This window comes from Phocoena sinus, chromosome 14 (genome assembly GCF_008692025.1).
Source record: "Phocoena sinus isolate mPhoSin1 chromosome 14, mPhoSin1.pri, whole genome shotgun sequence".
Lineage (NCBI taxonomy): Eukaryota > Metazoa > Chordata > Mammalia > Artiodactyla > Phocoenidae > Phocoena > Phocoena sinus.
In genome coordinates, this window is record NC_045776.1 from 27,322,322 (window position 1) to 27,443,081 (window position 120,760).

Genomic DNA, 120,760 nt, shown 5'->3' on the forward strand with positions numbered 1-120,760 from the left:
TTGGCCTTGTCAGGCCATAGTTGTTGCAAGGGCCTGTTCTTCTGATGTCACCAGGCATGGAAGCCCTGAGTTCTAGACATATTCCTGAGTGAATCTCCTGAGTTCCAGACATCCTCTCACCTGGTACAAGTGGACCACTGAGAGTGATGGGGAGAGGGACCAATTCTACATCCACCTTTGATTCCTGGACCTGTGTATTCTGGCAACTGGGGACACAGTGCCATAGATCAGCTCTATTCTGGATGACAGCACCTAACCCTAGTGTCATCCTTGAGCTGGGACAATAGCTGAGGTTTTTTGTTGTTGTTGTTTTCATGGAAAACATTAAAAAAATTATTGAAAATTAGCAATAAAGATTTCTTAATGTTAAAAAACACAATTTTCCCCAATAAACTGCTACTTTAATGTGTAACTTTATACCAAAATTAAAATTTTATGCATAAACTAAATGAGGTTTTTAATTGATGTGAATGTGTTTCAGTGCAGGGTCAATAGATGTCTTCATCTTACAGATGGTTCCTTTCTCCACTGTTGTAAGTAGTGAGGGTTGGTCACCTTCCAAGCTGAATCTTATCTGACATGAAATCTGCACAAACTACTTTCCAAGTTTAACCACAAGGTAGCAAGTTAGCTCTTTCTAGATGTATTTATCTTACTGCACAATGACTTGCATTTTATGGCTTCTAAATGAGGCATCTGTGACCAGGAAATCCAGCTCAGCGACAAGGGAGACAAACTCTTATACCTATCCCTGCTGGTGTTAGGGAGAGTCAAGGTTTATTACACGGGGCTGACATGTCAGAGACTCAGGGCAAACGCAGAGAATCTTCTCAAGCCCTAAGTCTGGATCCACTAATGAATGGGCTGCAGCCTGGTGAGTTGTCGTAACTCCTCACATCTCTTCTTCATGACCTTGTCGCCATCTGTAAAATACAGCCTTTCCCACTGATAGAGAAGTTCCAAAGACACCATAAGATCCTTGGCATCTGGGTGCTCAGGATGTACACAGCATCATGATTTCCTTCCTCAACTGGTTATGAAAAAAGACAGCCTCCAAAACATTAGCTGAGTTTCTTACAAACCATTCCATCATCCTGTTAGGTCCACGGCTTCCAGCGATTTGGTATATACCAGACCTGTGGATTCTGTGATCACATACCCGTTGTCACACTTCCTTTGCTGTCAGATGGGCCTCTTAGTCAGATGTGATGTTATGAGGCAGCATATGTAAATAAATCAGGTACTTTGTGAACCCTCAGATGAACGCTAGAATAGGTATCAATCCCAGGAAGGTGGATTCGCTGCTCTTTCCAAGGTGGAAGGGGCCAAATGTAATGAACTGTCATCAGGTAGCTGGCTGGTCATGGACTCAGGGCCTGTCTCTGTACTGACAGACCAGTCAGCAATGGCAGTGACCAGAGCCACCTTGAGAGGGAGCTCACACTGTTGGGCCCATGCCTAGCCTCCATGCTACCCTATTCGTGGGCTCATCGTGCAAGCCCCGGATGGCTGAGGTCAAGGCTGACCTCCACAGGGCATCACGCTGTTCAGCACCTCCTCTGTGCTGGGTGCTCTCTGACAAACATTAGCAGAAACGTAATAAAGACCCACACGCTTTGTGCCCACTCCCATAGGATCACTCACATGCCGCTTCCCCAGACCTCCTTGTCTCTCTTCTCTTTTTCCTTTCAGGTCTGACCGACCAACCAAGCCCTTTGTCACTGCTCAAAATACATATCCTTATGGAATACAGACTTCTCCCTCTAGACCACACTGATGGACAGGTATACTTCTAGAAGTTCTGCCCACTGGGAGAGGTTCCATTAACCACTGTCCTTCAGGGCTACCCTGACTGGGGCTTTCGTGAAACCAGCAGCCTGTTTTTGGCTAACACCAACACATTGAACCAGGCCTGGGATCTTTCTTCCTCTAGCAGCTGGTCACAAGAAAATGATTGGTGTGAACTGTGCGAGAGTCATCTATACAACAGGGGGGTTGCCGTGGAGGTCTGAGGGAGAAGCCTGTGCAGCTAGCCTATTTGTGCGGCTTCCTTGTGCCCCCTGGCCTTTTGCCCAGTCCTAGATGTACGACTTTCATCTTAGACTGGACCGTCATTGGGCCTGCCTGGATTCATAATGTGAATGGTACAAAACCCAGCTCATGATGAGCAGCTGATGTTTTGGTCACTTGGTGTTGCATGGTCAGGGCCCAAGAGCAAGCTAGGAGCTGCTTTACAAATGGTGAATAGCTCGCTGCTGCAGAAGGCATAGCCTTGCTCCAAAGCCTGTAGGATCCATAACACACCCCTCCTATTGGGGCTTGCCAGAGACTCCACACTGTACTGTAATCCACCAGGAATGCTTCTAGCACCACTGGATTTGCCGTATCATAATGGTCCAAGCAGCAACGCAGCTTGCATTGTAGCCTGGGTTTGCTGCAGAGCCCTTCCTTGCTCTAAGTCGCTCAATGAATGGGCGGGAACGGTACTTCCAAATATGGTATGTATTGTGTCCCAAAGCCAAAGAGGTCCACCAAGTGCTACGTCTCCTTCTTAAGGGAGAGAGTACAAAGTGCAATAACCTGTCCTTGTCTTAGAGGTCTATGACATGGGACACCCAAAAACCTCTGCTACATTCTCCACACCTGATCCCTTTTCTGCATTTCCTACTCAGTGGATGTAATAACCTGGGAGCCTCTCTTCCTGACTCCTCCTCCCTCACTCACATGCTGAGTACCCCCAACACTCCATAACCAAGTCCTCCAGAGTCAATCTCTTAAAATTTTTTCATTCTGACCTCTCCTCCCTTTTCTCCTTCCCACCACCTGATACAGCCTTGTTCTCTTATCTGTTCAATTCCTGCAGAAGCTTCCTAATCATATTCCCCACTTCCAATTCCATTCTCCTCTAATTCACTCCCCATTTTACTGCCAGGAGGAGCTGCTCTTATTCCTCCCCTCCGTACAATACTTTAGTGTTCCCGTCATTTCAGAGGTACAGCTCCACTGCATGTATGTGTTTAGAAGTTCATTTTCTGCCTCAAAGTGCAGGCTTTTAGAGAGTAATATACATGTTCTATTAGTGGAGACCAACAGCTAGAGCATCTGTGAGATGTTAGTGAGGCATTCAAGGCCCTTTGCCTCATGGCTCCCAACTATATCTCCAGCTTACTCCCCACCATTCACCCCCTTTCCCCCAAAATGCAGTTCCTCTATGAGCCATGCTTTCTTTCTCACTTCCATGCTTTGCCTGAGCTTCGGAACAGCACCACCCACACCCTCCACCTTCTACCTCCTCTGCCCTCATAGTTCCTACCCATCCTGCAAACTTAGCTCACCATCACCTTCTGCAGGAGCTCTTCCTCCATTTGCTCACTCCACCCCAAAGCTGGCTCAGGGAGCCTTCTTTTTGTTCCCACTGCATTGAGCTCTGTCTCAGCACTTGTCAGGCTTTGTGACAATGGTTTGTTACACCAAAGTTACTTGAGGGGGAAGACTGACTTCCAGTCACCTTTATGTCCCTGGAGTCTGGCCCAGTGCCTAGCACATAGCAAGTATTTAGTATTTGCTGAACCAGTGAAATCTGCATCCTACACAGGCAGCAAACTGGCAGCCTGCAGGCTAAATCAGGCCTGCAGACAAGTTTTATTTGGCCCACACAGTCCCTGGCTGAGCTAGATCAAATAGGATTGATTTAGGTTACAGGGCTGGTGAGACTGATGACACGAAATTGGCCTCTATTCTCTTCAGTTGACTGTCTAGCCAACCAGCGAGATGTACTCAGGCAATACACGAGACCAAGGATGGGAACTGATCACAGCTCCCTGAGGCATCCTCTGTCCCTTACAACAGAGATGCACCTGGAGCTTGGTAGTCTCAGCAGCCTCTACAAAATAAGGGTCAGTTCACTGGGCCACCCCGGGCTCGTCGCTTTTTATCCCATTCCTGAAGGACTGAAGGGAGTACTCCTGTACCAATAGTTCTATTCAAGCTGTATACTCAGGAGGTCCGACCATGGCCACACAAGAGTGTCTACAAATCAGAAATTTCACATATACGTTTTTAAAATCCAGATGTCTTTTCTAGAAAAATCCACAGATCTGGCAACATCAAGCCTGTATTCTCTCATGACAAGTCACAGTTCTCCCCTTTGGACAAAGCATATATATGCTCTCTCCAGTGTGCCACAGTCCCCCACTTGTCTGGCCCAATGTGTTAACTTCCATTACAGCCTTGCTTCCACAGTCAGTTGGGTCTCAAACTTCTAAAGTGCTTTGAATCATCCTATACTATTCTATTACCTTATTTGATTGCCCCACGCCACCACAGTGGTAGGCCTGCAAGTGGCAGGCCCTTCAGAAATGAAGAAGTTGAGATCCAGAGAGGAGGATGACCTTGGTAGGTCACACAGCTTGTTAGCAGTTAAGGCAGACCTTGGGACATTTTATTTTTCACCACCCCATGCCAGTTATCACATAAACAAACTGTTGATTGTTTTCTCTGAAGTATTTCACTTCTGAAAAAAATGCTGTGAGGGTTTAACTTTGCTGCTGTAAGACTGTTAGTAGCCTACAGACAAGTTTTATTTGGTCTACACGCTTTCCGGCTGAGCTAGCCAAACAATGTTGACTGGTGCAAAGCTGGTGAGACTGATGGCGTCGACTGATGGCCCCCATTCATTTACTCCTTATGACAATCCCATAAAGCGGGTACTCTCATCCCCATTTTATGAGTTAGGAACTAGAGGCACAGACAGGTTAGGTGAATGCAAGACTGACTCTCTGACAGTATACACTACTTTGGTTCTATCAGTTGTTAAAATAATGCCACATTTCAATCGCAGTTGGCAAAGAGCCCCTTCCCGGAGCTGCCTGGAGTGCCCTTCCCACCGCCCTGGTCGCTCCCCAGGATCTGCAGTCTAGCGATGAGAGGGTAAATCCCATACCTGCCACAGGAGGTTGTGCCAGCCCTACTTCCAGTGCTAATTCTGATTGGTTGGTGCCTGTGCTGAAGGTTTTGCATATTTCATCGCTGAGTGAAAGGTTCACATTTTTGATGGTATACAGTTTTAACGTCACAACAAACGAATGTACTCTGCCAAGAGCCCAAAGAGCTAATCAGTAGAATCCAGCCGTCTACTTTGGGAAGTGGAAAATTACCAACTGGATGAAAGAGGAGAGGTACTACCCAGCACTGCATAAAACTAAGGTCCTAACGTGTTTTCTGCCTCAGCACCCCTGAAGGACACCACAAACTCTCAGCAGTGACACCGACTCTCAGGGGCTGGCAACCGAGAGAGCGTGTGAGTAGTTAAAGCAGAATCTCCCAGGCGGCAGGGGCGCACCTAGCGAGACGCTGCCCCCACTCTAACCCCACGTGACTCACTGCCCAAACGGTGCAGTCAGGGCCACTCTAGCAGGATGTCAGCTATCAGGAATGGTCTCTCAGGGTGGCTGTAAATTTTCTGGGCAAAAACCAGGGGCAGGTCCCAGGAGCTCACAGGAAATGGTCCTGACCTTGCCTTGAGGGCAATCACTTACATTTCAGTGGGGAAGGGTTGGTTTCTTTCTGAAAAATCTTCACCCTCAGCAAGCCACACCTCTCTCCACAGAGGGTAGATCCCCTCCTAAAATTGCATCTCAGGGTCAGGGCAGGCCACACCCAGTGAGAAAGTTGGTCATGCCTGGCTTCAATTACTGTCATGTTGGTCTCCTGAGTCCCTTTTCAAAGCTGGGTTGAAACTTCCTCATTATGCCCCAACTATCTAAATCCATTTTCTGCAGTGTGCCTGCACCCATTCATGCCAAGGTCTTAGCAGCTTAAAGCATGGTAACCTCAGGTAATTGGGAATTTTTTTTAGTAACAGCTTTAGTTAGATGTAATTCACATACCATAAAATTCACCCTTTTAAAATGTGTAATTCAGAGTGCTGCGCCATCACCACTATGGAATTTCAGAATATTTTCTTCACCCCCGCAAGAAGAAACCTCTTACCCATTAGCAATCACTCCCTCCTTTCATCTCCCCCCAGCCCCTGGCAATCATTATTATTTGTTCCTATAGATTTGTTTATTCTGGACATTTTCTATAAACGAAAGAATATGTGGTGGGGTCTTTTGTAACTGGCTTTTTCCATATGTTTTCAAGGTTCATCCATGCTGTAGCATAAAGCATCATCAGCTGATAGACATCTGGGTTGTTGCCTCCTTTTGGTATTATGAATAATGCTGCTATAAACATTTGTGTACAAGTTTTTGTGTGGACATATGTTTTCATTTCTTTTGGGTGTATACCTAGGGATAGAATGGCTGAGTCACATGGAAACTCTATGTTTAACCATTTGAGAAACAAATTGTTTTCTGAAGCGGCTGGACCATTCCCATCAGCAATGTCTGAAGCTTCTGATTTCTCTACTTTCTTACCAACAGTTGCTGTTATTTGACTTTTTGATTCTAGTTATCCCGGTAGGTGTGAAGTGATATCTCATTGTGGTTTGGATTTGCATTTCCCTGATGACTAACGATGTTGAGCATCTTCTCATGTGTTATTGACCAGCTGTATATCTTCCTTGGAGACACGTCTATTCAGATTTTTTTAATTGGGCTTTTTATCTTTTATTATTGAATTGAAAGAGCTTTTATATATTCTAGATGCAAGTCTCTTATCAGATATAGGATTTACAAATATTTTGTCCCAATTCCACAGGCTGTCATTTTACTTTCTTGATGGTATCATTTGAAGCACAAAATTAATTTTGTTGAAGCCCAATTTATCAAATTTATTTTTTGTTGTTGCTTATGGTGACATATCCAAAAAGTACTGAGGGCATCTAAAAGGAATCAGCTTCAGATCTTACTCATTTCCACTAATACCATCTGGAACGTCATAAAGAGCTTTTATTCCTTCTGCTTGAGACAGAGAACAATTTTTATTATGAAATATTTAAGATATACATAAAGGTACAAATAATAACATACATCTGTGTCCCCACTACCCAGCTTAAGAAATTTTGCCAGTGAAGTTGAAGTCCCCGTGACCCCTCCTTACCTCCCTCTCCAGAGGCAACCATTAGTCTGAATTTGGTGTTTATTGTTCTCATGCATTTCTTTATACTCTTATTAATGTGTGTATCAATTTTTTACCAATATGTAGTATTGTTTTGTCTTTTTGAACTCCATATAAATGGCATCATGTAGTACAGATTCTGCAACTTGCTTTTTTTCCACTCCAGTGTTGAGGTTTATCCATGTTGATATAACTAATATAAGTGTATAAATATTGCTCTAGTTCATTAATTTTCACAGTGGCTACACCTTCTATAAACACAATGTTTATCCATCCTATAGATGAACATCCATGTTGAAATAGCCAAAAACTGGGGGAAAATGACACTAAACATTTCTGAGCATGTAAACCAGTTTCTCTAGAACCAGGGCTTTCCATTTCTTTTTACTGCAACCCACAGTAAAAATAAATAAAATACATTTTATATCTTGACCCTACGTACACATACATGTCTGTGTGTAGATGTTTATCAGTATATAACAAAAGTATCATGTAACAATATTGTCTCCTGTTATTTCTATGTTGTTAATATTTCCTTAAATAAACAAAAGATGGTTTACAGACACTGAACTGATTTCATGACTTCCCTACCTAGGCTACCACAACAATTTAAAAGTTGCTCACGGGTATCATCCCAGATAGTGTAACTACTGGGTCATGGGTGTCTTAGTCAGCTCCGGCTGCCACAACAAAATACTACAGAGTAGGTGGCTTAAACAACAGGCTTTTTTTTTTTTTTTCTCACAGTTCTGGAGGCTGCAAGTCCAAGATCAGGGCGCCAGCATGGTCTGATTTGGATGAGAGCCCTCTTTCTGGCTAGCAGACAGCTGCCTTCTTACTGTGTCTTACAAGTCTCCTCCTCTTCTAATAAGAGCGCTAATCCCATCATGGGGGCTCTGCCCTTAGGATCTCATATAAACTTAATTACCTCCCAAGGGCCTTACCTCCACATAACATCACACTGGGGAGCAGAGTTTCAATATATGAATGGGAGGGAGGGGAAACCCAAACCTTCAGTCCGTAGCTTGAGGTATGCACATATTCAGCTTTTTACTAGACAATTCCACTGTTTTCCAAAATAATTGTAGCAAATTATGCTCATACAAGAAGACAAGTGAATTGCCAATGTCCTGCCTCCTTACTGGATTTAAATGTATTCTTATCTGATTCTGCCTATGTGAAATGGTGTCCTGTAATGTAAGTTTGTATTTCCATAATTAGTAGTGAGCCTGAGCATCTTTTTTATGTTTACTGACCATCCACATTTTCCTGTTCCATAAACTATGAGACAGGGAATCTATCTACGGGAAAAGTTTCCAAGGCCATTCCTGAGCTTGAGTTGAGAGGCATATGCAGGTGTGTGGTTCTGATGTTTAAATCTGTGACCACTTGCCCAAGAAAAAAGGGAACCAATCAAACATTACCTTCTCAGGAAGACTTCTTCCAATTCTTCTCAGGCCAGAACAAAGCAGAATCAGCAGCAATAACAATGAAGGAAAAACCAGGTGGAAAAAAGAGGCTTTGTTTTTCTTAAAGCTAAAAAGTCCTAATTTGGACCACAGAAAAAATCTACTCTTGCTAAGTCGAGCTATGTAAATCTGGATATGTTATTCTTCTGTTCTCAGTCTTCCAATCTGCAAAATCAGGATAACAATCTGTACCACTTCTTACCCCCATGTGAAAATTTTGAAATACATATTCTTTTAAAACTTTGAAAATAAAGAATTTGTAGAAATTCAAGGTTTTGTGGGCGTTAGTCATCCAACGCCTTCCAAAACTTAAGTGAGATGATAGAACTGTAGTCCTTTAAACAGCTTTCTGGAGTAAGCCACTCTCCTCAATTCCTGCCTGAAAAGCGACGGCTCTGCAGAACAATGCATTATTCCCTTAAATAACACAGTCCTGTCTTTCAGTCTCAGAAAATAAATCTTAGAAATTCTCCATTTTAAGGCGTAGAAATCAAATCCCTTAGCTGTCAGACAGTCTTTCTCTGGAGTCTCCTGCTCTCTGGTTCAGGCTTTTTAAACATCAGTCCCTCTACCCTCTGGTCTGATTTCCCTCCTGTTGCAGGTGCCAAGATCCATCCTATAGTCACACTTGCTTGCTTTAGACTCAAGCACAAGAGTGAGGGCTCAATGGTGCACAACACTTCACCCTCCCACTCTTAGGACAGAGCAGCCACGGGAAGGAAACAGAAATGACTCCTTCGAGGTGTCAATTATCAAAGCACAAAGGAAAAAACTGGTACCAAATAGTTTCCTTTACCAAAGAATAAGAAGTTAGATCAACAGAATTTACAACCAAGAGGTGTTCCCACCCTGAAGGTCAGGATCTATGAGCAGATCACACAAGCTGCTGCCACCACCTTCTTTCTGAGGGTTGACTTCACTGCCAGCACTCGCTCTCATCCTTTACTAACATCCACCTACCAAATGGGATCTCAAGGCTTGGCAGAAAGGAAAGAAAGAAATGGTGAATCCTCATCACACAAAGGGATCCTTGCCTAAAGCCATCTCCATCTAGAAGGCATGCTACCCGCAAAGTAGCACAACGGCAGTTGAATTGAGCCAGCAGTGTTACAACCTCTGTTGGGCTAATGGATGCTCTTGCCACATCACTATCATGTTCATGACCATCACCTGCATCTTTTTCTGAGCGCATTGCTCCTTCCAATATTTGACACTGCCTTCTTTTGCTCCAGGCATATTCTCCCAGACAAAGCTCCACTGTATAGCCCAGGAACTTCTCTAATTCTGTAAATCACTGCTCTCAAACACGGAGTCAAGAAAGTAAAGAAAATCATACCTACCAGTGACCTAGCAGGATCACTCCGTAGATCAGCAAAATTAAAACAAAACCTAAACCTAGAAGAAATTCACCTTACTTCAATTGCAAAATTGGAGCTGAAGAGATGTTTATGTATTTTGTAAAGATTTATGTAATTTTTCTGTTTGGACTAAAGTTATAAATAGCTGTCATCTACTGTGAAAAACATACAAACAAGGGAAGGCAAGGCCAAAAGCCAGCAAAGAATAGAAAGAGGAAGCCAGAATGAGATTAAGTACTAGCCACAGATTATTTTACTTACTCATGCTTTGTCTATTCTTCAAAAGCAGCGTCCAAGGGCAAAAGCGCTCAAAAACAAGACACTAAGCAAAAAATTTTCTTCTAGAGCCCAAGAAAAGAAGTTTCTCATAGGCATTAACATGTCTAGGTCTCAGATACAAAGTAGTATAAAAGAACCATTTCCCAAAACTAAAAACACTTCCTAACTGTTAACAGTGTACTTCCTAATTGTTAACAGATCTTTTTCCAGTGCAGGTAGGACTAAAAATTTGATGAACATAAAGAGATCCAGGAGTGAATATTTTAATAAACACAGGCTTTACTCTGTCTGGTTCCTCATTCTCCTTTACATGAATTAAGTTACAAAAGTCATGAGATGTTAATGCAGTAAGTAGTTCCTTTCATTTTGATAACCAAATAAAAACCCTGAAAATAGAACCAAATTAGGAGGAAAGTTCTTCGGGCTATTTTTGAAACACCCTGTATTTGCTTCAACCACGAGCAAAGTGCACACAGTCACAGCATCTTACCCTGGCACGTTGGTCTCTGGGAAGTAACTGTCAGCTGAGTTTTGTTCCCAGGAGCAAAGGGGCCTAGCACTAGGGAGCCTTTCACCAGCTTTGAAATCTCACTGGTTCTAACTGGAAAGGGAAGTGGGGGCTACAGGAAAGCTAATGCAAAACTATTTTTATCTAAATCTAACACACCAAAGGCCACCTGCAAAACATTCTAGGAGTAGGATACAGCTGTTGCTTGGAAAAAATCAGGCAACTTTAACAATAAGATCTGATAACAAAATATAATTCACTTTCACATCCAAAAGCTAACTTGGGAGCTGCTCCAGGCACCATCTAATTAACTGAAGCAGATGGAAAAAAAAATCCTCAGAAATTATCTTTGTTTAAATACACTCTATTTTATTTTGTCTTAAAATAGTTTAACCTTTATGCTACAGACTTATTTCAAAAAACAGAAAATCTTATCTTGCACCAAAAAATATATATATAACACTCTGTTTTATTATTTTTTTTCTCCAAAGACCATTAAATACTAAATGGAAACAAAAACTAAATAATGAAAAGAAGAACCAAATTTTGTTTTAAAAACTAGAGTCACACATTTTAAAACATTAATTCTAAGCAATGATTTGTCGTCACTGCATCAAGTCCACGCTCACACTCCAGCAACAGCAGATCTGTTAACCACCAAGTGCATTGGTTCCTAGCCATACAATGGCTAACATTTCATTTTCACGGTAAGAGGAGCAAAAGGCTTCAATGACTTTTGTACTCTTTAAACAACAAAAATATTTCCTAGTTATCCAGTGATTTTTTTTTAAGATCACTACCCTTTAAAACTTGTTAAAAGAATAAGAAGTACGTAGTGTTTTAAATAAAATGAAAAAATACAACAGCATTGGACTAAAATACGTGATTATTTTAAACAAACAGTGCACAATCTGAGGAAGTTTGGTTAGGGCGCAATCATTTTTATATATACATGGAAGTCGCATCATACACATACTGAAAAACAGGGAGGGAGGGAGCTCTTTGCCTTTAAAAAAAAAAAAAACCTTTAAACTGAAAGACAATACTGTGTCCCCAGCTTTTTCAAAAACCTTGTGACACAGTATAAAAAGCAGGCAACAAATTCATTTTTAAATTGCCTATGGTGCTAATCTGCTAAAAGTAACAATGAACAATTGACTAAATTAGCAAATCAGATGGTTCATATTCACAATTGATAATAATAAAAGCAGAATTTATGGGATGCTCAATTGTTACGAATAATGGAGTCCATTCAGTCCGGTCCCTTCCATCAAAATGAAGAGACAACTACTGGCGAGCAATAGCTACGTATCAATATTGCTGTACTGATGCAATAGCTAAGTTACCGCTCTGTGGTTTCCAATTGGGGGAAGGGGGGCACTTAACCAAGTTAGTGCCAAAAACCAATCTGCGACCCAAGTATACCATTTTAGTGGAGATATTACTTTGAAGAGACGGTGAAGCATAAAGTGTCTATGGTACCAAATGCAAAACTTTGGTTAAAAAAGACCCCCTTAAAAGAAATTTTAAATGTCAGAATTTTAAATTTACCACAGAATTTTTTTTTTTTGCGGTACGTGGGCCTCTCACTGTTACCACAGAATTTTATCATTAATACCTTGCCAGAAACCACATCCCTACTCTCCTGAATCTGGCAATGAAAGAAGAGTTGAAACATAGTCTCTCTATAGTTAGTTAGTAGGTGGAAAAGTCCCAACCTAGTAGGGAGAAAAGCTATCTCTACCATCCCTTCCCCTCCCCGCTTTTTGCATATTAATTTTTGTTCTGGTGCATCAAGCCAGATAGGGTGCTGGAAAAGGGACAGGTGAGGGCAAAGTGTAACCCAATATAAAAGCAAAAGGCCAGAAAAGAGCTTGGTTACAACTCCGCTCTCCACTCCCAACCCACAGTGCACACAGCACACCCAAAGAATTCTCGTTAGAGGATGACTGTTAGGGACTAAAGAAAATATGCCCTGGGAAATCCCCTGCTATACTGAATTGGACAAAACATACTGCTAACGTAAGAACAGGTAATGCAAAAATGTTCTTTAAAATGGGGCTCTGCCCTGATAGTGGGGGGAAAATAAGCTGCAAAAACTTCAAGTCATAGAATCCACTCTATTCTTTCCCCAATGATTTTCCTGGAAAATATAGACCAGAAATTGTACATTTCTGCTCTGTCTAGCATTTTAATTCAAGTCAAAAACAACGTGTAACAGTAAAATTCAATAAATTAATTCTAAAGTAAAATGTGAAGGTCCAAGGATACACCAGTAGTGAATCTGCAGAAGGTCCTATTTCGCTCTGGCCTCTGGGTCTTTGGTTTTTGTCTAGAATTGTGGCCACATGAGACTTGAGACATGAGGTGCTAAAACTGGAGATTCAAGAACTCTTTAAAAGCCTGATCTATTAAAAGTAGAATGATAGGAAAATAAAAAGTTGATGAAGAACAGAGGCCAGATCAAGTGCGATGTTATCAGAGAAGGTGAAAGAACACATGCTTAAATACACTCCCATGGAAGAGGTATATGGACGAACTAAAGCAGCAGGAAGAAGGGTAAAGAAATAAGCGAGTCTTTACACACACAGGAGACACGGCCAGGCAGCTGGAGCCAGGCAGCCGGACGCACGCACATGCGGTGGGTGTCCTGTTCTCCGCAGCAGCCCCACAGCACCACCACAGCGCCTTAGGCAGAACAGGCACTTGGTATAAATGTGTGTCCGCTGAGTGGAAACTGAAAATGGTAGTTCTCATGCTCGTATGATAAGGAAGAGCCGCCAAGGCATTTGGGAAGGGAGGCAAAGGGCTAGAGCCCCATTATATGGTAAAAATGGAAACAAAAGCAAACAAAAAAGCAGACAAAAACTGTGGAAAAACAAAAGGTGAGGTCTTCTAAGCCAGCATTACTTCACTCCTCCCTGTGCACAGTACATAGTGTTCTAATTCTAGGTATTGCTTGTAAAATAATTCACTAGTAACTACAATGTTATAGTAAAAAAGGTAGTAACTAATGCCACAAAACTCCAACACCGGCATTTCCTGAATTCCCTGACGCTCCTACTACCCTTTGTTATTCCTGTTAGATACTATAAAACCTACAGGGCCATTAATGTGTTTTGCATCTGGCTTCTTATGATGTATTTTGAATTTTCCACTTTTAGAAGGTAGAGGAGAAAAATACTCAAATATAGCAACAGGTCAACTTCAGCTCAAGTATCAAACAGTTGTCATTACATCCTTTACAGAGAGACCAGCTACAGAAGAAGGCACTGCCCTCTCAGATTTTTCAAGTGCCCAAAGCCTTAGAAGTCACACAACTTTTCATATTCTACCTAAGTAACAGGTTCTATGTTTCTCCCATTATTTGAACAAACCAGGGGGATAAAAGGGATCTCTCAATACTCTCCTCAGATGCCCAAACCTCATGGTGGGGTATCTATCTGAAATGCCTCTGCCTCACAAGGAGATATTTTCCAGAGTTATGAATTATTGCAACAAGGAGATCAACTAAGTCACCTTAGCAGTATTTATAAACACAAAGGGTCATGTCAATTATTTGTGTTGTGGGAATTCAGCCAGGAGCAAAGTCAGGAAAGAAGGCAGAAGATTTAAGCTAAAAGAAAAGTAACACTTCTGTCTTCTATTTTTAAGGACAGGTTTTCAATGCACATGCCCTACTAGGTGCCAAAAAGGAACTGACTAATATGTGTGCAAATGCCCTAAGGTAGGAGTGCCAATGGGTGGGCTGACAGTGGTCAAGTCTACATATTAATTTTATTACACAGAAAAATAAATACAAGATTCAAAAACTGAAATCCATTTCACCTGGTAATTAAAATATCATTCTAAAAGGAAGGCAGTTTCCTAAGATTGAAAGTCACCAAGTAAAATGAAGTTGTCTAATAAAATTCATCATTCTCAGATTCCTACTGAGGGAAAGAAGAAATTCTTTTCTCTGTGATAAGTTACTTTCCTAAGTGACTTCTTTTAATTTAAAAAAAAAAAAAAAGGGAAGGGCGCAATTTTCCATGAGTTTCAATTATACAAATGCCACAAACAGCTTCTGAAGCTGAAGCTATGACAATGAACTTCCATGTCACAAGGAGGAGGAGGAGTAAGTGGAAGGGAACAGTGCAGAGGAAACACAGTGACATTGCATTACAGTAGGTATTTACGTCTGCTATCCTCATCCAATGTAAGGTCAACAACTTCTGCAGGTGACGCCCAAGTCTGCTGGGGAGTCACAGCAGTCCATGACTGTGTTTGCCGGGTGCTAACATACTGCGTGCCAGAGCCGTGCTTCCATGAAGAAACACTCTGAATCACACCTCCTCGAGGATGAACACACCTGAAATTGAAATGAAGAGCAAAAGCATGGTTAATCCTACAGAAGGCAAAATGGCTTCAGTTGTACTGACCAATACTTTTACTAAGATAAACCTACTATGCAAGTTCATCAAACCCATAACCAATATCCCTCCCCCTTTTCCTCCTTCCCTCCATGTCTGTCTGTCTCCCCACCTCTCTCAGTTTAGCCTTAAAAATGCCAAGATTTTTGTCTCAGCCACAAAGTCCTGAGTTACGTCTAGATCTGTACTGAAAATGGATAAGATGATGCTTCTCTGAATTCATTTAAGCCCCTGGGGTCTTCAGGATAGGGCAGCATATAAATCCTGAGCAAAATTAAGATGCCCAGACAATCTTAGTCTGAGCTAATGAAACAGTAAGAAATACAAGTGAAACTTGTTCTTAAAATAAGTTCTGTGCCATATTTGTTAATAGTACTTACAAAAACAGAAGTAGTAATACCCCTTTTACAGATTAGATGTCTAAACATCTTTAAGTACTAGGTCATGAGTTAAAGATCAATTTCCCTCAACCTGAAGGTGACAAGAGAAACACCTGGCTAGTTCATCACAACCACTTACGCTTCAGTGAAAATAACAAGTGTGAAGTACTCAGTTTAGATTCTCTAGAAGTATCCTATAAGAGGGACAGAACTGCCTTGCTGACAAATCTCATGAGTTCACTGTTCGGGAGAGAACTGTTTCAGAAATACCTACATATTGAATTCCACATTCCAGTCAAATGATAGAACTGTGAACCTCCAGGATGAACCACTGAGTAAGTTTTGATTCATATGAGAGGAAGGCAGGCAGCTCAAGCTATCACTGCTCCTGAGGTCCACACATGTAAATTATAGACCTGTCTCCCTGCAGCATATGTGAGAGGTGACAAGTGGCATGATTCTAATCACACAAACTACTACAATGGATCGTGAGCAGCTGTTCTGACAACATGTATACGATGAGTGATGCTGAATCACTTAAGAACTCCAGCTTCGACCCCACGCTACCTGAACCTATAGGTTCAAAAGAAAACATTAGAGTAACAACAGACAAGGTTTAGCTGCAGAACTGCCCTTAAGGACCCTTAGGCTTATGGAAAGAGACCCTGCTCCTACAAAGGCTAACCTGAAAATGACTCCCTTACCAAGAGAGGTGCCGAAAAACAGATCCCTTGAGGCCAGAGTAGGGGTAGACTGCAGATTTGTTACAGTACCAGAGGGCCATCATCTTTTCAGAAATGGGCTAAGAGTAGCTACTAACCCAGAGGCGACCATATTTTCAAAGATTAGCTAGTAAAAAGCATTAAAATAAGATACACAGGGACTTCCCCGGTGGTGCAGTGGATAAGAATCCGCCTGCCAATGCAAGGGACACAGGTTCGATCCCTGGTCTAGGAAGATCCCACATGCCACGGAGCAACTAAGCCAGTGTACCACAACTACTGAGCCTGCACTCTAGAGCCTGTGTGCCACGATTACTGAGCCCGTGTGCTGCAACTACTGAAGCCCATGTGCCTAGAGCCCGTGCTCTGCAACAAGAAAAGCCACTGCAATGAGAAGCCTGTGCACCACAACGAAGAGTAGCCCCCGCTCGCCTCAACTAAAGAAAGCCCGAGCGCAGCAACAAAGACCCAACGCAGCCAAAAATAAATAAAATTAAACCTTTAAAAAAAAAAAAGAAAAACAAGTCCAAAGTCTAATCCAAATCTGTCCACCCCTTAAATACACTCAGATTAAATGACCGAGTAGTCACGGCAAAACGTCAGCCAAAGGAGTCCATCCAACATTTTATTTTTTTTATTTTTATTTTTTTTGTGGTACGCGGGCCTCTCACTGTTGTGGCCTCTCCCGTTGCGGAACACAGGCTCCGGACGCGCAGGCTCAGCGGCCATGGCTCACGGGCCTAGCCGCTCTGCGGCAAGTGGGATCTTCCCAGACCGGGGCACGAACCCGTGTCCCCTGCATCGGCAGGCGGACTCTCAACCACTGCGCCACCAGGGAAGCCCCATCCAACATTTTAAAGGAACGGTTTTGATGACTGATGACAACAGAATACTAAGATTATTAAGCAGTTTCTCCTCATCTGACACGCCCGACAGACCTATGAGGTAGATGTGGAAGTTCTTATCCATACTCTGACAGGGAAACTGAGGGTTAAAGAGGTTACATGACTTGCCCAGGGTCATACTCTTTGAAAGTATAGGCAAAGGAACTTCAGGCCAAGTCTGATTTCTGGTCCAATGCTTTCCACATCATGTTGTTGCTTTACAAATGTGTGTATTAAATTCAGTAAGGCAAAACAAGGCAAGAGTCAGCAGAGTGCAAAGACAGGCCCAGACCACCAATTTAAAAATATAAAGCTCTTCAACAGTTCAAAAGCTCATCTGTCAAGTAGTAACTGAAGTAAAGTTGGTTAGAAACTTAGAAAAACCAGGGAATGAATGACTACCAAAAAAAGTCAATGTAATCATTGACAGAATTCCTAGAAATAACTCTGAAATAAAAGCAGTATTTAGTCCCAATTGTTACTCTGCACTGCTCCTTAAGTAATCATACAATGTAACATCAGGGCATCAGGTAGTGGCTTTAAAAGGGATCTAATCCAATCTTCCCATTTTACAGAAGAGAAAACCAAAACCAAAAGACAACTGCCCAGGGTCTTAAGAAAGTAAAGCATGGAACCAGAACAAAATCAGGTCTCCACTGGGGAGTTTATTTCCAACTATGTCTTTCTCAGACTGCTCCCGAAGTACTTACTATACACTATGTTTGATTGTAAGGGGAACTGCCTAGCCCCTGGGGGTAATACAATAAAGAGCAAAGCAGATTCTAGAAAGTGTCCAGAGTAGGAGAGTAAGAGGTTTAGAGATGGTATTTACTAATGAGGAATGGTTGAAAGAGGTTACAAATAGTTCCAGTTACTGGAAACCAAATTGGGCTACTTTAAGCAAAAAAGAAAATTTACTGGAAAAGCACCTTTACTTGAGTACCTCAAAGAACCTAACGATGCTGGAACAACTTGGCCTCACTCATTTGACTCAAGCCCCAATCCTTAGTCTGTTTCTCTTCAAAATTTTAGATTCTCTGGAGAATGTGATGATCCTATCTTTGGTCAAAAGCTTTCCTGTCTCCTATTAACTGCAACTGGAAGGGCAATTGCCAAAGAAGTGAGAATCATCATGGAAGGCAGCTCCTTCACCAGTACAGAGATCTTGAGAGTAGAATAACAACCATGAATCAGTTTCTAGAAGGCAACTTTTGGATGATCATTACTACACAACAATTACAGCCACTACAAAATAGAAAATCTGCCTTTTAAACATTCAAGCAGTTGCTGGGGCATCTATCTGTCAGGAATGTTAATAAGATTCTGAATACAGGCAAAGCTATCCTGTTAGAAGTCAGGATAATGGTTACAGAGGGCAAGGTGGAGCCAAGAGGGACTTCTGTTTCTTAATCTGAGAGCTGGTTACTTGGGTATGGGTACAAAAGCTAAAGCATACACTTATTACTTTTCTGTGTGTGTTATAAGCCAATAAAACATTCAAAAATTTTTTTATGATTTAATGACTTCAGCCACCTTGAATAAAATGGTAGCTAGGAGATGGATGAGGACAGAACAAGGCTTTTAACACATTTTTTTTAAGTACAGGGGAAAAAAGGTTGAGCCCTATTCTATAAGATGGTACATTACAGAATAACTTATACCAGATGCAGAGGGGGAAAAAATTTCAGGAGGAAATGCGACTACAACAATTGTTATAAGCCCTACAGAGATGCCCTCTAAAGAAGGATGTGAGAGGCTCAAAATTTTGTTAAGGCAACTAACAAAGCACAGTTTCATGTATTATCACATATCCTTTTTCTATTATGAAAGATATGGGGTGGGAACATACTCAGCTGTTTTATAATTGGTCCAATCAGATTCTAGTGCAGACACAAGCTTTTTTCTCACAAAGCATTTAATCTGCATATGACTGGCAATAAATAGGTGTGCACAACTAGAGTCCCATTCTGAGTATTATAACCAAGAAAAACTGCTTAGGCCTCACTTCCACAGACCGCCCCCCGCAATCCACTATTTATAAACAATAAGTTTTGATAGAATAATTTCCTGCTCTTCATATATTAAAACCAAAAAAAGGAGACTTCAGAGTAGAAAGGAAGAAAAACACAAAAAGAGGGCAGGCTCTGATGATCAGCTGTTGATACAGTTAACCTACTATTCTAAGAAAACAACATTAAAAATTAATCAGTTTTGCTCTCATTTACAGATTCTGAAGGTGACCTCTTAGATAACATTCCTACTTATTTTTCCTAACTGAAGGTAGAGTGAATCCTTGTAGCTTCAGGGAAATGCTAATCTGCCTCCCTTGCTTTTTTTAGGGTTAATGTTAGCAATTGGTTCTAAGCAGCAATCAGTCTTAAATGCTAAAGACTCCCCACAGCAATTCTTCTGCAGAGGGGTGAACCAACATTAACCAATGGACCATAGGACCACGTGAAAGGAGGTAAGGGTCTGATTATTCATAAAAGCTTCAGAGAACAGGTACTGAAAGAACTGTTTCAGCACAGTTCCATAACATAAAGATACATGCATTCATCTTCCTAGGGCAATTACCAATGAAGCTTGCAGAAGAAAAGAAGGAAAAGGAAACAAGGATAAAGAAAAATATTAGCAACAGGGTCATAAGTTAAAACTTATGGCAAAATTAAGCGGGCACAGAAGAACTAGAGATGATGGAAAAGTCTCCATCTCACTGGCAAAGAGCATCTTGTGAAACTGGACTGTCCAAAAATTAACACCTAGAAATGACATCTAGGTAATGACAGGAGTTCATCACAGCAATCCAAGGCAGCCATAAAAGATGCATTCAACCATTAGTTAGGCAGGCATGCCTTCTAGTCTATGACTAGAAGAAACACAGAAGCTAAGTGAACATATCAAAATCTAAAAGAAAAGAGCAGGGGAAGATGTTAGCATGCAAGAAAAGAAGAACAACTGTTTAACAAAAAAAAAAAAAGAAAAGAAAAAAGAGGCACATCACAACTAGAATTACTGATATAAAGGTCAACAAACCGGAATGCTCCCAATATGGAAAAATGGCACCCAAACTCAAGTCAGAGCAACCACAGTCCCAAAGAGAACAACTCAAGAACCAAGTCTGAGTTTTTTAAAGCTCTCAGAAAGCCCACAAGGTAGAATACCAAAAGGAAAAATAAGAACAGGACAACTAAATCCAAACAAAACATCTATGCATGCAAATCGAATTAGAACAAAAAGATGTGGATCAAAACCTAAAACCTTCTTCCAAGCGATAACCCTGCCAGAAGCCCATCAATACTTCATAACTGCAACCCTAGACCTGTAAAAGAAATAAATTCCAGATGAGATACAGGCAGCTAAAGGGGCAATTCTGAAGCAACCAACAAGAAAGGCTCTCCCCCCCACCTGCTTCTCAGCTTTTTTTAAATTTTTTTTTTATTTTTTATTCTTTGGGTCTTTGTTGCTGCGCGAGGGCCCTCTAGCTGCAGTGAGCAGGGGCTACTCTTTGTTGCGGTGCACTTCTCATTGCAGTGGCCTCTCTTGTTGCGGAGCACGGGCTCTAGGCATGCAGGCCTCAGTAGCTATGGCACACAGACTCAGTAGTTGTGGCACACGGGCTTAGCTGCCCCGCAGCACGCGGGATCTTCCCAGACCAGGGCTCGAACCCGTGTCCCCTGCACTGGCAGGCGGATTCCCAACCACTGTGCCACCAGGGAAGTCCCACTTCTCAGCTTTTTAATCTCAATGTTTGAAAGATTATCATGCTTCTTCTAAAGAAACTGCTGAAAAATCTTTCAGAAAGACACAGCAGAGTCAGTGAGATCCTACTCAGTCCTAGACCCAAGGGCCAAAATAAAAGATCCCCTCAAAATGATACAAGAGTCCATTCAAAGTACTCCAACAGAATTTGTCAACTCTACATTCCATTTTATGGACAGTTATTAACCACCACTGAGATTTCAAGATAGATCTGTCACCTCCAAGATATGATTTCTCCAGGATTCAAGTTAAAGGATCAGAATTTAAAAAACCAAAAAAACACATCTTTATGCTTCAGAACCTGTATGAAAAAGTCCTTGAAAATAATGTTATAACATGTTATTTAAAATGTACCCAAAGTCACTTGACTTAGTTAAGAGTGAAACAAAGATGTTTATAGGGTAAAATGACAATCTGGATAAAAGACTTTAACAAGTTCAGAGAAGGGTGTACTAGAGATAATCTGTGTGCATGTGTGTGTGCTGGAGGTGAGAGAAACTTGGAATTTAAATTTCCAAGTTTTAATAGAAATATAGTAATTTCAACTCCAGATAACAAAAATATTTGTAGAAAAAGAAGCTCAAGATATCATTATGGAAGGAAAGTTTAACGAAGAATCTGAAAAGAAGGGTAGCTCACTCTGTAACATTTCTAGGCACAAGGAGACAATAAAGAAGGGAGAGTCGGTAGGAGTTAATAGAGAACTGGACCATATCACTGATATGTCTCAGAACAGAGTAAGAGATTAGACAAGACAGCACAGGTTATAACCTATTTTTCCTACTTGAGTAGGAACACATGAGTAACACTGAATTAAAATTTGAAAAGTAAGTCAAGAGGAAGTTGGTAACTGGATAATGTGCTCCTGGCACAACTGACAATAATTTACCTACATCAATCTATCAGTCAATATGCAGAATAAGTTTTATAGTACAAAGTCTGAAATGAAAAATACTGTAATATTCTACAAAGATCTTGGCATGGGGCTTAAAAATATAATAATGTCTTCTATACTTATATAATGCTGAAATAAAATAATGACAAACATATACTGAAGTAAAGGAAGAAAACAAGAGTTCTATCTTCTTCATCTCATGGATAAGTCAGCTTGAAGGAAACAGATGGGGAAATGAAAGAGAACTTCATAGGAAAAAGTTTTTGACTAAGGCAGAAAAAAGGAGAAAAAAGAATGAGGTAAAGGAAAGATTAAAGAATGAAAATTCTTTCCCACCAGAATAGGGGAAATAACCATTTAGAAAGAAAAAAGGAAGCAGCTATACAGGCATACTTAGAGCATAAATATAGGACACAGGATGAAGTGCTGGGACAATACTAGTTCTGACAGAGAATTAGCCACTTCTGGGGAGATGACATGTTAAATTATGACTTAAATCTACATACTTAAAGTCCCAATTGTTTAACTAAAAAATGCTTTCAGAAAGTATAATCAGTTCTCATTAGAAGAAGGATCCTCAATTTATGTGCATGTCTATTTTGCCCCCACCCTCCACTCCTAAAGTCACCTTTTAAATAAGTAACAGAAGAATGCTGGTGAATGTTTTATTACCTTCCTAACCAAAGATTAAAATCAGATCTAAAAATAAGGTAAGATACTATGTTATATACCTACTTGAGGAAATCACAACTTAACTCTTGTGGCATAGGAGAAAAATTCTACATAGAATACAGATTTTTCCAAAGACTAGATTTTGTTGTGTATGTATGTGTGTGTGTTAAATGTTCCTCAGGTATACCTCTGAGAGGGCTGCAACTAATTCTTAGGACTGTATCTTAAAGCAAGAGTCAGTAAAGTTTTTCTGCAAAGAGCTAAACAGTAAATATCTTTGGCTCGGCAGGCCCTAGGGTGTCTGATGAAACGTCTCAATTCTGCCACTGGAGTGCAAAACAGCCATAGACAATATGTAAGTGAACAAACATGGCTCTATTCCAACAAAACTTTATTTATGGATAAATAAATTCTATTTGAATTTCATACAATTTTCATGTCACAAAACATGTCTTCTTTCGATTTTTTTTCCAACCATTTAAAAATGTAAAAACCATTCTTAGCTTGAGGTCCATATAAAAACAGGCAGCAGGCCAGATCTGGCCCATGGGCTGTAATCTGCTCACCACTACCTTAAAGAATGACAAACCTTATAAAATTATTTCCATAATACTGTACACTAATTTGATGTCTTGTGGCTTTTTTTTTTTTAATTCCTAAGAAACAAGATTCCCTAAATCACACAAACATCACTAGAAATACACTATCAGGAACTGACCAAAGTAACTTGCAACCTTTCATGAAAGATAAGGAGAGGTGCTCTACCAGGACATGGAAGCAACCTAAGTGTCCATCGACAGATGAATGGATGAAGAGGATGTGACACATATATACAATGGAATATTACTCAGCCATAAAAAGAAATGAAATTGAGTTATTTGTAGTGAGGTGGATGGACCTAGAGTCTGTCACACAGAGTGAAGTAAGTCAGAAAGAGAAAAACAAATACCGTATGCTAACACATATATATGGAATCTAAAACAGAAAATAGTTCTGTAGAACCTAGGGGCAGAACAGGAATAAAGACGCAGACGTAGAGAATGGACCTGAGGACACAGGGAGGGGGAAGGGTAAGCTGGGAAGAAGTGAGAGTGGCATGGACACATATACACTACCAAATGTAAAATAGATAGCTAGTGGGAAGCAGCCGCATAGCACAGGGAGATCAGCTCATGCTTTGTGACCACCTAGATGGGTGGGATAGGGAGGGTGGGAGGGAGACGCAAGAGGGAGGGGATATGGGGATATATGTATACATATAGCCGATTCACTTTGTTATACAGCAGAAACTAACACAATAACGTAAAGCAATTATACTCCAATAAAGATGTTAAAAAAAAAGAAGAGGTGCTCTAGGAAGAGGTATAGTATAATGTCAAATACAGATTTCTCAATTATTTGCTTCCAAAATATTTCAAGATAAAGTGAAAGGCAAGAAAATATGGATTGGGGGTGGGGGGGAGTACGGTGATACTTATGCCATACCAGAAAACTCAGTCAAGTCACCTAGACATTTGTTAAAAATATGAGACAAACATTAGTTCTGTTTCACATACATGTGTGACCGATATGTTCTTGATATAAGACAATATGCAACACATTCTGAAGCTCATACGTGTCTATAATCAAAATGTATTTCTTAAACCACAGGAATTTGAGAAATAGCCCCACCATTCATGCCAGCCATGCCATGGCATGCCATACCATTTTCTTCTCTCCAATTAATATCCTACCTTGCATGTTCCTGAACTCCCACAATCTCCACTTCACTATCTGAAGAAGCAATATTAATTTCTTCGTTGAGTGGTGCATTGCCAGCAGGTGTTTTGTCACTTGCTAGGAATCCTGGATCCAAATGACCTGAGAGAGAAAGGGAAAAAAATAAGCACTACATTTTGACTCCTTATAAGCGGCAGAAACAACTCACTGACAGATTTCTCCTCCCAGTTTAATCACTGAAACAGAATCCCCTCATGAAAGCTTGCCTCAGCGAAATTGTTACCCATGTCAAGGAAACTGGGCAGTGTTCTGTTAAAAAAAAAAAAATTATTAAACAGAATACATGCACATTGTTAAATGAATGCTGAAAACAACATGGACGTATATAAAAGTAAGAACTTCAAGTCTCTCACTTTCTACTCGCATCCCTTAGGAGAAAAAACTTTGGAGTACTCTGACAAATATGTATATCTAACTATAGGTATATATAAACTGTAATTATACTCTACTTCATTCTATAATGCTTTTTGCATTCAAATCTAGTCTGCTTTTAAATGACCTGCATATGACAGGTTTGTCACCACTTAGAGGTCAATGGGGTTCTCTACTGCTTATCATTTTAATAGAACAAAATTCTAAACCAGAAAAGCTCAAAAGGGGACTTCCCTGGTGGCGCAGTGGTTAGGAATCCGCCTGCCAATGCAGGGGATATGGGTTCGAGCCCTGGTCCAGGAAGATCCCACATGCTGTGGAGCAACTAAGCCCATGCGCCACAACTGCTGAGCCTGTGCTCTGGAGCCCGCAAGCCACAACTACTGAGCCCGTGTGCCACAACTACTGAAGCCTGCGTACCTAGAGCCCATGCTCCGCAACAAGAGAAGCTACTGCAATGAGAAGCGCGTGCACTGCAACGAAGAGTAGCCCCCACTCGCCACAACTAGAGAAAAGCCCACACGCAGCAACGAAGACCCAATGCAGCAAGCAAGCAAGCAAGCAAGCAAGTTCAACGGCACAAATGGAGTAAATAATAGAATCATTAATATCATATTTATACTGGGATGCCTTATGAAAGATTTAACAATCTTATCTCAATTTTAAACAATTTTAACAATTTTCTCCTAAGGAATGTAGATTTGACAAAATCGGACCCAAGGGAGTTCCCTGGCAGTCCAATGGTTAGGACTCCAAGCTTTCACTGCTGAGGGTGTGGGTTCAATCCCCAGTTGGGGCCAAAAAAAAAAAAGGGTTAAAATTCAACCTATGTACTCAGCTCTTGAATGTTCTGACTTAAAAGGATGAATTTTAGAATATCTAGGAGTTAACATGGAATAAACAGAGTCGCAACAGGTACAAATTTTCATTTACTCTTTAAAGGGTATTTTTAATTGAATATATTGTCATCTGATACAAAATTATTTCTCCCTACTTAAAAAAAATCCTTTGTGACACATCATAAAAGCTAAACCAATATAAATAAGATTTTATGTACACAGCTTTCTCTTCCCCCCTCACCTCACTCACTTCAATGCTTCAAGGTCATTAAGACACCTTGTACTTTCATACTCCTGCCAACTTCTAGTATAACCCTTTTGGAAAATCATGGACAATCCCAAAGCAAAAGCCTTACAATTTTTACACTCTCTGACCCTATAATCCCATCTCTGAGAATTTAGCCTAACAGCAAAAACTTTAAATAAGCAAAGTGTCATGATGTCAAACAACAGTCACTGGAGTGCTATGTAGAAATTTGGGAAAAGTGTATGTATAGCATACAAAGAGTTACATATAACAAGATAAAAATATGTATGGGCTAGTTAAAAGCTATGAAAAGTAATCAAATTTGAATATGATTGTGGGTCTCTTTTTACAATTCTCTAGTATTATTTTTACTCTTTTTCTTCCATTGAAAATGATGCACATATGAGAAAACAGAAGATTAAAAAGGCTTCTAGATACAACTGGTGATTGAGATTGTATTACAGTCTGCATAGGCTTGTTAACCTTCTGTATTAAAAAATAATTTAGATAGGATTCTACGTGGTGTGGGCAGTGGTACTGAACCCTACAAGCATACAAAAGGTGGTATCCACCAGACAAAACCCAGTTTTGTTAACGCTAGGGTGGTTACTTAAGTGCAATTGGTTAACTCTGGATTTGGTATACCTAGATTCTTGCTCTGACCCCAATACTTTGCTTGCGGCCAAGTCTTTTATCCAATTTCTACTTAAATGTTGTAGTTAAGACTGTCGTCATGAACACGGTTCCTACAGCACTGCTACGGAGGAATACAAATTGAGTCTCCCTTTTTCCCAAACCTTCAACTTGCCCATATTCAGTATTTTGAGCAGCCTCGCTTTGCGCAGCTATAACAGTCTACTTTATCTATTTGTTTCTAAAATAAATATTTGTTTATGATATGCTGTGCACTGTGCTCAGTGCCAGGAATACTACAGGGTATAAACAAGGGAGGCAGTTTCCACCCTCAACGAGCTTACAATATAGTCAGGGATAATAAAAAGCAGTCCATTGCATTATGGCTTGAAAACTAGTCTGATAAGAAGGTAAATAATAATGCCTGGATGCACAGAGAAAGGAATGTTTCCTGGACTTGAGGATAATCAAGGACACTGAGCTCTCGGGGAAGAGTAGGCACAGGTGAAGGGAAGTACCATAAGGAACACTGTGTGCCCTTGAGGGTATAAAAGTTTGGTGAGATTTGGGATAATGGTAGTAAAGAAACAAAGTAATGAGAAATGAGCTGGCAAAGTCAGCAGAGGTCAGATCACAGGTAAGGAGTCTGGACTTGACCTTAAGAAGTAGGAAGCCAATGAAGGATTTCAGCAGAGGAATGACATGATCTGATTTTGTATTTTGAAATTTTTCCTTTTGGACTATGGAAATGGAACCAGTAGCAGGGCAAGAAATACTAGAGGCAAGGAAACCAGCTAGACTGCTATAGTTTCCTGGGTGAGAAACAACTATGGCTGAACTAGGAAAGAAACAAAAGGAGAAATATTGTGTTTCTCTAAGTACAAAGGGTGAGTAATGTCGGGAATCAGGCAAAGTAAAAACGATGCCTAGGTTTCTGATTTAGGTAACTGGATACAGTGCCATTCAGTGCACCAATGAACATGTGAGGGTGGTTGCTTAGGATGATAATGTGCTTTTGAGATGTCCAATAGGCAGTTGAAGGTACTACTGTTCTAAAGCTCAGGTCAGAGGTCTAGAGAGGAAATAACAGATTTGATAAGTCCTCCCAACAGGTGGGGAGATAAAGGTCATCCAGAGGAGTGAAGGGGGCTTAGAAGAGAACCTTGATAAACACCAATAATTAAGGGACGGGCAGAGGAAGAGGAGCTCACCAAGGTTCAGCAAGAGACAGAGAAAGAAAACCTGAAGATATGAAGCCAGGGCACCATAAAAAGAGCATTTCTAGGAAGAAGTGCTTAACAATGCCCAATACAGACGCCCAGTAAGAGGAGGAACTAAGTAGAGGCCACTAGAATTGGTGATAGGGATGACCATACATGACCTTGGCCAGGGGAACCTCAGAGGAATGATGGGGCTGAAGCTAATGTAGCAAAGCAAGCCGAAGAAGAATGGAAGGGAAGGAAGAGCAGACACATTTTAAGAAGTCTGGCTATGGAGGAAAAGGCAATAGACGGTACTGAGAGGAATATGGGTTTGAGGGAGGGGGATGCGTATGTGCATGTAGTATTTTTACTGGCCATATTTAGAAAAAAAGGCAGAGAATAGCTTTGATGGCAGAAAGCTGAGGTAATCTTGATCTGTAAAGAATGCAGAAAGGGGCTTCCCTAGTGGTGCAGTGGTTGGGAGTCCACCTGTCGATGCAGGGGACACAGGTTCGTGCCCCGGTCTGGGAAGATCCCACATGCCACGGAGCGGCTGGGCCCGTGAGCCATGGCCGCTGAGCCTGTGCGTCCGGAGACTGTGCTCCGCAACGGGAGAGGCCACAACAGTGAGAGGCCCACGTACCGCAAAAAGAAAGAAAAAAAAAGGAATGCAGAAAGACCATCTGCAGAGCACAGGTGTGGGTAGGGCAGCAGAGTCGGCTTAGAAAAGTGAAGTAGCCACTGTGAAGAATGCTGCCTAAGGAAAGGGGGAAGATGCTGGGCAGCACTGAGAGCCAGGATGAGATTGCAGATTAGGAAGTTAATATGACCCACAACTGTGCAACTACATGAAAAATCATCTCCAGTGTGGATAAAGGCTGTGAGTGTGCATCCAGAGATCAGACTTGGCCAGCTGGGTACAACAGGAAAGCCAACTATACGAGGAGCTGAGGATATCGGTAAAGGAGAGTTGGGCTTAATATATGCTAGATAGGGAAAGAAATGCAGCTAGGGGGAGGTAAAAAAGGACTGGGTGATAGGTTCAATGAGGTAGAGGAATAGTGCAGTGGAAGTAACAGTATGAGTCCAAAAATGCTGCCAGTGCGAAATGAGAAAGCATCAGGAAGAGGTAGGAGGAAACCAATGGTTATGAGAAGTAAAATGTACTTCCACCCTCCTCGCCACTCACAAAATATACAACCCTCTGGGACCATCCATTTGTCTGTCTTGTCCCCTACTCAGCTGTTATTCTCCTTTGCCCCAGCCACCTATTACTCCCCTTCCTACAACTCTTCCACTCCACTGCCCTCTGGAGTGCTAGCTCTATGGAAACGGCACTGAACCTTCTCTTCACCCCTTGTGGAAACCTGACTTTCCTGAAAATGCTGCCTCCCCTGCAGGCCTCTGACTCCTACAACCTCAGGCTGGGGATCAGGATCCCTTACAAACTACTGTCCTCCATCCTCAAGTACCAACACCAGCAGTCCTTATCTTTCCAAGTTTCCTTTCACTCTAGAAGTTTCACTCAATGTGAAACATTATTGGCACTTAGTTTCTTTCTTTCTTCCCCCTCTCTCCTTCCCCTCTCCACTTTAAGTCCTGCTATAACTATTACTCATTACTATATGAATGCTCATTATTTGTATGGACAGCCACCCCCAAGCTCTCCATGCCTACTCACTAAGAAGCAAAGAGTAGAGAGCCCCAAGAGATACTTAAAACCCCCTGTGGCAGACTCACAGCAAGGGGCTCAGCCCTAACCATACTAAAAATAAAGAAGCTAATTGAATTAAACCAAACTGAAAAGGCAAATTGTAAGAAGTCATGGTTGCTATAACCTAACTCTTCTTCCTTGATTACTCAATGCTTTTAAACAACAGAAATTAAGAAAACACAACAAGAACATGACAGAATTAGTTAATTCTTAGTAGCTCTGTGTCCAGCTCTATTTCCACAGTTCTAATTTATAATTCAAATTTGTGGAATGTTCTGTGAAATGTCACAGTCATCAATATTTCCAAATAACGAGTCTTCATTGATTAGGCACCTCATCCTGACCCTATCACCTACATAGCCTCAATTCAGATCAGGAAATATCATCACTCTGCCTTTTTCTTTTTTAAAGAGGGACGAAATGAAAAATTACTATGCTAACTTTTGCTCATAATTTTATATCTTAAGAAAAGCAGGGGCTTCCATGGTGGTGCAGTGGTTAAGAATTTGCCTGCCAATGCAGGGGACACGGGTTCGAGCCCTGGTCCAGGAAAATCCCACATGCCTCGGAGCAACTAAGCCTGTGCACCACAACTACTGAGCCTGTGCTCTAGAGCCCGCGAGCCACAACTACTGAGCCCGCGTGCCACAACTAGTGAAGCCCACGTGCCTAGAGCCTGTGGTCTGCAATAAGAGAAGCCACTACAATGAGAAGCCTGTGCACCACAATGTAGAGTAGCCCCTGCCCGCACGCAGCAACGAAGACCCAACACAGCCAAAAAATAATAATAATAAATAAATATATTTTTTAAAATCTTAAAAAAAAAGCAAGTTAACTATCACCAAAATTTAAGATTCTTCTAACTTTATTCATCCATTATGTATTCAGAAACTAATAATTTACATATTGCTTTTACATTATCAGATCAATCCAAACCATTCTGGCGGTGCACTTTTGGCCATAAAATTTATAATCCAAACTTGCTGGCATTTAGTATTGTTAAAGAACCTGTATGATGCTCTAAAACTGATCACTTAAAATCAGGGTCTGCTCTTGTAGCCATTATCTTTATTGCTTGGTCTAAAAGTCAGTGCAAGATAAAACAGGGGAGGCAGGCAGGGCGGGGGGTGAGGTGGAGTGGGAGGGTACAAACAAATTTCCTGGTGAGTGTTAACAACTCTAGACTAATGGTGTGAGTGTTCTACCACATTTCCTCTCGGAGCCATTAAATAAAATGTGCCACTCAGGTAACAAGTCAGCTGGGATCCACACCAAAATCTGTGGGATCCCATGCTCTGTAAGAGACACCATGGCGTTCTCCAACAGCCAGGAATGCATCCCCTCCTCTATTTCAGAGCCAGGACAATTAGTCCTTTTCTCTCAATGCAACCCTCTTCAGCAAGTCACACATTCTTTTGGAAGCTCTAGTGCAGAGCCCAACACTCTTCTGGCCTTTGGGCCATACGCACACTGCACCAGCCCCCCTTGACCTCAAAGGAATCCAATGGCAAAGCAGTGCCTAAAGCATACACGAAAGTGAGTCAAAGATGTTATAAGGTTCTTCAAATACTGTCAGTGGTAGTAATCTACTCCTATTCTAGAACAAGAATAAGCTCTGTAGAAAAAGTGTAAATACCACAATTACCATATATTAAACTGAAAATAAAGCAGAGGATTTATATTTAGTTATTGTGGCAGCTGGCTGTCTCTGTGTAGGTCTTTTCCTGTGTAGCTCTTTGGAAAGATAACTGCTTTCACTCTATAAGAAAATTCTAAATTTTTGTCCTCCCACTACAGATCTTGTCAACACATAAATAAATCAGAAAGTAGAAAAGGTAGTAATTAAATTATCACAGCAAACATTTTCTTTTTAAATCATATATCTACTAAGAACTAGTCCTAAGACTATTTGAAGTATATAAAATTATTACATACTGGATGACAGTGGCATGCTAGGCATAAAAAAGATTACTATCTTAAATCACTACTCATTTAGCTTTAAAGCAAACAAATTATTACCGTGTGTTAAATTTTTTCAACAAAAATATTAAAAACTTTAAAAAGTGGGAGAAAAGGAGATCAGAAATCTAAAATCTTACAGTCCACATGTACCAGCTGAACAAGAGGAAACTTGATCTCCTTCACAAGACTTGATACAATGATTTTAAAGTGCTAACAACAGAGGGCTTCCCTGGTGGCGCAGTGGTTAAGAATCCGCCTGCCAATGCAGGGGACACAGGTTTGAGCCCTGATCCAGGAAGATCTCACATGCCGCGGAGCAACTAAGCCCGTGCACCACAACTACGAAGCCTGCGCTCTAGAGCCTCCAAGCCACCACTACTGAGCCCCCACGCCACAACTACTGAAACCTGCGCACCTAGAGCCCGTGCTCCGCAGCAAGAGAAGCCACCACAATGAGAAGCCCACGCACAGCAACGAAGAGTAGCCCCCACTCACTGCAACTAGAGAAAGCCCGCGCGCAGCAACGTAGACCTAACACAGCCATAAGTAAATAAACAAACATATTAAAAAATAATAGTGCTAACAATAGAAACATGGTCATTCTGGTCTGATCATAAAAAGCCCTACTCTAAGAACAGGAAACCCAAGATTTTTTCTCTTCACTACAACTAAGCTTGTATTATGGACAAATCAAGATTACCAGACCTATTTTAAGGATGGGGAAAATGCTCATAGTCTACCTTCTTAATAAGAAGGCTGATGGAAAAAATGAGATCATTTGTTTAGAATTTTTAATTTCCGGGGGCATAAATACATAAATAAATTTAGTGTAATAATTATAAGCCTTCCACACCAAGAGTACTTCAGACTTCTGCTTCTTTTAGCCTCATCTACATTTATGTTTACAGTGAGCTGTTATTAGCAATAAGCAAAAATCAAAAAAAAAAAATCAAGCTATTTTCAGATATACTGGTACAGTTTCCTAAACATGTCCGATGCAAAAGTTATTAAAAACAGATTCCCAGACACCATTTCAGATCTATTTACAAGATTTTCAGGGAGAAATCTAGGAGTTTGAATATTTATAAGCACTCCAGGTAATTTCTATGCTCAGGTAAAGTTTAGGAAATACTGCAGCAAGAGCAACTCATTCCAGGGCAGGAGAATAAATTAGAAATCCACTGACTGGGTCCATAAATCACTTCCTTAGTCTACTTCATAAATATATTAACATAAATCACTTCCTTAGTCTACTTCAGCATAAATATATTAACATAATGCCAGTTAGCATTCCTGAGGCCCTGCTGTGTACTTCATCCTATATGAATCACATTATATGTTATTCCACATAACAGTATAATAACCTCTTGGTTATTATAGGGGTGGATACTAGTTTTATCCAAGTTTTGTAGACAGGGAAAACTGAGGCTTTAAATAATTTACCTGAAGTCACACAGTATGCAAGTGGCTCTGCTGGTTCAAAATCAGGCTGTTTGCTGGCAGCAGGCTGCCACCCACTATACTGTCCACTTCTAGCATCAAGTGAGAAGGAATAAACATATGGCAAGAGCTGAAATGGAAAGTTCAGAAAGTTTTCTTGACCAATGGCTTTCCTAATTTCAACTCTTTTTCCTTGGTTGAAACTAAAACTAAACAGTAAAAACTATTTTGCATACAAGAACAACATCTAATTGCTTAGAAACAGAGATAAGCTACTATATCCCTAATGATTGCTTATGTGATTCTAAATGGAGTGGGACTGCAGACCTGGTCTGAGATGCTGCTATCAGTTAGCCACTGCTGCTATTAATTAATTAGTTCAGTGACTGGGTTTTTATTTTACTGGGAGGGAGAGAAGGAAGACTCAGATTAACCATTACAACATTTATCTTAAACTCCAAACTCAAGAATGACCATCTAATTGATACTAATACTCCCAAGTATCAAAACTATAAACTGGCAATTGAGAATAAATTCTATGAACATTTTGTTATGATATGGTAAGTATATTCAAATTCACAAGATGGGTTCCCACTATGATAATTACATCAAGACTACAGTGTATTATTAAGTTTTATTTATTACTCACAGACCTGCATGTTAGATATTAAAAAAAACCCAAAACTTTGAATGAGACAATAAATGGCTTCATAAAAAATCATGGGGATCTCTTGAACAGTGATGTCCATGTCCTACAATATACAAAGATCTACACATGATTTGTAATATATAGAGAAAGCACACACATGTGCTTTCTCTACACATGTACCAAGAGACCATGTACAGGAAATGTCAATGGCAGCATCATTTGGAATAGTACCCTAAATGTCCAAGAAGACAATGGGTAAGTCTATTATGATATAGTCATACACTGGAATACTAAATAGCAGTGAAAAGTAAATGAACCATAGCAACACATCAACAAGAACAAACTTCACAACACGTTGAACTAAAAAAGCAAGTTGCAAATGATTGCCTTCTATGTAATACTAATTAGTATTAAAACATTCTTGTTTACAGATACAAAACAAATGCAGCAGAAGTATGGAGGAATACACAGGAATACCAGACATTAAATACCAAATTCAGGGGAGCTTTGGAGTAGAGAGGGGCTGTTTCCCTCCTCAAATATTTTTGCCATGTTTTATTTCTTAGAGCTAAGCACCAAAGGCTAGTGGTATTTTTAAATAATCAAGCTAACAATTACTTGAACCTGAAAATGTGATGCTCCCCCCCCCACCCAATGCTAGTGACTTTAATGATACCGTAAGACCCCAAGCCTTGCACTTGTAGGTTAACTCATATTAAACTGCTAAATTTGTTGTAGATGAGAAAGTCAAATATTAACAATTCCATATAGTTCAAACTAATATTAAAATTCTCTGTATGAAAAGCAAAATAACAAAAAGTAATTGTTCATATTTTTCCTAAGAATTTACTATAAAGTGGTCTACATTTCATGGCAAGACTAAGGAAACAGGGTAGTAAAACTGAAGTAGAAAGGATCACTTAACTGTCAATGGATGAAAATTAAGATAAACTACTCCCCTTTGATATAAAGTATTACTACTTAATTCTTTTCAAAGTACTTATACACATTAATAAATACTTAAAAGATCCTTGTTGGGCAAAGCATTTATACATATAAAAACTGAAGTCCAGAGGAGAATCACCTTGTCCAAGGTTAAATAGGCAGTTAGCAGTCACAACACAGTTAAAACTAAATCCAGGTCCTGTTCCAAAATTAGTCACAATAAATTAATCAGAAGCTCAACAAATAAGAGAAACTTTTTTATTCAGTTTCAATCAAAGATTATGAAATGAACAATTAATGACAATGATCTGTGGAGTTCTGTCTCCCCTTTTACTTCCTAACAATTTAAATATAAAAAATTCTAAATTATAACCCACTGTTATTTTTGTAATAAAAACTCTTTTCCAATAAAAATAATATTTTAGGTAGTTATTAAGCCAACGCAATTTATAATTTAACTAGAAAACTATAATCCTTCTATGGCACTAAAGAAAATACACACTACATAAGCAGTCTGTCTGTCAATCCCCTCTACCTCTTTTCTTAAACTTTTCTAAAAGCACTAGTACTTTTAGAAAAAGGTTTAAATTAGAAAGAATGTTGGAAGAAAGAGTTTTGAGGAACATAATGAAGGAGACTTGGAGGCACTGTACAAGGTTTTCAAAGGTAACAGCAATAGGTTTCTCAGAGAATAAAATATCACTCTTAAGAATCATCACAGAACCAAGATAAACAATGCAAGACAGGTAGAGAGATTTTCCTGAGATAACAGAGACAGCAATGGAAAGGAGTTGGAAAAGACAAAATGAGAACAACTGTAAAGGAATTAACAGGGACACTGCACACTGAGAGGCAGAAGAAACAGTGCAGCACTGCACTGCAACAGCCCCACAGGGCAAATTGTAACAGCTCCCTCCCCAAACTATAAGGTCCATAAGTGAGTGAAACCACTAAGAAGTGGGGATGGGATTGCGGGTGGGGGTGGGAGGTAGTATCAGGTCATCTGGGTAATTTTTACATGTTAGGCATTTTTAACTCAAGAAGTACATATACTGAAATCTACCGATGCCTACAATTACTGTCTTAGATATTCTCATTTTTGCTTTCTTGTGATTGGGAAAGACGAATGACATGCTACCCAAATCTTTTCTGTTATAAAGGGCACCCTGGAAGCCACAATCATCTAATGCCAGATGTCTCTTAGTTGGCCTGCTCTCCTCAGCAAGAAAAATAGCTGCCAGGACACATGCATACTATACCATCAGAGAAAGGGGGGAGCGGGGGAGGGAGACCAACCTGCCTCTGCATTCAGCTCCTCTAGAAGCCCGCTGGTCCTCCAGGTAGCTCCTGTGTCCTGGCCTCCTACAGAATTACTGTGCTCTTGAACTACTGCAGCCGCCAATAAATTGTCCACATTTACCACTTCTGGCTCAGAGCTGGTGTCAGACATATCATAATGAGCTACAACTGGAGGTCCATCTAGGGAGGAAAGAAAATGTATACTTGTATCTAACTTGTGGGGTGAAAAATACTTCTGCAACTAAGAGCCCCCTAAATGCCAGTTGTCTTTATCTTATGATTCTACATGGTCAGAAAAGCTGCACTTTATACAATCTAATATTTTGTACATAATATGAAAGTGAAAGAGATAACCCGAGCTTACAAAGATGAGGGACACATTTGGGAAGGAGGAAAAAGGGTGTTATTATGAAGAACAAAGACAAGAATATACTGAACAAAAGTTACACTGAATTCCTGTCATTCTCCTAAAGAGCAAAAGATTAAGAAAAAGGGGAAGACTCTACAGTGAAAGTGAAACTGATTTTTTAAAGAAAAACACTGATGCAAACTATTAATCTCTATTTATATTTTAAGAGAATGAATCTAGTTTCTTCCTCTTAGTAGCTAATACTAGAAGTCCCTAATAGATTCAGAGAAGAAAATCAAATATATATTTTTCTACTTTAAGAGCTCTACTTGACTGACATCTATTTTCAGTAAAGCTCTTTTATAATATTAGGGATGTTATGCATCTTACAATATTCTACAAAAAGACAACGCTCATGAAATCCATCTTCAGGATTTTGCTTTGGATGTCTTATGAGGGATATTTCTATTTTATTTTCCCTGAGAAAAACAACCAGCTCACACTCCAAGGAAATGATACACAACCTTATGGGTTATTTGAGAGGAAGATGTTAAAATTCTTAGAAAAAAGAGATCCCTTCTACCTCCAAATCACCCTAACTAGCTGAAAATGGCACCTGAGCTCTGAAGTAATTATACTGCAGTGATTCATGCTAAAATAATTCAATATTCATGCTTGTAGAATAGATACATGCTTTAAAATGCTACCCTTTTCTAATATAAAAGCAGAAAGCAAAAATAAAGTTTTCAGTCAACTATGAAACACATCCCTTACTACTGCCATTTTAAAATAAAATGCTTTTCCTCCCCCAAGAGCTATTTATGAAGTGCAAGCAAATCACTTATTTCCATAAAGATTTCTTAATATAATCCAACAAATTAACATTAAACAGACCTATTTTATGAAACTCTTCGACTATGAAGGAATACATATGCCAACGAATCATTAAAATAGAACACAATGAAGGATTACTGTTTTAATACAAACATCCATTGTGTAAACTGTCACTAAACAAAATATGGAACACACTTGGGGTACTTATCCTTTAAGACTAAGTTCCCAAGCCATAGGTTTATGTAGCAACATTTTTAAAATAAAAAATGACCAAACATAAATGCAAATGAGTTGTTAAGTGCCACCGTATAAGGAACAGACATGTCACAATATGAAATTCTGACGATCATGACAATTTTCAGTTGACTACTTAATAATTTCCAATTCCCAAAAGGGTAAATCATGTTCATAAAATTCAAGAGTGTGGCCTCAGTATCAGTTAGTAATGGATTTTAGATCAAATAGCAAAAAACTGGTTCATGTCTGAGGTTTTTCTTTTCTAAAAAAGAAAAGAAAGCTGTAACATTTATGGAGTTCTCGTCAGAGTTCAAAATGATTATTATGGAATCAAGATACTGTGTGATGTCCAAATAGTTGGTTGCAGAAAATATGAGGGTCAAGTACAATATTGACTATTTGACCAAATGTTCTATTTTTAAAAGGGCTTTATTAAGTGTTTTGTGTTTGAAAAAAAAAAGTGATTTATTTTAAAATTTATATCACATATACCATTCACAACCTCTTGCCCTCACATTCCCCCCACCACAACCAAATTGAGGCAACAGGTCAACAGTCAAGTCAAAATTGTACCACTCCTACATGTGAAATCATGCAAAAAGTATAAGTGTATATGTACATGCAGAGTAACATCACCTACCCATGGAAATAACTTGTCTGAAAGTCTTCATCAGTAGGATATACAAGCATAAACTTGTTATCTGGCTTCATTCTTGTATCTTCCATATTTCCAAACAGCACACCTTATAGCTTAGCTTAAATTTAGTATTCATCATAAACAAAGACAGTAATATTTTCACATTTTAATTATACTTAAAAATTAAAATAAATTATCACTGTCAATTTTTATATCTAGTATATTCAAACAATGACAAGTCAGTACTATATCAACTTTAATAAAGTAAAGAAAAGGTTGCCTTTCCAACTCTGCCTTCCAACAAGAAACCACAATTAAGGATCTTGTGTTCCAAAGTCATCTTATACTTATTAGCAAACCAAAATTAAATAAGATATGTTCAAAGCACTTAGCCTCAGGGCTTGGACTTTGAACCGCTAAGTGTGAAATATTAGCTAACTGATGGGGACAATCTGTGATATTCTTTAAAAACACGATTCTTGGGCTTCCCTGGTGGCGCAGTGGTTGGGAGTCCGCCTGCCGATGCAGGGGACACGGGTTCGTGCCCCGGTCTGGGAGGATCCCACATGCCGCGGAGCGGCTGGGCCCGTGAGCCATGGCCGCTCAGCCTGCGCGTCCGGAGCCTGTGCTCCGCAGCGGGGGAGGTCACAACAGTGAGAGGCCCGCATACCGCAAAAAAAAAAAAAAAAAAAAAAAAAAAAACACGATTCTTGCTACACAGCAGAATTAAGAGACAGGTAAGATCCTTTTAAAATAAGTATCTATTGAAGGAAAAAATAAAATCAAACCACTGAGGAGGAGCTAGAAAAACTCAGCATACTAATAACAGAAGCAGCTAGCTACACTTCCAGTTTGACTCCACCAATTCATTACAGGATGGAATAAACATGAAGCTACTGTCCTTCCTCTCACTGATTGTTAAAACAATTGCACGGCTACTAAGATTATTTTGACTTTCAAAAACATCAAAATAGTCACTTCAAGTAAAATTACACATGGAAACATTTCCAATTTAAAATGTAGTCACTAAGCAGTCCATGTTTACAACATAAAAGGTTATCCAAACCGTACATTCTCCCATTTGGTATCTGTCAATCTTACAACATCAATTTATAATGATGAACTTAACTAGTTTTTCTATAGTCATTAAGAGCATCTCTCTATAAAGGTAAATTTAACACAATTATTTAATAACTACTTGGTCTGTAGTTAATCCAAGTGCTGTTTCTTCTCCTGATTGAAATATCTTGAACTTTTTGCTGCTCATTACAAGGGAAGAAAAATAAAAGGTCAAGCAATCCACCGACTATGTTTTATTTCAGAACATCAACTTGTCTATATTATGCTAGATAGGTTTGTGTCCTCTCTCTGACTTCCTAGTCTATAAACAGGTTCTAACTTTTCAAATACCAAAATACAGATGTATCTGTTCATCACACATTCCTGATACAGTGAAGTTTACCCCGTGTGACTTTAAACCTTCTGTATTATTATCGACAAATGTTTAATTTTATGAATTAGTTTCCTTTTATTCAAAGATGTTCTCTTCTAAATCTCATGGAAAAAATCTGAATCACAGAAACAAAAAACCAAAGCAAAACAAAGCCTAACATCCTCTACTACGTTTATCTCTGACAAATCCCTCTTTTCAAAGTTAACAACAAAAAGCACAGAATTTTAGAACTACAGAATACATAATTTACCAGGCTCATTTTACAGATGAGAAATTTGAGTCCTCGGTAGGTGAAACCAGAATAGTTTACAGTTGTTATCAGTGATGAGGGAATGGGAAATATACAGAATGAGACTGGGAGCAGCATAGGAAGTACACAGATTTTTGGCAGCAAATACGTAGGTTAAAGTCCTGCCTACTTCTTAACTGTATGACTGTTTGTTCACAGGGTTATGGTTAAGGTTAAAGACATAACACAGAACACAATAGTTCAAACACTGGTCCAATGCCCCACCTTTCCATTATAATTAGCACCTACCCTACTTCATTATTTGCTTGCTTATCTTTGTATGTAAACTCTGCTGTACACAGCCTGCAAGCAAGAAGCTTTGAGAAATCATCACTGACTGGGATGGTGCCTTCTATTGGTCATAGATTAACCCACTTGTTAAGTAAATGCTTTGCTGGGATTAATGAGGTCATCACACATGTGGCTTTCGTATTTTTATTTTTGTTTGAAGTGAAATGCCAGCTTGGATGTATTCGTATGAAAGTGTTTCAAAGCCAAACAGAGATCATTTGGGATTATTTCATATTTGGCATCATTCTTGCCTACAGAGAGAGCCCTTGCACTAACACAAGTTTTGTCAGTCTCCCAATATGAAATCTAATCAAATCTAGGAAACAGGAATTCCTCTTGTATCCCAGAGACATCTGGAAACACCACTCCTCCTTCTCTCTCTATTGCTAAGTCTTAGGCCCAAGAAAATGTGGGGCAAATGGACAAATACAGTGTTTGCTCATTCAATTCCCATTTCAATGGCTATAGTAATATACAATAAACCCCAGAATAAATCCCTTCTCTCCTCTTTACTACAGCCAATCTCCCCAAACCCCTCACTAGGAGAGAAAAAAAATCCACCTTGCTGCAAAGGACCCCACAGAGGTTCTGTTGCCCCAGTCATTAAAGGGCCTAATAAACCCAGTGCCATTATCTACAACATCTAGAGAGAGTGGGAGGGGGTGGAAATCACACTCAGTCTCAATCCAGATAGTGAGATTCAAAAAGTTACATCTAAAAGAAGAGTTCTTAGAAATTACTACCTAGGCAAGTCTAAGGAGGAGAGAGTGGTGACAGTGTGTGTGGGTGAGGGACTAAGTAAGGAAAAACCTCAAGAGTTGCAGAAGGGAATTTGCATTTTGGTAGAACCTACCCAATAAGAAAACAGCTTTTTCATTAGACATCTAAATATTTACCAAGATGAAAATTGATTATTTTGCAAATGAGAAAAATTACTTGAGAATACATATGCTGTATTTTATTACTATCAATCAATATATATACACACATGGAGAGAGAACAATTTGAATAAAAAGAAAACAGTCATTTTCAAAGCATCTCTTGGAAAAGATGAACTACATCAACCAGAAAAGACAAAAAATCTATATAGAAAAGGGCCATCTCTAGAAAAACAACTTTAAATACCAAAAACTGTGTATCTTTTCTTTATAATAGTAGCATAAAGCTCTTTTAGAAAAAAGAAAAATAAGACAGTGCTAAATGAAAATGAAATGCAGCAATATGCACTGAAATTTTATGTTTAAGAGTTAAAAAAACATTTTTAAAATAAAATTGAGTCAATAACTATTTTGTACTTTTCGCATTATACTCATCTCAATTATTAAAAATTTAGATGTTATAGTTTCCAAGGGAGGAATAAAGTTTTAAGGATTACATCTGTTCTTACATCATACTGACAAAAAACAGGTCATTTTGCCCACCCAGAAAAGTTACCTACGATACTGATGAAGAGTTAACTTTGAAAGTATCAAAGAGGAAGTAAAAGGAAATATTCAAGATTAAATACAGAAAACAGGGCACTTGAAGAGGTCACCACCATCTTTCAATTTATCTTTGTATCTCAGGGACAAATCCACAACCTACTGCTTTGAGGATTCAGATCTATAAAGAACAAAACTAAAATATCTGCACTACATACACGAAGGAAGAAGATGAAAATTAGATATGACTTTAGCTACATCCTCATGTCTATGTACCCTGCAAAAGACACATCCATTCTGGCTTTTTGATTATTCCTCAATGTAGTCTAAATTTTGATATTTTCTAAATATTCCTAAATTTTTAATAGGAGAACTTAGAAGGACATACAAAAGAGAAGAATCTCCACCTTTTATGTTAACACTGGTATTTTGTTATTTTCTTTTTTGATATACCAACTACAAAAAAACCTGAAAATTATCCGAAAAACATCATGTAAAATCTATTATTAGTGATACCTACAAACTAATGCCATTCATTCCATTATGGAAAAGCAGATTTCCTGACTCAGGAACACCTAATGTGAATTAACTGGCAGGGAATCACTATAACTAATGCAATATGATCCTAAATAGAGTAACAAGAAACATTTCTTTTTTAAAATTTTTATTTATCTAGGTTAGTTGATACACTTCAAATGCAGAGTTAGGTAAAAGATATAAAGAAAATGCAATAAAAATTAAAATCACAGTAATTTGATAACATTCTTCCCAAATCTTAAAGTTATAATATGAATACCTTCATTACCAAAGAATACATTTCCTCGTGGATTATTATTCCTTCATTTCTTAGGATGTCTTCTACTTTAAGATGTAGTAATTTAAGATACTATGAAAAGATCTACTCATTACTAGTAAACTAACAGTTTGGTTTCAATCCCCACTAACTTTCCTAAACTTCAGAGAAATTAAAAACAGAAATCAAGAAAAAAATGAAAAGTATAGAACTCGGAAGTCATTCACGTTGATTACAATTAATGTACTCATACAACTGTTCTAGACAAATTAAAAAGACAAGTTTCTTATCTGTACAATGATTAAGGGCACATACACCATTTTTAGAGAAGATTTTGAGAATTATTCTTTGAGAACAATTTTTATTAGAACAAATTTAATAATAAATTAATAAATTTTCAGTTTAATAAATTTGCTGAAATTGTTTTGATACTGTATTTTCTGACATGTGGAACGCCACAAAATCTTTTTCATTGTGCCCTCACTGTACCATTTAAATAATACCAACAGAAGAGAGGAAATCAATACAAGTTAAACAAAATATAACAGGTAATTATTTTTAAAAGTCACCTTCTGTAAAATAACTTGCCTATAATATGTTACTCTAAACAAATGATGATACATAGCATGAAGTCTATTCACCATCTTTCCTATAATTTTCATATAACTGTACCATCAGGCAAATTTAGCTGTATATTAAAAATGAAAATTATCAGTAATATCAATCTGGGTGCTTTGTTTCGCTCAACAAAAGAAATCACTATAGCATTTCTTTCATTAACAGCCGATTTAATACATTTAAAATGACTTCATTTCTAATATTCTGACTTGCATACAAATTTTAAGTAATAAATCTAATTAAATTGAGCTATACCTTGACCCAGAGACTAGAGTCTCTGCTGTTAAATATACCTAACACTAAGGAATGACAAAAGCAATGATGCAAAATAAACTAGTTCATGTATATTCTTTTACTCAGTCGGCTAATGAAACAAACAAGTGGTCCAAATCTTTACTTGATAACCTAAGAAATAAATTTTTCCCTTTAACTAATCACCCTAACTAGTATGTGGGCAACTTTTTTTCAACACACATTTAGGAAGCAATAAATGGATATATTAATGACCTGAATCCATTAAAATCCCTGTAGACTATTGCATAGTTATGTCTCCAGCAACCTGCCAACTATAACATTAATAAAAATACAGAATTAATTATTTCAAAATTCTGAATGTGGGTACACATACACGAGCACGTGCACCAACATACCCCCTTGAGACTAGGCTTATTCCTTTGACTTGCTAACAAAAAACAGGCTTTCTCTTGGAGCCCCAAAATGACAGAAACTTTATTCTAAATTAAAAAAAAAAACACTTCATGCAAAATATTAAGTTTTAAGATTTTAATTTTACTGAACTGTGTTCTAAGTTAAAATTTTATTTGAGCTCTTATTACACTCAAGTTTTAATAAGCACACAAAGTACACATCAATATAATTAAAAGTTATCATCTAATGAGTGGCTCGAAAACCTGATAATTCTAACCTGCTGATTAAATTCTCTTAAAATGATTAGAAATCTAATGTCCTAGAACACTGAACTAGTATAAACTAGGCAGAAAACAGTCTATAGACAGATTATTAGAAAACATTTATCTTCACTGCCCCCCCTTTTAAATACCAGCAACTAAATTCCATATGTACCCATTAGAGATGACATAATCCAGATACGGGATTATATTCTTAAATAAAAAGCATTTGGACCATGTCTAGATTAATGCTATAACTTGAAAGAAGTTTCTGTCCAGCATTAGCCCTTTATACACTACAAAAAGTCCAAACAGGATATATTTCTTAACCTTCTTAAAATTCTAGGAAAATTAAGGGAATTAAAGGGAAGTTAAGGGAAGACCACTAGGCACTTCTAAAACAATACCTACATAAAAATGCCACCACATAATCCAAAAATAATTCCCACTTCTTTGTATTAGTACATATAAGTACTATAATCTTAGGAATACAGACTTTGCCTCAGTGAAAGAGAATTCAACAATCCACAACAGCAGTCGAGTTTTTTTAAAACTACTTCAAATACTTAATACTTCTTTGTCCATAATACAAAAACAAATTTTTCTGAAAGAAGAGTTTTTAAATTGTGCAATCTGGAGAAGGTATAATCACTTTAAAGCACAACTCATATTAAAAAAAAACTACTGTTTTTCAAAACAATACTCTTTAAGACAGCAACACATTTTCAAGGCACTGTGAGAAACTGAAAATCAGGGGGAAATCTGTATATATGTTTCTGCTATAAAATTATTCTTAAGGTTAAACTCTCAAAACCACAAAATGTCAATTTTTACTTCAGAATAAATTTTAATATTTTGGCATATATTCTATGAATTAAATCAATATATTCTGGTGCTCCTTTTCTTTCTATCAAAACCTCTCTGTCCACATCTTTATCCAAAATTATGTAGAAAAGGCTTCCCAAAATTATTAACACCTCAAATATTCAAAATATTTTTACCTTGAGTATCAATTATTAAAACCTATGCCTGATAATTCCATTAAATTGACATTTTTCTCTAAAAGGCAAAAAGAAATCTGTAGATCTCCTACTCTGTTATCTAGTAACAACAAGAATTAGAATATATCCCAGTCAATACTAGGAATATGTCTATATGTTATTCTTAAAGGATTCATTAATTATTTTAAAATTAAAAGGCATTCCACTATATGCTTAATATATGAAATATTAAATCATGAAACAAAAAGAAATCTGTTAAGTGCCTGAAGCAGTTTATACATGCATAGAAAAGCAGTCATGTTAACATGCTGAAATTAAATTAACATTTTCTTATATCTAAGAATCCATGCCTAGTAAAATCTGTGATGCCAGGGAGAATTTGAAGACAGAACAAACTTCCCTGAAAACATCGCAACTACAAGTAAAGATTACAGATTAGTTAAAAACCTGTCAGTCACCCAAAACCAATCTGCTCTTCCTGTTGACATAAAACTTAATTTTAAAAAATTGGCTGAAGTAGTTTACAAGTGTTGCACTATCATTTCAGAGAAACTCCCAATTCTCATATATCAAGTTTTAAAAAGAAAAAACCACAATAGTCATTTTTCACTTCAAAACTGGAAGAGCAAAATAAAATTGACTCAGTCTATTACAGTTAATTTACAAGGTATAAATGTCTGAATATAGAACTAAATAGAAAAAGTGGTGACAATTTTTCTGAGTGGTTACCGGTAAATTACTAAAATAAAACAGAGGTCTTTATTGTTTATACAGTCGACCCTTGAACAACACAAGGGTTGGGGCTCCCACCCACTGCACAGTTGAAGAAAATCCACATAAAATGTTACAGTCTCTGGTTCTGCATCCACGAATTCAATCAAGCTCAGATCGTATAGAACTACAGCACATATTTAGTGAAAAAAATCTGCATATAAGTGGACCTATGCAGTTCAAACTCCTGTTGTTCTTGTGTTAGCTATACATGAAACTCCAAATATGCCACCTATCTTTCCTCTTGCAAAACACAGAATTAGATCTTTCCAAAGTTGCAACTACATTAAATATTAAAATAATTAACCTTATTCATATTGAGAAGTTATTAGGTTATAAATTTGAAGGGAAAGACTCCTAAATTTTTATTGTAAGTAAACCCAGTAGAAAGTACAATTTTAAAAAAAACAGGTAATGTTAGCAAAGTTATATATTCCTACTGAAAATTTCTTCCTAATTTAGCTTTTTCTCACAATATTCCTACCAACCCAGAAAAGAAAATACCAGTATCTCCCAGCCCTAGGCCACACATTAAAAATCTATCATGTTGCAAAACCTTTCAATGCTGTGCTATTTTCTCCCCTTTGACACACTCCATGGGCTCTTTAACATGCCATTTATTTTCAGTCCAGGGATTGAAAACAAAATTAAATTGGTAGTACATTAGCCAATACACTTAGTCACTAGTAATGTAAACACCGATTCAAAACACACCCTTAATAGAGTGACCATTTCATCTGTATCCTCTAGAGGTACCCTTTACATCAGAGTACCAAACAATTCCTCTGGATGATGTCTGCCAGGTTATTGGCTCAGGCACTGAGCTTTAAGTTAAAGCTCAAATAAAAATTTATCTATGTAACAATGAAAACTATTTTTCTCATGCATGAAATCAAACTCCTTTCTAATCCGCTTTCCCTACAGTATCTTGCATAGTAGGTACAGAGCATTAATTTGCTCAAAAATAATTCATTCTTCCTGCATACAAAGGCTATTTAATATAATTCATTAAAGACTAGCAACAAATTAGTTCATTAAATGACATACGAAAGAATGACAGAAAAGTGTTCATGCAATATATTCACTCATGACCTCCAGAGCGGGATTAATTACATCATTCCTCCTATTGGAATCGAAGGGAGTCAACAGTATTTGTAGAGAATAATGCTAAGAGACTCTCAGGGAATTAACTACTTACCCACCTTGGATTCACTAAGATTCCCTATTTTATATTTATTTATATTTTGCATGAAAAAAGCATAAATATGAGGATCACCCCTACCATCGTATAAATGGTTCTAGGTTCCAACCACATGTAACAAAACTCAAGCTAGAATTTATCAAACTCTGTTCTGAATATCTAATTTTTTAAAAAGAAACTGTTTACTATTATCATTTTTTAAACATCATCAAAAGAAACTTACAATGGGCAAAAGCATATTCTTTCTTACACAATTCAAAAAGCAGATAAAGGTTGTTCTGTAATATTCCCATTTTCAGCAAAGTTAATTGGAAAACTGTAATGTCTTTGAGAACGCTAATGTACTGTCAACATTGTGACAAGTCACAAAGGGCTGCTGTGGCAGTTCTTGGGAATCAGGCATCTGCATGTAAGCACCTGATTGGGCGACAGGGGAAATTCTTTGGCCAACTAGTTGCATTTTAAGTTCCCTGGGTTCCAGTAGCTGCTTGTTCTCTTCACCAGTGTCAAGTAGAGTTAGCTTTTCCATCCACACCAGGAACTTCTCCTCTTTCTGCATCTGCATCTTGGAAAAACAGCTCATGGCCTCTTCTAGGACACTGCCTATGTAGCACCTATCACACACAGCACCCCTGTCAAGTAATCCTGGAATTTCCCTGGGCGCTCCTTCAGATCCCCCAGCACAACTGAAGTCAGCTTTAAAGACATTGAGGCCATTTGATAAAACATGGTTAAATGAGAAAACTGTATTTTTATTAAGACAAGCTTATTCAGGAAAATGGCATAAGCATTACTAAGAACAGCCATATAGGTATAGCACTCATAAGGGGCACTTTAATTAATTAACCAAACAAAAGTTGGTAATTCTGAGAAACACAACATGATACTACCATTTTTCATAGCTTCACTGAATCTGTGGAGGATTGTGTATTCTGTTACTATACAACTATTAATCTGTAACAGTGTTTTTCAACCTTTGCTGAACATAAAGACCTGGAATGGTTTAACAAATACCAAAACCTAGGTGGCTCCCAGACATTACAGGTCCTTTTTGTTTTAAGCTCCCCAGGTGATTCTAATGTACAGCCTTGATTGAAAACCACTGCATCCCTGAATATTTTCACACTATGACTTTAAAATTCTAAAAGTTGTTTTGACAGCTGACCCATAATAAATCAGTATACAATAACTGTCAGCTAATTGATTTTTATCAAATGCTCTTGTTTTAAGTTAAAATTTTTTTTTTCCTTATGGAAAAACCACATAGAGGGGACTTCCCTGGTGGTCCAGTGGTTAAGAATCTGCCTTCCAATGCAGGGACATGGGTTCGATCCCTGGTTGGGGAACTAAGATCCCACATGCCGCAGGGCAACTAAGCCTACGCGCTCTAGAGCCCACATGCCACAAGTAGAGAGCCCACATGCTGCAACTACTGAGGTTGCGCACTCTAGAGCCTGAGTGCCAAAAGGAAAACTCCCACATGCCACAATAAAGATCCCATGTGCCGCAACTAAGACCTGACTTAGCCAAATTTAAAAAAAAAACAAAAAACCCCACAGAGGATATGCATAATCCATGTATACCTCTGGGTCAGTTTTTTATAAACCCTGGTCTGTGCAAGGTGCTAAAAGGTATGCCTCAAAAAACAAAAAGTTTTGTGGTTAAGTTTGGGATATGCTACAAATCATATCCTCCCCACATTGGAGAGCACATTAACGTCTCCGAGTTGTCCTGCAGTAAAGAAATCTGCTTCCACATGATCCAGCACTTCCCAAACGTGTGAACAGTGTACAGCTATTAATAGCAAGTAGAACAGTGGTTTCACAGGATTCTAGTTTTAGGATATGCTCCTCTACATACAGTGTTTTATCCTCGAACTAGGCCAGATCAGCTTTGGTTTGGGTCCCATATACTTTGGGTTTCTAATAAAACTAATTATACTGAACTCTTCATTTCTTCAGGGAGCTATTAAAATGTTACCTCCTCAGACCACTCTTGACTACAATATCTAAAATAGCTTTTCTGGGTTCTCTGGTGGCGCAGTGGTTGAGAGTCCGCCTGCCAATGCAGGGGACACGGGTTTGTGCCCCGGTCCAGGCTGATCCCACATGCCGCAGAGCAGCTGGGCCTGTGAGCCACGGCCGCTGAGCCTGCGCGTCCGGAGCCTGTGCTCCGCAATGGGAGAGGCCACAGCAGTGAGAGGCCTATGTACAGGAAAAAAAAAAAAAAAAAAAAGCTTTTCTACCCCATCCTTAGTCCATCTTTATCTCATCTCTTATATCCTGCTTTATTATCATAGTGTATATCCCTACCTGATAGCATATGATGAATTCATTTATTATCTTCTCCTCAGAAAAGATTTAAGTTTCATGAGGGCAGGACTTTCATTCACTACTGCATTCCCAATGCCGCATAGTAGGTGCCCACATATTTGCTGAATGAATGACTGATGGAATCAATCAATCTTGGCCTTATACCATCTACCTATACCAAGAAGTCTTATAAAGAACTACCCTATGAAATGCTCTGTTGCATTTATCTCAGGGTATTTCTGAAAATATGGTTACTTTATCTCATAGTGATTTTTTATGAATAGACAAAAGAAAAATTTCCCAGGTCTCAGTTTCCAGTATCAAGAAAAGAAGTGTTTCTCCTAGAAAATGAGAACTGCTTATGTCATGCCACCTCTTTTCAATGCCTAAAAGCCTATGGGACAAATTTTTAGCCCAATTCTACCTAGCAAACAAAAACCTCATAAAGTTTATTGTTATCAACTTTCCCTCTAACTTCATTTCATTCCTCCTCCCCTGATTACTGCATTCCATCCCCTTTCTTCACATTAAAAAAAAAAAAAAGGGCTTCCTTGGTGGCACAGTGGTTACGAATCCACCTGCCAATGCAGGGGACATGGTTCAAGCCCTGGTCCGGGAAGATCCCACATGCCACGGAGCAACTAAGCCCATGCGCCACAACTACTGAGCCCGCACTCTAGAGCCCATGAGCCACAACTACTGAAGCCCACGTGCCTAGAGCCCGTGCTCCGCAACAAGAGAAGCCACCGCAGTGAGAAACTCACGCACCGCAACAAAGAGTAGCCTCCCCGCTAGCCGCAGCTAGAGAGCCTGCCCGCGGCAACGAAGACCCAACGCAGCCAAAAATAAATAAAATTAATTTATTTTTTTTAAAAACACCTTATTTATAAGTAAACTTCCTCAAGAAGGGCATACCTTTCCCTGAAGTGTAACATATTTAGCTTATGGAAAGTCTAAATGGAATTTAAAGAATACTAAACTTTCTTTAAACAGTTTATCCCCATTATAAGTGCTGGGTAAACTGAAGTGTACAGGACAGGAAATGATATGGCTACTTTGATGTTTCAGATTCTGGCACTGCTTATTTTTCAACAAACACTGGAAAATGAGTATTTAAAAGCTGAATTCAAAAAACTGGTGTGAGAATACTTATGCTAAGGACAGTGAGATAAGTTGCAGCCTCATAAAGATGACTACCAGCAATAAATACTGAAAACAAGACATTTTGAAGTCTTAAAAAGAGGACCCAATGATACGTGTCAAACAAAACCCACAGAATGCACAACACCAAGTGTGAACTCTAATGTAAACTGTGGACTCTGAGTGATAATATGTCAATCTACGTTCATCAATTATAAGAAATGTACCATTCTGTGGGGGTGTTGATAGTGCAAGAGGCTGTACGCATGTGAGGACAGGAATAAGTGGGAAATCTCTGTATCTTCTGCTTAATTTTGCTGTGAACCTACAACTGCTCTAAAAAATACATTAAAAAAACAAACAACAACCAGGACCATATTCTCACCTTAACACCACATATGTCCTTTTATTAACACTAAAATATATCCTACTTTGAGAAAGACATCAAAAGCAAAGCTTATGCTTTTGCATACACAAAGTTTTTAAAGGCACTCACTTTAGGAAATAAGCTAGGAAAAGCAGGCTGAAAATAATACCTTGGTGCTTTAACATTAGAGATTGCCAAAGGATACCCACCAGTAAGATTTCAAAGCTTCTAAATTTAAGGTAACATTATCTAGACACTGTAGCATAGAGAAAACCACATTTAAACAATGCATGCTTTTAAAATAATCACTTAAATGGAGTAAAATTTAAAGGTGCTTATGTTTATTAATCACTAATAACATATTTAAAAACTAGATGACACTGTTCAGAACTTAACAGAAGCAGACTACCAGTTTTACAATGATTTTTAGCTATGGGAGACTTAACATATCACTTTGCTTAACTGAGTAGTTCTCAGCCTGGCTGCCCACTGTCATCACCTGGGAGCTTAAAAATGCTGCTGCCTTTATGCTAAGTGAAATAAGTCCGGAAAGACAAACACTGTATGATCTCACTTGCATGTGGAATCTTAAAAAAAAACAAATTCAAAAAAACAGAGTAGTTTGGTGGAGAGTACGGGGTGCAGCAAGGATGAGTGAAGGTGATCAAATAGGACAAACTTCCAGTTATAAGATGAGTAAGTTCTGGGGATGTAATACAGCATGGTGGCTATAGTTAACAATACTGTATTGTATATTTGAGAGTTGCTAAGAGAGCAGATCTTAAAACTTCCCAACACAAAATTATAACTACGTGAAGTGAGAGGCGTGTTAACTAACCCTACTGTGCTAATCATTTCGCAGTATATACATTTATCAAATCAACACGTTGTATACCTTACTTAAACTTACACAATGTTATATGTCAACTGTATCTCAAAAAAGCTGGGAGAAAAATGCTGATGCCTGGGTCAGATCCAGAGATTCTGATTTAATTGGTCTGCGGTGGGGTCTGGACATCATAAGTTTTAAATGCTCCCAACCCCCAACAAGTGATTCTAACATATAGCCAGACTGAAAACTGCACAGATATTACCTGCTTTGTTTGCATTTACTAATCACTTTTCAGGCAGTCTTCAACTGATTACTCAGTCTCAGTGTCTTGTTATCAATGTATTTAGTGAGTCTCCTAAATAGCTACCAAAATACAATCAGATTACAGAGGCTTAAATTGGGGACATGGGGCTTTTAGTCACTTCATATTCAATATAGGAAAAAGGTCATGGAATTCCTAACATGGGTTTGGGGGTCTTATCTTCTACCATGAGTTGCTACCGCTTAAATTAATAATAATATTTTTCAAGTAATTCAATCCCCAGTAGGTTAAGAATCCTCACAAATCAATTAAAAAAAAAAACAAGTGTAGCAAGAGGAAAATGTGCAAAGAACATGAATAGACTGTTTACCAAAAGAATACAAATGGCCAATATGATTTTTCAACTTCATTAGTAATCAAAGAAATGCAAATTAAAGATACAGTTCATCCATCAAACCAGCAACATTTTTATAAACACTCAATAGAAAGAATATAATGCAACAAATACTCAAGCTCCTGGATGGAATAAACTTAATAAAGTATTAAAAAGTAGTTTGGCAGTATGTGTCAAGAGCCTTCAAGTGTTCATACCCTTCCTCATAATAGGAAAAACTAAAAACAGCCCAAAGGGCCAGGAGTAGGGAAGTTATTTTATAGTTAGCTAAATTATTCAAAATCCATACATGGTTTTAGGGAGACTATTGTGTTTTGGTTAAAGGCTCAAAATGCAATGTTAGAGGGAAAGAAAGAAGTATACATAGTATGATAAATTTTGTTACATATTATGGAAGGCAATATACTTAAATGTTAACAAAAGCAGGATTTTAATCTTATACATCACATTTTCCTATTTTCAAAATTTCCTACAAAGGATTTACTAAAGAAATTTTTTTCAAGTAAGAGTTAATTGATCAAGCATAATAAGTCTCTACCTCAGAAAAACTGTAAGGTAAAATGATAGCTTATCATGAGGAATTTCACTGTATAATTGTGTGTGGTGAGTAGTGAGTGCTGAGATCCTAGCTTCAGTAGGACTGAGCTGCGCCTGGCCACATGGATTGAGGATTCAGATGATCTTAAACAGGTGTCCTCAACAGCCTCCCTGACATTCTCCAACAAAGACCGATTAGATTTTCTAAAATGCAAAACAGCCAAGACAACTGACCCTTACCTACCAAGGTGGATACTATTTTTGGAACCTCAGTCTGAGTGGGCACTTGCATGGTGGACTATTAAACCACACAAAAGCAGGTCATTATAGCCAAGACAAGATGAAGCTACCCTGAGGTTTATTCTATACTAAATATTATGAAAAACAACGGTCACTGGAAAGACTCTTCCCTGCTGCCCACCTACAATGATGCATGTAAGCTGGTCTGTTCAGAGAATTTTTGAATTGAAGTCTGATGTCACAGACTTATTCACATTCACTAAAATCAAAATTCCCTGCAGGGAATTCCCTGGCAGTCCAATTGTTAAGGCTCTGAGTTTTCAATGCTGAGGGCTCAGGTTCAATCCCTGGTCGGGGAACCAAGATCCCACAAGCCGTGTGTCATGGCCCAAAAAAAAAAAAAATCCCTGCAAAGAGCAGACTTTACAGCTCTAGTCTCAAAGTGATTTTACAGAAAAACTGACCCCCCCAACCCCCGAAGAAATAATGCTCTAATAATAAAGTACAAAGATTAATAATACAAAAATATCACCTATAAATGAGACACTCAACAAAAGCCTTGAATACTCAAGACTACCACATAGTATTTTCACATTAATATGCACTACAAAATACTCTATTTTTGCTCATCTCTAAGTCCCCCAAATGAAAGAAGTGCCAGAATTATCTTGATATGATACCTCCAGATTCATAAAAGAGCAATATAGTTTCAAAAACTTCAAGGAAAGAATGATCTAGTGTGGATACTAAGCTGCCTGTCAGTTAACTGTTAACTAAAGCAACAACAACAAAACCACTTCATAAACATCTACTGTCCAAATATCAAACTCAATTATTAATCATCACCATGCACTATATAAGTCTGCAGCATTAATTATTTCCACTCTTTAAAAGAAAATGCATTAATTGTTCAACTGTTTGGCATAAGTGAATATTTAGCATAATTCCTTCAATGTTTAAGCTGCTGCCAAAAATAGTTTATAAATACAGCAATTCTGAATTACTAAATTAGTTGTACCTTGATGAAAGCATATAGCAAGAATCTCAGTTTTTACTTTTCCTCTTGGTTTCCATTCTGTATAAACAGCTGGATTCAAATTTCAAATTCCAAGAGATTTGCTGTTAGGTACATCCAGTTTAAGTTCACCTGAATGTCCATGGTGTTGCACTCATCTTATAAGTCAGTTCACAATTTATCCTATCTTTACAATCTATACAACTTTTCAACAACTGCCCTGCTATAAGGTAGAGTGTATCCCCCCTGCCCCAAAGTTATAATCTGATTCAAGAAACTGAGGTATACATAATTATGACATCAGCAATGAAAAATGTCAAAATTTTTCGGGTGTAACAATGTGGATAATTGAAATGAACTTCCTAATATTTAAACTTAGGATGTTCTACCTTTGCTTTGCATAATTCCAGGAAAGACCACTCACAGCTGCTTATGTGTACAGCACCTTCTGTAACTCTGTGGTGCACAGCCTAGGCAGTCATATACAGTGGCCCTACAGCTTACCTCCCATTTGATTCTCCATGATTACCTTAGAAAACTCTTCATATTTTCAAAATCCACCAACTTATTAAGTGGTGTGCCCAATAGAAACTAAATTACAGATTCAGATAATTTGGTGTTTTGGTTAGTATACAATTCAGAATAGACAAGAAACAGAAGACTGATGTTTTAGGAGTTTTAGACACTGGTCAAGGTAGTCAATTAGCAAAGAGGTTTGGAAAATATGAACAAAGCACACCTAACCTATTTAAGCCAAATAGGGAGAATGCCCACGAAGATATTTTTCATGCCACCTCTACAATGGGGTCTATCTTCAAAGAGCACTTTGTTCACCCACCTTCTCCCTTTCCATAAAAAGACAAAGTATTGAGCAGTTACATAAAAATCTATTTAGTGAGTGGAATTAAGTAAGCACTATATCAAGAGATCCATCATGATCCTGATTAATAGCTTAGAACAGGACGTAAGAATGCATAAACAATTGTATAGGTGTTAATATAGCTTTCTTTAAAATATTAAATGTAAATCTGAAATACACCTAGAACCTGCCTAGAACAACCCCAAAGTTTGCTTCTCTCATGCAGTCATCTGATGAGCTTCAATTAAATCCCCTCCCCCAGTAATTTTAACATAAAGAACTACCAAAGGAATTCAATAGATATTAAAACAGTAAGCATTTCCAACGATGGTTAAAAACTCATATTTAATACACTATATGGATGATGCTTTTATTTTAAGTTGAACACCTAAAAAATCATTATTACTGAGTTTCTGTAAGTTTGGTTAGCTATAGGTTTAATTAACCCAATATGATTTATCTTGAAATATTCTTTGTATAGCAGCAATATGCTGACATATAGAAACAGAAACATTTCAGAAAACTAGGAGGAAAAAACAGTCACCCATAAAACTTTGAAAACCAAAACTTCCCCCTTTAACGTAGCAACAAATAATGCTGTCATGATCTATTAAATGCCATGTACTTTACAGAATGTTCCTAATCGAGTCTCTTCAATAATGAGAATTCACCCAAGAACCATTCAGACCTCACCTTTCTTCCACTATGAAATCTCAAGACTGCCTTTGTAGTACATACACAGTACCAGACGTAGTAATATGGAGAAAGCAGATGTGTCAAACATGTAATAAATTACAGACTCTTATACCAATAAGAGCTGGAACAGCAGATTTTTCTGTACTTTTTAAACTTGGGGGCGTTAAGGGGGAAATTTTGCAAAAAACATTCCTTTCAATGCAAGTGACAACTAGCTAAACATGCACTGAATGGCGGGGGACACATAAAACTACTGTTTTAGGAGGAATAGTTATTAGAAACCTTTAACGAAAGGTAGAACATGTTATTTCAGACACCATAAGCTCGAGTGCAGTGGCTATATAATAAAGCAAGGTGCCTATTCCTGAGGAAAACGTACTTAGTAATAATGCTGAACAGTGAGTATTAAATCTAAGTAGTGCTAGAAAGGCAATGATGGGAATTCAGGTAATGTGTTACAGAGAAAGAGACTTGTGAGAAATTCCATTACTTAAAAATAATCCTGTCCCTATCATTAAGTATTTTTTTTGGCTGTTGTGCTAAAGTGCACTGGAAACCTCAGAACAGGTTTTTAAATTGGCCATGTCTTGTTAATACACTGCAGTCTTCAAATTTACACAGAGCTGCAGGTCTCCTGGATTTTTTCAAGTGTCACTCATCTAACTGAGCCTGAGAGCTGAGAAATGCCATCAGGTGCTCTACAGTCAGTTTAAAAAACATCCTCTACCTGGTATCTCTGCAGTGATTGTCTTGCTGCTCCCTGAAACTTCTTCATCATCATCTGATGAGCTCGTGCTTGAGTCACAAGTCAGGTCACTATCACTGGTACTACTGTCCTGCAACAAGTTATATTTCTTTCGTGCAGCAGCCTCCCGTTTCTGCCTCAGTAGCCTGATTCTCTCCTTGTGCTTTTGGCTCCGATGACCTTTAACCTTGGCGACTCGGCCATTCTGTTTATCACTGGATTGCCGGTTTTTCTTGGCAGCCATGGTGGATGTTTCACTTTCAGATCGGGACCGGCGAGACTTGCGCCCAACTGTGGCACCAGACACTCCGGAAGGGTCTCCTTCTACCGCTGTTTCTGCCTGGGAGGGTTCATTCTCCTCTGCAGAAGACAGTGTATCTGAATCGGCCAGGTGACCACTAGAGGAAGGGGAAAGCATGCAGTGGTTAGAGGAGTCACTCTCATAAACTCGACCAGTTGTCGGCTTGTCACTCTCCGTGGATGCCAACTGAGACTCAGAAGAGTCCCTTCTCAGTTCCATCAACAAGCAGGGCATTGAAGAAAGAACTGTAGAATCCACCACACCATCTTTCGGAACTTGAGATTCCAGTTCCACAGATCCATCTTCCTCCTTAGCTGTCTCTTGTTCAGATGTTTTTGGTGGGACTTCAGACTCAATGAGTTCTTCAACTTTTCCCACTGCCTCCTCCATCTTCATTTCAGACTTTCAAGTTAAATCATGGAGCAGAGTCTAGGAAACTATGTCAAAGATGCAACGGGAAAGCAACCTGTACAAAAACACACAAAAATCAATAAACGGAAATGGCAGATAATTTAATCAACACAACATTCCTACCTTTCTAAGTGGGCAGCAAAAGTTACCATCATATAGGCCTTTAAAATACATGTATCTATTATTTGCTTGAACAACAGATTCAAAGGACTTAATACGACCAAAATACTGGCATACACAGCTACTAAAAATGGCACAATATTAATCTTCTATTACTGAACTTGCAAGACCAGCAAGCAACCAAACAAGGATTTTCAACTTTAAAACTTTATTTAAACTGTTCAAGAAAAGGATCCTCAAAGCTTTGATATAGTTAGCAAGTATGTAAACTTTAAATGAAAAGGAATGCTCCAAAAAAACTGGTCTACAACAAGTGAACTGGAATGATTACTTTTACATTCAAATCCTCAAAGAAAGGAAGCAAGGGAGTGAGTTACAGTGGAGTGACATCAAATGTACACTTATGTTAAAGGGAAAAAAAAACATCAATTAAGTGCATTTGGCAAGTGGGCAACAAAAGTAATTACATGCATCAAAGTTGTCATTCCTCTCAACAAGAGTTGCTCTAGAGGGGCATTAAGATGAAAAACCTGAATCTGCTGTTTCCTCAGTTCTTCCCAGTTCCCACAAACCTCTCCTCATGCTGAATATGATGAGTCTAATGTTTAAACATATGTTTTGTTTCATAAACAATAGCCACTAAATACAGATTAACTACTTTGTGAACCCAAAAAACCTAAACTCTCTATTCTATGAATGACTTAAGGGGGTTAAAAGAAAACCCCCTACACACATTCTCCATCTCCTATGCTAACTTTAGAACCTAATATCTTTCCACCACTGTGTGTCCTACAACTCCACTTAATCACAGAGAAACAGGACATAATCTTTAGCCACAAGAGTTGTGACCTATACAGTGCAAACTTCATTAACTAGTGGTTTTTTAAGAGGATGCTAACAATGTGCAAAGCAAGTAAATACCTCACCCTGAACAACTGATGTTAAAGAAGGCAATGATCATGTGCCATAAGTCACAGACAGACACAAACATTAAGCTAGATGGTATGTCAGTGAGGCACAATAAGACATCTCCGTCACTTCATTCCATCAAGTTACTTGATAGTTCACTATATGGTAGACAGCAACTAGAAGATATCTGAAAAATGGAGTTATTTATTGATCTAACATGACAAGCCTACTCTTTTGCTTACTATAAACATAAATGTTCTATATATCTGGGGTTTTTTTCAGGTCCTGTTCTCAGCTGCTGATAAAACAGGCATTCTGATGAATTTTCCTTAACACATTCATGAAAACCAGAACATTCATGGCCACTGGAAACATTTATAAGTTAAAAACAATCTCATGGAGCTTCCCTGGTGGATCAGTGGTTAAGAATCCGCATGCCAATGCAGGGGACACGGGTTCGAGCCCTGCTCCGGGAAGATCCCACATGCCGCGGAGCAACTAAGCCCATGTGCCACAACTACTGAGCCTGCGCTCTAGAGCCCGCGAGCCACAACTACTGAAGCCTGTGCACCTAGAGCCCGTGCTCCGCAACAAGAGAAGCCATCGCAGTGAGAAGCCTGCGCACCACAACGAAGAGTAGCCCCCAATCGCCGCAACTAGAGAAAGCCGGCGAGCAGCAACGAAGACCCAAGCAGCAATAAATAAATAAACAAATAAATAAAATTAAGGGAGAAAAAAAAACCTAATCCCATGTGTAGTCTATTTCATAACCATATTTGTACCATTACTAATTTTTGAACTGAAAGAAAATAAGCATAAACGTCATTCCAAACACCATTCCAAAAGGAATGCAACACCACTGAAAGCCAACAGACGGAGTAAAAGTTAAACCAACAAACTGCCAGTGTCTTAAATAAAGCATGTTGACAAAAAAAAAAAAAACAGGAAATAAAATATTAATAGATATGCAATATCCCCAGGTATGAGGAATAAAACAGATTTTCTAACTGAATAAACGTAAGAGTTGATTCTTTTGTAGAGAATGAAGTTATATTCTGGAATAAAATTTTTCTTAAAGCTGAAATATCTGAGAAATGTACTCGAATGAAAAATTTGTTAAAATGATCCTTAAAACTCATTTCTTCAACTAAATAATGTGGGTAGCACAAACGCATCTAGTCTGTTTTTCCTTTAAGAAAACATGACAATTATCAATGTCTTTCAATATGACACATCAATCAATTATCTTTCAACTTCCTTAAATTTAAGTGTTGAGATTTACAGTGACTTCTGCTGCCTAAAAAAGAAACCAGTATTGCAGTCAAAACCAATTAAATATGCCCATATCAATCACAAACACTGGCATCAACCATAAATAGGACATCAGTTAGCTCATCATGGTATGCCCATACTATGTGGCAAAAAAGAATGAAAAGGTTCTCCATATACTAATATGGAGCAATTTCCAACACATAATGTTAAATGAACAAGAAAGATACATTATACCATTTGTGTAAATAAAGAACAAAATTATATATCAGTTTGTCTATAGATGCACAGAAATCTCTAGGAGGATACTTAAGAAAATGGTAACACCAGCTGCCTTGGCAAGGAAAGAGAGTGAATGAAGGAACAGGAGTCAAAGACTTTTTACTGTATATAGTTTTGTACCTCTTGAATTCTGTATCCCGTGTAAGTTATTACCTATTCAAAACTCCCTTCTAACATAAAATCTACTGAAAAGTCTTCTGAAGAAAGAAGGAGTTGTACTTTTTTCTGCTCAGGACACCAACTACTATTGGGGTCAAATTTAGTCAGTGAATTCTATTAGAATTTCCCCCCATAGTGGAATTTTGTTGTAATTCATAAAACACAAGAAAAAAAAAATCACAGGAAATAGAAATACAAGCTCTGACAAAACTCCCTGCAACGGAATAAAAATGAAGTACAGATTAATCTTCCCAAACAATCAGATTATTTACTGCATATATTGTTTTTGATCGGGGGAAAAGTGGGATGTTCCTGGTAGAGGTAGTCAAATGTAGTTGGCAGTAGAAAAGATAAAACTATCAAATGGGAGTTGCATCCTTGAGATAAAGTCTCTCAACCCTCTGATTTAATGTTCACAGTGAATTTACATTCGAGTATGAAATATACAAGATAGCATTTATCCTATTAGAACAGCATTTCCTCCCATGCTGTTCTTCCCTCCAATCTAAAGGCAATCCCCTTCTGTGTATATATGTGTACATGTAATGTTAGTACAACTCATCCCCTCATCTCCCTAGAACCTTACATTACTGATTATTCCTTGGCACTCATCAACCTCTCACATTCATCTAGACCATCCATTCATTCATTCACTCATTCATTAAAAAATTTTTTAAATCCTCCTTCTATCTACTACTTCAACCTCACATCTCCTCCTCCGGGTACTATTCTCTTCTTTCACAGCCAACCTTACTAAGAGAGTTGTCTAACCTCCCTTCCTCTATTTTCTTACCTCTCACACTCCCTCTCCAACCAAATCCCACCTGATATCTGCTTCTATCAAACCAGTAACACAGTTCTTACCAGGGTCATTGATGACTCCCATATCTCTAAATCCAACAGACAAAAGTCTGGCCTTCATCTTACTGAATGTATAAGCAGCATTCTATGCCTAACCACACTTTCTCCTCCTTAAACGGTCTTTCTTCGGCTTCCAGGTTACCCTATTCTTCTGGCTGCTCTTTCTCAGCCTACTTTGTAGGCTTAACGCTCTACCAAACCCCTCAGTAGTTTAGTCCTTGGGCAAAGTCTTCTTCCCACCCACCAAAGTGATCTATTCTCCACTCACAGTTTCCACTACCATCCCTATACTAGTGATTTTGTTTCTCCAACTTAGACTTTCTCTGAGTTCTATACCAGTCCACTCAAATATCCACTTGACGTCATTTAGATTCACAAAGACAATCAATTCACTACACCAATCTTTGAACTACCCCACTCTGCTCCTTCTCTAGCTTTCCCTAGCTCAGTTAATAGCACTATTATCTCAGTTGTTCATGCCAAAAACCTGAGGGTTATCCTTGACAATGCTTTCTCCTTTACTCATTGCATCCAACCAATCACTAATTCCTATCAATCCTACATCCTTAGATTTCTAGCTTGTCCACTATTCTCTATCTCCACTGTCAACCACTCTAAACACAACCTCCATCACTTATTTTTCAATGGAATGACTGAGAGTCAACTCCTGTCTCTCTATATTCAGTCTTGCTCCTACCCACCAACCTATTCTCCATAGAACAGGCAGAACAATACCTTTACAAGGCAAATATGACATGTTTATATGAGAAAGTATTTCTTTTAAGATTTCACATACTTTCTGTAAGTATTTTTTAAATGTCCTATAAGGTTGGGGGTGGGGGTTGACCAAGAGGAGAGAGTAGTTAAAGGCAACTTGAGGGCTTCCCTGGTGGCGCAGTGGTTGAGAATCTGCCTGCCAATGCAGGGTACATGGGTTCGAGCCCTGGTCCGGGAAGATCCCACATGCCGCGGAGCAACCGGGCCCGTGCGCCACAGCTACCGAGTCTGCGCTCTGGAGCCCGCGAGCCACAACTACTGAGCCCACATGCCGCAACTACTGAAGCCCATGCACCTAGAGCCTGTGCTCCGCAGCAAGAGAAGCCACCTCAGTGAGAAGCCTGCGTGCCACAACAAAGAGTAGTACCCTGCTCGCCATAATTAGAGAAAAGCCTGCGTGCGGTAACTAAGACCCAATGCAGCCAAAAATAAATAAATTTTTTTAAAAAAGGCAACTTGAGCTTTATCTGATGTTTTTCTCTCTCCCTTTAAAAGAATTATATGCAGACTTCCCTGGTGGCGCAGTGGTTATGAATCCGCCTGCCAATGCAGGGGACACGGGTTCGATCCCTGGTCCGGGAAGATCCCACAGGCCGCGGAGCAACTAAGCCCATGCACCACAACTACTGAGCCTGCTCTCTAGAGCCCGTGAGCCACAACTACTGAGTCTGAGCTCTAGAGCCCACAAGGCACAACTACTGAAGCCTGCGCCCCCCCAAAGTCCATGCACCACAACTACTGAGCCCACGCACCACAACTGCTGAAGCCCACACACTCCAGGGCCCGCTTGCCTCAACTACTGAAGCCTGCATGACTAGAACCCATGCTCCGCAATGAAGAGTAGCCCCCACTAGCCGCAACTAGAGAAAGCCCGCCACAGCAACGAAGACCCAACACAGGGAAAAAGAGAAAAAAAGAATCATATGCAATAATTTTCAAAACCTGGCTGTCAATTCTGGACAATGAAAATGCACTGTTTTATTAGTCCTGTAATAATTAAGAAAGTAACACAAAAGAATTTGGGGACAGGAAGAAAAGTTAAACCATGGTAAGGAAGCAGTACACTGCCTGCTCTGAGGAGATAAGGAAGTGGTAAGTATAAGAGTAAATTAGGCTACTGGGAAAATCTGGAGGGAGTTTGTATCATATCAGACCTCCTTCTTGGTCAGCAAAGCATAACACAAGGTGAAAAATAAGGCAGGTTTGGGGGTTTGTGAAAAATGGAAAAGGGTTTAACATACGTTACAGAAAATCTGACAAAGAATAAAACTGCTAAATACAATGACTTAAACAGGGTGAAAAAGAATTCGCAATACTCAATTTCTAAACTATGTAGAAACCATTAACAGAAACTTGAGGTAAAATGTGATTGTTCTTCCCTGCTCAAAACCTCTGTCCACATCTCTAGTTTCATCTTGGGCCACTCACACCCCAGCTCTCTTTAGCTACAAAAACTGTCACAAAAACAATTTTTTCAGATCTCTGGCCTTTCACACTCATTTTGTGCCAGACCTCTTGCTGGCTACTCTTTGCAGGTTATCAGAATAAACACTGCTTCCTTGGGGGTAGCGTGGGTACCTTACAGACTAATAAGATCCTTGTTATCTACATATTACACACCTATTTTCCTTCAGGACACTTTGCATAACTGTAGTTAAGTAATTGTGTCATTGTTTACTGTCCATCCCCCATACATAAGGACATACAAAGGTTTAAAGGAAAATAACTGAAAATTATATATAACCACTCCCCCCAGCTGATTTATCTGTATGATTAACAGGCAAAAGAGACCTTAACGCAAAAATTATCATGAAAACAAAAGGTGTCATTCTAATCTTGCATGGCCCAAAGATAAACATGATGGGAATCTGTGGAAGTTTTCTTCTGGCTACAAGTTTCTCAAGAAAGTAGAAAGCAAGGTCATCAGTTAAGAGTGAGGATGAGTAAGATGGTGGTGAGGCTGATCAGAGGACCAGGTGTGAAACAATAGTGAGAAAGTGAAGAAACTAGGCAAGTACAGTATATGATTTCCAGACAATAATAAGGGCCCACTCTAAGGGCTATAGCCATGAATGTAAAGTGAAACTGGTATACATGGATGTGTCTCCTCCTTTCAAGTTCAGCTGTATAAGTCCAAGTGCAGAGGAGGTAGACACTGGATTTAACCTGAACTGTAGTTTCACCAAGCAACTAGAACAAAGCAAGAAAAAGCAAGTGTGTACAAGAATATGATTTAAATGATCACATTAAGAAGGTATGGGGTAGTGAAAATGTGCTAGGACCAACAGAATGGACATCCCAGCACAGTAAGGGTATACACTGAACTGGAAAGATAGAAGGTGGTAGTCTAAGAGCACTGTGAATGAAACTGAGATTACAGAAGGGTTGCAGTTACTGGTAACTAACAAGATCTAAAATAGCACTCAAAGTGCTGTCCTTGAATGACTGTCTGCAATGAGGGAAGTGTAGAAATTAAGAGTAACTGATTAGAAATTTACAGCAATTTGATATTGTCATGACAACCAAAGAGCATTTAGATTTCCTAGTATCTGATTTTGACTGTATTTTACCCAAAAAATCCACCAACGATGGATTGTAAATAAAAATATAATGGCCCTTTACAACAGACAGTTCAAGAAACATAGGTTAGAGTATGACTATGGAAATACGTGGCTGAGGTAGGGAAGAGAACAAAACCATTACGGGAACTGAGTGGGCAGTGCCAGAGGAAGCATCGATGCGTATATTGAAATGACCAAGAATTAAGACAAAAGTAATAATGGACAAAATGACACTAAGCAAGGAACAAAAATCATCACAATATAAAGGGGTCAATGGCAGGACTTCCCTGGTGGCACAGTGGTTAAGACTCCACTCTCCAAATGCAGGGGCCCCAGGTTCAATCCCTGGTCAGGGAACTAGACCCCACATGCATGCTGCAACTAAGAAGTCCATGTGCCCAGCTCACATGCCGCCAACTAATGATCCGGCATGCCACAACAAAGACCTGACACAGCCAAAATAAATAAATAAAATATATTTTTTAAAAAACAAAAACAAAGCACAGCCACCCCTTGCAAGGTGAAGCAGTGCCCTCAGGGGAAAGCCAAACTGTTATTAGTATCAGAAGATAAAGGGAAAATTCAGAGAGGAGATTGAGAATATTGGTGACTTTGCTGATGATAAAACCAAAGTGGAAGGAAGCTGAAGACGGAGGGGAAGAAACAGAACAGGGAATGTGCAGTGCTTTCTGGAGATTAGAGTGCAGGAAACGGGGTGACTAAGGAGTCTGGAGCTTCTTGTGATACTCATGAAACAAAAAACTTATGTAAAGCACTCAGATATTTTCTTTTCCATTCTACATAGTTAAAAAATTTGGTGCTGTTCATGACTCAGTAAAATGATTTCACAACTAATAGTTGGCAACCTGAAGCTTGAAAAACACTGTCTAGAGAAACATATGTATCATGAAAGCACTGTTTTGTGATAGACAAAACAAAACCCAAACATCTATTAACAACAGAACGGTAAAATTAATTGTGGTAAATTCCTACAATGAAGGAGCATATATAGCAGTGAAACAAATAAAAGACCACTACAGGGCTTCCCTGGTGGCGCAGTGGTTGAGAGTCCGCCTGCCGATGCAGGGGACACAGGTTCATGCCCTGGTCTGGGAAGATCCCACATGCCGCGGAGCAGCTAGGCCCGTGAGCCATGGCCGCGGAGCCTGTGCGTCTGGAGCCTGTGCTCCGCAATGGGAGAGGCCACAACAGTGAGAGGCCTGGGTACCGCAAAAAAAAAAAAAAAAAAAAAAAAAAAGAAAATGGCCTGAACTTTAAAATGCACTCCCCCAACCACATATAGATCCATCAGCAGAGAATAAAAATCCTTCCTGGAATTAGGTGTTTGAGCACAACTCTGCCCAAGCATTAGCTGGCCAATAAGCTATGCTAGAAAGGACAAGAGCAACCACTAGAAGGCCAGGCTTAAAATTTTAAACAGGAAAAAACAAAAAAGCAGAGACATAAGCAACAACACACTGCAGGAGAGACAGATTTCCCAAATTTACCCCAGTTATCTAAACGAAGAAATAGCAACATTTTCAAAGGGAAAAACAATCAGAATCCAAAGTTGCTACAATATTATCTAAAATGTCCAGTTTTCAACAAAAAATTAAGAGGCTTTCAAAGAAACAGGAAATGTGCCCCATACACTGGAGATAAAAAGTCAACAGAGGGAATTCCCTGGCGGTCCAGTGGTTAGGACTCAGTGCTTTCACTGCCGGCCGGATTTGATCCCTGGTTGGGGCACTGAGATCCTGCAAGCCGCGTGGTGCAGCCTTAAAAAACAAACAAACAAAAAAGTCACTAGCAAAATGAGTATCCCCAGATGTTGGACTTAGCAGACAAAGGCTTCAAAAGTTATTTCAAATATGTTCAAAGAACTAAAGAAAAATATGATTTAAAAATTACAGGGAAGGGGCTTCCCTGGTGGCACATTGGTTAAGAATCTACCTGCCAATGCAGGGGACATGGGTTCGAGCCCTGGTCCAGGAAGATCCCACATGCCGCAGAGCAACTGAGCCCGCGTGCCGCAACTACTGAAGCCCATGCTCCTAGAGCCCATGCTCCACAACAAGAGAAACCACCGCAATGAGAAGCCCACGCACAACAAAAAGTAGCCCCCGTTCGCTGCAACCAGAGAAAGCCCATGCGCAGCAATGAAGACCCAATGCAGCCAAAAATAAATAAATAAAATAAATAAATTTATTAAAAATATTACAGGAAGGTATGATGACAATGATTCCACAAACAGAGAACCTCAATAAGACAAATCATTGAAAGAGAACCAAATGGACATTTTCTCCATTTGAAAGGAAAAATTCACTAGAAAGGCTCAATAGCAGATTCAAGATGGAAGAATAAAGAATCAGTGAGGGGCTTCCCTGGTGGTGCAGTGGTTAAGAATCCACCTTCCAATGCAGGGGACACGGGTTCGAGCGCTGGTCCAGGAAGATCCCACATGCCACAGAGCAACTAAGCCCATGCGCCACAACTACTGAGCCTGCGCTCTAGAGCCTGCTCGCCACAACTACAAAGCCCACACACAGCAACAAAGACCTAATACAACCAAAAATAAAAATAAAGTAAATAAATTTTTTAAAAATTCAGTGAATATGATGAGAGCTCAATAGGAATTACACAATCTGAAGAATAAAAAAGATTAAAGAAAAATGAACAGACCTCAGAAACTTATGGGACATCAAGAATACCAACATGTGTGCAACAGGAATCCCATAAAGAGATTAAGAAAAAGATAGAAAAGATGTATTAAAACATAATAGCTCAAAACCTCTAAATTTGATGAAAAACATTATTCCACACATCAAAGAAGCTCAACGAATCTCAAGTAAAATAAACAGAGGTCCACACAGACACATCATAATCAAACAAGTGAAAGAGAAAAATACTGAAAGGAGTACAAGAAAAATAACTCATTACATACAAGGAAACCACAATTAGATTAACAGTTGATTTTTCATCCAAAGCTCTGGAGGCCAGAAGGTAGTAGAATAATATTCAAAGGGCTGGGGGAAGTGGGGAAGAATTCTATATCCAGCAGAAACTGTTCTTTCAGAATGAAGGTGGGAGCGGGGGAGGGAGGGAGGGGAACAAAGAAAATTCACAGATAAACAGTGACTAAGAGACTTCATTGGTAGCAGACCTGCTTTACAAGAAATAATAAAGGAAAGTCTTTAGGCTGAAAAGAAATGACACCATACTGTGACTTAAATCCACAAAAATAAATTCGGACAATGAAAAGCGATAACTATGTAAGTTAACATAAAAGATTCTATTGATATAAATAATTTTTACTTCTCTCTTACCTTCTTTTAAAAAATACAAGATTGTACAAAGCAATGATTATAACACTGTACTGCTACATTTATAATATACACAGATGTTACATGTATAAAAATAATAGCATAAAAAGGAAGGAGGAGATGGAGCTCTCCTATACAGAGGTACTGTTTCTGTATATTGTTGGAATTAAGTATTAATCTGAAGAAGAATACAGTAAATGAAGATACAGATGTAATTCTCAAAGCAACCACTAAGAAAATAACTCCAAAAATACAGTTAAAAAACACCTCCCCCCCCAAAAAAAAAGCCCTGAAAGTGGTACAGAGGAACAACACCACAAAAAGGAGACATTAGAAAATAATAAAATGGCAAAAGTAAATCCAACCATATTAATAGTTACGTTAAATATAAATGTCCTAAACACTCCAATCAAAAGGCAGAGATTGGGGCTTCCCTGGTGGCGCAGTGGTTGAGAGTCCGCCTGCCGATGCAGGGGACGTGGGTTCATGCCCCGGTCCGGGAAGATCCCACATGCCGCGGAGCGGCTAGGCCCGTGAGCCATGGCCGCTGAGCCTGCGCGTCCGGAGCCTGTGCTCCGCCAACGGGAGAGGCCACAACAGTGAGAGGCCCACGTACCAAAAAAAAAAAAAAAAAAATGCAGAGATTGTCAAACTGGATAAAAAATATCTAATTTTATGCAGTTTGCAAAAGACATATCTTAGATTCAAAGATATAATAGGTTGAAAGAAAAGAATGGAAAAAGCTACACTATGCAAAGAGTAAACATAGGAAAGCTAAAACACAACATCATCAGACAAAACTGACTTTAAGAAATGTTGCTAGAGACAAAGAGGGACATTTCATAACGATACAAAGGAAATGACACCAGGAAAATATAAAAATTATAAATGTATACATTACTTATAAATATATATGCACTTAACAAAGGTCCAAAATACATGAAGCAAAAACTGACAGAATAGAAAGAAGATAATTCAACACTAACAGCTGCAGATTTCAATTCCTCATTCTAAATGTATAAAACTAGACGGAAAATCAGCAAAAATATAGAAGTTTTGAACATTATTCACAAACTCAACCCATAAGACACATATAATACTCCACTCCTTGGGTGGTTACTGGCATATACAGCTGGGTACAGGGTAACCCCCCAACTAAGATGTGGTCTATAGGAATAGTAAAAAGAGAAGTAATCAACTTTGATTTGAATTAGATAATGCTCATAGGAATACCGGTCTCAAAGAAAAAAAAAAAACAGAAATACAAACTTGGACATTATCAATATAAGCAGAGGTGATAGCTGAATATATCAGCTCATCCAAGGAGAAAACAGAGTGAACAGAGAAGAGACTGTTGACAGTCTTTTTTAAAAACTGTGAACCAGGGGCTTCCCTGGTGGCGCAGTGGTTAAGAATCCTCCTGCCAAGGCAGGGCACACGGGTTCAAGCCCTGGTCCAGAAAGATCCCACACGCCGCGAAGCGGCTAAGCCCATGCGCCACAGCTACTGAGCCTGCGCTCTAGAGCCTGTGAGCCACAGCTACTGAGCCCGCGTGCCACAACTACCGAAGCCATTGCGCCTAGAGCCAGTGCTCCTCAACAAGAGAAGCCACTGCAATGAAGAGTAGCTCCCGCTCGCCACAATTAAAGAAAGCCCGTGTGCAGCAAAGACCCAACATAGCCAAAACTAAAATAAATAAATAAATTTATAATTTAAAAAAAAACAACTGTGAACCAGCTGCTTTAGTCTATAAACTGGTAGGTAAGAAATTATCTTTGGAAGAAGAAAAACCACAAAGACATCCATAAAACACACCCAGAGAAGAAAGTCTTCCTTCTTGTAGTATATTCTTGGATGTTTAACAACTTCCAGTACGCTTAGAGTTGTGAGAAAGGGCCATGGTAAGTGAGGTCTTATCTAAGATGAGACCACTATAGGGAACATTCCTGAGGATTTTGACATAGCTATGTATAAAATCATTAAGCACCTAACATAAGAAAGTCTTGCCGTTCACACTTCTCATTTTAAGCCCTTGAACAACCATCGTTAACCATTCTTTAACACCACTGCATGAAATGACACAAAAATGAACGAATAAACTGACACTGTATTGTCCTTCCTGATGCGGCAAATGCAAACAAGTCATTTGCTGTTACAAGTTTACTGTTACTACAGGCACTTTTTCCGTTGAAACCACAAATTGACACAAGCACAGCCCACTAAGTGAAACTGCTTCTTGGCAAGATTTTGCTCCACAGTCTACAAAATGGGGAACTCCTGCATCTTTATTTCATATCACCACCCTAGAAACTGTAAGGAAACACAAGCAGGTAATGCCTCAAACATGAGCTAGATGAACCAGTTAACTTACACTGCTTCCTGACATGTACAAGCCATAGCATTAGATAATTCATGAATTCCCACTTTGCTCTCTTGCACAAACAAACAGCTTTCTATTTAGACAAAAAAGCAACTTTAAGAGGGTTGTTTAAAGTTGTCAATGTTTTACTGACAAAATAAGAATTCTTTTCTGCCTGTTTGAGTAGAGGCTATAACATTTTCCCTGTCACAGAAATTTAAGTTTAAAACAAAAAGTCTTACAACTGATCCTGTCTATTCCCTTGCAATGCAGGATTGGTCCAAACAGGTGACCTTCTACTGTTTTATCTAATCTAGCTTCAAGTACCAAGTGATAGGGCTTATACCAACCTCCCTTGAGAGATCACTATGCTCCAAATAGAATTTATAACATGTTTTTTTCCAAGATTTAGTCTACTGCAGCCATTCATTTTATTTAAAATTGATACTAAAAAGCTATCTATATCTGTGACCCAAAACCACCCAACATAAAAACAGTCTACAAGAAACACAATAAAGATCAATCTTCATGTGAGTCTGCTCTTAATTTCAATGTTTAAATTTTTTAGTCACTTCTCTTCCCCCTAAAAAATCTATACCCACAAATTTTCAAAACTAGTACATAGGCATCAGACCACTAAAAAACAAATTTGGTACTGGGTTTCTCCGCTCTTAATTCAAAGCAGTCACACTCTAAGTTTGGGGGTTTTTGTTTTGTTTCGTTTTGTTTTTGCAGTACGCGGGCCTCTCACTGTTGTGGCCTCTCCCGTTGCGGAGCACAGGCTCCGAACGCGCAGGCTCAGCGGCCATGGCTCACGGGCCCAGCCGCTCTGCGGCATGTGGGATCTTCCCGGACCGCGGCACGAACCCGTGTCCCCTGCACCGGCAGGCGGACTCCCAACCACTGCGCCACCAGGGAAGCCCTAAAACCATTTTTTTTTTTTTTTTTTGCGGTGGGCGGGTCTCTCGCTGTTGTGGCCTCTCCCGTTGCGGAGCACAGGCTCCGGACGCACAGGCTCAGCGGCCATGGCTCACGGGCCCAGCCGCTCCGCGGCATGTGGGATCTTCCCGGACCGGGGCACGAACCTGTGTCCCCTGCATCGGCAGGCGGACTCTCAACCACTGCGCCACCAGGGAAGCCCCTAAAACCATTTTAAAAGACTAGGACAGACGTTATTTAATTCAGCTAATATGTATTAAGTACTTATTGTGTCAGGCAACATGCTAGCTTTGGGACTACAAAATGAAAAAGTCACGGTACTCACACTCAAGTGTAATCAAAAATAAAGATCTGTTGAAAACCTACTATTCAAATGTTTCAGGGCAATTAAAGACAGTAAGTAGTTCACACAAATGAACTGGTTGAGTACAAGTAGGACAGAATTAGGTAAGTACTACAGGAAAGTATAAAGAACTCTGGACATTCATAAGATCAGAACTAGAAAAAGTGTCTACAAAGAGGATAATAATTTAACTGGGTTGGAAAGATAAGAATGATTTCAATAAATAAAAACAAGAGGGTTTCCCTGGTGGTGCAGTGGTTAAGAATCCGCCTGTCAATGCAGGGGACACGGGTTCGAGCCCTGGTCTGGGAAGATCCCGCATGCCACGGAGCAACTAAACCTGTACGCAACAACTACTGAGCCTGTGCTCTAGGGCCCGCGAGCCACAACTACTGAAGCCCGCGTGCCTAGAGCCCATGCTCTGCAATGAGAGAAGCCACCGCAATGAGAAGCCTGCGCACTGCAACAGAGTAGCCCCCACTCACCGCAACTAGATAAAGCCCACGCACAGCAACGAAGACCCAACACAGCCAAAAATAAATAAATAAATTTATTAAAAATATAAAAAATAAAAACAAGAGTAACAGGGCTACTACAAAATCTTAACCTATATTCCATAATGAGAGACATGAGGGAAAAAAATCAAAGGAAACAAGAAAGGTCAAAGGTACTTGACTTAAAACCCAAGAAGGAACTTCAAAGTTTCATTTGAGTTACTTTAAAAGCTGATTACATTTAGATGACAGGTCTATTCTGGCAAAGACAATAATCCTACAGAAACAAAACTGCTGCCAGTTTTTATCAATGTCACTCTAAGCACTAACACAATATGGTAATAGCCATGAGATATGGTAATCCAACGTCTTTCAAATATGAAAATAAAAGTTCATAAAAACACCAGTCTTAAGGTGAGAAAAGGGAAATGCTGTGTCCACTGGCAAACTGATATTCTCTAACATTGGTTTTCCTTGTTTGTAAAACTTCAGTTCTTGGTAGGATGAAATAAATGACACTTAAAGCACCTAGTACATAACAAGCACAAATTTCAAGAAATAGTGTTTTTTATTATTTTTATTCTCTCTTCTTCCTCTTCACTTCAAGTCCATCACAGAACAAACAAGTCACTTCTCTACAACCAAAGTCATGAGGATTCATTCAGGCTTTCAACACATATTTATTGAGTACCTAGTGTTAGCTACTACGCCAGGCACTGGGAAATATATGGTACATTCCTAATGGAACTTAGAGTCTAAGGGAGAGACAATCAAATAATCACACAAGTGAATAATCACGCAAATATTAAATTTACTTCTGCGGTAAGTCCAGCAGAGAAAAGGTATGTTGGCACCATGAAAGGAGAAAAAGAAGAGGAATGTAACATAGTCTGGGAGATCTAGGACGGCTTCCTGAGGAATAAATAGGAACCCACTGTTTCAAATAGGGAAGGCAGACATAGATTTAAGCTGATTTGTACTTTAAAAAGACCATTCTGGGTTAAGAATCCGCCTGCCAGTGCAGGGGACACGGGTTCAAATCCCTGGTCCAGGAAGATCCCACATGCCACGGAGCAACTAAGCCTGTGCACCACAACTACGGAAGCCCACGTGCTGCAACTACTGAAGCCCGCGCACCTAGAGTCGGTGCTCCGCAACAAGACAAGTCACCACAATGAGAAGCCCACACACCACAAAGAAGAGTAGCTCCCGCTCGCCACAATTAGAGAAAGCCCACAAGCAGCAACAAAGACCCAACGCAGCCAAATAAATAAACAAATAAATAAATATAAAAAGACCACTCTGGCTGCACAGTGGAGAATGGATGGAAAAGGAAGGTAAGAGTAAATGTCAGCTGAACAATTCAAAGGCAAGGCTAAAAATTTCAGTAACTCTAGACTGACTGTAGTGGCAACAGAGAGATATGGGTGAATATGAGAGATCATAGAGCAAATACGGGAGGTGAAAAAGGCAGGTATCGGGACTTGCCTGGTGGCACAGTGGTTAAGAATCCGCCTGCTAATTCAGGGGACACGGGTTTGAGCCCTGGTCTGGGAAGATTCCACATGCCGTGGAGCGACTAAGCCCGTGCGCCACAACTACTGCCTGTGCTCTAGAGCCTGCAAGCCACAGCTACTGAAGCCCACACGCCTAGAGCCTGTGCTCCGCAGCAAGAGAAGCCACTGCAATGAAAAGCCCGCGCACCGCAACAAAGAGTAGCCTTCACTTGCCGCAACTAGAGAAAGCCTCCTCACAGCAATGAAGACCCAATACAATCAATCAATCAATAAATCAAGACAGGTATCAACGACAAGTTCTTGGTTTCTAGATTCTGCAACTAGACTGATGGAAGAACCAATCACTAAGGGAACATGAAAGACCTGTGTAGTGAATGGAGAGGGGAAAGGGACATCAAGACTTTAGTATCAGGCATAGGGAGTTTAAAGTTCCTTTGATATGGAGGTTCTTTAAAAAACTAAAAAGAGAGTTACCATATGATCCAGTAATCCCACTCCTGGGCATATATCTGGAGAAAACTAATTCGAAAAGATACATGCACCCCAATGTTCACTGCAGCACTATTTACAATAGCCAAGACATGAAAGAAACCTAAATGTCCATCGACAGATGAATGGATAAAGAAAACATGGTACACATGCACACACACGCACACACGCGCGCGCACACACGCACACACGCGCGCGCGCACACACACACACACACACAATGGAATATTACTCAGCCATAAAAAAGAATGAAATAATGCCATTTGCAGCAACATGGATGGACCTAGAGATTATCATACTAAGTGAAGTAAACCAGACAAAGATAAATATCATACGGTATCACTTATATGTGAAATCTGAAAAAAAAAGACAAATAAACTTATTTACTAAACAGAAATAGAGCCACAGACACAGAAAACAAACTTATGGTCCAACAGGGAAGGTGAGGGAAGGGATAAATTAGGAGGATGGGATTAACATATACACACTACTATATATAAAGTAGATAACCAACAAGAACCTGCTGTAGAGCACAGGGAACTATACTCAATATTTTGTAATAACATATAAGGGAAAAGAATCTGAAAAAGAATAGATATGTGTGTGTGTGTGTGTGTGTGTGTATATATACACACACACATATATATATAACTGAATCACTGTGCTGTACACCTGAAACTAACAAGACATTGTAAATCAACTATACTTCAATTTTTTAAAAAAGTACCTTTGAGACATGTAAAGAAATGTTGAGGAAGCACTAAGATATTTAATATTTAGATCTAATGCTTGGGAGAGGTGAGGATGGATTCTCCTGCCAATAATACTAAAATATCCTTGGCATTCCTAAGAAAACATGAAATAAAATCATGAACTGGAAAAATTCAAATCTTTGAGAATCAGTACCATTTTCTTCTATTTCTCTGCAGCTGACTCTCATCATACTTAAAAGTAATGACAGATGAAAAATAAAGGCAGCAAAGTAGAGAAAAAAAATAATTTAAGAAATTTGAATTCTAATCTTAGGTCTACCATTAACTATATAAATAAGGATGAGTACCTTTTTTCTTTAGTTCCTAATATACAAGCCTTAAAAGAAAAAAAAAGATAAGAAGAAGTAGGGAGTAAGGATACAGGCTCTAATGGTTATTAAGGGCAACAAACATGTACACATGACAATGTTTACAGAATGCTTTAAAATGTCTAAAGCACTACACAGCTCAGACACCTCTCAATATATATACCCTGTATGGATGTAGGAAAGCAGAACAGTTGTTTAAGTAGTATTTTAGTACTAATCTTACATTCTTGTAAAAATAACTGCAAATAATTCAGCCTTTGGCATGACTGGATCGATTGTTTGATGGCCAAGGATACAATCTATCTGTGGGGGGTGGGGGGTGGATGTGTGCATATATGCTCAGTAACTATTAAAATCAAGCACTCTCTACTCTCTAGAAAATCAGCTAAGCATTTAAATGCATAACCCACCCCCAACCCCAACCCTACTCACAGTCAAAAATCCAGTATAATATAGTCAGCCTTCCCTATACTCCTTTCTTCCATATCCTCGGGATCTCCGTATCCTTGGCTCATGTAGTACTGTAATATTTACTACTGGAACAAAAAATACCCATAAGTGGACCCACACAGTCCAAACTCATGTTGTTCAAGGATCAACTGTACTATTAACCCATTTTAAAGATAGGTACAAAGTTAGGCAATTTGCACAAACTCACAGAGCCAATACTGGAGTCAGAATTTTAACTAAAGCAACTCCAGAGTCCAAGTTCTTCCCTACTCATCACTCCAAAGTATAACCCACCTAGCACCATACCTTAAAATAATGTGTTCAATAAATATTTACTATTGGTGATAGTAATAATCAAAAAGAAAGTGTGCTTCTGCTATAATTCTACTTTTAACACTGATTTTCAGCCAAAAATGCTTAAGAATATACTGCCAAAAACTGGAAGCAACCAAGAAGACATCCTTTAGTACAGGGGTCCCCAACCCCCAGTACTGGTCCATGGCCTGTTAGGAACTGGGCCACACAGCAAGCGGTGAGTGGCAGGTAAGCGAGCAAAGCTTCATCTGCCGCTCCCCATCGCTCACATTACTGAACCATCTCCCCCCAACCCCATCAGTGGAAAAACTGTCTTCCACCAACCAGTCCCTGGTGCCAAAAAGGTTGGAGACGGCTGCTTTAGTAGGTGAATGAATAAACTGTTACATCGGGGCAATGGAATATTATTCAGCACTAAAAATAAATGACCTCTCAAGCCATGAAAAGACACTGGAGAAACTTAAATGCATATTACTAAGTGAAAGAAGCCCACCTGAAAAGGCTACATAGTGTATAATTCCAACTGTATGACATTCTGGAAAGGGCAAAACTATGGAGAGATAGTAAAACCACCAGTGGTTGCCAGGGATTTGGGGTAGGGAGAGATGGATAGGCAGAGCACAGAAGATTTTCAGGGCAGTGAAACTGTAATTGTGGAAACATGTCATTATAAATTTATCCAAATCCATAAACACCACCAAGAGTGATCCCTAAAGTCAACTATGGACTCTGGGTGATAACGTGTTAATGTAGGTTCCTCAGTTGTAACAAATGTACCACTGGGGGGGCGTGGGGGGGGGAGACCGTTGATAATAGAGGAGACTATGCATGTATGGGGCAAGGAGTACATGGGAGATCTCTGAATTTACATTCAATTTTGCTGTGAACCTAAAACTGCTCTTAAAAAATTAAGTCAATTAAAATAAATAACTAAATAGTCTGTTAAAAAAAAATCAGAAGTTGCCAGAGGGTGGTGGAGAAGAGGGAGGAATTAATAAGATGAGATCTTCAGGGAAGTGAAACTATTGTTAGATACTATAATGATGGATAGGCATTGGTCAAAACCCACAGAACTGTTATTTCACGCTATTCAACAGAGTATCTCTTTTTCAACACAAAGAGTGACCCCTAATATAAACTTGAACTTTAATAATGTATCAATATTAGCTCATCAATTGTAACAAATGTACCAAACTAATGCAAGATGTTAATAACAGGAGAAACTGGGGAGGGGGGTTAAAGTAACTCTCTGTACTTTGTTAAATTTTTCTGCAAACCTAAAACTGATCTAAAAAATAAAGTCTATTAGGTTTTTTTTAATGCTGAGGAAACTTGTTGGCTTGGAGCTGCTGGGGGGGCCAACTCTGTCCTCATGAGGAAAGCCTGGCTAGAAATTAAGCCCACAAGTAAAAGCAATAAAGAGCCAGTATACAAGAGAGAAAAATAGTGCTCAGATTATATCAAATGAACTCCTAGATTCAGCTAGGCCAGATGCACACTGGAGTTACCACAGTTAAATTAACCTATTAAATCTCATTTTTGCTTTTTAAAAAATGTGTATGATCACACACACGTTTTAGTCATCTCCTGAATAAACAGCTTCATAGGAACTAGGGTCACAGCATATAGAAAACCCTGTAGTTAGCGGCTCTCCTTGTAGACTTCATGGAAAAGGTAACATGAGCGCAATCTGCATTACCCTGGCCTTTACTTCTCAGCATCAGAAAACTAGTGCCTCCAAGTGGCACTACGGGTGCTGCTGGTCAATTTTAGCCACAGCATAAAATACTCAACCATGAATTAGCCAAGACCTCAATGTTTTCAAAAAGTTTCAAGGATTATTTTAAAAAGATAGAGTCAATTACATTTTTAAAACCCACTAAAAGAATGTTTCTTTCAGTCACTAACAATTTTTAAAAAGAAATTAATAAATGTTTTATTGCTTATTTGTAGGCCTTTATAAAAGCTGTAATTTAAAAAGATACACAGAATAAAGTGGTCTACCCACACTGACAACATATCTAAACAATTCTATTTAGGTTTTCAGAGCATTTTAATTATTTTTATTAATTATTGCTCATAGTTAACCTGAAATGTATAATCCTCATTTCTAAGAAAAGAATATGTAGGTCAATGGCCAAGTTATATTTAGATATATTTAGACAGATATATTTAGAACTGTTTCCAAATTTCCAACCTGCTTCTTAACCTAAGACTAGATCATGCTACACAAGTAGCCTCCTGTAACCAAAATAAAAGTTCTGAACACATAGATCTTTACAAAAGATAAAGTAGGTTATATATTTAAAAGATAAGGTTTTAATACAGATTCCTTTAAAACAAGTGTCTGTAATATATTTGAAGTCTGATATTTAAAATTCATTTTTTGTTGCTAAACCATTTACAGATAACCTGTCCCTGGGCAGCCAGAAAGGCCACCCATCACACACACACATTCGTGGGGAACCTGGTGCTAAAATTTGGTTTTGCCTACAAATATACAAGAATATATCTCCTGTGTAAATCAAGGCACATCCACATTTTACCCTGGAGAGGGTAAATAAGACTGCTCCTTGCTTAGACCCACAGCTTCTTTATATATATTTCCTGACGATTAGAATAAAATTTGAATTTTTTTTTGAGGCTTACAAGGTATGTCTTGCTCAATCCTCATTTCAGCATCATTTTGTCTCTTTAGGCTCCAAAATCTTCAATTTTTCTGATTCAGGGCATTTTGCACTTGCTGTTCACACTGCCAGGAAAGCACTCCCCTAGCTCTTTTTCAGGCTGGCTCTCATATTTCAGGCATCAATTCAAATTTACATTACAAAGGCCTTCCCTGAATGCATTAAATGCATCCTCTCACCCATACCCCATTATTCTCTTTTTTTAAAGTGTCTAAAATTATCTTGCTTATTTATGTGTCTAGGTTATTGCCTATCTGCTTCATAGAACGTAAGACACAAGAGGGCAAGGATTTTGTCTCCTTGATTACTATACCAGCACCACTAGAAAAATACTCAACACACAGGAGACACTTAATATTTCTTGAACATATACTTTTTTTTTTTTGGGCTGCGCCACACAGCATGCAGGATCTTAGTTCCCTAACCAGGGATCAAACCTGTGCCCCGTGGGGTGGATGCGCAGAGTCTTAAGCACTGGACCACCAGTGCAGTCCCGTTCTTGAACATATACTTACAGTCAGAATTTATTAAGCAAAAGACATTTTGCTAGGCCCTGTGGATAAGGCCCATATCACTTAAAAATTAAATGTTTTACTAAAATAGAATCTTAAGGACATCTTGATTTTTTTTTTAAGTGGACATTTTAAAATCTCACATATTTGTTAATAACGTCCAAACCATTTAAAAATTTTAAGTACAAACTCTGCTACAGTGCAGTTACTTCAGCACTGATTTTAACTACAAATGCATCATTAGCATAGCATGAGTCCTTTCAGATATGCATAATAATGATACAAGGCTTTAGAAATGATTTATTTATTTTTTCAAAACAGCAGCTACCAGATATGCAAATGCATGCCATATCTTTGCTTAGATCTATGGCTCAATTAGTACAAGCTAGTAATATTTAAATAACAAATACCAGGAATTCCCTGGCAGTCCAGTGGTTAGGACTCTGAGGAACTTCCACTGCAGGGAACACAAGTTCCATCCCTGGTCAGGGAACTAGGATCCCACATGCCCTGCGGCGTAGCCAAAAAATAAAAAACCCAAGCCACTTCATAATTTGGCTTCGCCCACAAATACACATCTTTTGTGTAAATCAAGGTATATCTACATTTTACACTCAAGAAGGTACACAAGACTGCTCCTTTGATAGTTCTCCCTAAAAACAAAACATCCTTTGTTTTAATTCATCTTATAGAAACCACAAAACCACCATTTCTTCAGTATCTTTATATTTGAAGAAAATGGTATAGTTTTCCATACGCATTGACTTAACGTTATGCCCAATGATGTGAAATGGTTAATCAATGAAAGTAAAAACTATGCCATGTAAGGAGGAAAAAGAGGAATTATTAAGCAAAGGAGCTGCAGTTTAAATAGCCTCACAGCAATCTAGTCTAAACGAATTTTTTATTTATTTATTTTTAAAATTTACTTATTTTCTATTTATTTATTTTTGGCTGCGTTGCATCTTCATTGCTGAGCGCTGGCTTTCTCTCGTTGTGGAGAGGGGGGGCTACTCTTCATTGCGGTGCACAGGCTACTCATTGCGGTGGCTTCCCTTCTTGCGGAGCACCGGCTTTAGGCACGCGGGCTTCAGTAGTTGTGGGGCACGGGCTTAGCTGCTCCACAGTATGTGGGATCTTCCTGGACCAGGGATCGAACCCGTGTCCCCTGCATTGGCAGGCGGATTCTTAACCACTGCGTCACCAGGGAAGTCCCTACTTTTATTTTTTACTTTTTATTTGGCCACACCACACAGCTTGCGGGACCTTAGGTCCCCTACCAGGGACTGAACCCAGGGTCACAGCAGTGAAATCACCAAGTCCTAACCACTGAATCGCCAGGGAAGTCCCTAAACAAGTTTTCTATTTTTTTTTTTTTTTAAATAGGCTTAGCTTCAAAATCTAAAAATTGTTAGCTGCCTTACAGTTCAAATATTCAACTATGCGTGTTTATCACTGAACTTATGATTCAAAAATGATGCACTCTCCCAGCAGTAAAAATCAAATCAATTGGACTGTTTCTATACTTTTGTTAAAATATTTACTTCTTACATGGATGAGACTTAAAAAAAAAAAGTCATGAGACCACCAATAAGAATGTAGCTAACTCTAAGATAACAGAAGTTTCTGCTTTCGTGACAGTTATGATATGAAATAGATTATAGCTTGCGTCTACTGCTAACTCATTTTTTTAAGCAGTAGTAACTTCCCTAATATGTAATTGGGACCAAGGTTTAAAAAAAAAAAATCCATGACAATCAGTCATGGGTTTTTAAAACCACTCTCTTAGGTTTTTGTCAAAATTTGCCTACTCTACACCCAGAAAATTTTAAAAAAGGCCTAAAGAGTTCTGAAGTTTTGCTTGGTTTTGTTTTTCAAATATAAACAAGAACAGGAGACCAGCACCAGAGACAAACTGCAACCCGTGAAGATAAAACTAGAATGAAGCAGGGCTTTCAAAAAGTATTGTGTGCCTACTCCCTGCTGGTGTGGGCAACTGTCACAGAAAGATTATAATATGATTCTACAGTGTTAGACAAGTTCAATATCAAAATAGATATTGTGACAATCTAATTCTAATGGTGGGAGAGAATCACAATACCAGTAATCATCAAAAAAATTAGCACCTAACAATTATTACCTGAATTTTCTACTTGTGGCACACAAATACACTGCTGTAAGAGGGTGATTTTTAAAGCAAACCACACACACACACAAAGCACTGAGAACATTTAACCCCAAGAAATTAAGAGCTAACCTTATACATGAGGGAGAAGGGAAATAACACACCATGAGGAAAGCAATTAAAAAGATACAACTGGGGCTTCTCTGGTGGCGCAGTGGTTGAGAGTTCGCCTGCCGATGCAGGGGACACAGGTTCGTGCCCCGGTCTGGGAGGATCCCACATGCCGCGGAGTGGCTGGGCCCGTGAGCCATGGCCGCTGAGCCTGCGCATCCCGGAGCCTGTGCACTGCAACGGGAGACGCCTCAACAGTGAGAGGCCCCCGTACCGAGAAAGAAAAAAAAAAACAAAGGGCTTCCCTGGTGGAAAAAAAAAAACAAAGGGCTTCCCTGGTGGCGCAACGGTTGAGAGTCCGCCTGCCGAGGCAGGGGACACGGGTTCGTGCCCCGGTCCGGGAAGATCCCACATGCCATGGAGCGGCTGGGCTCGTGAGCCATGGCCGCTGAGCCTGCGCGTTCCGAGCCTGTGCTCCGCAACGGGAGAGGCCACAACAGTGAGAGACCCACGTAACGCAAAAAAAAAACAAAAACAAAAACAAAAAACAACAACAACAAAAAAAGATACAACTTATTGGTATAAATGTTTTACTCACCCTCCTCAGCCCCATTATATCACAATCTTCTTTGAAAACAGAGATTATGTTAATCATCTTCCGTTCGCTCTCAGTTCCTAACACATAATATTTAACAAATATTGGTTGATGAACCGAATCATTTCTAAATATCACCAAGACCACTAATGAAATACATACCTTGTTTGCTTAATAGTACTAGTGACTTGTATATAAAAATAGATATTACAGAGACTTCTCTGGTGGTCCAATGGTTAAGACTCCGTGCTTCCACTGCAGGGGGCATGGGTTCGATCCCTGGTCAGGGAACTAAAGATCCTGCATGCTACATGGCAGCCAATAAATAAATACATTAATTAATTAAAATAGGGAAGTTTAAAATATATATATATTCCATTACATAGAATCAGCATGATTTCTGATATAGTAACTCCCCTTTTATTTTATCTTTCCAGATAAAAACATAAGACAAGGGCTTCCCTGGTGGCACAGTGGGTGAGAATTCACCTGTCAATGCAGGGGACATGGGTTCGAGCCCTGGTCTGGGAAGATCCCACATGCCACGAAGCAACTAAGCCCATGTGTCACAACTACTGAGCCTGTACTCTAGAGCCCGCAAGCCACAACTACTGAGCCCACGTGCTGCAACTACTGAAGCCTGCGTGCCTAGAGCCCGTGCTCCACAGCAAGAGAAGCCACCACAATGAGAAGCCTGCACACTGCAACAAAGAGTAGCCCTCGCTTGCCACAATTAGAGAAAGCCCGTACGCAGCAACGAAGACTCAACACAGCCAAAAATAAATAAATTAAATAAATAAATTTATTTTAAAAAAAAACATAAGACAAAACAGACAACTGCTAACAGCCTAGTAAAGCTGCCTCCTTACATTGAGAACATTATATAAAGTGATTGCATATTTATAAAGATGCAAAACCAGAAACTATCTTAAGCCACATAACACAAATAATGTAAAAAGCAGTATTGTATCAAAACTCAAAATGAAGCCCCCTCTCCCCAGATATTCAGTTTTAGGAAGAGATTCTATGCATCTTTAACAGTGATGCTCTCAAACTGTTTGAAATAGAAAAATTAACCTCTTTTCTAATTTGTATACATAAATACTAAGATACTTTAATGACAACAGTATTCTTATCTTAAATAAGCACCATCTCAAAACAAATTCTGCTTTCGAAGGTCTTCTTTCAATTATTTGTCAGGATTCAGGGTAAGTTTTCCCACTGAGAAGTTGTAGCATGGATAATGTGGACAGTACAGGAATCAAAAATTGAAACTGAAATAAAAACATCTACAGGGCTTCTCTGGTGGCGCAATGGTTAAGAATCAGCCTGCCAATGCAGGGGACACGGGTTCAAGCCCTGGTCCGGGAAGATCCCACATGCCACAGAGTAACTAAGCCCGTGCGGAGCAACTAAGCCCGTGGGCCACAATTACTGAGCCCGCGGGCCTAGAGCCTGTGTCCCCAGCAAGAGAAGCCACAGCAATGAGAAGCCCACGCACCCCAATTAAGAGTAGCTCCCGCTCGCCGCAACTAGAGAAAGACTGCGCGCATCAACGAAGACCCAACGCAGCCAAAAATTAAATAAATAAATAAATAATTTTTTTAAAAAAAGAAAGAAATTGGAGTGCAAAAGGTTTGGAGTACAGAAAGGGAACACTAAAACTTAATGCAGATGAATAGATGTGGCCTACCTGGAACTGAAATATAAATTGCAAGACTGCAACCACGGGAAGGGAGCAGCTTTGCTTGCTTGCCAGCCAACCTTTTCTCCACTGATATAAGCTCTATAAATAGGCCACAAGTGATAATGGCTGCTCAAATCACTTCATGTTGCGGATTCTACGACTGACGAGTTACGACTGACGAGTATCTGGCCTAGCACCAGGGCTGTGAATAAACTAGCATCAAGTAAGAAGCCAAGGAAGTTACCAAATGCAAAGAATGCACCGTTGCTAATGAGAGACTCAAAAGCACCATCAGCGAAAATCAAGAATAATTTAAAACACAGGTTTCTAGATTTCCCTCTGGCCATTTTCTATCTCCCTCAGAAGACAGTACAAATAAAGAGGGGTCACCATATGCTGGGATCTGAGGTCCCCAAAATAAATACTGCCAAAATCCTATCTACTATACATGCCCTCAGGCTCAGAGCAAATTGTTTAGTGGATCGCAGTGGACATAAATAATGGGAAACCCTTGATGATATAATGCTGATTTAAGACTAAACTATGCTTCTATGTTAGGTCAAAACTAAGGCAGACAAGGTACTGCTTAAAATTCTAACCACATGAGGTTTTTGTTCTTAGTACAGAAAGGAAAACAGTCCTGTTTTCCTAGAGTTTTAGTCCATACCCAACTTCCCTATCCCCAAAAATACCTTTCTCTAATTATAAGGCACCTAACAAAATGCTGACTCTGAACATCACAGAAGTTAATTTTTTTAAGCCAGACAACTCAGTAAAAAATAACTTCTACTGATCCCTTTCGTCAGTATCTGGTTTCCCTAATGTTAACCATGCTGATGAAAACTTGAATTTCTAGATTATCTAAACACAATCCTAGTTTATCCACATTCTTGGGAATGTCTGCTATAATAAGTTCTAACATTTAATTTTGTTGCTCTTTGGACAACAATCAGAACTAATTTACTAATACATGGACTTGTATTCCAGGCATAGGAAAAAGTTATTTTGTACATGAACTGGCAGTACAAAAATGAACATTCAAGTCTCCAATCATTTTCTTTTAATCTTAGAGACCCATTTAAGAAAAAAATGCTATTTTCCAATACCTAATTTTAAATTATTTTATAAAGAAAAAAACTAACTCCATACTCTAGTTATTTTGTACAGTACTTTTTGTCCTACAGCCTACTTTTCTTCTCCACATTTCAGAGCCAGAAAGAAACTTAGAAATCATCTGGTTCCCTAGATTTGAGCTCCTTGAGCAGAAATTTCTTTTATCTTTGTACCCGTCTCCACCTGGGCACCTGAGTGCTCAGTAAATGGGTTTTTAATTTAACCAGGTATAACTGCCCCCGCATACAAATTAAGTTCTTCGAATATACTTCTACTTTTTTTTTTTTTTTTTTGCAGTACGCGGGCCTCTCACTGTTGTGGCCTCTCCTGCTGCAGAGCACAGGCTCCGGATGCGCAGGCCCAGTGGCCATGGCTCACGGGCCCAGCCACTCCACGGCATGTGGGATCTTCCCGGACCGGCCTGTATCGGTAGGCAGACTCCCCACCACTGTGCCACCAGGGAAGCCCCAATTTCTACTTTTGATTAATCTTAACTAGAAAATACTCATTCAGGTAGTTTTTAAATTAAAGTCAAATTAGTAACTTAAGACTTACACCATCTATTGGCCATTTTAAGTGACAGAATCTGAGCAAAGAGGTATGAGGTATCTATCTGGAATAAAGACATAAAAGAGAATAGAAACAAAACTTAAAACAAACACTGTAACATAGAAAACAGACTTGTGGTTGCCAGGGCAAGGTGGGAGATGGGGATGGAGTGAGATTGGGGTTATCAGATGCCCGCTAGTATTATGTGGAATGGACGGACAATGGGGTCCTGCTGTATAGCACAGGGAACTACATTCAATAACCTGTGATAAGCCACAGTGGAAAAGAACGTAAAAAAGAATGTATATACATGTACAGCTGAATCACTTTGCTGTACAGCAGACATTAACACAACATTGTAAATCAACTATACTTCAATAAAAAACACTCACTGTAAATTAACGCCACAAATTTTAAATAAGACAACCACCAAACCTGAGTCATACTGGTCACTTCACAGTATTTTTAAATCACAGTTACTATTATTGGCTTCTACTAATATGTTATGATAAATATGTACAATATATATAATACACATTTTCTCTCCTAGCAGTTTAGGAATATAAGAGAGTAAAACAAGCAAGATAATTTTAGTTTCACCCTGCTCCTTCCTTTCATCACAAGGGCCGGTAGGCTATGTGTGAAAACTGACTGAACATCAGTCCCACTTCTGCTAAGAGAAGGTGTCCACACAGAAGCAGAAAACATATACTTCCCTAAGTTCAATCATTAGTTCTGTAAGAGTAAGGTAAGTTAGTTTCAATTAAAGATAAAGGCTCGGACTTCCCTGATGGTTCAATGGGTAAGACTCCGAGCTTCCAATGCAGGGGACCCAGGTTCGATCCCTGGTCAAGGAACTAGATCCCACATGCATGCCGCAACTAAGAGTTCACATGCTGCAACTAAGAAGTCTGCACGCCGCAACTAAGACCCAGAGCAGCCTAAATAAATAAATATTTAAAGAAAAATAAATAAAGATAAAGGTTAAAACAGGATTGAGAAAAGTTTCATGACACCAATCAAATTTAAACTTAAGACTGGAATTTGACAACTAAAGAAAAATAACTATCAAATTACTTTAGTCTGGCTGTCAAGAATCAACCCATAATAAAGAAATAATACCAACAAAACTTCTACTCAGTGAACTTAAGGATACAGAAAAATCTTTCAATGAATGTCTACCTCATCCTTCATATTTCCCTTAAAGAAAAAAATTAATAACCCACTAGCAGACTAAGGTACTTTTATAATCCTGGCCCTACCTTCCTCTACCCCACAGAGTTTACATCTATCCCTCTGTAAACTCAAGGCACTGGCCACACCATCCAAGATCACTGATACTCACAACTTTGCTTAGGCTGTTCCCTAGCCTGGAATGCCCACGTGTAAATCCATCTCAAACTCCAGGTTTAAATGTGTAAGTTCCTTCAACCAAGATATGCTTCAGGAGGTGAATAAATAAACAGTGGTAGATCCGGACAATGGAATATTATTCGACACTATAAAGAAATGATCTACCAGGCCATGAAAAAACACAGAAGCAGCTTAGATATGCATTACTAAGTGAAAGAAGCCAATCTGAAAAGGCTACATACTGTATGATTCCAACTATATGACGTCACAGAAAAGGCAAAACAGTGGCAACAATGAAAAGATCAGTGGTTGCCAGGGGCTGTTGGGGGTAGGGTGGGGTGGAGGAGCGAAGGACAGGCAGAGCATTTTTAGGGCAGTGAAGATACTCTGTATGATGCCATAATGATGGATACATGTCATTACACATTTATCCAAACCTACAGAATGTCCAACACAAAGCATAAACAGTAATGTAAACCTAAAATTTAAAAAAAAGTGTAAGTTTCTTTAGCATCAAGACCTGACAGTCATATTCACCACTAGAGTACCAGTAACTAGAGCACTACTGGCACACAGTAAGCAATCAATAAATTAGTGTTGTGAGAATAAAGAAGTTCCACCTGAATATTTTGTTGTTTCCTCAATAGCTCTTCCCCTCTTCTATAGTCTCATAGCTTTTTACCCAGTTATCAATACATCTATTTCATTTTTACTTCTCAATTACACAAGAAACTTTATTTGGCCCTAAATTCTTTTCTAAAATAATACAGAATACCGAAATCAGTGTGGTTCAAAAGAAAACACATTAATAGTACAACATTTTCCACCTTTTACAGATTTTCTTAAGTATTGTCAATTCAGTAGACAAGAATATACACTGTTTTCATGTTGCTAGTTACCTGGAGGAAAATTAAGATGATTTACCGAAGTTATAAACATACGGTCTCGGTTTCTACTGTGTGTGTGTGACACATACACACACACACCAGTTCCAAGCTTTAAAAAGAAAAAACAAAAACATTCTAATCGCCCATATATCAGCTTTATTCATGCACACATTAAAATAAAACCATAAAAAAAACCCATAAGACTGAAGATCCCGGCAAAACAATCCCTCGAATGAGTAACTACACCACCTCCCAGAAATTACTAGTCATACACTAAGGACACTTAAGGTACCAATGTCATATATGAAACAGAAATCTTTGAAGGACAAACATTGAGCACTCAGTTCTCTCAGAACTGCATTAAATTAGAATCTAAAGCTAAACCTATCTTTAATCATGAAGACTATAAAACAAAAAGCATTTATGACACTTTCATAAATGCAATTAAGAGTAATATAAACTGAATTAGTGAGCAATGTAACAACTACACTGTGAACTTAATATGAAGCTAACAGTAGGGAAAGTTTCCAGTTTAGTCCATCTCATTTTTCACAAAATGATTCACAAAAAAAAATTTTCCATTAGAAAATCATATTTAGCTGATACCTCAAGTATAATTACCTTGAAGTTTCTCCCTTCCTTTCATATTTTATCACCTATTTGGAAACTTTGTTAACATTATGAAAAAGATATGGTTTGAAGTTTTAAGATTACTGAAAAGCACTCTGAAAGAATCTGATTTAGAAATATCTAAAAATATTTTTATTTCTCATTTTATGGAACTGCATGAAATTTCATTAAGGTTCTTCATAAAGTAGCATACAGGTCATCACAGTAAATACCATCTTAGTTTCCTGATTTCAAATTTAATTCATAATTTTATTTATTCAGCACCTACTATGCATAAAGCACTCAATTAGGCATTTTATTAGCCAGATTATTTGGCCAAAATATTACACTTCCTACTAAAAAAGATCAGCATTGTGACTCCTCAGGACATCAGGTAATAATTGTAGGCCTCTAAAAATGCTTGTTAAATCAAAAGGCAATGCTCTTACTGAAGGAATCTTGATTGCTAGAATCAGCAGCACCACATTATAAAGTTAATAGCCTCCATCCTTAAACTATCCCAGGAGAAGAAAAGGAGTAATTCAAACTGTTAACTTGTGCCCAACGACACTACACAATAACAGCCTAAGCAAAACTGCCAGATGTATTTGTAATTAAAAGGTCCAACCTTGACAAAGCATCATCATCACTGGGTTTTTCATCCTACTGGGTGGAAGGATTCAGAAAGCAGAAGCTCAGGCGAGAAACGAAAAGCACATCCAGCACAAACTGTTCAAGCGGTTCAATCTGGAACAAGTACAGACGTTCATTCCTTCAACCTGTGAGCATCTATTCTGTGACAGCGGAGAGGACGATTTAAAAGCGAGAATGAATGACGTGAAGTTCTGTTGGGGGTTGCTGCCCCAACAATCCACTGAGATCGGTGCTACAATTATTAAAGTACAAAGTACGAAGTACTATTGCGGAAAAGAGGATAATTCTCTCTGAAAAGAGTCAGAGAAGACGATGATCTTTAAGCTGAGGCTCGTCAGTTTACATCCTCGCCAGGTTTCTAAATAAAGTTGACAAACTGGCCAGAAGAGATCAATTTTGGAGACTGACACATCCCTCCCATTGACCGGAGGCCGAAGGTAGTGGAAGCACTGCCGAAACGCAGGCGGCGCCACGCCGGAGAAAGCCTTCCTCCCTCCTCCTAGGCCTCGGCAGCCGCGGTGCTGGGGCGGCCGCCCGGGCTCTCGAGAGTCGGGGCAGGTGTCGGCGCCAGATCCCGGCTCGCGGGGCCAGCACAGCTGGCAAAGCCGCCGCCGCCGCTCCCCCAGCGACCTGGGGCCCCAGAAAGTTGCGTGAAGACAACTCCAGTGCGGCGAAGCCGCTCCCCCGCGCGGCCCACGGGCTGCGGCACCTCCAGCCTCCTCTCCGCCGCCTGGTAAAGGAACCCGCCGGGCCAGGGAAGAGGAGGGGGGCTCGGCCCGCCAACTCGGCCGCGACCGGAGGGCGCGAGGATTACCAGCGAGCGAGCAAGCCAAGGGTCGGGCTGTTCCGCCCCTCTCGCTGGCCCCCACCCGGGCCGCGCCTCCCGCCACGCCCGGGCTCAAATACCCGGCGTCCGACAGCCCTGCCCGTCACGACCCGGACGCCCAGACGCCGCAGAGCCTCGCCCGCGGCCCGCGGCCCGCACCCCTCCGACTCAACCCGACCCTTCCCGGGAAGTAGCCCGGGTCCCGCGGCTCGACCGGTAGCCGGCCGCGGCCCTGCGCCCCTTCCTACCTCACCTGCGCTCCGCGGCGGCCCCGCACCTCCTCGCTCGCTCCGCGCGCCCCGTCGGGGCACACACCGACCCCCCCCCCCCCCCCGGGCCAGGTCTCTCCGGGCCGCGGCGACTCTGAACGTCACGGCCACCGCCGCCTTCTCTTCCTCGGCACAAGCCCCGGCGGCAAGCAGGGGGTCGCGGTCAGAGCCCCACCGGGGCCAAAGCGAGTCTCGCCGCCTCCGCAGCCTCCACCGCCAAGTCCCTTCACTCGTCCGAGCCGCCCGGAGAAAATGTCACCAGAGGCCGTTCCGCTCGGCGCCTCACTTCCGCCCGGAACCACAGAGCCTGAGCCGGTCGGCTAGAGGGGCCGCTGCGGCTGGAACCTCTAGGGACTCGAACGGGAGGCCCAGGGAAAGCCAGACAGCGCCATCTGGCTGGGCTGACCCGCGCTCCTACAGCTGCAGAGCGCCCGGCGTGGGAGCACAGGCTTCCTGGGCTTCTTTCCCGCTCTCCCTTCATCTGCTCAGGCAGCTCCCTTCCAGAAATTTCCCAAAGGGTCGGAAAGCCAGTCAATACAAGCCACGGACAATGCCCTAAGAAAAGGACGTCGCTCCATTTTCCGTTCGCGGCTCAGTACTCACCCCTCCTGAAGCCTTCCCGAATGAAACTTGTGGTGTCACTCCAGGAGGGAGTGCGCTCCGCTCTCTCCCCACCTTTTCGCGATGCCGACAGCTCGGCTCGGCGAGATTTGGCTGTGCTCCTCTCATGCAGTGGCATCAACATCCCGTTCAAGTTTCTGGATGAACCTTGCACGCCTCGCAGACAGATCGCCACCTGCTGGTGAGTCAGGGTCCCGCAGGGAGACCCCGCTCCGCCCCTACGCGCGGTGCAGACGCCCCAAATTCCACCTCTGCAGTCACTCCTGATTTGCACCAGCGAGCCCTGAGTTTTCGACGCCCTTCGTTGAGGTCTGAGATCGTGAAGGAAACGTGCTGGACGCTTACCCAGAAGAAAGGTAAGGTGGGCTTAAGGAGAAAGAACAAACCTCACAACTCAAGATTTGGCCAAGGCTTTGCGCTCGCTAAAAGCAGGGTTTTGAGAAATAAATGAATACATAAGGGCTTGAAGAGAAAATGTAAAAGGCATTTACCTTTTCAGGAGCCATGCTGGGACCTGGGGTGACACTCCCCTAGAGGAGATTCTGAAAATCACAGCGCCGGCTCCACGCTCCCCTTAACATCAGTCTCCCATTTAGATCAGGCCCCCCAGCTCCCCCATTTCTCTCATTTATGCTAACTGCCCACAAGCATGGGAATTTTCCATCCTCAATGAGTAAACTGATAAAATAGTTTTACAATTAATAGCTAACTTCTCTGAATGCCTATTATGTGCAAGGCACTATACTATGCATCTAAGTGGATTCATTCATTTAATCCTCACAAGTCTGTGGGTTTGGTGGTATTCCTGGCCCCAGATGACAAAAGTGGAACCAGACAGTGATAAAGTGACCTGTCCAAGGTCACACATCAGTAAGTGTCAGGAGCCTGCATTCTCAACCACCACTACCCACTGCCTCCTTGAAATTCACTGAGAACATACTGTGTGCCAAATAAGCATTTTGTCTCTGTATGTTATTTCACTCATTTATTTATTTCCCTGCTTCCTTAGTCCTCAAGGAATTTGAGAGTTTGTGGGGTAATGACAAGAGCCCAGTCTCTTTCAGGAGAAAAAGAGAAAAGAAAAGAACTAACTATTAAAATCACAGCTGTCAGTCTGGAAATGAATGAATGAATATGGACAAATACATTCAGTTTTAAAATGGCCCCTCAATGGTCTTATCTCTTCAATGCTGTAGAGATGCTGAGGTAGGCCCCTGACTACTGAGGTACCATCTTGGCTCCTTCTGTTTGATACCAACAAGTCAATTCCCTACAGTGAACGGACTGCTTTTTTTCAGAGTCTGGGATGTTTGATATACTAATTACTAACATCCCTATTACTGCCATATTTAGATTGCTAAATAGGGCACTTGCTTTCTTCTTCCCCTTCTGTAGGAGCAGGAAGGGCTGGGCAGTTGATCCTGCTTCTGCCTTGGAATTGTCTCCTAGAATCTCCTTTGCACTACATACTCAGCTCTCCCAGCCCCTGAAATCCCATCCCCATAAAACCAGCCCAGTCCAAATCACACCATCACCCACCCTCCATCCTGTTGCCTCTATGGAAATTTCTCTCAAGATTCCTCTGCTCACAGACACTGTCCTACCAACATGTCCACCCCTTGGCCTATCTGTAGTATTACTACTGGATCATATCAGTGGTTCTATGCTCAATTTCTTTTATAAACCCTGGAGGCCAAGGCCAAGCCCATCTGAATCACCCTTCAGCTTCATTGCTTGCACCTGATGTACCACTGGGACTGGGGCTGGGCTTGCAGCAGGTGCCTATTAGGAACCGTAGCCTAAGCAGTAGCATCACAATGTGGCTGGCCTTGCTTTGACTATAGTCTGTTCTCTCTGACTGAGCAGGCAGCTTCCAAAATTTGCCCCTGTAAGGTGGATGCTGTTTTTAGAACCACTTGTTAGATAAGGAAAACGGGGGATCCAAGGGATGGAACCCTCACCTCAGCTCTAGGCTACCCCTCCCTCAGTGTAACCACCATTACCTCCCCCCTCCCACCCGCAAAACCGGCATCCACTACAATCCCCCAGCACCTGCTATAAGACAGTTGAACAGTTGAATGGGGAGGAGGGGTGATGTTGAACCTCTTGACCCTGGTGGCCACATAATTGCGGACAAGTCACCATGTCCAGAGTTAGCATCACCTGTTCTGCCCCACGGCATTATTCCACAGAATTAAATTATGCCCTCCATATGGAAGGCCATCCGGAAGCAGCCTGAGAATTCCAAGTAGTGGAAGGTGATATGGTCTCCAGGACCGAGAGCTCTGGAGCCTGACAGATTTGGATTTGGACCGGGTTCTGCCTCCCTCAGCAGAGTGACCTCTGGGCACTTCTGTCTTGGGCTCCAAGTTCCTCTTTCCAATCAGGTGACACCCCTTCTATATGGAAAGTCTGTAAGTCTATTAAAAAATGGAAATAAATGCAAAGGACAGTATTAAATTCTTCAACAAGTATGTATTGGCCTCTTTTTTAATAAAAGAATAGCTTTGTGGGACCTCTGGGGTGGGAGGGGTGAGGAGTTCCTCTGACACCCCATCTAAACTAGCACCCACCACCCGTCACCACACCTGCTTGTTCCCCTCATAACATTTACCCTCCTTTGCACCTGTCATGCATATTCTTTCTCATCCATCTGACACACCAAAGAGTAGCAAGGGAGCCGGGTCATGTTGTCCTGCTCTGTAGTGGACACACTCAGCACAGGTGTGGATGGAGGAAATCCATCTAAGCATCTAGCTGGGGAGACACAGGAAACTGAAAAGATGTCAAAACAAGGAAGTGGCACCAGATGCCAAGTGGGTGAGAGGCTGTGAGGAGGGTAGGAGGCCTGACAGACGGTTGTTGAAAAGGAAGAAGAGTCAGTGCCTCAAGGGCAAAGCTTAGGCAGTCCTCCCTCACAGCTCCCTTGGTGTCCAGCACAGGGAATGGCAGACAGAGCAAGGAAATAAATGTCTGTGACTGAAGGACAGCTGTGCAGAGAAGCTGACATTTGGGGGAGGAGAAATAGAATCTTTCCTGTAAACAAAGGATGTCACAGTCATCCGCAATTACAGCCACTGCCAACTGATGAGCTGGTGAGTCCTGAGGGAACTCAGGAAGGAAAAGAATACCTGCCATCTAGCAGCCATCAGACTGCAGCCACTCCCTATGTTGTGCATTTTTTTTAAGTCAACAGGGAAAAGGAACAAGAGATGGAAAAGTCCCTGGGATGTTTGAAGGACAACAATCCAAGGGCCCGGCTGCCTGTGACTGGACAGCGAGGGATGAAGCGGGAGACGGCTAGCAGGCATGTCTGGGGCTTAATGTGAGTGGTTAGGGGCTTCATTTTTAAGCACTAATGGGGCAAGCAGGGTCCGAAGTTCTCACCAGACTTCTAGGGAATGTTCCGGTCAAAGCCAGCAGAAAGCATATTGTCGTGGCCCACTAACAACTTGGAGAGGAAGGAGAGCACTGACCCCAGGCTGACCACCGCAGGGGACATGTGGACCTCCGGGAGGGGAGGGAGGGGAGAAGCGAGAACTGCCAAGAACTGCAGTCTGCAAGTGTGAAAGAAGGTGTTAGTTAAGAAGGGAAGGGCCTGTAGCCCTAGGGACCTTCCCTGTGGGTGGCAGGTAGGATGCCTTCCAAAGACACAGAATGATCTGGAAGAAAGGACTTGTAAAAGCTTCTGATCAACATCAGCTTTGAGGAGAACATCTCCAGTCCTGCACCTACCCTGCAGCTCCAAACACTGCAGTATTTAAGAACAACATCAGGGGATCTGTGTATAATTAAAAACACATATCTGGTCTTTGTCCCAGGTCTCTGGCACAGAGCTCATTTAAAATGCTTGGAATTTCCTGGGTGATAGGAGTGCCTTTTGTTATTTGCAAGAGACCTGAGTTTATGCTAAGGAGGTGATTCTTTTTTTTTTTTTAATTGAAGTATAGTTGATTTGCTAAGGAGGTGATTCTTGATTGGCCCCTGGGGTAGCTTCAGGAGGGGGGCAGCTTCTCAGAGGAACTAACCTTTGAAGAGAGAAAGGGTTGGAACTTTCAGCCCCTCCCCCACCTCCGGGAAGGAGATTGACTTCAATCACCAATGGCTAATGATTTAATTAACAATGCCTACATAATAAAACCTGGATAATAACCCCTACGTGATGGAGTTGAGAGAGCTGCCAGGTTGGCAGTCCCACTCCCACATTCCTCTTCCACAGGCTGTTCCTGGCTTGTTTCCTTTATAATAAACGAGCAATAGTAAGGAAAGTGCTTTCCTGAGTTCTGTGAGTCATTCTAGCAAGTTATCAAACTTAAGGAGGAGCCATGGGAACCCCTGAATTTATAGTCTGCGTAATATAAGTGTGGGTAGCCCAGGGCCCCTGCTTGTGGCTGGCGTCTGAAGTGGGACAGTCTCATGGGACTGAGCCCTGAACCTGTGGGATCTGCACTAATTCTGGGCAGTTAGTGTCACAACTGAACTGAATGGTTGGACACCCAGTTGTTGAATTGGTGTCAGAGAAGAAACCACACAGGATCCTAAACTTTGACTTTAAATAAGTACGTTACATTTGGCTTCAAATAAACATGTGACATTAAGCAAGACCAGTCCTAGGCCAAATCTCTCTTCAGACTCCTCACCTCCTTTCCCTGTGACCACGTCCAACTCTTTGCTGGCAGTCAGTGCTGCCCACACCCAAGCCTCTGAAAGGCTGAGTAATTTAATGCTTACCTCGCACAGGGGTATGGAAACATAAAGGAGTGCCTCTGAAGAGGAATTCCTCGTTCCTGGTGACAGTGCAGGAAGCAAATGCTGGGTGGGTATGATCCTAGCGGTCCTCATTTGCACTTGCACACAGTTAAGTGGAACCTCCTCTACATTCTTAGAACAGCAAAGTATGCGTGCCATTCAGTCTCGTTCAGAAGACATCCATCAGAGGCCTGCCCACTAAGCACAAGGCACACAGTCAGCAAGGGGAGGGAGGTTTTACAGAAGAGGACACAGAGGCCCAGAGAAGACAGTGCACCTGACCAGGGTCACATGAGCTAAAGGGCAGAGCCAGGATTCCTGGAGAAGAACATGTCACCTCCCTCAAGACCATTGGTCAGTGTGGTAACAGGGCTCCATCTAGAAACAAATCGCAGACGCAGAGGAGGGGCATGAGGGAGGGAGAAATTAATTCCTCTTCGAAGAGGAAGTTTTGACCAGGGCCTTGGAGAAAGAGCAGGGCTTCCAAAGACAGAAATGTAGAGAAAGGTATCCCGGGCAAAGCAGGTCCAGCTTGAGGAAAGGCTGGGCTCCAAAAGCGCAAGTACCACCGGACAGCAGAATAGGTGTATTTCTCACACAAGTGATATATCAGGTGTTGTGGTTTGGGCCCTTGTCCCCCACGCTCCAATTTTGTTTTTATCTTTTTGCTGATTAATACCGTCAACGTACTCTTGTTTAGTGTTTACCTTGACCACTTCATAAGTATGAGTTCATTAGCTCCTCCAAACTGGAAGGTAGTGGGGCGGGTGTTGTTAACATTTTGCAGAGATTATATAGCAGACTGACACAAGGAGATTCTGAATAAATGCTTATTCTGAATGAATGAATGAATGAATGAACGACTTGCCCAAGGTCACCAGCACTAAATGGATGACCATTTAGTGCTGGTGACCTTGCTCTGTTGCCTCCAAATCCCAGACTCTTTCCACTACCGTTCATGTCTGGAGGACTTAGCAGTGTCATTTTGTGTATGTGTGTGTGTGTGTGTACGTGTGTGTATTGGGGGGTGGGGAATTAGACTCATTATTGTGTTTTATAATGTGCTGATCATTTGAAAAAGGCTTGGGGACTGAGAACAATACAGGCATTCATTACAGGACTTCAATAGACTGACAGCAGCAACAATAACCTAAAATTAAATGAAGCAGAGTATCTCATGTGACTCCTCTCTTGAGGAGTCAGTGCAAAGGAACCAGGCTTTGGGAAAACAGGATAGGGTCCCCGAGGAGAAAGACAAAGCAGAGATTTACAGAAATTACAGGGGTGTCAGCAGTCTGGGAGAGCCCCACCAGCCAGGCATACAAGTTCCCGGGAGCACAGGACACCAGACAGCTTCCAAAGGCCTCCCCCGTCTTGAGCAACTGTGATTCAATGGGAACCACGAGTAACCACCAGGCCTAAGAAGGAGGCTTAGAGATCATCCTCTTGTTTTGCAGAAAACTAGTATATTTTTACTAATTATACTTTTTTGAAAAAATGTGTTCCTTAAAGCACTTAGTAGAGCTGTTCTGGCTTTTTAATTCTGCTTGTGGTTTCTGCCACGAGTACTTCAGAGTCACTAGAAGGGTACGAGTCCAGCTCTGCAGGGAGGCATCTCAAGATCCCTTTCTGGGGCAATGGGGAGGCCTCACTGAATGAAGCCAGGCCCACCACAAGTCCAGTATGTTTACAAAGTTGGAGAGCAAGTGCAAAGCTGGCTCCATTCTTGTCACCCAAGAGAACATGCACTCATGTACTGTGGATCAGACTGAGGCATGTATACTGGCCATCCCTGCCCTCAGAGAACTAATGGATAAGACAGTGTCTCCTGAATGAGTTACCTCTGCTATACAGGCAGTCTTACAGAAGGCGAAACAATAAAATCAGTTTGTCTTTGGTGTGTGTTTACTCGTGTCCAGGACCCTCCCTGACCCAGTCAGTGCCTTTACCTCCCACCACTCAAGGCCTTAGGACTTTAGCCCTCCTTGCCTCTCTCCCCCACCTTCTGACACCCAAAACTTCCTGGTCTAGGACTCAGTCTCTAAGGCTTCTACTTTTTTTGTCTTAAAAACAATTAATTAAGGAACCTAATTCTTGCTAGAGTGGTAGCTGACTAACATATTACCCCTCCCAGGTGACAGAATACTTTGTCCAAATAAAATAAACACTTCTTGGGCTTCCCTGGTGGCGCAGTGGTTAAGAATCTGCCTGCCAATTCAGGGGACACAGCTTCAAGCCCTGGTCTGGGAAGATCCCATGTGCCACAGAGCAACTAAGTCCGTTCGCCACAACTACTGAGCCTGCGCTCTAGAGCCCGCGAGCCACAGCTACTGAGCCCACCTGCCACAACTACTGAAGCCCGTGCACCTAGAGCCCGTGCTCTGCAACAAGAGAAGCCACCGCAATGAGAAGGCCGCGCACTGCAAAGAAGAGTAGCCCCTGCTCACCGCAACTAGAGAAAGCCCACGCACGGCAATGAAGACCCAATGCAGCCAAAAATAAATAAATAAATTTATTAGAAAAAGGTGAATGTTTAAAAAAAATAAAAATAAAATAAGCACTTCTCTAGAAGCTGTCAGAAAGTGACATAAAAGGAAGGCAGGTGAGTTGGGGAGAGGAGGATATTTTTGATTCACCAGGTTTTTCAACATTCTCAAATCACAACATGCTGATGACCTGGGAGAGCCAATCCAACAGTCATCTGTGCGTTCTCACTGAGCCCCAAAGCCAACTGTTTCTGCATTCCCGTTATACCGGGAACCTGGGAAATACCAAGAAGCTCTAGAATTTACAATCCAAAAGGTCAAAAATAACTCAAAGAGAAAGAACAATAGGAGGAGAGCTGAGAACTAAGTCTGTGTTATTGGTTATTAGTGCTCAAATAACTCAGAGAAGGAAAAGATTGATGTTGTGTGGGAAGAGTCCCACTCTATGGTGGGATGAGACTGGGTCTAAAGTGTAGGTAGAATACAAATATGGAATGTTCCAGGCTTTTTAAACTTCAGAAGTTTCAAGAGCCTCTCTCCTCATATCACGCAAACTGGATTTCCCATCGCCACAAGGACTGCAGGAAGCTTGCTTCCAGGCAGCTGGCCACATCCTTCTGGATGATCATGTGCCTTCAACTGCCCCTTTGGAGACATGTGTTCTCAGCCAAAACCCTAAACTGACGTTGTTGAACCGCAAAAGCCGGGAACAGCTAGGAGAGAGCTTATCTTCCTGGGAGGCCCAAAAGACATTGCCCCTGTCTACAAGGGTGTGGGATGCACAGTCACTGCCAAGGTGACCCTGTCCCTGCCAGAGGGCCTGCCAGAATATAGGGGCAGAAGAGACTGACATAGAGGGCTCGCCCCAGCCAGCGCCTGTTCAGCTGCTCTTGCGCTGCCTCTGCCCAGCTCCTATCTCTCCCCGAAACAGGGACTGTTCCTGTTTGTCCTACCCTCCCCTCCCCACCACCAGACGGTATGTCCCCAAGGCTGACCACCAGGGAGCAGGTAGAGATTCCCTCACCACACTGTTCCTGGGGAGCCTGCTCGCTGCATGGAGGGAGGGGAGAGCAGAGGGGACAAGGTGGGGCTAAAGAGAGAAGAGAGGTGCTGGCTGTTTCTAAGGAGTCTTAACTGGGCTGGAGGTGGCTCAGCATGGAGAGAGATCTGTGTGTCTCATGGTCCCCAGCACCGTGCGCCCTGGAGGGATCTTCCCATCCTGCACAGCCTCCCCCTCACCCCCCACCCCACCGGCCTCAGTCCCCCCACACACCCCGGGGGGAGCTTCTCCTCCAGCTGCTCCACTCTCCACCTCATTGAGGGGAAAATAGAAGAACCTTCCCCACTGGGGCCTTTAGTCTCCGGCAGGAAACATCCATTGGCTGAAGGATTCTCCTTCTGGGGCTGCCCCAGGCTACTGTGAGGGCACTTGTACAGTCTCAAGAATGATAACACACTCCCCAAACTGCCACATTCCAGGCAACAGGTAAGGTGACGATGAAGTAAATTATGGGCCAGTTCAGCCCTTAGCAAAATTTCGTGGGAGTTCCCCGGTGGCCTAATGGTTAGGACCCTGGGCTTTCGTTGCCGTGGCCAGGGTTCAATCCCTGGTCACAGAACTGAGATCCCGCAAGCATGCGGTTAGGCCGAAAGAAAAAAAAATTCTGGAGCAGAAGATGGGGAAGGGGAAGCAACATATCAGGACCTAAACAAAGGATCCAGAATTCATTTCTTTCTTTTTCTTTTTTTAAAAAATGTTTATTTACTTATTTATTTATTTATTTTGGCTGCTCCAGGTCTTAGTTGCAGCACATGGGATCTTTAGTTGTGGCATGTATGCGGGATCTAGTTCCCTGACCATGGATCGAAACTGGGCCCCCTGCATTGGGAGCATGGAGTCTTAACTGCTGGACCACCAGGGAACTCCCTCTAGTGGATGATAATCTAGTCCTCCAACTCAATTTCTTTCCTTTTCTTTTCTTTTTTGAGTCATTTTTTTAAATTGAAGTATAGTTGATTTACAATGTTGTGTTAATTTCTGCTGTACAGCAGTGATTTAGGTATACATATATATATATACATTCTTTTTATATTCTTTTCCATTATGGTTTATCACAGGTTATTGAACATAGTTCCCTGTGCTATACAGTAGGACCTTGTTGTTTATTCATTCTCTATATAATTGTTTGCATCTGCTAACCCCAAACTCCCACTCCATCCCTCCCCCACCCCTCTCCCCCTAGGCAACCACAAGTCTGTTCTCTATGTCTGTGAGTCTGTTTCTATTTCCTGGATAGGTTCATTTGTACCATATTTTAAATTCTACATATAAGTGATATCATATGGTATTTGTCTTTCTCTTTCTGACTTACTTCACTTAGAATGATAATCTCTAAGTCCATCCATGTTGCTGCAAGTGGCATTATTTCATTTTTATGGCTGAGTAGTATTCCACTGTATATATGTACCACATTTTCTTTATCCATTCATCTGTTGATGGACATTTAGGTTGTTTCCATGTCTTGGCTATTATGAATAGTGCTGCTATGAACATAGGGGTGCTTGTATCTTTTTGAATTATAGCTTTGTCCAGATATATGCCCAGGAGTAGGATTGCTGGATCATATGGCAACTCTATTTTTAGTTTTTTGAGGAATCTCCATACTGTTTTCCATATTGGCTGCATAAACTTACATTCCCACCAACAGTGAGGGAGGGTTCCCTTTCTCCACACTCTCTCCAGCATTTATTATTTGTAGCCTTTTTAATGACAGCAGTTCTGACCAGTATGAGGTGATACCTCATTGCAGTTTTGATTTGTATTTCTCTAATAATTAGCAATGTTGAGCATCTTTTCATGGGCCTGTTGGCCATCTGAAGCCAGCTCACTTTCTTTTTTTTTTCTTTTTTTGCGGTATGCGGGCCTCTGACTGTTGTGGCCTCTCCCATTGTGGAGCACAGGCTCCAGACGCACAGGTTCAGCGGCCATGGCTCACGGGCCTAGCCGCTCCGCAGCATGTGGGATCCTCCCGGACCGGGGCACGAACCCGTGTCCCCTGCATCGGCAGGCAGACTCTCAACCACTGTGCCACCAGGGAAGCCCCCAGCTCACTTTCTTTATGTCCTATAAACCAATTTAATTTCTACTCTAAGTCCCCCTCCTGGCAGGAAAGACCATGTCAGTCATTGCTGAAGCTTCATTTCCCTTCCCCACTCAGGACCCACAAGTGCCTGTAAAGTTAGGATAGGGTCTAGTCTCCCATCCACACAGATCTGTCATTTGCCAAAGCCCAGTGGTGGGCAGTAGCTGGGGTCTCTTTCCATGTTATGCATGGGGAGAAATCTTTGCCAAGGCTGGATCCTCAAAGGCCTCCCACTCCACGAAGGAGGATGGGCCCCCTCCATCATGGACGGCTGTGCAGGGATGAGATCACCCACACCTCTCTTACCTTCCAGGCCCCCATGATTTCTTCTCTCTCAAAGGCCGTCTCCCATCCCCCTACAACACACATGAAACCCAGTGAGCTTAGATTTTTTTCAGAGGACAAGAGTCACTGACCTCAACCTCCTGCTTTGCACCCAACCTGAATCACAGAAACAAGAAATTACCAACCTTGCTGTCTACTTGAAATGGAAGGGGCAGGCAGAATACTATAAGAAACACACAAATTAGTATGTCAAAACAGCATCCTGGGGGCTTCCCTGGTAGCGCAGGGGTTGAGAGTCCGCCTGCCGATGCGGGGGGCACAGTTTCGTGTCCCGGTCCGGGAGGATCCCGTGTGCCGCGGGGCGGCTGGGCCCGTGAGCCGTGGCCGCTGGGGCTGCGCGTCCGGAGCCTGTGCTCCACAACGGGAGAGGCCGCGGCAGTGAGAGGCCCACGTACCGCAAAACAAAACCAAAAACCCAGCATCCTGGGACTTCCCTGGTGATGCAGTGGTTAAGAATCCGTCTGCCAATGCAGGGGACACAGGTTTGACCCCTGGTCTGGGAAGATCCTACATGCCGTGGAGCAACTAACCCCGTGTGCCACAACTACTGAGCCTGCACTCTAGAGCCCGTGAGCCACAAAGACTGAGCCCACGTGCCACAACTACTGATCCTGCACTCTAGAGCCCGTGAGCCACAAAGACTGAGCCCACGTGCCACAACTACTGAAGCCCGTGAGCCTAGAGCCCGTACTCTGCAACAAGAGAAGCCACTGCAATAAGAAGCACGTGCACTGCAACGAAGAGTAGCCCCCGCTCACTGCAACTAGAGAAAGCCTGCACGTAGCAGTGAAGACCCAGCAAAGCCAAAAATAAATAAATAAATTTATTAAAAAAAAAAACATCCTGCCACTCATTCATTCTCCAGCACTTTATGCACACATGCTTTGCAGCCAAGCACCGTGCTAGCACTGAGGACACAAGACACAAAAGCCCTTCCAGGTACAGCCCTTCCAATGTCACCTAACATTAGGAGCATGGGACAACATAATGGGAATATGCACACAGAGTCATAATAGGAGACCAGGAAGCTGCAAACTTGGCCTGTGCCCAGGAAGGACACACCTGGGAGGAGAACTCTGAACCAAGACTCTGAGAATGAAGAGAATTTGCAGCATAGAAAAGAGGAGGAAAGGCTTCTAGGCAGATGTCACAATGGAATCAAAAAAGCTAAGGGTTTCCCTGGTGGCGCCGTGGTTGAGAGTCCGCCTGCCGATGCAGGGGACACGGGTTCGTGCCCCGGTCTGGGAGGATCCCACATGCTGCAGAGCGGCTGGGCCCGTGAGCCATGGCCGCTGAGCCTGCACGTCCGGAGCCTGTGCTCTGCAACGGGAGAGGCCGCAACAGTGAGAGGCCCGTGTACCGCAAAAAAAAAAAAAAAAGAGCCAAGCCATTCTGGGAATGTGTGGGCCCGGCCGGAGTCAGAATGCTCATTTAGGAGTGATAAGGGCAACAGTGAACAAGGAGTTTAGAAAAAAGAACAAAATCCCCAGGGAAGACTTATCTGTAACATGGTCTGAGATGGTTTTTTTCTTTCCTTTTTTCTTGCTAGGTTCGGGGATGGAGGTGCAATAAATAACCCTCTCTCTCCCTCTCCTCAAGTTTGGAACCAAAAAAACCATAAAAGTTTGGAACCAGTTGAGAAATAAGACACAGGCAACAGGTGAACATTTAAGTGTCAACTTTATGATAAATAAAAGCTAGATTGGAGGACACGGTTTAAATGTGCAGGCCCCACAGACTTCATGATATGTCACGGCCCCTGTCGACAGACTGGACAACCTCAGCCCTTCTCCCAAGTAGTGGATTTACTGCTTGGTGAGCAGCCCAGAATATACCCTCTCTGCAGTGGGGCAGGCCCTAGAGTGATATGTTAATTCACTGGGACTGCCATAATGAAGTGCCATAGATTGGTGACTTAACGGAAATGTATTTCCTCATAGTTCTAGAGTCTAGAGTCCAGAATTCCACGATCAAGGTGTCAGTTGGTTCAGTTTCTTCTGAGGCTTACAGTTGGCGTCCTCCCTGCTGTGTCTTCACATGGTCACCCCTCAGTCAGTATTGTCTGTGTCCTAATCTCCTCTTACAAGGACACCAATCAAAGTACATTAGGGCCCAACCCAACAACCCCGTTTTAACTTAATTATCTCTTTAAAGGTCCTATTTCCAAAAACAGTCACATTCTGAAGTCCTGGGAGTTAGAGCTTCAACATATGGATTTGGGGGAACACAATTCAGCCCATCACAGGTTCACAGCTGGTTTTAGCAGAGCATGCTCTGGTCCTTCCCTCAAACTTTGCTGTCAGATGTCTTTCTTCCGAAGAGCGACACCGGGACTGTGGCTCAAATGAAGCCCCCTCCATATGGACGCATCAGAGTGAGGAACAGAGTTCCAGGTCACACCCCACATCCCTCTGTGGGCGCTCACATTATTATTGTTTTCTGAAATAAAGGACTACATCACATCTATGTAGAAACCAAACTTTTCATAACACTTTCACATCAAAAACAAAGCATGAAACAAAGGTAGGAGAGTTTTCAGAAATCATCTAACCATACTCCCTCCTTTTACAGATGAAAGAACCCAGGCCTGGTTGGAGTCCAGCCAAGAGCCACACAATTAATTCGTGGTCACCTGTCTTCCAGCACTGTCACATGCCACAAGTTCACTTGACTTTAAGGTCCCCAGCACAAAACTTTCTTCCCTCTTTATATCCGCTTCTCTGTGGCACCTATCCTAAGGATCAGCACAACTGTTTGAAGAGGGAATTGAAGTAAAAGAGATTCTGAGTCGCTAACTGCTCTGAATGGACTCAAGTCACTTGGCCTAAGAAGTGTGTTTACATTTGCATTGCCCAGTCCTCAGCCTGGGTCCAATCTGGTAAGTACTGAATTCACGTTAGCTGCGTGCATACGTGAATGGCTGAAGAGCCAGAAGACTGGAGACAGGAAATGTCTCTTTTTCAGAAGTGCGTGAAGAGGGATTCTTCAAACAATAGAGCCCTGGACTTGGCATTGACCTGAGGTCTCTACTGGGCTTGTACTCTGGCACCTCTCCCCATTCTGCAAGGATCTTTCAAGGTCATCTTGGGTTCTTTCCTCTCCTCCAGCCCTATATCAAATTTGTTTCCAAGTTCTCTCATATCTCCTTCTTTTCCATCTCTGTTGCCATATCCTGGCCTAGGCCCTTATCGTATCACGCTGGTCTGGACTCACGTGTCTGGGCAGGGTTGAGCGCGGAGGCCTGCGAGGCAGCTAGGAGGGTATCTCAGCAGATCAGGCTGCAGTGGACGCTTGTTTTGTGTTCCCTCCCTCTCCTCGGCCTGTGTCTTCCTCCTTATCGTTTCCCCTCATATGTACCCCCTGCGTCCTCCTTCCAACCAGCTCCCCACTCCTCACCCTTTCAGGCTTCCTCCACCTCCTCACTCGTGCCCACCCTTCCCCCAACCCCTACTTCAGGTTTCAATTAACTAGATGTCCATAGAAAGATTCCAGGAAATTTATTCTCCCTAAAATAGAAGTGACCCATAACAAGGCTTAATGAGGTCATCCCCCAAGGAATTTAATAAGGGACCATCGCTTCAGCCAGTGAAATGAGATTGTCAGCTGTGTCTGAGTGAGTCTTTGCAGGAGGGAAGGCTGCTCTACCTCTGGGGCACATTGGTAGTCTGGGGCCCCTGTGACAGGAGGCAGGAGTGTAGAAAGCAGGGACACATGGCCAGTGGGCTCAGTGGGAAAACACAGAAGTAAAAGCTTACCCTCTTCAGAGGTTTGCCAAGAACTCACAGGAAGCCTGATGCCCTCCCTGACTCAGCTCCCTGCGAGTTCCCCATCCTGAGACCACCAGCTCAAGAGCTTTAGGAATGCTGGGAATGGACTTTTGCCCTTACTAAACTGATAGAGATGGGGCAGTGTCCAGTGTGTTGGAGCTTCCCTTACAGAGCAGGGAAAAGAGGATGTTTGTTTTTCCTGCTTTTGAAAGACTATTGCCTCTGCAGCCGGGAGTGGTGCCAGCTGTGGGCAGTGTCCAGCCTAGGAGGTGGGTCACCAGGGACTCAGGGGGAGTCCTCAGCTGTCTGCATTTTCTCTGCCTGTGCATTGTTTTGGAACCCACAGCCCCCTACCTCACATCTGCTCACCCACTAAAGGACCATTATCTCTTCTGCCCAAACCAAAGCACCCAGCATCTCAGAGAGTCTCCAAGAGCTACAGCCAGAAAGACTCCTAGATGTGACCTTAGTCTACCCATTTCCCCAGTTTGCAGATGAGCAGCTGGGGCTCATGGAGGTTAAGGACTGTCTCTAATGTGCTAGTTCTCTGTGTTGCATAACCAACGACCACGATCTGGTGGATGAAGACAACACACACTTACTAGCTCAGTTTCCATAGGTCAGGAGTCTGAGCTTGACTTAGCTGGGTCCTCTGCTTCAGAGTTTTGATATGTTGCAATCAAGGTATCAACTGGGCTGCCAGCTCATCAGAGTCTCAAGCGGGGAAAGATGTTTCCAAGCTCCCTCAGGCTATTGACAGACTTCCTCTGCCTGCTGCTGCAGAACTGAGGTCTTTTTTTTTCTTGCTGGTAGTCAGCCAAGTGCTCTCAGCGACTAAAATCTGCCCACAGTTCTTCGCCAATGGCCTCTCCATAGGCCCTTTCACAGCATGGAAAGTTCTTCAAAGCCAACACGTGAGAGAGTCTTGGCCCCAGGGAGGGCCCAGTCCCTCTTTTAAAGCTTTTACCTGATTAAGTCAGGCCCACTTAGGATCATTTCCTCTTTGATTAAATAAAAACCAACTGATTTGGGATCTTAATTACATCCTCAAAATCTCTTCACCTTTGTCATATTCTATTAGTTAGAAGCAAGTCACAGGTCCAGCCCACACTCAAAGGGCATGGATCTTACAGGGCAGGAATAAATGCAGGAGATGTGGAGCTTAGGTTCACTACATGACATGTCACATAGCTAGATAAAAGCAGAAATAAGATATAGAACCTAGGTTTCATACAGAAACAGGTTTCAGGGACCAGTTATGTTTCAGGATTCAGATTGTTCCAGATTTTAAAAAGACAATCAGCCACACCTTAGACTCACAACACCCACGGTGCAGTCTGGGACAGGACTCCAATCAAGCACTGTAGATTTCTGCAGTGAAACATGATTACTCACACCAAGTGGTACATGTAGACCAAAATTAGCTGCATGGTGCTTCGGGTGCAGTTTTGCCACAAAATAAGTACAGGTCAGATTGGGTTTTGCCAAATGAATTATGAAAGAGTTTTAGGTTTTTAGAGCTTTGGGGCTTCGGAAATTCCAGTAAGGGATTGTAGACATCTAATAACTAATACTCATTGAGTTCCTGCTCACACCAGATTTGGGCTAAGATTTGTGCATTCTCACAACCCTGTGGATGGAGAATATTTTTAAGATATTAACTATTTTCCTCCTTTTTCCTTCTTCTCATTCAAGTGGGCTCTGCGCTCATTGACTTGGGGGTGGGAGTGTTACCAAATTGGTTGACTGGACCTGCTCTGGGGTCCCAGCCCAGGCTGAGACCCCTTGTCTCAACCAGGGAGGTTCTTTTTCCAATCGAATTTGTGCAGCCGATAACAAAACTGACGCTAAGACTGGAATAGCGCAAGCTTTATTCAATGGCCAAAGAATGGAGAGGCAGGAACCTAGTTCAGAAATCAACTTCTCAACCCAGTTAGGACAGAGACACCAAATATACAGTATAGCAGGATCAAGTAAAAGGGAGGGATTTGGAAAGAGTGGGAGTATTAATGAATTATCTGAGAATAAGGGTGTGATTTGGACCTGGTACTGATACAACTCTCCTTTTCAGCCCTGGTATGGGCTTTTCCAGTAGTTGTCATGGCAACTGTCAATTGTCATGGCGCCTGTGGGTGTGTCATTTAGTTGCTAACGCATTACGAAGAGCTATAGTTATTCCGCCATTTTGGGCCTAGTTTGTTCGAACTGTTTTTTTCTCTTCAAAGCTTTTTCCTAAAACTTCGGTAAGGGCAATTGGTTTCTATTCGAGGGAGGGGCAGGGCTATGATTCTGGGACAACACCCTTGCTAACAGGGGGAGGCTGGGTGGGGAAGCAGCCTGAGAGTCTCTCCTGCTTCTCTGTTCCCAAAGCTGCTCCAGCCCCAGATGGGGAGGGGATGTGGGGCTTTGATAAACCACTTTGGACACAAGCAAAAACCAAAATAAGACAAATCAATACACTGGAAATAGATGCCTCACCCTAGGCTACAGAGAGAACAGAGAAGCGTTGGAGCTCCTGGAAGCACAGCTATGCTGGCAGGACCCCAAGGGTAAGGGCTCATGCTGCCCCTGGAGAAGCTGGGGGCCTGGGTGCTCTGTGTGCTTCTCCGGGGGGCGTGGTGGGGGACTCCTGACTGGACTCTGTTTGGCTCCGGCTGTCCTTACTGCTCTCTCATAATGTTGTGCAAGCGAGGCCTTGCTTTGTAGCCAGAACGTCTGCTTTTCTCCCGCCCGATACAGACCGGGCAGCTGAATAGATAATGCTTAGTAAATGCTCACTCTTCAGGGAGGACTTGAAAGGTGATGGGGGTGGGAGGTGCTCTAGGCCTCTCCCTCCAGGAGTTCCTGTGCAGTTAACTTCCTCTGAAGTGTTTGGTTTGGGAGACCCTCTGATCTACTTCATTACAACCTGGGTCAGGTTTCATTACATCATCCTCCACTCAAGGCGCCAGGGCCTCATGACAAATTGGTGCAATCTGCAGGCCTGAAGTGGGATAGTGCTGTGCTGTGTCCCCGTTGGAGTGAATCCCACCACGTGATTTTTGACTCTGGCCCCAGAACCCCAGGGCTAGCCTTTCAAGGAATGGGTTTGTCCGTTTTCTTCGCCTTTGAACGTATTTTTAAAATATGACTGCCCCCTGGTGGCCAAAATTATATATGTAAATACCCAATGTCCTTCAAACACAATCCAGACAAGAGATTCCTGTCACAGGAATGAGAGAATTGCTGATCCAGTTACTGAGTTTGTTTGGGATTAGGGTAGGAGAGCAGAAGGGGACAACTTTTTCTGTGCTTGCTGGCACAAAAACCAGATCAGGCAGTTAATTGGATCTGGATCGTTTCGGCTATAAACTTCATGAGGGCTGGGAACCACCTCTGAGTTCAGTGTTTCATCCTAGTGTCTAGCAAAGTGTCTGGCACACAGTAAGTGCTCAGGAACATACTGAATGAATGGATGAACTGCAGACCTGCCTCAAACGGAGCAACCACAACCTCACTCATTTTTACCTTATTTCACTGCCTCTTCATAGATGCTGAAAAAGCATTTGAAAAAATTCACCATCTATTATTTATTTTTTAAAAACTCAATAATTTCAGAATAGAGGGACTTCCTTGACATGTTAATAAATAAATCTGAACCCAGGCTTAAAGGTAAAGCCCCTTTAGTAGAAGAATCTCCACTCAACTCAGCAACACAGCAAAGCTGTTCCTTTTAGCAGGTTGTATTTTCCAAAGACAACCACAGTGATATCTTCCATCCCACATGCTCCTCTTAGAATGTAATCCTGACAATCCACCCACTGGCTAGGGAGTCTATGTCCCTTTCTCTTGACTCTGTGGGTGGACTTTGATACAGTAATGATGGAAGTGAGGCTTTGTGACATTCAAAGTTGATCATAAGAATGCTATTACACTTCTGCTTGCTCTGTTAAAATGTTCACTCTTTTTTTTTTTTGGTTGCATTGGGTCTTCATTGCTGCACATGGGCTTTCTCTAGCTGCGGTAGCGGGGGCTACTCTTCGTTGCGGTGCGCGGGCTTCTCATTGCGGTGGCTTCTCTTGCTGCGGAGCACAGGCTGTAGGCACGCGGGCTTCAGTGGTTGTGGCTCGCAGGCTCTAGAGCTCAGGCTTAGTTGCTCCACAGCATGTGGGATCTTCCCAGACCAGGGATCGAACCCATGTCCCCTGCATTGGCAGGCGGATTCCCAACCACTGCACCACAAGGGAAGCCCAAAATGTTCTCTTAAAAGCCAGCTATCATATTAGAAAGAAGCCCAAACCAGCCATCATGAAGAGACCACACAGAGAGGTCATGTGTAAGTGTTTTAGCCAGAGGCTGACAGCTTGAGACCCAGCCCAAAGTCAGCAAAAACTGCCAGGCCAGTGACTGAAGACACCTCTGGTGATTCTGCCCCTCAGCTCTTTAACCATCCCCAGCCTTTAAATCTGCCCAACTTGAGGCTCCACATAGTAAGGAGCAAAGATGAAAAATGCTCACAGTGCCTCGCCCAGATTTCTCACCCACAGAATCCATGATTGTTTTATGCCATTTGGGATAGTTCATTACACATTAACAATTACTAAAACTTTTGCTGTTACTACCGTTACCACGTTGGTATGATAGTACTACCTGAGAAAAAAATTAGAAGAACCAAAATTGATAAGGAGGAAGTAAATTTATCATTATTTGCATGTGAAATAATTACATATCTGGAAAAGCCAAGAGATTCAACTGAAAAAGTATTAGAACAATGAGAGAACTCAATAAGGGACTAGGTTCAAAACTTGCTTTCTTTTTTTTTTTTTTTTTGGCCTCACCACATGACATGCAGAACTTCCCCAGCCAGGCACTGAACCCATGCCCCCTGCAGTGGAAGCGTGGAGTCTTAACCACTGGACAACCAGGGAAGTCCAAAACCTAATTTCTTTCTACTTTTACTTGCATCAATGACCAAAGTTGGCTACTCACAATTGGAATTGGCTACTTCCATTGGCTACTCACAATTGGAATTCTAATTTAGAGACATTATCAGTGGAGAATACACACTGGTTGCCAGTTTAGCAAATAAAACAAAATACAAGACACCCCGTTAACTTTGAATATCAGCTAAACAACAAAGAAAGTTTTAGCATAACTGTGCCTCATGAGTCCTATTTGTTAGAATGAAGTCATTAAGCTCAGCCCACACTCAAAGGGAGGGGTGTAGACAACACAGAGGATCCCAGAAGGCAGGGGTCGTTGGGGCCATCCAGAGGCCGCTGTCATACTCTCATTCATAAATTTTCCTGAGAAATCCATTTTATTCCAAATAGACACTGTTGCTCAGAGAGCAAGCCTGGGTACCTCCCCTCCAGAATTTCTTCCCTGGGCAATGATTTTATTAGATGAACCAAGGGCTTAGAGGTTTTCCCACTAGGTTTTCATCTAGCCAGTGTTGAAGTGAATGGGTGTGTTATCACTGGCGTCCTATGTGAATAATAAAATGGAAGATGAAAGATGAATTACAGTGTTTGCACTTTATATGTTCAAAGTGTTGCTGAGGTCTGTAAGTTATAAATATATGTACTGATGGATGTATTACCTCACAGCCCAATTGATATCAGGATTGTGAGATGATGTTTGCTTCCTATAAAAGGATTTGAACTGAGGTGGTAAATGTGACTGATGTGTTCAAGAAAAGACAAGATGGAGAACTTCACCAGAGAACTGGAAGTTACATGTTTTTTAAAAAGAATAAAATGGAAATTATAAACTGAAAAATACAATAACTGAACTTAATGAAATAGATGTGTCTAACAGCAGATTAAGAACAAGATTAGTAGTATGTAAGATTGGTTAGTAAAAATATCCATACTGAAGGAGAGAAAAAAGATGGAAAAAAATTGAAAGAAAAAAAAGAATGGAAAATACAGAAAAGCATGTAAGATATATGAGCTACAGTGAGACAGTCTAACATCTAGGTAATTGGGAGTACCAGAAAGGGGAGAGAAAATGAAGCAGAAGCAGTACTTGAAGACACAAGGGCTGAATTTTCCCAAATAGATGAAAAACATTAAGCCACTAGTACAAGAAGTTCTATGATTCTTAATTAAGAGAAGTTCAAAGAAAAACACACTTAGAACATCATAGGATTGCTGAGAACCAAAAGCAGTCACAGAAAAAATACACACATTACTTTCAAATGAACCATGTTAACACAGGTGACTTCTTAGCAGAAATGTGTGTATAGACTCAGGGGTCCCCCGTGATCCTTGCCTCCTGGTGTTCACATCCTTGTCTCATCCACCCTTGAGCATGGGCAGGGCCTGTGACTTGCTTCTAACCAACAGAATAAGGCAAAGGTGACAAGATATACATGATTACGTGTGTGAGTACATTATGTTAATTATGAGGTTGCATGATTATATTACATTAGATCATGGTGCCCCTCTTACTGAGGTCTTATCACCCTTGCTGGCTTTGAGAAGTAAGTGGCCACGTTGGGGAATCTCATTTGGCAAGGGACTTCGGGTGGCCTCAGCTAGTAGCTAGCAAGAAACTGCTGCCTGTATGCCTACAACCTCAAGAGCTGAATTCGGCTAACAGACTAAATGAACAGAGAAGTGGATCCTTTTCCTAGTCAAGCCCCAGAAGAGAACCAGTCCTGACCAACATCTTAATTGTAGCACTGTCGAGGACCCGAATAAGCTGTGTCCAGGTGCCTGACCCCCAGAAACTGTGAGATAATAAATGTGTTTTGTTTTAAGATGCCAAGTTAGCTGTAATATTGTTACACAGCAATAGAAAACTAATACATGATGGAAGTAAGGAAATACTTGAATTATATATTTAAAGAGTTAAGGGACTTCCCTGGTGGTCCAGTGGTTAAGAATCTGCCTTCCAATGCAGGGGATGCGGGTTCGATCTCTGGTTGGGGAACTAAGATCCCACATGCCTGGGGCAACGAAGCGGCTTAGTGAGCTAGCTACAGAGCCCACGCGCCCTGGAGCCTGTGCGCTACAGCTAGAGAGAAAGAGAAACCCGTGTGCCACAACAAAGAGCCCATGCGCCGCAACGAAAGATCCCTCGATGCAGCCAAAAATAAATAAATATTTTTAAAAAAACAAACAAAAAATAAAGTGTTAAAAGAAAATAACTGCCAACCTATAACTATAAACCCAGTGAAAACAGGTTTTAAAATGAAGGTGAAAAGCACTAATGAAAAGAGAAAGATTGATAAATTGGATATTAACATTAATTCTGTTCATCAAAAGCTGCTATTAAACGAGTAAAGCGACAAGTCCCAGAATGAGAGGAGATATTTGCAATACTTATAGCTGATTAAAAAACTCATATCCAGAAGATATACATAACTCTTACATACCAATAAGAAAAAGGCAAACAGCCTAACAGAAAAATGGGCAAAAGACTAAACAGGCAATTCACAAAATAAAGTACCCAAATAGCCAACAAGCATGTGAAAACGTTCCACCCTCATTAGTCACCAAGAAATTGCAAATTAACACTACAAGGGGGATAATACCACCCAAAAAATGGTTTAAATTTTTTTAATGATAATACCAAGGATTTATGAAGATGTGGAACAACTGGAACTCACACACAGCTGGTGAGAATGCAAATTAATACACTCATTTTGGGATTGTTTTCGCGGTATTTTCTAAATTTGAACATATTCTTCACATGTTCAAGGTGTATTCTTCACATACATGCAAACATATGTGCACCAAAAGACATGTATGAGAACATACATAGCAACTTTATTCATAATAACCCCAAATGGAAGCAACACAAACGTCCATCCACAGTAGAATGGATAAATAAAACAATGAAGTATTCTAAAGTAGGGCACGGATAATTCTTTTGGACCAGATAATTCTTTGTTGTGAAGACTGTAGTATATTTAACAGCACCCCTGGCCTTTGCCCACTAGATGACAGTAGCACTCTCCTAGTTGTGACAACCAAAAATGTCTACAACTATTGCCAAATGTCTCCTGGGGGGATTATTACCACCCCCCCGATTGAGAATCACTGCTCTAAAGCAATCAAAATAGGCAAACTTCTGCAATATGCGACATTGTAGACAAAGGTCAAATATATAATGTGTGAAAACAGCTAGACACAAGAGTACGTGCGGTATGATTTCACTTAAAGTTCTAAGACAGAGTGAATTAATCTGCCTGACAGAAGTTGGGATTTTCATTACCTTTGTGAGAGTAATGACTGGGACGGGGCATATGGAAGTGGCCCCTTGGTGATATTCTATACACAACCTAATCTGGGTGATGTGCACATGGGTGTGTTCACCTTGTGAAAATTCATCAAGCTATATACCCTTATGATTTTGCTATATGTACTCTGCTTCAAAAAAAGTTACTTAGGGTTTCCCTGGTGGCGCAGAGGTTAAGAATCTGCCTGCCGATGCAGGGAACACGGGTTCGAGCCCTGGTCCGGGAAGATCCCGCATGCCACGGATCAACTAAACCCGTGCGTCACAACTACTGAGCCTGCGATCTAGAGCCCGTGAGCCTCAACTACTGAAGCCTGCACGCCTAGAGCCCGTACTCCACAACAAGAGAAGCCACCGCAATGAGAAGCCCGTGCACTGCAATGAAGAGTAGCCCCCACTTGCTGAAACTAGAGAAAGCCTGCGCACAGCAACAAAGACCCAACTCAGCCAAAAATAAATAAATTAATTAACTCTAAAAACAAGTTACTTAAGAATAATACATATTTGTAAACCTAGAGTTGAAGAGAGAAATTATTCTTTAAAAGAGTTACTTTACTTACTTATTTATTTTTAGGTCACATGTAATGCCCTAAGTTATTGTTCACCCAGTATTCTAGATTATATTGCACCAAAAACTTTGAATTAAATTTACATGAGTTTGTATCTACTATTATCTATGGTCTATACCTTTCATTAATGATGTTTTCACATTTACAAAATTCCAAACTTACGCGCTTTTTTTCTTGTAATCTCCCCTCTAATAATTTCATCATTACTAATCATCCACAGTTCTGTGACTTGCTTACTCATCCATTTCACATTTATCTCTAAAAGATTTACTTTAAAAATACAAACAGGGGCTTCCCTGGTGGCACAGTGGTTAAGAATCCACCCGCCAATACAAGGGACATGGGTTTGAGTCCTGGTCCGGGAAGATCCCACATGCTGTAGAGCAACTAAGCCCGTGCACCACAACTACTGAGCCTGTACTCTAGAGCCTGCAAGCCACGAATACTGAGCCTGCGTGCCACAACTACTGAGCCCACAAATACTGAAGCCCACATGCCTAGAGCCCGTGCTCCACAACAAGAGAAGCCACAGCAATGAGAAACCCATGCACCGCAACGAAGACCCAATGCAGCCATAAATAAATACATACATACATACATACAAACAGAAGGGAGCTCAATGTCTCAAATTGGAAGAGAAAGAATAATTGAGCTTTGTTAGAACAAAAAATGTCAGAAAGAGAAGTGACAAAGCTGAATAAAAAGAAAGGAAATCTTATTTCCACAAAAAAGAGAATGGGAGCTAAAAGAAAATTCAACCCAGGACTGGTAGGTAAAAGAATTTTGTCTGTAATTAGGGTGGGTAACTAGAAGTCCCTACTTGTTAATCCTCATTCTCACTCTTTCTTAACTAATAGAAACCCAAATTTATTCTGTGCAACAATGTGCCCATAAAAATACTACATTTTTCAGCCCCCTACCCTTTGCAGGTAGGATTGTCCAAAGTGATGTAGACATGAAAGTTGGTGCTACAGCAGCCATCATATGACTGTGAGGTGACCTTGAGGATAGAAACCAGTGCTAAAACCATGTGAACCACAAAGAAGGAGCCGATTTCCCTGATGACTACAGAAGTCCCCATCTCTACCTTGAACTGCCTGCTTCTGGCATTTTACAAGAAAGAGACAAGCCATTTCTTTGCACTTTTTGTTATATGCAGCTAAATGCAATTCAAAACCGACACAATGACTCAGAGGGACCTGCTGGCCAATAGAGAGCATTTGGTACTACAGTATAAACTTGTGCTAATGATCCTTGGCAGCATTAGAGCAGTGGCCCCTAACAAAGGAACAGGGGATGGGACAGGGGCAACAAAGTTATCAAAAGGACCCAGAATCTATACATACACACAGAAAAACCTTCAGGCTGAATATATACCATATCTCACACACATATATGACAACTATTTTTCAAATATCTAGAGCTGCTGTTTGATGAATAAGTTCAAATTGATATAAAAAGTCTTAATTTCTGAATAATATTAGCTTTTTGTTATTGTATACTTTCTCAATCATTGGTTACTAATTTTACAACACTAAAGGGGGAGGGAATATCTGATAATTTTTGATGTTTATAAAGTATTTTGAATTGGAGCTATCTGAAAGTCATAAAGTATAATATATCTGTACGTTGAAATACTACGGTGTTACGAAGAATATAAAAATATGTGGGGACTTCCCTCGTGGTCCAGTGGCTAAGACTCTGTGCTCCCAATGCTGGGGGCCCGGGTTCAATCCCTGGCCAGGGAACTAGATCCCACATGCTGCAACTAAGAGTTTGCATGCCACAAATAAATATCCCACATGCCCCAACTAAGACCCGACGCAGCCAAATAAATAAATAAATATTTTAAAAATATATATGTGTACATGTTGGATTTGCATAGATAAGTCTAGAATGATTCACTCTAATGATAGTAGAGAATAAGTGGTCAGTTACTCTTGGGAAGTCGAATTGGGGCTAGGAGTAGGAAAGAGCTTAGACTTCAAATTTTATATACTTTTGAATTGTTGGAATTATTTGTAATAAACAGATATTACTTTTGTGGTTACAAGTAGTTTGGAGTTTTTTGTTATTTTCTTAAGGAAATTTTTTTTTCTAACATTTGAGGAGCTTGGGCATCCCCAGTCTACATTTCTAAAGTAGTTAAAAGCTAAGCAGGGAGGGCTTCGCTGGTGGCGCAGTGGTTAAGAATCTGCCTGCCATTGCCAATGCCAATGCAAGATGGGTTCGAGCCCTGGTCCGGGAAGATCCCACATGCTGCGGAGCAACTAAGCCCGTGCACCACAACTACTGAGCCTGCGTGCCACAACTACTGAAACCCATGTACCCAATGAAGAATAGCCCCCACTTGATGCAACTAAAGAAAATCTGCGTGCAGCAATGAATAAATAAATAAATTTATTTTTTTAAAAAAGCTAAGCAAGGATATTGAGACTTATTACAGTTTAGCCAAAAGTAGGTGATACAGAGGAAAGATCTTTGGGTTGGGAAATAAGCAATCTGGGTTCCCATCCCAACTTGGTCAGTGACTGGGTGTGACAACTGGGCAGTCATTTTATTTCTTTGGGCCTCAATATCCTTGTCTATAAGACTAAAATTTGGACTGAACAATCACTTCCAGTCTGATATTCTGTAAATGTATAAGCTGTCTCTCTGAGATTGAGGGGAAATTCTTATTTATCTTTGTGGCCTCAGTACCCAACACACAGTATTTAATAAAATTTGTTAATAAATAAGTGAAAGAAAAAGTAGCAGGGCAGGTAGGGCTACTATTATATCCATTCGATACCTAAGTTTACACGATGTCTTTAAGGTCACATTGCTAGGTAGTATAAGAGCCAGGTTTTATGCTCAGTGTCTGAACATGCTGTGGAAAATACAGCAATTCTCCCTCCCAACGCAGTGGAGGCAGGCTGTCAGCCCACAACTGTTGCTGCAGAACTGAAAGAAAACTGTAAATATGAGATCTGAGCACTGTAAGATAAACCTGAAAACATAAACCTGCACAGTGTGAGAGGAAGCTGTTCTAATAAGAGGACATCCATGCATCACAGTACTAAATAAAGCTGGCAGAGCAGCCTTTTTGAGTGGTGTGTCATCAAAGCCCGGGCATCAGCTGTCCTGGAACAGGGTCAGAGCCAGACTATGGTGAGCCAGCTGTCACGTATCCCTGTGATAACTCACAAGAAAAAGTTCCCCTGGCAACCAAACAGGCTCCAAGGACATCCACACACAATCCTCAGTCTTCTCTTAAAATAGCTTCAGACACATTTGATGAGGAGCATCTTTTCATTCAAGCTGCACTTCTTACTCAATATTCAGTTTCACATGCTTCCCAAGGAGCAGAAGCTGTAATAGCTAATCCCATTCTGCTGGTAACTCAAGCCCCTGCCAAGGTCATGAGTTCTTTTTTTTTTTTTCTTTTTTTTTTGCTGTACGCGGGTCTCTCACTGTTGTGGCCTCTCCCGTTGCGGAGCACAGGCTCTGGACGTGCAGGCTCTGCGGGCCATGGCTCACGGGCCCAGTCGCTCCTCTGCATGTGGGATCTTCCCGGACCGGGGCACGAACCCGTGTCCCCTCCATCGGCAGGTGGACTCTCAACCACTGCGCCACCAGGGAAGCCCAATGAGTTCTTAATTTAGTATAGATAAAGGCAAATCTATTGACAGTACAGCACCTCCCCCTCCCTCGCCCACAGGGCAGAACTTTGGGCAAAGGATAGTGACTCTGCAGGGCTTGGACCTATATATGCAATGGTCTCTAGGTATGTGCCACCCTGACTGGACTCGCTCAGACAGCTGAATTGGAGTGGGGGGAGTTTCATAGACCTAGAAATGCGGGTCTAATGAAACAGTAAAGGCAAAATGGTCAGAATCAGATATGAAAAACTGGATTAAGACAGACACAACTACATACAATGTATGATCTTGGATTGGAAAAACAATTGTTATGAAGCACATTGAGACAATTAGAGGAATTTGAGTATGGACTATATATTAGATAATAAAATTTTATCAATGTTAAATTTCCTAAATTTTATCATTTTGCTGTGATTATCCAAGAGTGTCTTTGTTCATTAGAGATAAATGCAGAAGTATGTAGGGGTAGGGGTGTGGTTCTCATAGACAAGACATGCAGTCAGAACTAGAGACAAAAGAACAGAGGTCCCTTTCACACACACACACCCATACATATGGGTATATTTGATATTTCCAAGAAATATGCAGGTTAGAAACCTAGAAATGGAATTAGAGCAAGAAAGTTTAATTAGGGGCTGCTTTAGATGCTTGCTTGCCCACACCTCACATCCCTCCTGGCACATCTACAAATGGGCAAACTGTCAGCCTGAGCCATGCCCCTGACTCCTCCATGACCTAGTCTATTTCTCTTTGCCCTCTGTATCCAGGTTTCCTGGCTTCCTAGACCAGCTCTTTTTTAAAACCCCCAATCCTACTGGAACAAGTAACCAAAGGGAATTCACTTCAGATAATGGAAATAGAGGATATAAACAATGCTATATCTGTACACTTAAAAATTTAGATGAGTAACTTCCCTAGTGGTCCAGTGGTTAAGACTCCATGCTTCCAATGCAGGGGATGCGGGTTTGATCCCTGGTCGGGAACTAAGATCCCACATTCTGCGTGGTGCCGCCAAAAAAAAAAAAAAAAAAAAAAAAAAATGTAGATGACGCGGCAGATTTCTAGTTTTTTTTTTTACAGAACTCTTCGCTTTGTTGATCCTCTCTATTGTATTTCTTTTGTTTTATTAATTTTTGCTCATATCTTCATTATTTCCTGCTAGTTTCTTTGGGTTTATTTTGCTCTTATTTTCCTACCTTTCTGGCATGGATGCTCACTTTACTAACTCCATTTGTGAATAAAAATGGTTTTACTTCTTCCTTTTTAATCTGTATACCTTCTCTTCAGCAGCTTTATTGAGATATAATTCACTTACCCTACAAGTCACCCACTTAAAGTGTATATAGAACTTCCCTGGTGGCACAGTGGTTAAGAATCCACCTGCCAATGCAGGGAACACGGGTTCGAGCCCTGGTCTGGGAAGATCCCACATGCCACGGAGCAACTAAGCCTGTATGCCACAACTACTGAAGCCTGCGTACCCTAGAGCCTGCGTGCCACAACTACTGAAGCCCATGCACCCTAGAGCCCGTGAGCCACAACTACTGAGCCCGTGTGCTGCAACTACTGAAGCCCACGCGCCTAGAGCCCGTGCTCCACAAGAGAAGCCACTGCAATAAGAAACCCGTGCACTGCAACGAACAGTAGCCCTTGCTTGCTGCAACTAGAGAAAGTCCCCACACAGCAACAAAGACCAAATGCAGCCAATAATAATAGCTATCTTTAAAAAAATTAAGTGTATATAATTCAATGGTTTTCAATGTATTCACAGACATTTGCAACCATTACTTCAAAAGGAACTCTGTACCCTTTAGCTATTACCCCCTATCCCTCATCCTTCAGTCATCAATTTGCTTTCTATCTCTATATATTTCAGGACATTTCATATGAATGGAATCCTACAATATGTGATTTTTTTGTGACTGGCTTCTTTCCCTTAGCATATGGTTTCAAGTTTCATCCATGTTGTATCATGTCTGGGTACTTCATTCCTTTTTATGACTAAATAATATTCCATTGTATGGCTATACCACATTGTTTGCCCATTGATGGGCATTCGCATTGTTATGAATAATGTTGCTGCAAACATTCATGCATAAATTTTTGTATGCACATGTGTTTTCACTTCTCTTGGGTATACAGCTGGGAGTTGAGTTGCTGGGTCAGAAAGTAACTCGATATTTAGTAATTTGAGACCCTTCCAAACTGTTTTCCAAAATGACTGTACCATATTACCATCCTACAAATAGTGTATGAGGGTTCCAATTTGTCCACATCCTCACCAACACTTGTCATTATGTCTCTTTTATTCTATCCATCTTAGTGGGTATGAAATGGTGTCTCACTGAGGTTTTGATTTTTATTTCCCTGATAATTAATGTCAAGCATCTTTTCATGTGCTAATTAAGCATTCATATATATCTAGACTGGAGAAATGTCTATTCAAATCCCTTACCCATTTTTTTTTTTTCTTTTTTTTTTTTTTTTGCGGTACGCGGGCCTCTCACTGTTGTGGCCTCTCCCGTTGCGGAGCACAGGCTCCAGATGCGCAGGCTCAGCGGCCATGGCTCACGGGCCCAGCCGCTCCGCGGCATGTGGGATCTTCCCGGACCGGGGCACGAACCCATGTCCCCTGCATCGGCAGGCGGACTCTCAACCACTGCGCCACCAGGGAAGCCCCCTTACCCATTTTTAATGGGGTTATTTGTCTTTTATTATTGAGTTGTGAGTTTTTATAGATTCTGGTACCAGTCCCTTATCAGACATATGATTTGCAAATATTTCCCCACATTCTGTAGATTGCCTACTCACTTTCTTAATGGTGTCCTTTGAAACACAAATGTTTTCAATTTTCATAAAGTCCAATTTAACTATTTTTTCCTTTTGTTGCTTGCGCTTTTGGCTTCGTATCTAAGAATCCTTTGTCATATCCAAGATCGTGACTTGTCTCTAACTTTTCTTCTAAGAGTTTTATAGTTTTAGCTCATACTGAAGGTTTTGATTCATTTTTAGTTTCTATATACACTGGGAGCTAAGGGTCCAACTTTATTTTTTGCATTTGGACATCTAATTGTCCCAGCACCATAAGACTATTCTTTCCCCATTGGATGATTTTGGCTTCTTTATCACTATGAAATGTACAACTTTATTTCCTGTTCTAACATCTATTTTGACATTACTGTAAACTTTTAGTTACTATTTACACTGTATATATTTTCCACGATTTTACTTTTAATCTACCTGTATTTTTTTTTTTTTTTTTTTTTTTGTGGTACACGGGCCTCTCACTGTTGTGGCCTCTCCCGTTGCGGAGCACAGGCTCTGGACGCGCAGGCTCAGCTGCCATGACTCACAGGGCCAGCCGCTCCGCAGCATATGGGATCTTCCCGGACCGGGGCACGAAACCGTGTCCCCTGCATCGGCAGGCATACTCTCAACCACTGCGCTACCAGGGAAGCCCAGTCTACCTGTATCTTTAAAGTGGGTTGCTTGGGGACAGCATTTAACTGTCTTGATTTTTTTATTCAAGCTGACAATCTCTGCTTCTTAAATGGAGTATTTAAATCATTTGCAGTTAATGCGATTATTGATATGGTTGTGTGTAAATCTACCATCTTGTTTTCTATTTGTCTCATCTTTTCCTTTTTTTTCATTTCCTGACTTCTTTTGGACTGAGCATTTTTTATGATTCCATGCTAAGTCCACAATTGATGTATTAGCTATACCTCTTTGTTTTCATTTTATAGCTATTGTTGTAGGGCAGGAGTTGACAAATACAGTCTGTGAGCCAAATCTGGCTTGCCTCTGTCTTTGATTATTTATTTATTTAAGCTGTGCCGGGTCTTAGTTGCAGCATGTAGACTTCTTACTTGTGGCAAGCAGACTCTTAGTTGCGGCACGCATGCAGGATCTAGTTCGCCAACCAGGGATCAAACCCAGACCCCCTGCACTGGCATGGAGCCTTACCTATTGGACCACCAGAGAAGTCCCTCTTTTTTGATTCTTATATTGTACATTTTTTGCTCTCCTTTTTCTTTGAACATAAGTTTCAAAAGCTATTTTATCAACTAGCTACTGCAGCTAACAACCAGCCCCAAACTTAAAATAAGCTTCAAACAACAATCATGTATTTCTCATGATTCTAAGGGTTGACTCTGTTGGCTTCTAGCCTGCGTCAGTGTGGTTGATCTCTGCAGTCTGCTAGTGGCTCAAGTGGGGCTGGACAGTATAAGAAGGACTCATTCACATATTTGGCAGTTGGCAGCCTGTTTGGTCTTGGGATGGGAACAGGGCTCAGCTGGAATTACTTGTCTCAGCTCATCCTCCAATAGTCCAGGCTTCTTCACATGATAGTCTCAGAATTCTAGAGCAGTAAGAGAGGGCAAGATCCAATGCAAAACCAGTTTTGTTTTGTTTTTTATTTTATTTATTTGGCTGCATCGGGTCTTAGTTGTGGTGCACAGGCTCTTTGCTGTGGTGTGTGGGCTCCTCTCTAGTTGTGGTGCACAGGCTTAATTGCCCTATGGCATGTGGGATCTTAGTTGCCCGACCAGGGTCCAAATCCGCATCCCCTAATTTGGAAGGTGGTTC

General features: G+C 40.9%; 1 protein-coding gene across 4 annotated transcripts; it reads right to left on the bottom strand.

The window, feature by feature from the left end:
• Positions 1-6,903: 6,903 nt before the first annotated feature.
• C14H18orf25 (chromosome 14 C18orf25 homolog) lies at positions 6,904-89,245 on the bottom strand. Of its 4 annotated transcripts, none has more exons than XM_032602410.1 (5): positions 89,224-89,245; positions 55,666-56,450; positions 35,479-35,661; positions 24,134-24,260; positions 6,904-15,027 (listed from the first exon to the last, which is right to left on the bottom strand). In XM_032602410.1, the coding sequence occupies exons 2-5, from the start codon at positions 56,378-56,380 to the stop codon at positions 14,838-14,840; spliced, it is 1,215 nt and encodes a 404-aa protein (XP_032458301.1). In that variant the 5' UTR covers positions 56,381-56,450; positions 89,224-89,245; the 3' UTR covers positions 6,904-14,837. The 4 variants fall into 4 exon arrangements, with proteins under 4 accessions (XP_032458301.1, XP_032458299.1, XP_032458300.1 ...); XM_032602408.1 differs by lacking the exon at positions 89,224-89,245 and adding an exon at positions 88,605-88,895; XM_032602409.1 differs by lacking the exon at positions 89,224-89,245 and adding an exon at positions 88,600-88,895.
• Between the last annotated feature and the right edge of the window lie 31,515 nt (positions 89,246-120,760).

Bases quoted from the DNA above. Each gene is read 5' to 3' on its own strand.
- C14H18orf25 (XM_032602410.1), bottom strand. From the start codon at position 56,380: ATGAAGATGGAGGAGGCAGTGGGAAAAGTTGAAGAACTCATTGAGTCT. The intron at 35,662-55,665 runs GTAGAGGATGTT...TTTCCTCCCTAG, and splicing joins AATCACTGCAGAGATACCAG to ATGGACCTCCAGTTGTAGCT. The intron at 15,028-24,133 runs GTAGGATATTAA...TTTCAATTTCAG, and splicing joins GGAGTTCAGGAACATGCAAG to GTGTGTTCATCCTCGAGGAG.